This window comes from Schistocerca serialis, chromosome 4 (assembly GCF_023864345.2).
Source record: "Schistocerca serialis cubense isolate TAMUIC-IGC-003099 chromosome 4, iqSchSeri2.2, whole genome shotgun sequence".
In the NCBI taxonomy this organism is placed as follows: domain Eukaryota; kingdom Metazoa; phylum Arthropoda; class Insecta; order Orthoptera; family Acrididae; genus Schistocerca; species Schistocerca serialis.
This window is the reverse complement of record NC_064641.1, coordinates 57,122,553-57,266,731: the sequence shown is the minus strand read 5'-3', so window position 1 is coordinate 57,266,731 and position 144,179 is coordinate 57,122,553. Positions and strand designations below refer to the sequence as shown.

The 144,179-nt window shown below is 42.0% G+C and overlaps 1 protein-coding gene across 1 annotated transcript; it reads left to right on the top strand.

The window, feature by feature from the left end:
* The first annotated feature begins 37,909 nt into the window (after positions 1–37,909).
* On the top strand, positions 37,910–141,868 carry LOC126474229 (cytochrome P450 4C1-like). The gene is made up of 6 exons (XM_050101694.1): positions 37,910–38,127; positions 67,962–68,163; positions 92,261–92,473; positions 102,198–102,419; positions 125,852–126,052; positions 138,338–141,868. Exons 1-6 carry the CDS (start codon positions 37,910–37,912, stop codon positions 138,785–138,787), a joined length of 1,506 nt encoding a protein of 501 aa, XP_049957651.1. The 3' UTR covers positions 138,788–141,868.
* The last annotated feature ends 2,311 nt before the right edge of the window (positions 141,869–144,179 follow it).

Genomic DNA, 144,179 nt, shown 5'->3' with positions numbered 1-144,179 from the left:
TTGGGTCTGGCCGTGAGTCGTGCACTGATAGCCAAATAGTAAGGCGAGAGTTCGCGATAAGAGGGAAATCCGGGTTGCGGTCCGGCACTAATTCTGTCATTCCATTCTACAGCTAGTTGTAGTCCTTATTCGCAGTTGTGAAGTCATTTGATATGCTAGTCTGGCATTTCCAGAAATACCCCTCTGATGTCGCTGCACACATTGTCCCGTTATCTGAAATACTGAAGGACACTGAAGCACGTAAACGACTCCATTGCAGCAAGTTTCGGGTTTGCTTGGATGCTCATGAGATGTAGGTGGCTAAAAAGACGCAAAACCGACATGACTGCGGAGAGTAATTATCAAAACTACTCATATATTTTGAATGCACTGTATCTAAATGCGAGGATTTATACCACCAGTAATGTTACATTTATGCAGTGACACTAAAGGATGTTAAAACAGCCGCCTATATTTCTCGAGTTTTTCGTGATTGTCAACTTCTGCAGAAATGCGAACAGCGTCAGTGAAAGAAGAAATCTGGACTGAACTACAAAATGTGGAAAGAATAAATGTGACCAGGTCAACAACAGTCATCACCCAGGATAGGATGAAGGGCAAATTGACTTTTTTGCAGTTACTTACTGGCAGAGCAAATAGTGTACCCACAATGGAATCAAAAAAGATTAGGAGATTTCTGGATCGGAACATAAGATGCTGCGAATGTCAAACAATGGTGTTGAATACTGCAAGTAGGAACCCCAGAAATGAAAGACAAGTCTAAAGGGATTCAATGATAATGCCACATGAACGTAAAGAAGTATGATTATCATATAATGTCCCGTCAACGATGAAGTTATTAGAGACAGAACACAACGTCAAGCTGGGGACATAGGGGGAACGGATTCGACCGTTTCTGTGACCTTAGAGGTGAATTTTGGTTGGAAATAACTGGATAGTCGATATGGTATGTACGAGGGGCAGTGATAAACCACATCACCCAGAAAAAAACCAATCTACGACGATGAGACTTGGTAGTGGTCCCTTCTCTATACATCAACCCTGTACTGTGACATTTTTCCCAACGATAGATGATATGGCGGAGACCTTGGTTGTAGGTGTCTACATTTTCAGGAACCGTTGAAAGTTAGTCCGTCTGCAAAGAAAGCTCTGAAGTTCTATTCATCCAGTGAAAGCTGGACTCACGAATCAAGTGCAGACATGCATCGTGAAAGGAATACTGTCAATACCCCAGGTGGCAACCAATCGATCAGTGCCCACCACAGCAAGCAACTGAACTATTGAAACAGACAACGTTGCAGACGAACGATAGACTGTTCTAGAGCAAACCAGATCTGGAAATAAGTAAAGCAGCTGAGCTCCTGCGAATGACCTTTGCAGTCAAGGAGCGCCTCCTCCAATCACTAACAGAAGTGAAACCAATGAGCAATAGTCTTATCGCGATGAGGCTCAAACGTGGTAATAAGTCTTACACGAAAATCAACGCACATGCATCTGAATACCAAGATAACAAGAGGGACAAAGGAGAAGTTGATAACTACAGGGACGAAAGAGAAAAAAATGAGAAAAAACCGTAAAGGATAGGTTAAAATTTTATTATGTAATTTAAACAATTAGGCAATGAAGAAATATTCAGATGAATGATAAGACAATTCTCAGAACATGCGTTTTCTAACAGGAATGGCCAGAGATTGATCGAGCTATGTTACCATCAAAATATGAGGATAATCTTAATTTACTTCAAGAAAGAGATCACGAAAATCAAGATGCGGAGATCACTAGTCAAATCGTTGGAAGAATGCCAAATCGACCATACAGCAATTACACAGAAGGAACACAGATAAATCATAAATGTATAAATCAGAAGGAGGGGGGGATACAGACTTCGTTCACCAGAATCTAAATCAATTTGACACCAAATATAATGAATAAGAAGACTACGCTAATAAGTAAAAATGACAAAATTGAAATAATCAAGCATCAAGGAGTAATGGTATGAAGTGACAGCCACGACCTAGGAAGAAAGCAAAGAGAAGGTAATCAGTAAAGAGGAAGAGGAAACTCCTCCATTAGAAACGACGAGACATCCGTGGTGGAAGAACACACGGAATAAAGCAACTGAAAACAGGAGAATAACAGACAACAATTGGACACCGACAAAATAGAAATTTATCTGACAACGTACGTACAGGCTGGAAAGCTAACGACAAGAGACATCAGAACGTCACCAGAGAATACGTAAATTATCCAATGAAAGACATAAACGAGGGTTCCGAAACTATAACACGAGAGACCTCTACAAGTAATTTAAAGTCAGTATCAGAGGATACAACCATAAATTCCGTGTTTCAGGAAAAACGATGGCGAAGTCGCACTGAACAACATAAAGAATTGCGAGACATGCCGGAGTATATCAGTGAACTACTGAACCTACAGAGAGCGTATCAAGAAGTCAAGAGGTCAAGAGAAACGATACGTTAAAAGTACCATACGAACTGGAAGTCTACAGCCAACTCATGAAACTGAGAAATGGTAGAAGGGCAGGAGGAGAACGAATCGAAGTTCAATTGTTAAAGGAAACTGGGACTAACATCATCGTAGAAGTAACAAGTATCATACAAGGCCCTGGGGAGCAAAATGCGAAGAATGATTCAGAACAAACAGTGAGGAACAGCATGGTTTCAGACCTGGGAGGTCAACTGTTGATCTCATATCGCAGTGAGGCAGCTCCAGAAGCACCATTATGAATTTGGGGAAGACCTTCTGATCGCCTTTCTTAATACAGAAAAGGATTTTTATAGGGTCTGTAGAAGAAAGGTCAAGGAGGCACTAGAACAGAATGGAGAAGAAAAAGACAACAAGCAAAGATGAGAGTAGGTACTGTGGAAGTCTGGGTCATGTGAAGAGGAAATGAAAGGACGGACACAAGTGGTGTGAAACAGGGCAGTGCACTGTCACTTCTCCTCTTCGTTGTGCTCTTGGATAAGATAACGACGAAGATGGCAGAAAAAACTGGAGAAGACGAGATGAAAGCATCATTGTTCGCAGAAGACTTGATGATGTGGGGAAAGAGCGAGGTGGAGAGTCAGGAAGACTTGGATGCTTGGAAAGAAACTCTGAAACAGCATGGAATGAAATTTAATGTAAACAACCGTGAGATCCTGGTTACAACTGCGAAGAAAGATAGACCAACAAGTGGAATAAGGATTGGAGGTGAACAAAAGAAGAAGATATAAAGTGTCAAGTTTTTAGTAAGTGTGATGGATGTAAATGGAAGAAATGAGAAAGAGATCAATGAACAAAGCAGAAAGGCAGAAGCATTCCTGGGAAGTGTTAGGAGCCTGGTTTAGAACAAATACGTCTCACAAAAAAGCGAAGAAGTTATTATATCCCAACACTGAACTATATATCTGAAACGCGGGTAATGAAGAAAAGAGATGCAAGCAAATTACAGACATGTGAAGTGAAGTTCCTCAGCAGTAGGAGAGAAATAACAAGGAGAGACGGGATGAAGAATAAAGGGGAGAGGGATATAGTGAAAGAGGAACCTTTCCATAGCAGGACAGAAACGTCAAGGTCAATACAGTACAGGCACTTATTAAGACAATGGAAAACAAGAGGATTCCGAAGAAGATATATGAAATGGACATGCAAAGGAAGCGACCAAGAGGAAGACGAAGTAACAGAATGCTGAAAGATGAGGAGGAATGTGTTGAAAAATTAGGCTAGGGCAGAAGTGAACACAGAAAGATAGTGGGAGAACAGGACTAGATGGCGAGCTTTTTGTTCCAAAAGACCCAGTCTGGGGCTATAAATCAAGATGATGATGGTGATACAAGACATATGGGAGACTGGAGTAACACCAGAAGACTGGAACTGAACAGTTATACACCTTCTACATGAGAAAGGGGATCTCACCAATGCCAAAAATCAAGAAAGGGTACCTTTACTACCGTCACATACAAAATTCCGTTATAGTGAATGCTATATAGGACACAGTTCCAACTGAAAAAACGAGGTAGAATATCAAGCAGGTTTCAGACCTAGAAGATCCTGCGCTAAACAGATACCCAGTTTAAAGACAGTTCCGAGATACCAAATGATGAGAAGCAGAAAGACCATGCGCAGCAGTACATATTTTATGAAGACATACGACTTTATGGACATGCCATCATTGATCCAAGAACTTGAAGAGATGGTCCTCAACGAGAAGACAGTGATCATTATCAAATTCAAACTTAATTCCATGTGCCAATTTTCAATGTCCTTCGAAAACAGAAAAGGATTGAGACAGGGCGATGGAATTGTTTCATCGGAGGAGGTGTGGTGTGGTGCCACTCCAGAGATTGCAGTTTTGTTTCCGTTTCGAAGTGAGGAACCCATTTTCATCGCCTGAGACGATGTTCTACGAAAGAGTGTTACCATCAGCCCTGTAACGAGCAAGCAATTCCGCAAAGATGGTACTTCGTTGATCTTTATAGTCCTCTGTTAGGTGGTGAGCAAACCAGCGGGCGTACAGCTCTGAGTATCCCAAACTATTGAGCAGTGAGGTCTTTGAGTGTAATCCATCGATAACTTCGAATGAGAATGAGCGAACGCTCCAACACTGCAGGAGTCAAAGTTGTGTGCGGCCGGCCTGCATGCGGGAGATCAGACAGGTTTGTTGCGATGATGACACACGCCTCGCCCAACGACTCAACGTCCTTTTGTTCACTGCCAGGTCTCCGTAGACATCCTGTAAGCGTTAATGAATATCTACGATGCTCTTGTTTTCCGTCGAAAGAATCTCAGTGATGGCTCTACCTGCCAGGGTAGCCGAGAGCGCTAACGCGCTGCTTCCTGGACTCGGGTAGGCGCGCCCGGTCCAGATCGAATCCGCCCGGCGGATTAACGACAAGGGCCGGTGTGCCGGCCAGCCTGGATGTGGTTTTTAGGCGGTTTTCCACATCCCACTAGGTGAGTACTGGGCTGGTTCCCATGCTACGCCTCAGTTTCACGGCTCGCAGACATCTGAACACATTCCCACTATTCCATGGATTACACTCGATGCAGACAGTGGGGTACACTAATTCCGTCCCGGGGGGGTACGGAGTGGCGGCAAGAAGGGCATCCGGCAACCTCTTAAACATTAACATGCCAAATCCGATTAACGATGGCTGACCCTGCGTAACTACGGGACAAGGCTCAAGCGATAGCGATGGAAAATCTCAGTGATAGTTCTGTGTTTGGAATGCATTTCTGTTGCAGATGTCATTTTTCAGGCTACGCTTAGCGACGCCATCCATCGGTACTTCATCAAACTACAGGAGCTGAAGCGGGAATATTCCACGTAGTCCGACAACCAATTCCACATTTTTGCAAACCGACATTGGCCGAGAAAAGAATATGTTGCATTACTTATCGAAAGCCCCTCGTACAATAAACCACGTCTCTCCTGTAATTACAAGTGAGACATTACAACACTGTCATAAAACCAAAAAACTTATCAGAGGCGCTGGTTACGCATCGGAGCGATGTGCTAAAAAATATCAAGGAACTACCGAAAAGAATCAACTCGAAAACCCTACCCCGCAATACGACACAAGAATGCTACTGAATTCGGAATAGACAAGAGACCTGAATAAAACGTTCTCGGTTTTCCAGCCGCGTCAATTCGAATAAAATCCTCGAGCTTTCGATGGGCATCTCCGCCATCGTCGTCAGGAGTTCACTGACTGCCGGGGCTGCTACGGTTTCTCGCTTATATAGGCAAGATGACATCATCAGCAGCCAATCAGATCGATCCAATGTGGTGCGCGCGCTTAAGTCGACCCGGGGAGCTAGCGAAGCTATTGCCCGTGGCAGCACCGGTGACGTCACATGGGGCCAGGGGCAGGCGCCACGTTTGAAACTGCCGCTCCCGCGTCGCGCATCTGTCTGCTTTCTTTCGATGTCCAACGCCCACCCCTATGCCCTGCTGAGTGTGTATCCCTGGTCTCTGTTGAAATTGTTGTTGTTTAAACGAATCTCGGCCGCTTCATTTATAACGAAGTCCCAACATGTAGACGCATGAGCCAACACCGACCTTACGGTCGGGTAAGACTGCACATTTGCATTATTTTTTTATTAAGTGCGAATAACAGTTTAAATAGTATGTATGACTTTCGGACTCGGTCCTATAAAAGGAAAAAGTAGGATGGAATGCCAGTTAAAATATAATTGTAATTTGTGTAGCTTTCTTCGGTATATCGCTATTTAAACCTTAAGCACGAAATCTTGCGTCATTTTATTCTATCGAAACACGCCTCCAGAGGAGTCAAAACAAAGCGACTCAGGCAACTCCTTCTTATCAATGAATACGACATTTTGCTTCTGCATCTCAAGCGGAGCGCTGTGGTATTGTGGCGCGTGCTTTTCGTGTGTACCGCGAGTACAGACATCAAAAGTTACATATATAAAATTTATTGTTGCAATAAGTCACCCCTTGTAGACCCTTATGGGCGTGACATGTGACATGTGAGCGTAACTCTGAAATGCCTCGTTCAATTTGCACCAAACTTGGTACATACATTTATATACTACCCAGAAGTATATACAATTGTTTTGTTATATAGGGACTTTGCTAGGCTGATTGTTAACAGTCCTGACGAAATTCCATTCCTGGGAGAGTGAGTGCTGATGGAAATGGATTGACATGCAAACAAAAACCGAGACAGCATAGTCAAATCCACGTACATGCAGATTTCACTGATGATTTATGTCCCACTGTTTTCCAAAACAATCACGATCTGGACAGATTTCAAGACAGAGCCATTCTTACAGCTCAATATGAAGACGACGAAACAGTAAATAATATTGCTGTGTGAATAAGTGTAGTCATCGAACTTCATGATCAAATCGTTCATCTCCGTAGCCACTACGTCTTCCTTCCCTTGAAGTGGGCTCTCCTATTATTTTGCTACAAGAACGTCTGCCAGCCAAATCTTTGCAGTGGCACACAGCTCCTTATGAAGAACACGTTAGCAGTTTACTTGAATTGTCAATCTTAACAGGAAAGAGAGGGACTGAAATATTCTTTCTTCCAGGAATACGATTCGTTCCGACGAACCCTGATTTTAACTGTAAGACATTTCAATTCCCAATGTGACCTGCGCTCTAGATGACGATCAATAAGTTTTTCTAACAGCAAAACACGCGACACATACGACACCAATGTCTACACCTCCAAATATAAGATACAAGCCACTGTACAATGCATAGCAGATGACGCTTCTTATGAAAAATTTCGATTTTCTTTCCAGTTCCATTCGCGTAATCAGTGAGGGGCAATTGACTGTCTCTGTGCTTCTGTACATGCCCTAATGGTTACCTGGTGGTCACACAGTCTTCCTCTAATACGCTTTCTCAAAATTTATCCAACAGCGTTTCACGAGAGCTGCGTTGTCTTTCTTTCACTGATTCCTGCTTACATTCCCCAATCATTTGTGTTACACTTTCGTATGTGCTGAACCGACCTGTTACGATCTGATAATAGTATCACGTATATGAAGTCGTTTGATGTCTGTTGTCATGCTTACTTCATATGGATTCCAAACATTGGATCAGTGCTTAAGAATTAATTAGTTCTTCCAAGGGATTTCTTTTCACCTCCCCTAATCACGATTTTACATGATCACGCCATTTCCCACTTCTCATTTGTTGTGTAGATAGTTCCACGTAGTCAGCACGTACACAACTTTCCCAATAGAGTGCGCCCCGCTAAGCACAACCGCGCAGGCGCAGCACTCGTCCGTCTCCGCACTACGAGATGGCGCTGCCTTAGAGACGGACCAAATTCTGCTTCCACCGATCCGCGTATTAATATGTAACGCAGCCAATGAGATTGCTGCTAACGTAGAACCTTTTCTCCTCGCGGATCACACTCACACAGTGGTACCTGAACGCTCAAGGTATTATAACGAGTGTACAAACCTCCGATTAGTCAGTCTGCATTAGTCTGTAGTCAAGTTTCAGTCTGCGCCTAATAAGATTATCATATTCCTGTACATAGCCATGAAGATAAATGATTAGACACTTTGTCAAGTATCAGAGACATGTGAGAATAAGATTAACGTACCAAGACCAAAAGAACTTCAGATTGACAATTGTAAATAGCATCCAGAATCAAGTTAACTAAGGTTTATGATTGTTATTATTTTAATAAACGTGTGTGAAAATTAATCAAGTTGTGTTTAAAGTTGGTCACCGTCAATCTGCTACTCTAAGCATACAAGTGGCATTTCTATCATCTGACCCAACGGCAGAAGATAAACACGCCACGATAAGACCATGAAACATATTGCTGACACTCGCCTACTTCGTTAGAGCGACAAGTCAAATAATCTGATGGTGTGTGTACCAAAGGTCTTACAGTACGCACACCACATCATTATTATCCATAAATCATATTCGATTCCATGCAAATGATTGTGCCCCACGACCCTGACGTAATCCAGAACACAAACAGGGTCATCATCGGTCGTAATGTCATCTGCCTTTTTTTATTGTATTGCAGATCTAGATTTTAACTGACAGTGCACCTATCGCCAGTACGTTGCAAGTAATCACGTAGACTGAATGTAATTATAACGAAACGTATTCCAATCTAACTCAGGCATGTACAGGCAACTTGGACTAATGCTTGTACATACCTGAGTTAGATTGGAATATGTTTCGTTATAATTACGTTCAGTCTACATGACTACCTACAACGCACTGATGACAGTTGCACTGTCAGTTAAAATCTAGATCTGCAATGCAATAAAAAAAGGCAGATGACATTACGACCGATGCTGACCTTGTTCCTGTCCTGCATTACCCATTAATATTTGTACGATTTGACGTGCTCAACATGTTTACACCTTACAGTGAGAGACCATAGGATTCTTTCTCTTTGTTATACGTATTATTTATAGGTAAGCTATTATCTTATACTCACGATGTCAGTCTATTAAGTAGCACGGAGGGGTTTTGAGACTACCATGTTTCTCCCACGGGAAGCTTTATATTTCATGCTCAAGAGTTTATTCCAATAATTTGTTTCAAACAAGGACAATTGAGTATAATCAAGTTTTTTGTCATATTAATATTATACAGAATATATGAAATAATGTAGTTTATAATTTGCTCAATTATACGAAGTTTAGTTTAATTTGACACTATGGAGAGATTTCATTCCTTTTTCTATCGAGCCCAAGACTGGATCGATCAGTGAGCGGGTAACTCAGGGTAATCAGCTAGTTCCTGGTAAAGTCTCCTCCGGAATGATTGACTCAAAATGCACCTATTGCCAAAAAAATTGGGAGGCGAAAGGTTGTATGGTTTTATTTGAGCGATTATAAAATCTCTTTAAATGTACTACGCAACTGACAGGAGCAGATATGAAGAAGTGACGGTGTTGCGGTCAAACTTGCTCGACCGGAACTTGGACCGTGTGCTGCTTTCCCTCATGTTCTTCATCAGTCCGACACTGGTAACTCATACATCCAAGCGCCCCTCATGACCAGATATTGTACAATACGACCGGCTGGCCACATGCAGAACCAGAATAAAGCCTGTTTCAAACTATCTAAAGTGCTCTGGTAACGTTGTCCAATTCTTCGCGACCATTCACACTGCTAGCAAAATTACGATGAACTTCAACTAAATTAAAGCTATTCTGTTTGTTGCGATGATGACACACGCCTCGCCCAACGACTCAACGTCCTTTTGTTCACTGCCAGGTCTCCGTAGACATCCTGTAAGCGTTAATGAATATCTACGATGCTCTTGTTTTCCGTCGAAAGAATCTCAGTGATGGCTCTACCTGCCAGGGTAGCCGAGAGCGCTGACGCGCTGCTTCCTGGACTCGGGTAGGCGCGCCCGGTCCAGATCGAATCCGCCCGGCGGATTAACGACAAGGGCCGATGTGCTGGCCAGCCTGGATGTGGTTTTTAGGCGGTTTTCCACATCCCACTAGGTGAGTACTGGGCTGGTTCCCATGCTACGCCTCAGTTTCACGGCTCGCAGACATCTGAACACATTCCCACTATTCCATGGATTACACTCGACGCAGACAGTGGGGTACACTAATTCCGTCCCGGGGGGTACGGGGTGGCGGCAGGAAGGGCATCCGGCAACCCCTTAAACATTAACATGCCAAATCCGATTAACGATGGCTGACCCTGCGTAACTACGAGACAAGGCTCAAGCGATAGCGATGGAAAATCTCAGTGATAGTTCTGTGTCTGGAATGCATTTCTGTTGCAGATGTCATTTTGCAGGCTACGCTTAGCGACGCCATCCATCGGTACTTCATCATACTACAGGAGCTGAAGCGGGAATATTCCACGTAGTCCGACAACCAATTCCACATTTTTGCAAAGCGACATTGGCTGAGAAAAGAATATGTTGCATTACTTATCGAAAGCCCCTCGTACAATAAACCACGTCTCTCCTGTAATTACAAATGAGACATTACAACACTGTCATAAAACCAAAAAACTTATCAGAGGCGCTGGTTACGCATCGGAACGATGTGCTAAAAAATATCAAGGAACTACCGAGAAGAATCAACTCGAAAACCCTACCCCGCAATACGACACAAGAATGCTACTGAATTCGGAATAGACAAGAGACCTGAATAAAACGTTCTCGGTTTTCCAGCCGCGTCAATTCGAATAAAATCCTCGAGCTTTCGATGGGCATCTCCGCCATCGTCGTCAGGAGTTCACTGACTGCCGGGGCTGCTACGGTTTCTCGCTTATATAGGCAAGATGACATCATCAGCAGCCAATCAGATCGATCCAATGTGGTGCGCGCGCTTAAGTCGACCCGGGGAGCTAGCGAAGCTATTGCCCGTGGCAGCACCGGTGACGTCACATGGGGCCAGGGGCAGGCGCGACGTTTGAAACTGCCGCTCCCGCGTCGCGCATCTGTCTGCTTTCTTTCGATGTCCAACGCCCACCCCTATGCCCTGCTGAGTGTGTATCCCTGGTCTCTGTTGAAATTGTTGTTGTTTAAACGAATCTCGGCCGCTTCCTTTACAACGAAGTCCCAACATGTAGACGCATGAGCCAACACCGACCTTACGGTCGGGTAAGACTGCACATTTGCATTATTTTTTTTATTAAGTGCGAATAACAGTTTAAATAGTATGTATGACTTTCGGACTCGGTCCTATAAAAGGAAAAAGTAGGATGGAATGCCAGTTAAAATATAATTGTAATTTGTGTAGCTTTCTTCGGTATATCGCTATTTAAACCTTAAGCACGAAATCTTGCGTCATTTTATTCTATCGAAACACGCCTCCAGAGGAGTCAAAACAAAGCGACTCAGGCAACTCCTTCTTATCAATGAATACGACATTTTGCTTCTGCATCTCAAGCGGAGCGCTGTGGTATTGTGGCGCGTGCTTTTCGTGTGTACCGCGAGTACAGACATCAAAAGTTACATATATAAAATTTATTGTTGCAATAAGTCACCCCTTGTAGACCCTTATGGGCGTGACATGTGACATGTGAGCGTAACTCTGAAATGCCTCGTTCAATTTGCACCAAACTTGGTACATACATTTATATACTACCCAGAAGTATATACAATTGTTTTGTTATATAGGGACTTTGCTAGGCTGATTGTTAACAGTCCTGACGAAATTCCATTCCTGGGAGAGTGAGTGCTGATGGAAATGGATTGACATGCAAACAAAAACCGAGACAGCACAGTCAAATCCACGTACAAGCAGATTTCACTGATGATTTATGTCCCACTGTTTTCCAAAACAATCACGATCTGGACAGATTTCAAGACAGAGCCATTCTTACAGCTCAATATGAAGACGACGAAACAGTAAATAATATTGCTGTGTGAATAAGTGTAGTCATCGAACTTCATGATCAAATCGTTCATCTCCGTAGCCACTACGTCTTCCTTCCCTTGAAGTGGGCTCTCCTATTATTTTGCTACAAGAACGTCTGCCAGCCAAATCTTTGCAGTGGCACACAGCTCCTTATGAAGAACACGTTAGCAGTTTACTTGAATTGTCAATCTTAACAGGAAAGAGAGGGACTGAAATATTCTTTCTTCCAGGAATACGATTCGTTCCGACGAACCCTGATTTTAACTGTAAGACATTTCAATTCCCAATGTGACCTGCGCTCTAGATGACGATCAATAAGTTTTTCTAACAGCAAAACACGCGACACATACGACACCAATGTCTACACCTCCAAATATACGATACAAGCCACTGTACAATGCATAGCAGATGACGCTTCTTATGAAAAATTTCGATTTTCTTTCCAGTTCCATTCGCGTAATCAGTGAGGGGCAATTGACTGTCTCTGTGCTTCTGTACATGCCCTAATGGTTACCTGGTGGTCACACAGTCTTCCTCTAATACGCTTTCTCAAAATTTATCCAACAGCGTTTCACGAGAGCTGCGTTGTCTTTCTTTCACTGATTCCTGCTTACATTCCCCAATCATTTGTGTTACACTTTCGTATGTGCTGAACCGACCTGTTACGATCTGATAATAGTATCACGTATATGAAGTCGTTTGATGTCTGTTGTCATGCTTACTTCATATGGATTCCAAACATTGGATCAGTGCTTAAGAATTAATTAGTTCTTCCAAGGGATTTCTTTTCACCTCCCCTAATCACGATTTTACATGATCACGCCATTTCCCACTTCTCATTTGTTGTGTAGATAGTTCCACGTAGTCAGCACGTACACAACTTTCCCAATAGAGTGCGCCCCGCTAAGCACAACCGCGCAGGCGCAGCACTCGTCCGTCTCCGCACTACGAGATGGCGCTGCCTTAGAGACGGACCAAATTCTGCTTCCACCGATCCGCGTATTAATATGTAACGCAGCCAATGAGATTGCTGCTAACGTAGAACCTTTTCTCCTCGCGGATCACACTCACACAGTGGTACCTGAACGCTCGAGGTATTATAACGAGTGTACAAACCTCCGATTAGTCAGTCTGCATTAGTCTGTAGTCAAGTTTCAGTCTGCGCCTAATAAGATTATCATATTCCTGTACATAGCCATGAAGATAAATGATTAGACACTTTGTCAAGTATCAGAGACATGTGAGAATAAGATTAACGTACCAAGACCAAAAGAACTTCAGATTGACAATTGTAAATAGCATCCAGAATCAAGTTAACTAAGGTTTATGATTGTTATTATTTTAATAAACGTGTGTGAAAATTAATCAAGTTGTGTTTAAAGTTGGTCACCGTCAATCTGCTACTCTAAGCATACAAGTGGCATTTCTATCATCTGACCCAACGGCAGAAGATAAACACGCCACGATAAGACCATGAAACATATTGCTGACACTCGCCTACTTCGTTAGAGCGACAAGTCAAATAATCTGATGGTGTGTGTACCAAAGGTCTTACAGTACGGACACCACATCATTATTATCCATAAATCATATTCGATTCCATGCAAATGACTGTGCCCCACGACCCTGACGTAATCCAGAACACAAACAGGGTCATCATCGGTCGTAATGTCATCTGCCTTTTTTTATTGTATTGCAGATCTAGATTTTAACTGACAGTGCACCTATCGCCAGTACGTTGCAAGTAATCACGTAGACTGAATGTAATTATAACGAAACGTATTCCAATCTAACTCAGGCATGTACAGGCAACTTGGACTAATGCTTGTACATACCTGAGTTAGATTGGAATATGTTTCGTTATAATTACGTTCAGTCTACATGACTACCTACAACGCACTGATGACAGTTGCACTGTCAGTTAAAATCTAGATCTGCAATGCAATAAAAAAAGGCAGATGACATTACGACCGATGCTGACCTTGTTCCTGTCCTGCATTACCCATTAATATTTGTACGATTTGACGTGCTCAACATGTTTACACCTTACAGTGAGAGACCATAGGATTCTTTCTCTTTGTTATACGTATTATTTATAGGTAAGCTATTATCTTATACTCACGATGTCAGTCTATTAAGTAGCACGGAGGGGTTTTGAGACTACCATGTTTCTCCCACGGGAAGCTTTATATTTCATGCTCAAGAGTTTATTCCAATAATTTGTTTCAAACAAGGACAATTGAGTATAATCAAGTTTTTTGTCATATTAATATTATACAGAATATATGAAATAATGTAGTTTATAATTTGCTCAATTATACGAAGTTTAGTTTAATTTGACACTATGGAGAGATTTCATTCCTTTTTCTATCGAGCCCAAGACTGGATCGATCAGTGAGCGGGTAACTCAGGGTAATCAGCTAGTTCCTGGTAAAGTCTCCTCCGGAATGATTGACTCAAAATGCACCTATTGCCAAAAAAATTGGGAGGCGAAAGGTTGTATGGTTTTATTTGAGCGATTATAAAATCTCTTTAAATGTACTACGCAACTGACAGGAGCAGATATGAAGAAGTGACGGTGTTGCGGTCAAACTTGCTCGACCGGAACTTGGACCGTGTGCTGCTTTCCCTCTTGTTCTTCATCAGTCCGACACTGGTAACTCATACATCCAAGCGCCCCTCATGACCAGATATTGTACAATACGACCGGCTGGCCACATGCAGAACCAGAATAAAGCCTGTTTCAAACTATCTAAAGTGCTCTGGTAACGTTGTCCAATTCTTCGCGACCATTCACACTGCTAGAAAAATTACGATGAACTTCAACTAAATTAAAGCTATTCTGTTTATCAGTAAAGGAGTTAAACAAGATACAGAAAGCATTAGTACCGGGACAGCACTACCGTGGAAAATCACCAGAAAATAACAGGAAATACTTATTAAGTCCAAATTACACAAAATTACGATGAACTTCAACTGAACCAAAGCTATTCTGTCCACCAGTAAAGGAGTTAAACAAGATACAGAAAGCATTAGTACCGGGAGTGCGCTACCGTGGAAAACCAGCAGAAAATAACAGGAAATACTTATTGACTCCAAATTACATTCAGGAAACAGAATGCACTGAATAAATTCTTGGGCTTTTAGATGTTGGGTTAGTGGTGTTTAACGTCCCGTCGACAACGAGGTCATTAGAAGCGGAGCGCAAGCTCGGGTTAGGGAAGGATGGGGAAGGAAATCGGCCGTGCCCTTTCAAAGGAACCATCCCGGCATTTGCCTGAAACGATTTAGGGAAATCACGGAAAACCTAAATCAGGATGGCCGGAGACGGGATTGAACCGTCGTCCTCCCGAATGCGAGTCCAGTGTGCTAACCACTGCGCCACCTCGCTCGGTGCTTTTAGATGTGTCAAGTGGTTAAAATTCCACGAGTTTTCGACCAAGCGCTCCTTCACCGTCGTCAAGTGACACGGTTGCCAGTGGGCTCCTGGTACGCCCCTTAAATACACTTGCTGCCGGTCGTGACGTCACTGCCGCTCGCTGTATCGCCATATATGGGCGTACGTTGACTCGGCGTGCGAAGTTCCTGCTGTATCTTCGCGATCGCTGGATCCCACACCACGTTGAGCTGTAGGTCGACCTCTCCATTAAGAGTGATATCAGTCACTTCGATCGCTTCTTTAATTACGCTGTGAGAGCCACGACTGAGGTTTCGTCAAATCTGATCCAGTGAGCGTTTTCTAAATCTTGCGCCGGCCAAAGTGGCCGAGCGGTTCTAGGCGCTACAGTCTGGAACCGCGCGACCGCTACGGTCGCAGGTTTGAATCCTGCTTCGGGCATGGATGTATGTGATGTCCTTAGGTTAGTTAGGTTTAAGTAGTTCTAAGTCTAGGGAACTTATGACCGCAGATGTTAAGTCCCATAGTGCTCAGAGTCATTTGAGCCATTTCTAAAGCTTGCTCAGTGGATTACTCGGCAGAGCGTAGGCGATAAAACCTCTCAAGCTGCTTCATGCCTTGTTCTACAGTGTGTACTGTTTGACCGACATAAGATTGGCCACATTCGTAATCGTACACAATGAATACACCTGCAACAAAGCTAACACGCTGTTATATCCGTTACACCCAGCAATAAAGGGCTATGCACTCAAGATCAGGACTAAACCGATAATCTTCACAGCATTTATTCTTTAAGTGGCTCCGAAATTCTGTCGTTAGATGCATATACCAAATTTAAAAAATTTGTAGTTCATCCAGAACAAATTTTCGTGTGCAGTATTGCTACTGATGCACTGGCTGTCTGCCAGACACTATAATGAACATAGAACTCTAGATTCATAAAATCGCCGAAATCATTCAACAAGAAGCTGCATAATTCAACACTAACAAGGGGACGCCACGATGTTGGGATCACAGATTTATTTTGGGCTTTGTAAACTTAGTAGGCAACTAAAACAACATAATGTGCAAGCAGTAATGTGCACCATTCTGGCAATTCCGGGAAAATCGCAAGAGAAGCTTCACGCGTCTATGATGTGGATCATATATCTGTGCTTAGGTGCTGGACTTTAGAGTTCATAGTGGTCAAGTAATTAGCTATCAAGCATCATAAGACGAACGTGTATGAGGCGACGGTTCGACTCCTGCTCAGACTTAATTAGTAATCCATTTTTTTTTTCTTAACTGGTCATATTATTTAGTTTTCAAAACGTCATCGAGGTGTGTTTTCTTAGAAACTCTGAACATTCCTTGTAAATACAGGAAACCTGCAGTCATTTGATGTAGTAGACGCCTTTTCAATTTATTCTTCGTTGATCCATTATGGATCGTGGGACGACGGCTGGCACGAACTTCTTGATGCAATAATTTACCAACAGCCGTATGTATTGTAGAAATTTATTCTATTTTATGAATTTCTATGTGCTATCAGTTTCGGCATTATATTGATGCCACTTCAGGCCCCACTCGTCACAGCAGTAAAATCACTACACACGGAAGGAGCCATATAACTGGATCCGTGAATCAATTCGTCCTGCAACAGCTCTTGGCGGCCAGGCGACATCAATGTAATGCCGAAACTGATAACACATAGAAGCTCATAAAATTGAATAAATTTCTACAATACATACGGGTGTTGGTAAATTATTGCATCAAGAAGTTTCAATTTATGTTTTCCATTTTTTTGACAAATACCATCCTGCAAATGTGACGTCCAGAGCACATCCAACGAGTAACTGTGCATTATTCTTGTGATCTGACACTTTGTGAACTACCGTATTACTCATTGTGAATAACGTCATTCGCATAATTATTTATCGAGGTTTGACTTGGGCTTCCCAAGCCTGTCCCTCGTCCCTGAAATTTAATTAAAAATAGTAAATATCAAGTAACATATGAAATTCGCTAAAACTTGATGAAAATGCACGTGAGTTTCTTCATTATATTGCCTCTAAAATCACATATAAATCAAGTAATGTGACCAGTGGTGAAAAAAGAAATAGATTAAAAATAAGTCGTAGCTGGATCCGAACCGTCGCGTCGACCACGACCCTCTGGAAATTGGAAATTTGTGGTAAGGTCTTATGGAGCCAAACTGCTGAGGCGATCGGTCCCTAAGCCTACACACTACTTAATCTAACCTAAACTAACTTATGCTGTGGACAACACACACACCCATGACCGAGGGAGGACTCGGCCGACGGGGGCAGCTGCCTGGACCGTGGCAAGGCGCCTGACACCGCTCGGCTACCTTGCGCGGCCACGACCCTCTGGCATTGTGCGAACGCAAACCACATTCTTTTTAGTTCATTTCGTTCGTTGCATTTGATCTGGATGGACGTTACGTGCCACCCACTGAAGTTCATCGTTGAGTCCTTTACTCAGTTTTGGACGCGTGGTTTGAGGCGTGATGGCACGGACTGCGCGGTCCCTCCCGCCGGAGGTTCGAGTCCTACCTCGGGCATGGGTGTATGTGTTGTTCTTAGCATAGGTTAGTTTAAGTAGTGTGTAAGTCTAGGGACCGATGACCTAAGCAGTTTGGTCCCTTAAAAATTCATACACATTTGAACATTTTACTCAGCTTTTTTTGTTGTCAGTCGTTCACAGACAGCCAACAGTTCCGCTTCGAGCGCCGAGCGGGAAGGTTCTTGTTTATTTCACTTGCCGCTGCGTCGCTTGTGTGAAGTTTTCCTCGTTAGTGTTGTCCTGTCAGCCTTACTGTCTGTTTGTGCTCGCCTACTTGCAGCGGCGTCGGCCGCTCCGCTATGGCTGCCATGATTTCTACGTGTGTTCCATGAAAAGGTACTGTGAGCTTCAGTTTCGATAAAACAACGCGACACGGGCAGACCATGTCTCTAGAAATCCACGATTGGTTTGTCTACACGATTCATGTGAACTCTGATCAGGTCCACACCGCTTATTTTGATTCGGACGGTTACGTGTTTTACGTGATATTTATGGATCCACTTCACGTTGAAACATTATATTACATTCAAAATGTGATATAAGTTAAATAATTAGACCAATGCTGAAAAAAGTATAGATTAAAAAATAAGTTTTAGCGGGATTCGAACCGTCGCCTCGACCACGACCCTCTGGCATTGTGAGGACGCTAACCACTTTTTTTTTTTTTTTTTTAGTTCATTTTGTTCGTTGCATTAGATTTGGGTGGACTTAACGTGACCCCGTTGGAGATCATCACTGAGGCCTTTACTCAGCTTTTTTGTGACGGAGGAGAGCCAGTCCTCCGACCGAACACGCTGAGCTACCGTGGCGCGTAACCAGGCGATCACAAGTACTTCTTACGCCCGGTACCTTTGCACAGATACAGCAGTTACATAATAGACAAGTAAAATTCCTCTTGCAATTTTCCTGGTGTTGTCAGAATACTGCACCTTCCTGCTTCCACATTATGTTGTTTTAATGGCCTACTAGAGATCTACAAAGTTTGAAGTAATTTCGTGATCCCAACGTCGTAGCCCCCCCCCCCCCCCCCCCCCCCTTGTAAGACGGAATGTTCGCCTCATCTCATTCAAAATTAGCCATATGATTCATCGTACGCCTATTGTACACCCTGTGAGATCTGATATCACAGCTATTCTGTGACATAATGATGGCTTTTCTAGCCGTCACAGGTGACTGCAAATGTAGTGCCAAGATGGCGACATCCTTAGGCCGTCTGCTTGTTGGAGCACAACGGTCCTTCACTCTAGTGGATGTGGTGTAACCTCGACTTATTCTAAAGTGCCTTATTCAGGCATTTATAAGGGGACATTCAACTGGACGTGGACTCCAAAAAGCATTTTTTGCAAGCGTAAATCATTGTCAAAGGTGAAATAAGCGGTAGTTGCAGAAAAAGAATCGTAGGATCCTCTGGGGATTGAATCAAGCGCTGTAAATTGGTAGCCGACTGTTACTCACTTCATGTTAAAGCATTTTATTCAATGAATAAAACAATTGCACGGTCACATCATGGTAACAGGAATGAGCTAATTTCGTAAACTTTGTACACTGGAAAGAAATTACGCTTCAGTGCATTACATACACTTATTATTATTAGTAGATCCATTTTTGAGTGATCTCTTTGGTGACTTGTTTCTACGCTACGTCTTAAAATGTATTTGGATGTTTCAGCGCCTCCTACACTGCGAAATATTTCTACGCGAACATACACTGAAGAGCAAAAGAAACTGGTACACATGCCTAATTCGTGTAGGTCCCCAGTGAGCACGCAGAAGTGCCACAACACGACGTCGCATGGACTTGACTGATGTCTGAAGTAGTGCTGGAGGGAACTGACACCATGAATGCAGCAGGGCTGTTCGTAAATCCGTAAGAGTACGAGGGGTGGAGATCTCTTCTGAACGGCACTTGCAAAGCATCCCAGATATGCTCAATAATGTTTATGTTTGGGAAGTGTGATGGCTTGCGGAAGCGTTTGAACTCAGAAGAGTGTTCCTGGAGCCACTCTGGACGCGTTGGGTATCGCATTGACCTGCTGGAATTGCCCACGTCCGTCGGAACGCGCAATGGACATGAATGGATGCAGATGATCAGACAAGATTCTTACGTACGTGTCACCTGTCAGAGTTGTAACTAGGGGTATCAGGGGTCCCACGTCACTCCAACTGCACACGCCCCACACCATCACAGAACCTTCACCAGATTGTACAGTCCCCCGCTGACGTGCAAGGTACGTGTATTCGTGGGGTTGTCTCCATGCCCGTACACGTCAATCCGCCCGGTACAATTTGAAATGAGACTCGTCCGACCAGGCAACATGTTTCCAGTCATCAACTGTCCAATGTCGGTGTTGATGGGCCCAGGCGAGGCGTAAAGCATTGTGTCGTGCAGTCGTCAAGGGTAGGCCTTCGGCTCCGAAAGCCCATATCGATGGTCTTTCGTTGAATGGTTTGCACGCTGACACTTGTTGATGGCCCAGAACTGAAATCTGCTGCAGTTTGCGGAGGAGTTGCACTTCTGTCACGTTGAAGGATTCTCTACAGTTGTAGGTGGTCCCATCCTTGCAAGATCTTTTTCCAGCCGCAGCGATATCGGAGATTTGATGTTTTACCGAATTCCTGATCTTCACGGTACACTTGTGAAATGATCAGTACCATTTCTTGTTAATTTATCTGATACATACATCTCTCAACTGCCGTCGATATTATTTCTTTGAATTTAAACCACATCTGTTCTAGGTTTGAATAGTCAGATTGAAAGGAGTGGAAATCATCCCTTAGGAAGGCGTCAAACGAATTTTTATATTCTTCTATAACTAGATGTATTTTGCATTTATTTTTGATAGGTTTTTATGTTACAGTATTCAATGTAGCTACAACAACCTTGTGGTCACTAATACATGTGTCTGTCATGATGCTCCTTATTTGGTCTGCATTATTTATTGCTAAGAGGTCAAGTATGTTTTCGCAACCATTTACACTTCGAGTAGGCTCCTTAACCAGTTGTTCAAAATAATTTTCTGAAAAGCATTCAATACGACTTCGGACGACGTTTTATGTCTACCATCGACTTTAAACATGTATTTTGGCGAACATATCGAGGATACGTTGAAGTCACCATCAACCATAACTGTGTGAGTAGGGTACGTATCTCAAATGACAGTCACATTTTCTTTGAACTGTTCAGGAATTGTATCGTCTGAGTCTCGCGGTCGGTAAAAGGAACCAATTATTACATATGATTGTAAGAATGCAGATTACGATGTACGTTTAGAAAGAAAAAAACGTATTTGATGTGTACAAAATACAATTCTGAGATTGCTCTTAGTTTGAACTCTTTAAATAATTACTCATCAGTAACAGAAAAAAATAATAATTACAAATCTGTTACGTTTATTAACTTCAAATCAAAGCTATTAAACAACTGTTTCTATGCAATAGAGGTTACTTGTTTTACATCTATTTGAATAAGTCCCAGGTCTAATCTTCGTTCTCAGCACCTGCATAGGCGGAGTGTGTTTTGTGGAATGCCAGGTACTCCATACTGACCGACATGCCATCTTGGACTTCTCAACAGAACCAACTGCATCCACAGCCAAAAAATAAGCACTACTTAACGATATACTACTCTTTCACTTAGTAAACTGCATTGTTTTAATCGTTACTGAACATTTAAAATAATTATTGTGTAGTTGGTGAATGCTGCAACTTTGCTTTATTTCAATGCCATAACCGGTTCCGGGCTACCACGCCAATTTTCAGATGGCTAATATTTTGAGTTACATAGATGTTTCCAGCAGCAGCATATAACTAAAATACTAGTCGTCGGGGATGGACATGTAGCGTGAAACCGATTATGGAAGTAAAATAAAATGTTTTGAAAGCATTTGTGGCTTGTTGTGTCATTCGCCAACTATCACTGATACTCTCCATCTTAAGGACAGGAGGTAGCGTTTGTTAATGTAATAAATCAGGGGCGGGCAGGAATCCTGCACGTGTGCGGTGCACTTGCACGCGTGCAGTTAACAGGTGTTCTGCGTGCACACAGGGGCAAGTTGGCCACCCGCTTATCTCCCCTCCCCACCATACCATCTGTCCGCTCCTTCCTCTGCAATGCGTTTTGTTTCCTAGCTTGCTTTATTGCATGAAAGAATAAGATTAGGAGTGCTTGAAAGATATCGTGGTTTGAAAGAGTACCTATTACCTACGATACGATTTATTTAATTATCATAGGTGGAGTGGAACAAAATTTCTACATACAGACAAACACAAAGTTACTTAAATTTTCATCACTGATGTTTGCTGTTAACCGACACTTACTAATTCAGCAAATGGTTTTCCAACTCTCGCTATATTAAGCGCAATCTTATAACTTGCACGTACCGCTGGGCTATTATTGTTGACGTCCTGAAAAATTGAAAACAGTGCTCCATAAAATATTAAATCAATTAGATGAGAGACATGACGAAAGGAAGCACAGATCTCTCGTGACCACAGCAACTACGACAGATTCATCTAGTATCGTCAGGTAGCTCTTCTTAAGCTCAGTCAATTTCCTCATCCGCTCAGAATCCGACAATAAATTGTACTCGTCCTTGTGAAATTTGTTATAATGGCCTTCAATACTAAACTTCCGCTGACCAACGAGAATACTGCCACATATTAAACATTTCGAATTTTCACGTTTTTGCACAGAGAAAAAATGATTCTTCCATTACTTTTTAAAAGATAGCAAATCTCCACTTCTCCATTTCCTTGTTTCACTCTGCATTTTCCGGTTCTTGAAATACAACGTTCACTACGTAGTGGTCGCTTCGCATCAACGTCCGCAGCTTAAGGTACGTTGTCCAAGGCGCGACGCACACTAGCGACTGCGACGGGTCGCTACGTGACGTCAGAAGTTGTCCGCTGGCGCATGCGCAGTTCGAGTTTGGGATGCGACGCGCGACTGTTGCGACAGCTGTCGCAGCACTGCACCAGTGAGCAGTGTTGCGACGGAAGTCGCACGACACAAAGACATACGGCTGCGAGAAAGATGTCGAGCCAGTCAAGGAAAACTGAAATGAGCCACTCACAGAATGTGATGCTCTGTGAGCTGGTCTCGCAACAGCCTTGCCTTTACGATTTGAAGAACCCTAAACATAGAGACACTATGTTCATAGACAGAATTTGGGAAGTAATTGGTGCACAGTTGAAACTGGCAGGTGAGTGAAATATATAATATTTTCCCATTAATGCAAATTTTTCAGGCCTGTTATGAAAATCAGTATAATCCATGCAGATGTAGAATTAGAATGATGAAAATGAACTTGAAGGTCAATTTTCGCATTACTCTTTTTTGTGATGATAAAAATTCAAAACGGCAAATACATTATAAAATGGACAATCTAAAGTACAACGAGAAAGTTACATTTTACAATACCTTCACTTTGAAAGTAAACGGTAGATTGGTGTCTTGATGATACCTTCTAGTTGTGAAAAACCACCACCAGATTGTTGTACAGCTTTCTGTAATCAATAGATGTTCGTTTTTGAGGAAGGCGTTTCTCAACAGATTGCGCAAACAGTATGCTGCAATAAGTAATTTGTCACATTCACTTCAATTCATTGGTAGAAGATGGTGCTCAAAAAACTTGTGCCAAAAGTGCACTACTGTTTTACAAGGCCCTTCTGGTCTGACACAGTTCACAATTGAAATTCGTCTTTTGTAAATCCTGGAGTCATCTTTTGAGTGCAGCTTGGCAAGATTAAATGTTGATGTCATCCATAACGATGTATGCTGTCAGAATACGAGAATATGGAAGTTCATTTCGATGGGAATAAAGATTCAGTCGGCTATGAAAGTTGCCTTAGCTTGTTCCAAAAGTTTCTGCACGGGAGAAACTGACAAGTATAATTTGGGGAAATTTTGTGAACAAGCATGGACATTATTTCTTCCACATTTCTGCCAGTGTATACTGTAGACGTTCAGAATCAAAATTCTAGAGATGTTTAAGGTGTAACCCTATCTTGTTGTCAAGAACTTGAAACAATGCAATGAAGCTAGCGTGCGCTTATTGTTAATAAACTTATCTTTCATTGGAATTTTAGGTGAAATGTGCAAAAACAGATGGAGGAATATTCGGGACTCTTATCAGAGAAATAAACGAGAAAGAAAGCTTGGAACAGGTTCAGATGCCTCAGCAAAACCAAGAAAATGGGTTTTGCTTGATCACTTGGCTTTAAGAAACCTACGTTTCGTGGCATTTTAAATGAAATTGTCAAGAGCATATGGAGAAATATTAGTAACTCATACCGGAGGAATATGACATAAAATGGTTTCATTAGGTCCAAATGTGTCAGCGAAACAAAACAAATGCATTCTCTATCGTGTGATGACCACACGATTCTCGTTGCGCGTCGACAGAACTGGCGGCTAGTCGCGACGCTCCCGGAGATATATGAGCCCAAATCTCGGAAACGGAGATCGATATCAATCTGATCTCAACTTAAAAAATAATTTCGATATGTTAGCTTCTTTTCATCGGCAACGATGTATGACCTAACGTGAACCATACGTAAAGTAGCCAGCGACCACATTTTTCACTGTACACAATTCAAATTTTATGCAGTAGGTTACTTGTAAATTAAGTATCGGGATAACTGTGACGAATATCGGAAAAATACACACCTCATTATCAAGCTGTGATGTGAAACTGTAAGATACGCAAACATCAATTTTTTGTGCCTTTTACTTTCCTCACAATTGATTGAGAAGTAATATACAGCGAAAAAAACACGCAAAACCGGAAGAGATACTTTTCAATTTTTTAAAGTAAAAGGAGAATCTGTATCGAAAAACCAACTCTGGGAGCCGATGTAACTTTGTTGCATTTACATACAGTATTTTTTACAGCAAGAAAATCGGAATTCTTATTTTTCTTATGTATTTGAATCCGCCGCCGCCGTCCGGAGCTTGGGAAACGGCGACGACTCCAGTCGTGTTGCGGCCGTGTCGCAGTCTGCCAGGGTGGGAAAAGAGGAGGGGGCAGCGTCGCAGTCGCAGCCAACTGTCGCGTCTTGCACAACGTAACTTTAGCCTGGCACTACACTGCCGCAACCTGCCTGCTGTCGCCACAGCCCCGGTCGACGCCTGCACGCGAGCAGCACACGTGCAGCGCTGTGCGCTCATGAGCCGCGTGCAACGTTTGCCCGCCCCTGTAATAAATATTTTATCATACAACCACTATTATGAGGAACGTAATCGACAGCAAAGAGTCAGCTCCCATCTTCTGGCTGTCTAAGTAAATCCTTCATAAAATGCACTTCAAAAGCATTCACGGTAAAATAAACACCAAAAAAACTATTCGGACGTGAAAACCCTCGACTCACTTTTCAAATGGCGATGCCAGATTCCTCTGCGTCAAGCAGGTAACTCTAAAAGTAAATCTGAATAGGCAGATGTTTACAAAATACAGTGAGCAACGTGTGAACCGAAATATATAGGACAAACAGGTAGGAAATCTTCGACAAGGTATACACCGAGGTGACAAAAGTCATCGAATGGCGATGTGGACATATACAGATGACGGCAGTATCGCTTACACAAAGTATAAAAGGGCGGTGCACTGACGGAAGTATCATTTGCACTCAGCTGACTCATGTGAAAAGGTGTCTGACGTGATTGTGATCGCATGACGGAAGGCAGAGTGGTAGTTCGAACTAGCCGTACGGGACGTTCCATTTCGGAAATCGTTAGGCAGTGCAGTATTCCGAGATCCACAGTGTCAAGAGTGCGCCGAGAGTACCAAATCTGAGACGTGACCTCTCACCATGGACAATGCAGTGACTGACGGCCATCACTTTTCGACCTATATCAGCGGCGTTTCCGCAGAGTTGTCGGTGATACCAGACAACCAACACTGCGTGAAATAGCCCCAGAAATCGTGTGGGGAGCACGACGAAAGTATCCGTTTGGACAGTGCAGACGACCGACGCGAGTGTCTTTACTAGCAGCGCGACATCGCCTGCAGCACTTTTCCTGGGCTCGTGATGGTATCGGTTGGCTCCTAGACGACTGGAAAACAGTAATCTGGTTCGAATGAGGCGCAGCCACCACGAGGCCATGGACCCAAGTTGTCAACAAGTTGCAAGCTGGTGGTGGCTCCATAACGGTGTGGGTTGTGTTTACTTGGAATGGACTGGATCCTCTGGTCCAATTGAATCGATTACTGACTAGAGGGAAAAATGACCTTTCCTATCCGTTATTGAAGCTGTCAGTTGCTCAAAAAAGAGTACATTATTCAGCAACAAAAATCTTTGATCATTTGCTCAACAACATAAAGTGTCTGGCAGGTAGCACATCAAGTTTTAAATCTAGCTTAAAACCATTTCTTTTGGACAACTCCTTCTATGCCATGGACGAGTTTCTGTTTCAGAACTGGTAAACAAAAATTGTACCTCTAAATGTAGCTGCATGTATAGAACTAAAAATTACAGTAATATTAATGTTAGCACTATCCATGTGTATGTATATATATCTTGTAATCTGACTTTTTCCACATCATATCGATAAAACCATCGTGAAAAATGATCTACGGAACATGACATAACTGAACTAAACTTAAATAAACTGACTGGAATGGGTTATGTTCGGCTACGTGGAGACCATTTGCAGCCGTTCAGCACTTAATGATCCCAGACAATGACGGAAATTTAAGCATGGCAGCGCGGCGCGTCACTGGGCCGTAATTGTTGGCGATTGGTTTGAAGAACATTCTTGACAGTTCGAGCGAATTATTTGGTCATCCACATCGCCCAACGTAAGTCGCATTGATCACATAAAGGACATAATCGAAGGTCAGATGGTGCACAACGTCCTATACCGACAACACATTTTCTTTTACTGCTATCTGTAGAAGCACGACACAATATTTCTGGACTTCCAAAGACTTGTTGAGTGCATACCACGTTTAGCTGCTGCAAAACGCCCGGCAAAAGGAGGTCCGACACCGTGTTAAGAGGCATCCCATGACTTCTCTCGTTTCAGTATAATGAGCATGCAGGTGCTTTTAGACCAGACAATAATGGCAGATCAGTAGCTGCGAAACGTATATATAAGTCTATGCAGGCCCCGGAATGCTGTTAAAGAGAACTTAAGAGGACCTAGAGGTGCTACATGTGGGCAAGAAAGTCAAGACATTCGACCTGCATGACAGTGTACTTAACATACAAACTGGTAATTCCGTCTTCAGTGGCTTCCTAGATCTTTTTTAAGTTCTGCATTAGTACGATAAATGTAAATGATTTTGCACAGATAAGTATTAGCATGTCTTACCATGTCATTCGTAACGTCTTTGGAATGTTATGGAACGGCTGATGCCTCAGTACAATGTGTCAGAGCCGTACATATGTTTACAAACTAGTGTGCCCTGACAGACAGCTGATGCGACCGGTGTTTACTGTCTTAAGGAAACAACGCTTTGGAGGAGATGCGGTGACGTGGATAAGCGGAGCAGGATTTTGGTTCAAAATGGTTCAAATGGCTCTGAGCACTATGGGACTTAACATCTATGGTCATCAGTCCCCTAGAACTTAGAACTACTTAAACATAACTAACCTAAGGACAGCACACAACACCCAGTCCAGGATTTTGGTGTTGCCGTTTGTAAAGGAAGATGAGGACTTCATATCCAAATAATTTTATTTGTTTTTGTATTCTGACGCTGAGTGCTGTTGAAATGCATTTTATGTAGGATTAACTTATAGAACCAGATGATGGATGCTTCACTCTCGAAATTTATTATTTTGGATTATGTTCGTAATAATAGTGGTTTTATGCTACAATATTTGTAACGACATCAGTTTTGCATATTTTTGAAAATTTAGCTCCAAAAATTTTATCGAAATACGAAAAAAGTTTTCTGAGGCGTAACTCACACGATGTCTGGAGATGAACTAGACTTACTACAGAGCATAACGGGAACACTTTGATGCATATCATGCTTCGCTTGCCTGGGAACACAACTCGACGGATGAGGAAGCACGGCATTTCATACTTACAAAATGGCTCTGAGCACTATGGGACTTAACTTATGTGGTCATCAGTACCCTAGAACTTAGAACTACTTAAACCTAACTAACCTAAGGACATCACACACATCCATGCCTCAGGCAGGATTCGAACCTGCGACCGTAGGGGTCGCGCGGTTCCAGACTGTAGCGGTATACGTGCTGAACTTTTTTTTTTTTTAATGTAGTTATTGACCATTTCTAAAGACTGGGGAAGTCAAATCTCATAAGCGTCGACCTGACCCACTAGTGCTGAAGTATGCTGCTGAAAATATCCATATATGTCTATGGGTCAGAACAGAGATACAGGACGACATAAACACCCCAGTCACCTAAAAGATTAAAAGAGGAATTACAGCAATCGTTGGACAACAAAGGAAGCGCAAACATGGGAATGACTGTATTACCTGTAAAATGTGAGATGCTTCTAATAGTTTCCACAACGAAACTATATCTAGAGGTCTGGCAGAAAATCCAAAGAGATTCTGGTCATACGTAAAACGCACCAGCGGAAAGACACAATCAATACCTTCACTGCACGATAACAATGGCGATGTTACGGATGACAGTGTCACTAAAGCAGAGTTACTAGTTTTTCGAAATTTCTTCATCAAAGAAGACGAAGTAAATATTCCAGAATTCGAATCTAAAGTAATTGCCCCCATGAGCAGCTAAGAAGTAGATATCCTCGGTGTAGCAAAGCAGCTTAAATCACTTAATAGAGGCAAAGCCTACGGTCCAGACTATACACCAGTCAGGTTTCTTTCAGAGTATGCTGACAAGGTAGATCCATACTTAATAGTTATATACATCCGCCTGCTCGTCGGAAGATCTGTACCTAAAGATTGGAAAGTTGAGAAAGTCACACCAATACCCAAAAATGGAAAATAGAGTAAACCGCTGAATTACAGAGCCATATCGCTAACGTCGATTTACAGTAAGTTTCTGGAATGTACAACATTACGAGTTAACTCGAAGAAAATGATTTATCAACAAACAGCCAACACTAATTCAGAAAATGTCGTTCTCGTGGAAAACAACTAGCTCTTTATTTGCACAAAGTAATGAGTGTCAGGGGATTTCGAATTGATTCCGTAATTTACGATTTCCAGAAGACTTTTGACACCGTTCCTTACAAGCGCCTTCAAATTACCTACGGGGTATCGTCCCGGTTGTGAGACTGGATTCGTGGTTTCCTTTCATAAGGGCCACAGTTCGTAATAACTGACCGAAAGTCATCAAGTAAAAAAGAAGTAATATCTGGAATTCCAAAAGGATGTGTTACAGGGCCTTTGCTATTTCTGGTCTAAACGATTTAGAAAACTATTTGAGCAGCCCACTTACATTTTTGCATGTGATGCTGTCATCAACCTTCTTGTAAAGTCATCAGATGATCAAAATCATTTCGAAAATGACATAGACAGGACATCTGTATTCTGGCAACAGTGGCAGCAACTGACTCTAAATAATGAAAAGTGTAAAGTCAGCCACATGACTACTAAAAGGTGAAAGTCGCGAGCTCTTTCTTCTTATCTCGTGTTTTCTACTGAAAATCTCGTGCTTGTACTCTTGTTAACGTTACTATTACAGAGATCGCCTCAACTCTATGTATATATATAAAAAAAATTGGTCCTGTGCGCAACAGATAACTTACTTGGTCATTCTGCTGCCACTGCTTGATCTGCTGCATTCCATTATTTAACAAAAACATAATATTCATGCTGAGTGCAATGCATGTTCTGTATGGCGGCTCCTGCTGTTGCTGCGGCTGCTGCTGCTTACTACAACTACGTATAATTCAAGAGAAAGGGTTTGGTCAAATCTAAACTCGATAAATGATAACCCCAGACAAGTAATTCCTTTTTGCAAAAACTATATTCTGAAAGCGATTCTTTCACATTCAACTAACAAAATGCTAGAAGCTCTTTGAACAATCGTTTCGTATGAAAATCTGCCTCCAGTGGCATTAAAGCAATATTACAGATTAAGCAAACTCTTGAGGCAGACTGAAATACACTGCTGGAAACTGAAATGAGAACACCGTGAATTCATTGTCCCAGGAAGGGGAAACTTTATTGACACATTCCTGGGGTCAGATACATCACATGATCACACTGACAGAACCACAGGCACATAGACACAGGCAACAGAGCATGCACAATGTCGACACTAGTACAGTGTATATCCACCTTTCGCAGCAATGCAGGCTGCTATTCTCCCATGGAGACGATCGTAGAGTTGCTGGATGTAGTCCTGTGGAACGGCTTGCCATGCCATTTCCACCTGGCGCCTCAGTTGGACCAGCGTTCGTGCTGGACGTGCAGACCGCGTGAGACGACGCTTCATCTACTCCCAAACATGCTCAATGGGGGACAGATCCGGAGATCTTGCTGGCCAGGGTAGTTGACTTACACCTTCTAGAGCACGTTGGGTGGCACGGGATACATGCGGACGTGCATTGTCCTGTTGGAACAGCAAGTTCCCTTGCCGGTCTAGGAATGGTAGAACGATGGGTTCGATGACGGTTTGGATGTACCGTGCACTATTCAGTGTCCCCTCGACGATCACCAGTGGTGTACGGCCAGTGTAGGAGATCGCTCCCCACACCATGATGCCGGGTGTTGGCCCTGTGTGCCTCGGTCGTATGCAGTCCTGATTGTGGCGCTCACCTGCACGGCGCCAAACACGCATACGACCATCATTGGCACCAAGGCAGAAGCGACTCTCATCGCTGAAGACGACACGTCTCCATTCGTCCCTCCATTCACGCCTGTCGCGACACCACTGGAGGCGGGCTGCACGATGTTGGGGCGTGAGCGGAAGACGGCCTAACGGTGTGCGGGACCGTAGCCCAGCTTCATGGAGACAATTGCGAATGGTCCTCGCCGATACCCCAGGAGCAACAGTGTCCCTAATTTGTGGGGAAGTGGCGGTGCGGTCCCCTACGGCACTGCGTAGGATCCTACGGTCTTGGCGTGCATCCGTGCGTCGCTGCGGTCCGGTCCCAGGTCGACGGGCACGTGCACCTTCCGCCGACCACTGGCGACAACATCGATGTACTGTGGAGACCTCACGCCCCACGTGTTGAGCAATTCGGCGGTACGTCCACCCGGCCTCCCGCATGCCCACTATACGCCCTCGCTCAAAGTCCGTCAACTGCACATACGGTTCACGTCCACGCTGTCGCGGCATGCTACCAGTGTTAAAGACTGCGATGGAGCTCCGTATGCCACGGCAAACTGGCTGACACTGACGGCGGCGGTGCACAAATGCTGCGCAGCTAGCGCCATTCGACGGCCAACACCGCGGTTCCTGGGGTGTCCGCTGTGCCGTGCGTGTGATCATTGCTTGTACAGCCCTCTCGCAGTGTCCGGAGCAAGTATGGTGGGTCTGACACACCGGTGTCAATGTGTTCTTTTTTCCATTTCCAGGAGTGTACTTCTCAATTAAATACATAGTGAAACGATTCCCTGACAATTACAAAAGAAATCAATGACAAAAATCAATACCTAATCTATTCGCCTTAACAATGGTTTCAATTAAGAATTCAACTCCTATTATTATCAAAATTACCGTCTGCTGCTACGCACATACACAAACCCTTTTCTTTAAATTAATAAGTGCGCTGCAAATTATAAAAAAATATCAGCTCACTACCAAATCCTGTGTCGCTGCTGGCGGGCACGGCAGTACGGCAGCTCGGCGACGACCCCTCGCCCAACACACGTGGGCACCACAGCAGGCGGGCTCCTACACTGGCTTCCAAACTGCCACTCATTAACCCGTGCGCTGCGAAGCGCGACAACAATATCCAGAGCTTGTGTATGCGCGCTGTAGCCAACCTTTAAATCCTAAGAGAGTATTGCCAACTCTCAAAGGAATCCGCTAAATTCCGGTAACAGTATAATACATGCTAATATAAAAACCGTAAATATAACAAAATAGTTTTGGATTACAGTTTGCCGGCAGCTGTGGGCGAGCTGTTCCAGGCACTTCCGTTTGGAACCACGCGACCGCTACAGTCGCAGGTTCGAATCCTGCTTCGGGCATGGATGTGTGTGATGTCCATAGGTTAGTTAGGTTTAAGCAGTTCGCAGTTCTAGGGGACTGATGACCTCAGATGTTAAGTCCCATAGTGCTCAGAGCCATTTGAACCATTTGATTACGGTTACGAATGACAAATTGGAACATTCACATACAGAGTGTTTCACAATCCATGTTAAACACTTGTAGCAGTTGCAGAGGGGATTTAGTAGATCAAGTTTTATAGAGAAACACTTGTCCAGAAACGTCATCAAACGACGATACACAGTGTCAAAGTTATATACGCCGGCGCCTGTAAATGTATGTGTATAATGGTGATTCCGTGATGATGTCACAGATCTTCAGAGACGATGGAGACGGATAAATGTGTTAATTGAAGGTAAAGGTACCTGGTTCGGAAACGAAGGAGTCGAAAGTTACAAGTGAAAATCATCCTGATTAAAATGTTCAAGTGCGTGTGAACTCCTAAGGGACAAAACTGCTAAGGTCATCGGTCCCTAGACTTATGCTAACAACAACACACACAACCATGCCCGAGGCAGGACTCGAAGATCAGACGGGAGAGGCCGCGCAGACCGTATTATGACGCCTCAAACCGCGCAGCCACTCAGCGAGGCCATCCTGATTCCTTCAATTGATCGATGAAAGGAGGAAGTACAATAATGCTCCGGGAAGCTCAGGAATATAGAAATACAGGTCGCTGAGGAATGAAATAATAATGCAGTGCAGGGCACCTAAGACGAAATGGCTGCAGAAAAAATGTGAAGACATCGGAAAAGAAATGATTGTCGGAAGGACAGACTCAGCGTACAAGAAAGTCAAAACAACCTTCGGTGACATTAAACGCAGGGGTGATAACATTAAGAATGCAACGGGAATTCCGCTGTTAAATGCAGAGGAGAGAGCGTATAGGTGGTAAGAATACATTGAAAACCTCTATGAGGGGGAAGATTTATGTGATGTGATAGAAGAAGAAACAGGATTCGATTTAGAAGAGATAGGGGATCCAGTATTAGAATCAGAATTTAAAAGAGCTTTGGAGAAGTTAAGATCGAATAAAGCAGAAGGGATAGATAACATTCCACCAGAACTTATAAATTTATTGGGGGAAGTGGCAACAAAACGACTATTCATGTTGATGTGTACAATGTATGAGTCTGGCAACATACCATCTGACTTTCGGAAAAGCATTATCCATGCAATTCCGAAGACTGCATGAGCTGACAAGTGCGAGAATTATCGCACAATCAGCTTAACAGCTCATGCATCGAAGCTACTTACAAGAATAATATACAGAAGAATGGAAAAGAAAATGGAGAATGCGCTAGGTGACGATCAGTTTGGCTTTAGGAAAAGTAAAGGGACGAAAGAGGCAATTCTGACGTTACGGCTAATAATGGAAGCAAGGCTAAAGATAAATCAAGACACTTTCATGGGATTTGTCGACCTGGAAAAAGCGTTCGGCAATATAAAATGGTGCAAGCTATTCGAGATTCTGAAAAAAGTAGGGGTAAGCTATAGGGAGAGACGGGTCATATAAAATATGTACAAGAACCAAGAGGGAATAATAAGAGTGGACGATCAAGAACGAAGTGCTCGTATTAAGAGGGGTGTAAAACAAGGCTGTAGCCTTTCGCCCCTACTCTTCAATCTGTACATCGAGGAAGCAATGATGGAAATAAAAGAAAGGTTCACGAGTGGAATTAAAATTCAAGATGAAAGGGTATCAATGATACGATTCGCTGATGACATTGCTATCTTGAGCCAAAGTGAAGAAGAATTACGAGGCGTGTTTTTTAAGTAAGTATCGTTTTGAAATTTAAAAAAATACTAAGATACCTCAATAATTTTATTTTTACATTAAATCCTGTGCCTTAATCAACGCACTGACGCCATTACAGTCTGATTCTTCATTGTTTACCTTGTCTACTGAGTGTTTAAGATGCCTCCGATAATCGTGAGTCCCGCCGACTCTGAAGTACGGGCTGTTATAAGATTTCTTAGTGCTAAAAGCCTAAAAGCGATCGATATTCATCCCGAGAGCTGTGCAGTTTAAGGAGAAAACATTATAAGTAATGGTATAGTAAGAAAGTGGGTGAGAGCATTTAAAGATGGCCGCACAAATGTGCATGATGAACAACGGAGTGGGTGTCCTTCGGTCGTTAATGAAAGTTTGGTGCAGGAAGTGGACAATACGGTGAGAGAAAACAAACGCTTTACGATTTCCTCCTTGCGGGATGACTTTCCTAATGTTTCTCGTAGTGTTTTGTATGGCATTGTGACCGAGCACTTGAATTACCGAAAATTGTGCGCACGTTGGGTACCGAAAATGTTGACGGATGTGCACAAAACCAAACGTTTAGACAGTGCATTGACTTTCCTTGAGCGGTACCACAACGACGGTGATGATTTCTTAAGCCAAATTGTTACGGGCGATGAAACATGGGTGGTCTACGTCACACCAGAATCAAAGCAACAGTCCATGGAAGTTGAGCAAGGGCATCGTTTTGCTGCAAGACAATGCCTGTCCGCATGTGGCGAATCAGACCAAAGAACGCATCATATTTTTCGGTGGGAAACTCTAGATCACCCTCGTACAGCCCCGATCTTGCGCCCAGTGACTAACCATCTGTTCCTACACTTGAAGAAACACCTGGACGGTCAGCGTCTTCAAGACGATGACGAAGTGAAAACATTGGTGATGCAGTGGTTAACAAGTCAGTCGGCAGACTTCTATGAGGAGGGTATTCAGAAACTGGTACAACATTATGAAAGTGCCTCAATATTGACGGAAATTATGTAGAAAAGTAGATTAAGGTACATGATCTGCTGAACGGAATGAACAGTCTAATGGGTACAGAGTATGGATTGAGAGTAAATGGAAGAAAGACAAAGGTAATGAGAAATAGCAGAAATGAGAACAGCGAGAAGCTTAACATCAGGATTGATGGTCACGGACTAGATGAAGCTAAGGAATTCTGCTACCTAGGCAGTAAAATAACCAATGACGGACGGAGCAAGGAGGACATCAAAAGCAGACTAGCAAATGCAAAAAGGGCATTCCTGACCTAGAGGAATCTACTAATATCAAATATCGGTCCTAATTTGAAGAAGAAATTTCTGAGAATGAACGTTTGGAGCACAGCATTGGTTGGTAGTGAAACATGGACTGTGTGAAAACCGGAAGAGAAGAGAATCGAAGCATTTGAGATGTGTTGCTACAGACGAATATTGACAATTAGGTGGACTGATAAGGTAAGGAATGAGGAGGTTCTGCGCAGAATCGGAGAGGAAAGGAAAATGTGGAAAACACTGACAAGGAGAAGAGACAGGATGATAGGACATCTGTTTAGAGATGAGTGAATGACTTCAATGATACTAGAGGGAGCTGTAGAGGGCAAAAGCTGTAGAGGAAGACAGTTATTGGAATGCGTCCAGCAAATAATTGAAGACGTAGGTTCCAAGTGCTACTCTGAGATGAAGAGGTTGTTACAGGAGAGGAATTCTTGGCGGGCCGCATCAAACCAGTCAGAACACTGATGGAATAAAAAAAGAAAAAGAAAAAACCTGTGATATCGAATACATGTACCAGTACTGTCGTTGCTAAGAATATAGGGCATGCAACTTTCAGGGGTGGTAGTATGAACCAAGACAAGTAAATATGGGCTCCAAATGAATACCTGAAGTGCAATGAGCACTGGTTGATCTTCGCTAGTGTAAAACACCAGTGCTCATAGCTCTTATGGTATGAGTTTTAGAACTCATATTTACTGCACATTTTTCCTTGTCTTGGTCCATACTACCACTTCTGAAAGTTGCCTGCACTACAATCTTAGCAACAACAGTACCGATACACGTATTCCGCTGTCAGAGGTGTCAGAACGGTTTTTGGTTATAACGTTTGACTCGTTCGTTTCCGGTACAGGGACCGTTACTTCAAATTCCTTGAAAGCTTGTAACACCATCACGGAATCACCCTGTATATACATATATTTACAGGCGCCGGCTCCTATAACTTCTACGCTCTGTATCGTCTTTGGATGACGTTTCCAGCATGGATTCCTGTGTAAAACTTGATCTACTAAGTGCCCCCTACAACCTCTAGAAGCGTGTAACACGAATTGTGAAACATCCTTAGATAATGTTAGGGGCAAAGCAAACAAAAGACTGCAATTTACGACAGAACACTTAGAAAATGTAAGGTGTACTAAAGAGACTGCTTACACTGCTTTTCTCCACCCTCTTCTGGAGTATTGCTGTGTGGTGTAGGATTCGCATCAGACAGGATTGACGTAGGACATCGTAAAAATTGGAAGAAGTGCAGCTCGTTTAGTACATCTCGAAATAGGGGAGAGAGTGCCCCGGATATGATACGCGAATTGTGGTGGCAGTCTTCAAAACAAAGGCATTTTTCATTGCCTCAGCATCTCCGCATAAAATTTCAATTTACATCTTTCTCGCCATAGTGAGAATATACATACATCTGACGACATACGCGGCTTCCGTCTGGGGGCACGTAGCTCCTACACACCTGCGCCACCTGCGAATCATACAGAACTACGCATCATTAGCAACGCTCCACGCTACACACGCACCATGGATCTTCACACGGCAGGTCTAGTCTAGAGAGACTCCCTAGCACTCGCCCCAGTTGTACAGCCGACATTGCTAGCGATGGTTCACTGTAAACATACGCTCTCATTTGCAGAGACGGCAGTTTAGCATAGCCTTCAGCTACGTCATTTGCTACGACCTAGCAAGGCGCCATATTCAGTTACTATAATTACTTACTATAATTCCTTACTATAATTACTTCAAGAATGTATTCTGAACAGATAATATTGTGAATCATGTACCGTCAAGAGCGACGTTCGTCATTAATGGATTAAAGTTAAGTATGAAACTAATTACGTCCGCTTTCTGAATTCTCATTCCTTGTCATGTTCCAGACCTCACGTCAGTGTAGTTCTTCCCTCTTCACGCCAGCCTGTGTGAGCTAAAACGCGTGTATTTCGGCTTCATAAACACCTATGGCTAGGTAACATACACCCACAAGCGACAACATCGGCAGAGCCCTGCATACCAGCAACGTTGACTGGACGTACTAGATGCTATTAAAGCCGACCAACAGGCTACAACAGGGAAAACGACGAGCTCGCACACTAACTGACAAACGAACCGCCAACACTGCCCTACACTTTGAATCCGATATATGAGCTATCGGACACAAAACGATGATGAACCTAACAGTTACAGGTATGCTGACGCTGACTGAGGAACCAACGTCGGCACCCAGCAGCAGCCGCCGACTAACAGCACCGCTCAACGTCAAAGGATACTCACTACTGACGAAGCCTACCCTTGCATAACCTGTCACAGGCAGCAAGAAAACCGCTAATGCTCTTATAACCCGACCCAACCATCGCAGAGGTTTATTTTTTTTTTTCCTTGGCTCTTGCCTTGGCATTTTTTCCCTCCGTCCTTAAAATCGCTACCCTTCGTTGAACTTTCGACCCAATGTATCCCCAGATGAGCGCTTATTAGTGGTTAACCTTCACCAGACGTACGCAGACATCGCAGTACCCACATCCTGCGAGACCTCACTTTAGTGAATACTAACCCTTACGCACAGATGGCAGTAGACCTTCTGTGTTAGCCATCACGCCAGTGTGAGCGTCGAGGGGCTCCAACCCTTAAAAAATAAACGTAGTGAGAGAAGAGAAATTATCATCATAATAAAAAAAGAGAAGAATCAAAGCTCGCCCGGAAAGGTTTAAGTGTCCCTCTTTCCCGCGCGCTGTCCGAGATTGGAAGGTCGTCCTACGAAATCTCTGCCAGGCACTTAACTGGGAATTTGCAGAGCACTCACACAGATGTAGATGTAGACCTAGATTAAGGACGCACGTACAAGTGTGCTGGGAAGATCCCGTGTCGGTGGCAAGGTCAGACTATCCCACAAAGTGCTGCGTTAATAAAGGCGCGCTAGACAACTAGTTCCGCAGTATGGCTGCGTGTCTCTGCACCGTCGTTTGCGCCGTGGCCACATCGCTGGCCGCGGCGCTGGCGTCAGTTCTCGCGTGGCTGTGGGTCAGCCGGCTGCGCACCTCGGCCCCTGGTCCCCCGACCGTGCCACTGCTGGGCAACACGAGGATTCCCTTCAGGCTCCCCGCACTCGTGCACGGTCTCAGAGACATTCACCAGCGCTACGGAGACATCTTCAGGTGAGTGTACATCTACTCACTTGTTGAACATTTATAGGGCAAAACTTTCTTTTTAAATGAGAGCGTTGAAATGTAATTTGTTACAGTACTTCTCACACCTAGATAGATAAAAAATATTTATAAGTGAAAAACCTTGCGGCAACAATTATTAAATATCCACCACAATCCATTTTTCGGAACACCTATTTTCGTAGTCTGTGGTGTCACCGCCAGACACCACACTTGCTAGGTGGTAGCTTTTAAATCGGCCGCGGTCCGGTAGTATACGTCGGACCCGCGTGTCGCCACTATCAGTGGTTCAAATGGTTCAAATGGCTCTGAGCACTATGGGACTCAACTGCTGAGGTCATTAGTCCCCTAGAACTTAGAACTAGTTAAACCTAACTAACCTAAGGACATCACAAACAACCATGCCCGAGGCAGGATTCGAACCTGCTACCGTAGCGGTCTTGCGGTTCCAGACTACAGCGCCTTTAACCGCACGGCCACTTCGGCCGGCCCACTATCAGTGATTGCAGACCGAGCGCCGCCACACGGCAGGTCTAGAGAGACGTCCTAGCACTCGCCCCAGTTGTACAGCCGACTTTGCTAGCGATGGTTCACTGACAAATTACGCTCTCATTTGCCGAGACGATAGTTAGCATAGCCTTCAGCTACATCATTTGCTACGACCTAGCAAGGCGCCATTATCAACTGCTATTTATCTTCTGATGCATGTACCGTCAGACCGATGTTCACCAATTATGGATTAAAGTTAAGTATTCCAACAGCTACGTACTTTATTTGCTAGACTCAAATCCTTTAACTGTTCCAGACCTCACGCCAGCCTGTGTGAGCTTAAACGCGTGCCTTTCGGCTTCACCTCCTAGTGGCTTGGCTGTCTTGCCAAGTCACAACATAGTCAATACTTGAACCACATTCTGAAAATGGGGTCTTTTTCTAAAATAGCGGTAAAGAAAAGAAACCAAAGTTTTATGTTGTTTTCTTTTGTTTGCATGAATAAAAATACACATAAAATATACACTCGTAAATCAGATTTGTTCCATTGCTTAGTTCTGGTGGTGGAAGGGTCCAAGACATTGTCTGTACAAAGCTACGTTGCAAGCATTGCATTCTAACTTTCTATGTTAAAGTTTCTTTCATTAGCTGCAAAATGTGCACCTTCTTGCTGTACCTGCTGTAGGCATACGCTCAGTCCATTCCATCCCTTGGAATCCTGTAGGGCATTTTTGAAAATTTGAGCTGCTGGGCTGGGTGTTGGTTCCATTTTCAGTTTTGAGGAGAAATGTTTAATTTGCTCATTGGCCAAAATATTTCTAAATTTTAGGTGTGACAGAGGTTTAGTGTAACTGGCGGGAAAGCTAGTCTCCTTGTAAAGTATACAGGAATTTTACATTGCTGCATCAGTGAACTAATAAAAAAATTTCATCCACGCCTAGAGGGGAGTGCAAATTCACAGGAACTCTTGGATCAAATAGTAGTAAAATGTTTTAGTGTTATGTTGACATGGATCCACTCCCTGTTCAGGATACTTAGCTGATGTGGAGTAACGACAGGCATATTAGAAATTTCAAGATCTGATTGTCAACTAGAAATATACTCTAATACTTCTTCACTATTTAAGTGAACTTTGTAAAATCCCAGTTCTGTCTGGTGGTCACTATTGCCTCTGGAACTTCCTACTAGAATATGCTCTACATCTGTGTCTCCTACACACTCAGAATTGGTGCCGATGTCATCAAACGTATCTCCCATGAGCAGCTGTTCTGTCTCAGATTGGTTCAAGCCTGATTTGCACTAGACACAGTGAAAAGAGAGTCAGATTATTGTTAATAGATCTATAATGCACCATAGTAGTACAATAAATCGATTTAATTCTGTGAAAGTAAAGACTTAAACAGCAAAATTCTATTAATCTGTGCACTGTAAACTTCTTCCTCGACTTCCCGTGCTCTATGGTGTTCACTGCTGGCAAAAAGTTGACCATTTTATACTGATGTGGAAGTCAGCTTCTGTGAAGACTGCCTATAACACCTGAGCACAATGCTACCTTTAGAAACTCTATGTCAAGTAAATACTGAGGAACCATAATATAATAGCTTCTGGTGAAATAATTGTTGAGCCATACAACTGAAAACTGAAATATTATGTGAACTCGACGAGAATTGAGATTATGTACGTCTTCTTACACACACGAGACTAGAAAAAAAAATTCATTTCTCAGCGATTTGCAATAGATACATTAATACTGGAGATATATTACTGTCATCATATTTATTACACTATAAACTCATAATAGATCGACTTAATTCTGTAAACGTAAACCAGCAAGAGTACGACGCAGTCCGCGCTTTGAAAACTGAAATTGCTTTGTCGTTAGTTTATCGACCACAAAGTACAACGAGTGATACCATCTGTTGACGAAACAAAGTTCATTATGGTTGCTTTGTTGAGCACAGATTTTTCCCATTCAGTAGGTGAATTCAAAAGAATCGTTTGCAGGCATCATATTACTGAGATTTTCAGCCTTATGTTAGAATCCCGACCACAAATCTATAAATGGTTAAGGATCTAAAAGCCCAGTAATGGAGCTGCCGAAAATTTTCTGATAACTAACTAGGAAAAAACAGCATTTTAGAATAAAATTTAGAAGTAAAACCTTATAACACGGTGTCTGAGACTGATTATTTAATTGTACAAAATTTTACCGTAGAATTTATAGTTGATTTAATTGATGTGATTAGAAAATGGAAAGAATTTTCGCTTTTAAACTCCTCTTTCTTTTCTGGAGATTAGTTGGTAACTTATGTTGGTCCATAATATTTTATTACACCGAAAGATATTTAAATAAATTAAAACTGGCTAACTGGAAGTAAGACTCGCGTAACGAGGATTTTTTGCGAATTTAATCATATGCAGGACGTTTCAGAGTTCATGTTACACAGTAGACACACTGACACAGTAGACCAAGTTTCACATAGGAACTCATGTCCGGAAAGGTCCTCCAACGGCGCTACAGAGCGTCAAAGTCAATGTATATATATACAGGTTGATTCTGTATTGATGTTACCAATTTTCGAAGATGAAAGAAAAGGATAAGTATATCAATCTGAGGTAACGGTCGCTTTGCCGGAAACGAACTAGTCGAACATTATGTCCAGAAACCGCTCTAATACCTCTGACAGTACACTACGTGTACTGGTACTTCTGTTGCTAAGATTGTAGGATAGGGAACTTTCAGAAGTGACGGTATGGACCAAACCAAGAAAAAATGTCCAGTAAACGTGGGCTGTAAAATGCATACCTGAGGAGCTATGGGCCTTTGTTCAATAGAGGAGACGTGTTTCACAGTAGTGAAGATGAAAAAGTGCTCATCGTGCGATGTTTGACTTTTTCCGATATATATACTGGCAAGATATTGATCCTGAGAATTCCAGGACCATATGAAAATCTCTGCTAGCCCGGACATACAAAAAGAAGATAGCAGATGACTTCAGTTTGTATAGATAGACATAGAAGCTTTAATAAAATGGCTTTTATTTACTTACTAAAACATGACTACAACTCACATTTTGTGTTTCCATGCAGTAGTGTTCGTCTATTATGCTTCTGAGTCATGGTGAATGCAATGAATGTTGTAGTGGCTGCAGGTTTTGACGAGTAGGTTTACGAGCTTAAAAAAGTGTGACATAAATGAGCGAATCTTTTGTTTGGATTGACTTAGAAGCATAATTGTTCTACACCGCCAAGGTATCATAGACATTAGTATGTGACATAAATTTGTACTTGATACGTGAATCCTTTCACTAGGAAAAGGGCTGTTTTCGGATTTTTTTCCTTTACTTTTACTGTGATAACTTGTTTCAGTGTGAACTTCACCACAAGTTTTTATGAGTGCGTTTACAAGTTTCATAATATAAGATATAAATGGCTGAATCTTTTGTCTGAATTCACTTAAAAGTTTAAAGTTTTTACGCCGGCCGCGGTGGTCTCGCGGTTCTAGGCGCGCAGTCCGGAACCGCGCGACTGCTACGGTCGCAGGTTCGAATCCTGCCTCGGGCATGGATGTGTGTGATGTCCTTAGGTTAGTTAGGTTTAAGTAGTTCTAAGTTCTAGGGGACTGATGACCACAGCTGTTAAGTCCCATAGTTCTCAGAGCCATTTGATTTTTAAAGTTTTTACGTCATCAGGGGACCATAGACTTTAGCATTTAACATAAATAGAATCTGATATGCCAACCTGTTCAAGAGAGAAAGGGGTTTCTACTGACGGACAGACAAACACATACAGATGAAAAATGACAGAAAGTAGTTTTTCGTTTTATACAATAACAAATTAATATCTTTCGGATTTTTTCTTACTTGTAGCATGAAACCTTGTTCCTCGCCAAGGCTTTTATGAGTGAGTTTTCGAATATCAAAATATGAGACATACACGACTGCATCTTTTGTTTAAATGATTTAGAAGCTTAAAATATTTACACTGTCAAGGGGCCATAGTCCTTAATATGAGACATAAATTTGTACTTCATGCGTCTACCTGTTCCTGAGAAAAAACGGTTTTTAATACTCGGACAGACAGGCAGGTAGATGGACAACAAAGCCATCCTATAAGGGCTCCGTTTTTACAGAAGCAGGCACAGAAGCCTAAAAAACGTACTGTTGCAGTGACAGCTTTACTTTGGCGATGCACTGTTGTTATTCTCCTTCAGTAACGGGTGCAGTCACAACGCTGTACTGTGGAATGCCGGAGAAATGCGTCATTTTAAAACAGCTCATTGTTTCTGCCAAATCCTGGATAAGCATACTGGGATAAAAGTCTTAAATAGCCACAGATTTAAATTTTTATCAGCACATAACTAATTATTGCTGCAACTGGATGTCCAGATTCTTAAACCATTTGTGATAAGTTTGTGAGTATGACGTGCATTTTACGGTCTACCAGTTATTTTATAAATACAACAAAATGTGTTTTCTTTTATTTCCACTAAAATAATTACCCCCTTGAGGTTATTAAATCCGTTAAAGTAACGGATGTCACTAGTGACACAAGTTTCGATGGAAATGCATTCATGAAACACTAAATAACTAGACACAATATAACAGATAATTTGAGTGTTACAGTATGTGCGAAAACGAGCATTGAACTGGCCCAAAGACTGTCGTTCGCAGATAAAACACACTTTTAACTTATCGATAGTGGCCACAGAGTCTCCCCCCCCCTCTCCCTCCCCCCTCCCCCCCGCCTCTGGAAGTGCAGAGCACGCTGGGGAAGTTGTGGTGCATAGTAGTAGACTGTCTGCAGCAAGACGTAGTAGCCCTCATGCCGGCAGGGCAGTTGAATTCGGCGTCCTGCTCTGGAGACGGGAAATACATCAACTTGCGTCGGTTTAGTTGGAGCATTTTTCATCGTGATTGTGCACTGAACGGAGGCACGAGGGGAGCCGTCTTACAGTGATGGGGGATCCAGTGCCTCGACTGGGTATTCCAGGGTCCAAGAGGGTTTTATGCAGTGAACTGATGCTGTTTGAGGTTTGCCATTGAGCGTGATGTGTATGGTATTGGTGGTGTATGACAGCACTTTATGTGGCCCTGATTAGAAGAACTGAAGAGCTGCACACACAGAATCGTCCTGTAACATGGCTAAGTGGCTTATTTCCAAGTCCTTATGGAGGAACATAAGGTTGACTGGTGTCACACACAGGTTGTACTGTCGGAAAGAGATGTGGGCGCAGAAAAACTCGACCAAGGCAGGTAATGAGTCTTGAAAGGGAGGTGGGATGTCTCCCTTACTTCTTGGATGAGGACCAGTTGTGTCCAGGGATACTATATCTAAAGGTTTTTTTGTGAGTATTGGGTGTAGCCCAGTATATTTTGTCACATCGGATTGTTTTGATTTTTGACATATTGTACAATTCCTTTATACTTGTAGAACACGCCTTCTCAGATTTGGAAAATAACGAAGTGTTGCAATTTTTTCAGTACATTTGCCTACTCCATAATGTCCCAATACTTCATGGGTGTGCCTTATAAATTCGTCGATATAATCTTCAGAAATACACACACACACACACACACACACACACACACACACACACACACACACACACACACCATTGATCAGATTTTTCATATTTCCTATGAAACGAACCGCCCTTGCACTCTTGATACTATTTACTTATCTTTCCACCTTCATTTTGCTGAAGGTTTAGCATGACTTTACTCCATCTGCGATCATGCTGTTGTATAATTTTTATTTGCTAACAAAACTTATAGAAATCAGAATGATGTGTTGTACCTTGCATTAATAACCTTTTGATTTCTGAACCTTGGTCTGTTAGTTCAGTAAATTCCTCTAAACCTTGTGGTAACCTAGAAATGCATCTGCAATAACATGTTGACTTCCTTTATTATAAATGATCTCGAAACTGAATTCTTGGAAATATAGACACCACATAGCTAACCTAAGGTGCAATAGCTTACATGTTAAAAGAAAATGACAGTGACTGATGGTCACAGTGAACTTTGGTATTCTTACCCCCCCAAAAACATTCAAACATTTTAAATGCCTGTACTACAGCTAAACTTTCCAATTCTGGCATAGAATAAAATCTTTCTGCTTCTGATAACGTTTGACTAGCAAAACTGATGACCCTGGGTACTTCTTTACCCTTTTATTCTCGTATCTGGAACAAGCATGCCCTCAGCCCTTAGCATCTGTGCATAGACAAAAATCCGTGGGCATGTCAGGGTGCCTAAGAATGTTTGCATTGACTAATGCCTGCTTAATGTTATTATAGTCCTCCTGACATCATCCAATAACCAAGACCTATTTATTCGTAGCAAGTTGAGTAATCCATCACTGACCATCAGTTGCTGTGGTACGAATTTACGAGAAAAGGATGCTAGTCCTAAATAAGATTTTAGTTGTTTTTTATTCCTTGGAGCTGGACAATGCGTATGACAACAAGTTCTTTTCGGATCAGGTAATATAACTTGTTCTGACACAACATGTCCTAAAAATTTGACTTGTTCCTTACGAAAACTAGACTTTTTTAAATTGGCCGTTACTACGTATTCTGCAAATAAGTTTGTCGATTATAAGACAATTGCACTTCACTGTAAAATGTTCAATTTGTAACGGAATAAGTGCCTCATGTCTTACCAATTTAGTCTTACTGCCTGTAGCAGTTTGCACCTTGCAGTTTTGGACAGGAAATGTTGGAAATTTGCCTCTATTTCCCAATTCACAGAAAAATGAATTTGACATTAGGTTGGTAGTTGAACCTGTATCTAAAATTAACTGTGTGATATGAAACTTCCGGGCAGATTAAAGCTGGCTAAACCATGTCTCCGCAATATCCTTTCTTCCAGGAGTGCTGGTTCTGCAAGGTTCGCAGAAGAGCTTCTGTGAAGTTTGGAAGGTACGTGTGTAGGTACTGGCAGAACTGAAGCTGTGAGGACGGACCGTGAGTCGTGTTTGGGTAACTCTGTCGATAGAGCACTTGCTCGCGAAAGGCAAAGGTCCCGAGTTCGAATCTCGGCCCGGCACACAGTTTCAATCTGTCAGGAAGTTTCATATCAGCGCATACTCCACTGCAGAGTGAAAATCTCATTCTTAATAAACATGTTTGTAGTTTTGCTTTACCCCACTCCCTGAGAGGTCAATAGCCTGGGGCTTAACTACGACCGGTTGGGGTTTTCGATGGCGTAATGTGCCCTAACTCATTAGTTGGAGTAATTTCAGTTAGTTTCACAGTGTGGGAACTTCGCCAATTTGTGTCGTTGGACATTCCTTCGCGAGTGCTGGTGTTGTTATTAATAAAAGCTGACATGCTGTTATTTTGCTGCCCAAAAGGTTGGCTGCGGTGCAGCGTAAGGCGTCGGCCACTGCTGCGGCTGCCCTTCTGTTTATGTTCGGCATATGGCCTTGTGATGGTGGATTGTAACTTGCTCGTGCATTGAAATTACTCCTGTTGTTTTGAAAATTTCTTTTAAATTGTTTGTTTTTTCCATTCCCGTTACCGTACTCGTTACCTCTGAGAATGTAACTTTGCTGTTGTGTGTACCATCCCTGCTGTGTGTTTAGGTCACGTTTCACTGACTGGCTTACATAAATATGTTGTTGTTGAGCCTGATTTTCTGTTTTTCTATTCGGTACAGGTCTTTCCTCATAGATTAAGCCGATAGAATCAAGCACTGACAGAAAGTATTCAATGTCTTGCTCTGGCGTTGTGACTGATTTTTCTCTAATTTGCGATGGTAATTGACTTTCCACAATTTTTAATACGTCTACCTGTGATATTGGGTTCGTCGAGTAGCGTATCTTGTTCAGGAATTTTTCAAAGTATCCGCGCAGACTACCATATTTGCCACTGAATGGTGCGCGGTTGTTAACTTCGCGTCCAAGTTTCTTGTATTGCCTCAGACCAGTATTTTTCGAGGAAAGCTCGTTCAGATTCCATGTAAATGCTGCAGCGTTCGGCCACTTCAGTTGCCCATTCAAGAACGTCACCATACGTATATCCCACGACAAATCTTGTGCTTCCGTCCAGTTGCGTGGAAATACCTGACCAAAAGCACTGATAAATACTACTGGGTTCATTCTTTTACCTGCGGTAGTGAATGTAGGAAACTGTCGATGTGTCAGTAAACCCTCGTCTGAAAAAATAGTTGGTACGCACTTGGCATTTTCTATCGTATTTATGTTGTTTTTGTAGTTACCTGTAATTCCGGATGGTAACTGCTCAGGTATTGGAGTAAATGAATGTCGTGTGATTAAGGCCTCCCATCGGGTAGACAGTTCGACGGGTGCAATTCTTTAGACTTGACGCCACTTCGGTGACTTTCACGTCGAAGGTATTAGAGGAGTGGGTATGTTTACGTTTTGCACTCTATAACTGTCACTGGTACATGCTGTAAGACTCGTGACAATTTGTGGATAAATACCGACAGGCTGTGGTTTGTTCACTGTAGCCTGTGCATTATTTACATGCATATTTTCAGATCTGGTAATATTTTCTTCTAAAACATTGTGAATCCTACCTTTCACGACTTGTAGGTTAATGCTTACCTTGTTCACTATTTCATTTTCTTTTTTCTAAATAGCTTTTTCTACTACATTTCTGAATAACTTACAATCAGTTACTGAGTTCTCTGCAATGGTATTGCTCTTAAATAACGTACCTGTAGGGCGGCGTGGTTCGTTTCTGGGTTTTTACCAGCACCTACCTACTGCCTACAGGAAAATTAAAGAGACCTTTGGAGAAAAGAGAACCACCTGTTTCAATATCAAGATTTCAGATGAAAACCCAGCTCTAAGCAAAGAAGGGAAAGCAGAAAGGTGGAAGGAGTATACAGAGGGTCAATACAAGGGCGATGTACTTGAGGACAATTTCATGGAAATGGAAGAGGATGTAGATGAAGATGAAATGGGACATATGATTCTGCGTGAAGAGTTTGACAGAGCTATGAAAGACCTGAGTCGAAACAAGGCCCCGGGAGTAGACAACATTCCCTTAGAACTACTGACAGCCTTGGGAGAGCCAGTCCTGACAAAACTCTACCATCTGGTGAGCAAGATGTATGAGACAGGTAAAATACCTTCAGACTTCAAGAAGAATGTAATAATTCCAATCCCAAAGAAAGCAGGTGTTGACAGATGTGAAAACTACCGAACTATCAGTTTAATAAGTCACGGCTGCAAAATGCTAACGCGAATTCTTTACAGACGAATGGAAAAACTAGTAGAAGCCGATCTCGGGGAACATCAGTTTGGATTCCGTAAAAATATTGGAACACGTGAGGCAATACTGACCCTACGACTTATCTTAGAAGCTAGATTAAGGAAAGGCAAACCTACGTTTCTAGCATTTGTAGACTTAGAGAAAGCTTTTGACAATGTTGACTGGAATACTCTTTCAAATTCTGAAGGTGGCAGGGGTAAAATACACGGAACGAAAGGCTATTTACTATTTGTACAGAAACCAGATGATAGTTACAAGAGTCGGGGGACATGAAAGGGAAGCAGTGGTTGAGAAGGGAGTGAGACAGGGTTGTAGCCACTCCCTGATGTTATTCAATCTGTATACTGAGCAAGCAGGGAAGGAAACAAAAGAAAAATTCGGAGTAGGAATTAAAATCCGTGGAGAAGAAATAAAAACTATGAGGTTCGCCGATGACATTGTAATTCTGTCAGAGACAGCAAAGGACTTGGAAGAGCAGTTGAACGTTATGGATAGTGTCTTGAAGGGAGGATATAATATGAACATCAACAAAAGCAAAACGAGGATAATGGAATGTAGTCGAATTAAGTTGGGTGATGCTGAGGGAATATTGGAACACGTGAGGCAATACTGACCCTACGACTTATCTTAGAAGCTAGATTAAGGAAAGGCAAACCTACGTTTGCCTAGGATATGCGACACTTAAAGTAGTAAAGGAGTTTTGCTATTTGGGGAGCAAAATAACTGATGATGGTCGAAGTAGAGAGGATATAAAATATACACTGGCAGTGGCAAGGAAAGCGTTTCTGAAGAAGAGAAATTTGATAACATCGAGTATAGATTTAAGTGTCAGGAAGTCGTTTCTATAAGTATTTGTATGGAGTGTAGCCATGTATGGAAGTGAAACATGGACGATAAATAGTTTAGACAAGAAAAGAATAGAAGCTTTCGAAATGTGGTGCTACAGAAGAATGCTGAAGATTAGATGGGTAAATCACATAACTAATGAGGAGGTATTGAATAGGATTGGGGAGAAGAGAAGTTTGTGGCACAACTTGACTAGAAGAAGGGATCGGTTTGTAGGACATGTTCTGAGGCATCAAGGGATCACCAATTTAGTATTGGAGCGCAGCGTGGAAGGTAAAAATCGTGGAGGGAGACCAAGAGATGAATACACCAAGCAGATCCAGAAGGATGTTGGTTGCAGTAGATACTGGGTGATGAAGAAGCTTGCACAGGATAGAGTAGCATGGAGAGCTGCATCAAACCAGTCTCAGGACTGAAGACCACAACAACAACTACAACGGAAAACATATACACTCCTGGAAATGGAAAAAAGAACACATTGACACCGGTGTGTCAGACCCACCATACTTGCTCCGGACACTGCGAGAGGGCTGTACAAGCAATGATCACACGCACGGCACAGCGGACACACCAGGAACCGCGGTGTTGGCCGTCGAATGGCGCTAGCTGCGCAGCATTTGTGCACCGCCGCCGTCAGTGTCAGCCAGTTTGCCGTGGCATACGGAGCTCCATCGCAGTCTTTAACACTGGTAGCATGCCGCGACAGCGTGGACGTGAACCGTATGTGCAGTTGACGGACTTTGAGCGAGGGCGTATAGTGGGCATGCGGGAGGCCGGGTGGACGTACCGCCGAATTGCTCAACACGTGGGGCGTGAGGTCTCCACAGTACATCGATGTTGTCGCCAGTGGTCGGCGGAAGGTGCACGTGCCCGTCGACCTGGGACCGGACCGCAGCGACGCACGGATGCACGCGAAGACCGTAGGATCCTACGCAGTGCCGTAGGGGACCGCACCGCCACTTCCCAGCAAATTAGGGACACTGTTGCTCCTGGGGTATCGGCGAGGACCATTCGCAACCGTCTCCATGAAGCTGGGCTACGGTCCCACACACCGTTAGGCCGTCTTCCACTCACGCCCCAACATCGTGCAGCCCGCCTCCAGTGGTGTCGCGATAGGCGTGAATGGAGGGACGAATGGAGACGTGTCGTCTTCAGCGATGAGAGTCGCTTCTGCCTTGGTGCCAATGATGGTCGTATGCGTGTTTGGCGCCGTGCAGGTGAGCGCCACAATCAGGACTGCATACGACCGAGGCACACAGGGCCAACACCCGGCATCATGGTGTGGGGAGCGATCTCCTACACTGGCCGTACACCACTGGTGATCGTCGAGGGGACACTGAATAGTGCACGGTACATCCAAACCGTCATCGAACCCATCGTTCTACCATTCCTAGACCGGCAAGGGAACTTGCTGTTCCAACAGGACAATGCACGTCCGCATGTATCCCGTGCCACCCAACGTGCTCTAGAAGGTGTAAGTCAACTACCCTGGCCAGCAAGATCTCCGGATCTGTCCCCCATTGAGCATGTTTGGGACTGGATGAAGCGTCGTCTCACGCGGTCTGCACGAACGCTGGTCCAACTGAGGCGCCAGGTGGAAATGGCATGGCAAGCCGTTCCACAGGACTACATCCAGCATCTCTACGATCGTCTCCATGGGAGAATAGCAGCCTGCATTGCTGCGAAAGGTGGATATACACTGTACTAGTGCCGACATTGTGCATGGTCTGTTGCCTGTGTCTATGTGCCTGTGGTTCTGTCAGTGTGATCATGTGATGTATCTGACCCCAGGAATGTGTCAATAAAGTTTCCCCTTCCTGGGACAATGAATTCACGGTGTTCTTATTTCAATTTCCAGGAGTGTATATACAGGCTGGTCCATTGATCGTGATCGGGACAAATATCTCACGAAATAATCGTCAAACGAAAAAACTACAAAGAACGGAACTTGTCTAGCTTTTAGGGGGAAACCAGATGGCGCTATAGTTGGCCCGCTAGATGGCGCTGCCATAGGCAAACGGATATCAACTGCGTTTTTTTAAACAGGAACCGCCATTTTTATTACATATTCGTGTAGTACGTAAAGAAATATGAATGTTTTAGTTGGACCACTTTTTTCGCTTTGTGACAGATGGCGCTGTAATAGTCACAAACATATGGCTCACAATTTTAGACGAACATTTGGTAACAGGTAGGTTTTTTTAATTAAAATACAGATCGTAGGTACGTTTGAACATTATATTTCGGTTGTCCCAATGTGATACATGTACCTTTGTGAACTAATCATTTCTGAGAACGCATGCTGTTACAGCGTGATTATCTGTAAATACCACATTAATGCAATATATGCTCAAAATGATGTCCGTCAACTTCAATGCATTTGGCAATACGTGTAACGACATTCCTCTCAACAGCGAGTAGTTCGCCTTCCGTAATGTTCGCACATGCATTCACAATGCGCTGACGCATGTTGTCAGGCGTTGTCGGTGGGTCACGATAGCAAATATCCTTCAACTTTCCCCACAGAAAGAAATCCGGGGACGTCAGATCCGGTGAACGTGGGGGCCACGGTATGGTGCTTCGACGACCAATCCACCTCATGAAATATGCTTTCAATACTGCTTCAACCGCATGCGAACTATGTGCCGGACATCCATCGTGTTGGAAGTACATCGCCATTCTGTCATGCACTGAAACATCTTGTAGTAACATCGGTAGAACATTACGTAGAAAATCAGCATACATTGCACCATTTAGATTGCCATCGATAAAATAGGGGCCAATTATCCTTCCTCCAATAATGCCACACCATACATTAACCTGGTAAGATCGCTGATGTTCCACTTGTCGCAGCCATCGTGTATTTTCCCTTGCCCAATAGTGCATATTATGCCGGTTTACGTTACCACTGTTGGTGAATGACGCTTCGTCGCTAAATAGAACGCGTGCAAAAAATCTGTCATCCTCCTCTAATTTCTCTTGTGCCCAGTGGCAGAACTGTACACGACCTTCAAAGTCGTCGCCATGCAATTCCTGGTGCCTAGAAATATGGTACGGGTGCAATCGATGTTGATGTAGCATTCTCGTCACCGACGTTTTTGAGATTCCCGATTCTTGCGCAGTTTGTCTGCTACTTATGTGCGGATTAGCCGCGACAGCAGCTAACACCTACTTGGACATCATCATTTCTTGCAGGTCGTAGTTGACGTTTCACGTGTGGTTGAACACTTCCTGTTTCCTTAAATAACGTAACTATCGGGCGAACGGTCCGGACACTTGGATGATATCGTCCAGGATACCGAGCAGCTTACATAGCACACGGCCGTTGGGCATTTTAATCACAATAGCCATACATCAACACGATATCGACTTTTTCCGCAATTGGTTAACGGTCCATCTTAACACGGGTTATGTATCACGAAGCAAATACCGTCCGCCCTGGCGCAATGTTACGTAATACCACGTACTTATATGTTTGTGACTATTACAGCGCCATCTATCACAAAGCGAAAAAAGTGGTCCAACTAAAACATTGATATTTCTTTACGTACTACACGAATATTTAATTAAAAATGGGGGTTCCTATTTAAAAACAAAAAAAAAAACATTGTTCAAATGGCTCTGAGCACTATGGATCTTAACTTCTGAGGTCACCATTCCCCTAGAACTTAGAACTACTTAAACCTAACTAACCTAAGGACATCACACACATCCATGCACGAGGCAGGATTCGAACTTGCGACCGTAGCTCGGCCACCCCAGCTGGCTCCTATTTAAAACAAAAAACAAAAAAAACAAAACAAAAAACGGTGTTGATATCCGTTTGACCTATGGCAGTGCCATGTAGCGGGCCAAGCAGAGCGCCATCTGGTTTCCCCCTTCAAGCTAGACAAGTATCGTTCATTGTAGTTTTCTCGTTTGACGCTTATTTCGTGAGATATTTGGCCCGGACACGATCAATGGACCAGCCAGTATATCACTATTATATGGGGAATGTGCACGCAGCGTAATTTTACCCTTTTTACAGGATTGTGCTGTGTTGTATGAGTAATGGATTTGGAAATCAGACTATTAGTTTCTTTTCCTAAGAGTTTTCTAGCTATCAGAAAGAAATGCATTAAAATGGAATCATTACTATATGCTAAAAAATGTGGCTAGAGGGCACTTCTATGTTTGCGTTTTGTAAAACAAACAAATTAAATACTTAATTATTCCAATAGCGTAATGCACATATTAGAATCTAATAGCATGATGCACATATCCCCCGAACCATGGACCTTGCCGTTGGTGGGGAGGCTTGCATGCCTCAGCGATACAGACAGCCGTACCGTAGGTGCAACCACAATGGAGGGGTATCGGTTGAGAGGCCAGACAACCGTGTGGTTCCTGAAGAGGGGCAGCAGCCTTTTCAGTAGTTGCAGGGGCAACAGTCTGGATGATTGACTGATCTGGTGCTGTAACACTAACCAAAATGGCCTTGCTGTTCTGGTACTGCGAACGACTGAAAGCAAGTGGAAACTACAACTGTAATTTTTCCCGAGAGCATGCAGTTTTACTGCATGGTTAAATGATGATAGCGTCCTCTTGGGTAAAATATTCCGGAGGTAAAATAGTCCCTCATTCAGATCTCCGGGTTGGGACTACTCAGGAGGATGCCGTTATCAGGAGAAAGAAAAGTGGCGTTCTACGGATCAGAGCGTGGAATGTCAGATCCCTTAATCGTGCAGGTAGGTTAGAAAATTTAAAAAGGGAAATGGATAGGTTAAAGTTAGATATAGTGGGAATTAGTGAAGTTCGGTGGCAGAAGGAACAAGACTTCTGGTCAGCTGAATACAGGGTTATAAATACAAAATCTGATAGGGGTAATGCAGGAGTAGGCTTAATAATGTATATAAAAAAAATAGGAATGCAAGTAAGCTACTACAAACGGCATAGTGAACGCATTATTGTAGCCAAGATAGATACGAAGCCCACGCCTACCATAGTAGTACAAGTTTATATGCCAACTAACTCTTTAAGATGATGAAGAGATTGATGAAATGTACGATGAGATAAAAGAAATTATTCAGACAGCGAAGGGAGACGAATATTTAATAGTCATGGGTGACAGGAATTCGGTAGTAGGAAAAGGAAGAGAAGGAAACGTAGTAGGCGAATATCGAATGGGGGTAAGGAATGAAAGAGGAAGCCGCTTGGTAGAATTTTGCACAGAGCATAACTCAATCATAGCTACCACTTGGTTCAAGAATTATGAAAGAATGTTGTATACATGGAAGAGGCCTGGAAATACTGGAAGGTTTCAGATACATTATGTACTGGTAAGACAGAGATTTAGGAACCAGGTTTTAAATTGTAAGACATTTCCAAGTGCAGATGTGGACTCTGATCACAATCTATTTGTGATGAAATGCTGATTAAAACTGAAGAAACTACAAAAAGGTCCCAATTTAAGGAGATGGGACCTGGATAAACTGACAGAATCAGAGGTAGTAGAGAGTTTCAGAGATAGCATTAGGGAACGATTGACAAGAATGGGGGCAAGAAAAATAGTAGAAGAAGAATGGATAGCTTTAAGAGATGAAATAGTGAAGGCAGCAGACGATCAAGGAAGTAAAGAGACGAGGAGTAGTAGAAATCCTTCGGCAACAGAAGAAATATTGAATTTAATTGATGAAAAAAGAAAACATAAAAATGCAGTAAATGAAGCGGACAAAAAGGAATACAAACACCTCAAAAAAGAGATCGACAGGAAGTGCCAAATGGCTAAGCAGCGATGGTTAGAGGACAAATGTAAGCATATAGAGGCATATACCACTAGGGGTAGTATAGATACTGCCTACAAGAACATTAGAGAGACCTTTGGAGAAAAGAGAACCACTTGTATGAATATCAAGAGCTCAGATGGAAACTCAGTCCTAAGCAAAGAAGGGAAAGCAGAGAGGTGGAAGGAGTATATAGAGGGTCTATGCAAGGGTGATGTACTTTAGGAGAACAGTACGGAAATGGAAGAGAATGTAGATGAAGATGAAATGGGAAATATGATACTACGTGAAATGTTTCACAGGGCACTGAAAGACCTAAGTCGAAGCAAGGCCCCAGGAGTAGACAACATTCCATTAGAATTACTGACAGCCTTGGGAGAGCCAGTCCTGACAAAACTCTACCATCTGGTGAGCAAGATGCATGAGACAGGCAAAATACCCTCAGCCTTCAAGAAGAATATAATAATTCCAATCCCAAAGAAAGCAGGCGTTGACAGATGTGAAAATTACCGAACTATCAGTTTAATAAGCCACGGCTGAAAAATACTAACACGAATTCTTTACAGACGAATGGAAAAACTGGTAGAAGCCGACCTCGGAGAAGATCAGTTTGGATTACGTAGAAATGTTGGAACACGTGAGGCAATACTGAACCTACGACTTATCTTATAAGCTAGATTAAGGAAAGGCAAACCTACGTTTCTAACATTTGTAGACTTAGAGAAAGCTTTTGACGATGTTGACTGGAATACTCTCTTTCAAATTCTGCAGATGGCAGGGGTAAAATAAAGGGAACGAAAGGCTATTGACAATTTGTATAGAAACCAGATGGCAGTTATAACAGTTGATGGACATGAAAGGGAAGCAGCGGTTGGGAAGGGAGTGAGACAGGGTTGTAGCCTATCCCCAGTGTAATTCAATCTGTATACTGAGCAAGCAGTAAAGGAAACAAAAGAAACATTTTGGAGTAGGAATTAAAATCCATGGAGAAGAAATAAAAACTATGAGGTCCACCGATGACATTGTAATTCTGTCAGAGGCAGCAAAGGACCTGGAAGAGCAGCTGAATGGAATGGCTAGTGTGTTGAAAAGAGGATATAAGATGAACGTCAACAAAAGGAAAACGAGGATAATGGATTGTAGTCGAATTAAATCAGGTGATGCTGGGGGAATTAGATTAGGAAATGAGACACTTAAAGTAGTAAAGGAGTTTTGCTATTTGGGGAGCAAAATAACTGATGATGGTCGAAGTAGAGAGGATATAAAATGTAGACTGGCAATGGCAAGGAAAGCGTTTCTGAAGAAGAGAAATTTGTTAACATCGAGTATAGATTTAAGTGTCAGGAAGTCGTTTCTGAAAGTATTTGTATGGAGTGTAGCCGTGTATTGATGTGAAACATGGACGATAAATAGTTCGGACAAGAAGAGAATAGAAGCTTTCGAAATGTGGTGCTACCAATGAATGCTGATGATTAGATGGTTAGATCACATAACTAATGAGGAGGTATTGAATAGTGTTGGGGAGAAGAGAAATTTGTGGTACAACTTGACTAGAAGAAGGGATCGGTTGGTAGGACATGTTCTGAGGCATCAAGGGATCACCAATTTAGTATTGGAGGGCAGCGTGGAGGGTAAAAATTGTAGAGGGAGACCAAGAGATGAACACACTAAGCAGATTCAGAGGGATGAGATGAAGCAGCTCGCACAGGATAGAGTAGCATGGAGAGCTGCATCAAACCAGTCTTTGGACTGAAGACCACAACAACAATGCACATATTTAAATTTGTTGAGATTCATTGTTTATGTCTTTCTCTTAACAACTGATCTATCAAAAGCAGAAGGTAGGAAGGGTATGGCCACTCTACATTGTCATTCAGTATATGAATGCAACTCCACTTCGGTGTTACTGAGCATATAAGAAATTTTCTTTTCTTAATTCTTCGCACTTTACAGAATTTCATCTACCGCTGAAAGAAATTTATCTGTACTTCTCTCAAAACTTATTTACTCATTATCACTTTAAAATTTAGTTCACATCAATAATTTTCAGATATTTATTCAAAGATGAGAATTAGTACTCGTATATACTGAATAAAACGCTCCAAATGTTTTTCTAACTACTTGGAGTAATCAAACACTAGGAAAGTAGTTGAATGGTTAGGAATAAGTAACAGGGTAACCCAAATGTTATGTTTTAACTCAATAGTTCTTCAAAATCATAAATTTTTATTTAATGGTTCACACTTTTACAATACTGACGTGTGGTTTGTGGGTACCGTCTCTGATTCATAATCAGAACGTCTTTGATCCCGTGTTCGAATCCCACCGCTGCTTAAATTTTAACTAACAATCATCATTGGCGGACGAATACGTCCTGCATAAGAAATCACCCTCATTCTGCCAACGGTCTTGTCAAAGAGGGCGGAGGAGCGGATAGAGGTTCAGGGCCCTCTCTTGTCCTAGGGGTGGGAAACTGCCCCTAAAGACCTAAGAATTAGCAATGATCACCGGAATGAGGATGCAGACGGCAATGGAAACCACTGCATTAAAGACGCGTAACGTGTATCCACAGGACATGTGGCCTTTAAAAGAAGAAGTGTCGTGATGATCTCTCCATTGGCAAAAGATTCTGGATTAGTCCCCCATTCGGATCTCTGGGGTGGGACTGCCAAGGGGGAGGTTACCATGAGAAAAAGACTGAATAATCAACGGAAGGATAACGTTCTACGAGTCGGGGCGTGGAAAGTCAGAAGCTTGAACGTGGCAGGGGAAACTAGCAAATCTGAAAAGGGAAATGCAAAGGATCAATCTAGAAATAGTAGAGGCCAATGCTATGGAGTGGAAAGAAGACAACGATTTCTGGTCAAATGACTATAGGGTAATATCAACAGCACCAGAAAATGATAGAACAGGAGTAGGATTCGTTATGAATAGGAAGGTAGGGCAGAGAGTGTGTTGCTGTGAACAATTCAGTGACAGGGTTGTTCTTATCGGAATCTACAGCAAACCAACTCTGACAACGATAGTTCAGGTATTCCTGCAGACGCCAAAAGCTGAAGATAAAGAGATAGGGAAAGTGTATGAGATATTCAAAGGGTAACACAAGGGGGATGAAAATCTAGTAGTCCTGGGGGACTGGAGTGCAGTTGTAGGGGAAGGAGTAGAAGGAATGGTTACAGGAGAATATGGGCTTGGGACAAGGAATGAGAGAGGAGAAAGACTAATTATGTTCTGTAACAAGTTTCAGCTAGTAATAGCGAATACCCTGCTCAAGAATCACAAGAGCAGGATGTATACTTGGAAAAGGCCGGGTGATACGGGAAGATTTAGTTAGATTACATCATGGACAGACAGAGATTCCGAAATCAGATACTGGATTCTAAGGCATACTCAGGAGCAGATACAGACTTAGATCACAATGTAGTAGTGATGAAGTGTAGGCTGAAGTTTAAGACATTAGTCAGAAAGAATCAATATGCAAAGTAGTCGGATATGAAAGTACTGAGGTATGACGAGATGCAGTTGACGTTCTCTACAGCTATAGATACAACAATAAGGAGTATCTCAGTAGGCAGTAAAGTTGAAAAGGAATGGACATCTCTAAAAATGGTCATCACAGACGTTGGGAAGGAAAACATAGGTACAAAGATGGTAACTGCGAAGAAACCATGGGTAACAGAAAAAAATACTTGATTGATGAAAGGAGGAGGTACAAAAAAAGTATTCTGGAAAACTCGGGAATACAGAAATACAAGTCGCTGAGGAATGAAATGAACAGGAAGTGCAGGGAAGCTAACATGAAATGGCTGCAAGAAAAATGTGAAGACATCAAAAAACAAATGTTTGTCGGAAGGACAGACTCAGCATTCAGGAAAGTCAAACCAGCCTTCGGTGACATTAAATGCAAGGGAGGTAACATTAAGAGTGCAACGGGAATTTCACTATTAAATGCATGGAAGAGAGCGGTTAGGTGAAAAGAATACATTGAAAGCCTCTATGAGGGAGACGATTTGTCTGATGTGATAGAAGAAGAAACAGGAGTCGATTTAGAAGAGATAGAGTATCCCGTATTAGAATCAGAATTTAAACGAGCTTTGGACGACTTAAGGTATCACAATTTCTAAAATCATTGGGGGAAGTGGCAACAAATCGATTATTCATGTTCGTGTGTAGAATATATGAGTCTGGTGACATACCATCTGACTTTCGGAAGAGCATCATCCACCCAATTCCGAAGACTGCAAGAGCTGACAAGTGCGAGAATTACCGCACAGTCAGCTTAACAGCTCATGCATCCAAGTTGCTTACAAGAATAATATACAGGAGAATGGAAAAGAAAATTGAGGATGTGCTAGATGACGATCAGTTTGGCTTTAGGGAAAGTAAAGGCACGAGAGAGGTAATTTTGACGTTGCGGTTAGTCATGGAAGCAAGGCTAAACAAAAATCAACACACGTTCATAGGATTTGTCGACCTGGAAAAAGCGCTCGACAATGTAAAATGGTGCAAGGTGTTCGAAATTCTTAAAAAATTAATAGTAAGCTATACGGAAAGACAGGTCACATTCAATATGTGCAACAGCCAAGAGGGAATAATAAGAGTGGACGATCAAGAACGATCATCATCATCATCATCATCATCAACATCATTTAAGACTGATTATGCATTTCAGCGTTCAGTCTGGAGCATAGCCCCTTTATAAAATTCCTCCATGATCCCCTATTCAGTGCTAACATTGGTGCCTCTTCTGATGTTAAACCTATTACTTCAAAATCATTCTTAATCGAATCCAGGTACCTTCTCCTTGGTCTGCCCCGACTCCTCCTACCCTCTACTGCTGAACCCACGAGTCTCTTGGGTAACCTTGCTTCTCCCACGCCTGTAACATGACCCCACCATCTAAGCCTGTTCGCCCTGATTACTACATCTATAGAGTTCATTCCCAGTTTTTCTTTGATTTCCTCATTGTGGACACCCTCCTGCCATTGTTCCCATCTACTAGCACCTGCGATCATCCTAGCTACTTTTATATCCGTAACCTCAACCTTGTTGATAAGGTAACCTGAATCCACCCAGCTTTCACTCCCATACAGCAAAGTTGGTCGAAAGATTGAACAGTGCACAGATAACTTAGTCATGGTACCGACTTCCTTCTTGCAGAAGAGAGTAGATCGTAGCTGAGCGTCACTGCATTAGCTTTGCTACACCTCGCTTCCAGTTCTTTCACTATGTTGCCATCCTGTGAGAATATGCATCCTAAGTACTTGAAACCGTCCACATGTTCTAACTTTGTTCCTCCTATTTGGCACTCAATCCGTTTATATTTCTTTCCCACTGACACTACTTTCGTTTTGGAGATGCTAATCTTCATACCATAGTCCTTACATTTCTGATCTAGCTCTGAAATATTACTCTGCAAACTTTCAATCGAACCTGCCATCACAACTAAGTCATCCACATATGCAAGACTGCTTATTTTGTGTTCACATATCTTAATCTCACCCAGCCAGTCTATTGTTTTCAACATATGATCCATAAATAATATGAACAACAGTGGAGACAGGTTGCAGCCTTGTCTTACCCCTGAAACTACTCTGAACCATGAACTCAATTTAGCGTCAACTCTAATTGCTGCCTGAGTATCCATATAAAGACCTTTAATTGCTTGCAAAACTTTGCCTCCTATTCCATAATCTCGTAGAACAGACAGTAACTTCCTCCTAGGAACCCGGTCATATGCCTTTTCTAGATCTATAAAGCATAGATACAATTCCCTGTTCCACTCATAACACTTCTCCATTATTTGCCATAAGCTAAAGATCTGGTCCTGACAACCTCTAAGAGGCCTAAACCCACACTGATTTTCATCCAATTGGTCCTCAACTAATACTCGCACTTTCCTTTCAACAATACCTGAGAAGATTTTACCCACAACGCTGATTAAAGACATACCTCTGTAGTTGTTACAATCTTTTCTGTTTCCATGTTTAAAGATTGGTGTGATTACTGCTTTTGTCCAGTCTGATGGAACCTATCCCGACTCCCAGGCCATTTCAGTTATCCTGTGTAGCCATTTAAGACCTGACATTCCACTGTATTTGATGAGTTCCGACTTAATTTCATCCACCCCAGCTGCTTTATTGCACTGCAATCTATTGACCATTTTCTCCACTTCCTCAAATGTGATGCTCTTTCCATCATCATTCCTATCCCGTTCTACCTCGAAATCTGAAACATTACTGATCGTATTTTCACCTACATTGAGCAACTCTTCAAAATATTCCCTCCATCTGCCCAAGGCATCCACAGGATTCACCAGCAGTTTTCCTGACCTGTCCAAAATACTTGTCATTTCCTTCTTACCTCCCTTTCGAAGACTGCTAATTACACTCCAGAATGGTTTTCCAGCAGCTTGACGCATAGTCTCCAACCTGTTTCCAAAGTCTTCCCAAGATTTCTTCTTGGATGCTGCAATTATCTGTTTGGCTTTGTTTCTTTCTTCAACATAATTCTCTCTGTCTACCTGAGTTCAGCCATTTTTGATACGCCTTATTTTTCCTTTTACAGGCTGCCTTAACTGTGTCATTCCACCAAGCTCTTTGTTTCATCCTACTTTTACACGCTACTGTTCCAAGACATTCTTTAGCCACTTCTAGTACTGTGTCCCTGTACCTTGTCCATTCCTTTTCCAATGACTGTAATTGACTACATTCAACTAACTGGTACCTTTCTGAGATCGCTGTTATGCACTTGTGCCTGATTTCCTTATCCTGAAGTTTCTCCACTCTTACCCTCCTACATATGGACCTGACCTCCTGCACTTTCGGCCTCACAATCCCAATTTCACTGCAGATTAAATAATGATCAGTGTCATCAAAGAATCCCCTGAATACACGTGTGTCCCTCACAGCCTTCCTGAATTCCTGATCTGTTATTATATAGTCAATGACAGATCTGGTTCCCCTGCCATCCCAAGTATACCGGTGAATGTTCTTATGTTTAAAAAAAGGAGTTTGTGATTACTAAGCCCATACTGGCACAGAAATCCAAGAGTTGTTTCTCATTCCTGTTGGCCTCCATATCCTCTCCAAATTTACCCATGACCTTCTCATACCCTTCTGTTCGATTTCCAATCCTGGCGTTAAAATCGCCAATGAGCAGAACACTGTCCTTGTCCTTTACTCAAACAACTACATCACTGAGTGCATCATAAAAACTATCCATCTTATCTTTATCTGTCCCTTCACAATGCGAATATACTGACACAATTCTAATTTTCTTGCTAGACACTGTCAAATCTATCCACATCAGTCGTTCGTTTACATATTGCAACTACGCTGGGTTCCATTTCTTTCCTGATGTAAAGCCCTACACCCCATTGTGCTATTCCTGCTTTGACTCCTGGGAGGTAGACCTTGTATTCTCCCACTTCTTCTTCTTTCTCACCTCTTACCCGAATGTCACTAACAGCTAAAACGTCCAGCCCCATCTTACTTGCAGCCTCTGCCAGCTCTACCTTCTTCCCAGAGTAGCCCCCATTGATATTAATAGCTCCCCATCTCATTACCATTTGTTTGCTAAGTCGTATCTTAGGAGTCCCTGGTTTGTCAGTTAGAGGTGGGACTCCATCACCTCCAAAGGTCTGAGGCATTTTGCTCTGAATGTTGCCAGCATGATATTTATAGTACCAGGGAAGCAGGTTGCTAGCCTTACTTGCCCCGAGTCGCATTGGGTTTTACCCCTAATGGTTGAGAGACTAACCGGTGGATTTGGTAGTCTTTGCCGTATGAGCACAAAGGTGACTATGACTCAGAATATGTCCGAGATGCCCAGCCTTATTCCAAAGTAACTGGTACCCCGACTGTCGGGACCACTTACTTGGCCACTCATACGTTGCCCATGGTTCATGAACTAGGACATGACTACAGGAACCCACACCATGAACCACACCAAGAACGATGTGCTCGTATTAAAAAGAGTGTAAGACAAGGATGTTGTCTTTCGCCCCTACTGTTCAATCTGTACATCGAGGAACCAATGATGGAAATAAAAGAATGGTTCAGGAGTGAATCAGAAGTCAAGGGGAAAAGGTGTCAATGACAGGATTCGCAGATGACATTGCTATCCTGAATGATAGTGAAGGCGAATTACATGATCTGCTGAGCAGAATGAACAGTCTAATGAGTACAGAGTATAGATTGAGAATAAATCGAAGAAAGACGAATGTAATGAGAAGTAGTAGAAACGATAACAGCGAGAAACTTAAGATCAGGATTGATGGTCACGAAGCAGATGAAGTTAAGGAATTCTGCTACCTAGGCAGTAAAATAACCAATGACAAACAGAGAAAGAAGGACATCAAAAGCAGACTAGCAATGGCGAAAAGGGCATTCCTGGCCAAGAGAAGTCTATTAATATCAAATATTCGGCTTCATTTGAGGAAGAAATTTCTGAGAATATACGTCTGGAGTACAGCATTGTATGGTAGTGAAACGTGGACTGTGGGAATACTGGAACAGAAGAGAATCGAAGCATTTGCGATGTGGTGCTATAGACGAATGTTGAAAATTAGGTGGACTTGTAAGGTAAGGAATGAGGAGGTTCGACACAGAATCAGAGAAGAAAGGAATATGTGGGGAACACTGATATGGAGAAGGGACAGGATGATAGGACATCTGTTAAGACATGAGGGAATGACTTGCATGGTACTAGAGGGAGCTGTAGAGGGCAGAAACTGTAGAGGAAGACCAATATTGCAATACATCCAGCAAATAACTGACGACATAAGTTACAAATGCTACTCTGAGATGAAGAGGTTAGCACAGAAGAGGAATTCGTAGTGTGCTGTGTCAAGCCAGTCAGAAGACTGATGACAAAAAAAAATTCTACAAATATAATTATACTGTTTGTATAATGGCATAATATTATTTAGTAAATTATACATTTCACATATTTCCTTACATAAGTTACAAATATACATTAGCAAACCACTCAAACATTACATATATCATACTTATGATACTTAAATGTCACTGTTGTAGTATGACAAATTTTAAATGCAACAAATTTTTATAAATTTAGATAAATCAATAGTGTTATAGGGCAGTTGTACAACAGTTTTGAGTGCTATTGCTACGTAAGTCACACAGGCGATCAACAAGAATTGATGGTGGTGTGACAGCAAGTGGGAGTAAGGGTTGACAGTGTGTGTAGGAGGCTGAGAATGGTTTTTAACTCTGTCCAGTGGTTGTTTTGTGAACTTGGACAGTTTGTCTTCAATCTTCGAGGTGAAAATACACACACACAATCAGAAAAAGTGGGTATGGGGTTGTCAGAAAGTGGTTGCAGGTTATGGCAGAGTGTGTGTGTGTGTGTGGGGGGGGGGGGGGAGGTGGAGCATTTGTAAGACAGTGTAGAGCATCCTTTCATGTTTCTAGTGTAGACTAGAGGAGTCAGTCTTTAAAATCGAGGTGAAGATATACACACACATGATTGCACACATGACTGGAAGAAGTGGGTGAAGGGGCAGGGGTGCAGAAAATGAGGTGGGAACAATGGAAAATAGGGGCAGGGAACAGCGGAGAGTGGAGGACAGTCTAGCAGTCAGTTTCCCTCCAAAAATAATAATATGTGCTATATACAAACCGAACCTTGCTCTCCAACAGCTGGACTGAGACTGACGATTTCGCACCATTTCTTGGGACATACTGTGGTAGGATGGTGGCATTATAGGATGGGGAGAGGGGTGGGGCAGGTAGGTTACCAGAGGTAGCCCGATTGAGCTATTTTCTTGTCAAAATTTGAATTTCCCTCCATAATGTCTGTGCAATGTTGCCACATCTATGGCCACCATCTTGGACCCGCCATTTTGAATACATTTGGCAACAATGCAAGCTGTCCCAGAAATCGCCTAGCCCCACTACTGTCGTTGTTTTAGTGTTAGTTTACAGTTTTCTATTTGGTGTGCATATTGCAATGGTAGTGAGTGTAGCAGCTCCAGTGTTCCTGATTCTGGTGGTGATTAGGATGATGATGAACCTTCTGTGCAGGAGTCTCTGTTATCTGTTAGTGATAATGGTGATTCTGATGTTTAAGATGTGATTCATAAATTTAACAACAAACTTGTGACTATATTCAGCTGTTTCTAGTGTAAAATGCATAATCGTTTGTGACACACTGTATTGGCATTGAACGTGCTCTTTGTTCTTTTTTCTCTTCTTTCTTTTTTTTTTTTCTTTTGCATGATGCATGGAGTAAACTAGCCAGATAAACTGGTAAGACAAATAAATATATAATTCATGTCTATCATTCACGTAATTTTTTAATACAATTCAGCGCTTTATATTATCTACATATAGTTGATTTATTCATCTAAAAATAAACGTTAAGATGTGAGCCATGTTTAGAAAAATAGATGTTTCACTATCCTTTAAGAATACCACATGTACTTGCAAGTCATGAGCAAGGTTTTAAAAAATGTCTCCTTAAGATTTAAATGTGCAGCCCGACTAGTGAATAATCGCACATTATGGTAAATAAATTCAGATAACTTTCTTATTATTAATGAAAGGGGAAACATACTCATATTGTTTTGCAGCTCTAAGAATGTGTCACATAGCTAATGAAAAAACACTGTTTCATAAATAGCTGGTGATTCAGAGAGACATTTCAAAAAAAGGTTGGCAAAATGACTTTTTCTCAATTTTGGTTAGTATAACCCAGAGGAAATGTTAGATATATGTAAGATATTACTACATAAACATTTTTCAACTATACCTCTGTTGTTCAGTGCAAAAACGATTCTTTTGTGTCAATTATGTGGAAGTTTATAGGCGTTTAAGAATTATTCTAGAAATTCTTATGGTGGCCATAACGATGACGTCATAACCCTGATTCCACAGCCAGTAGCTTCAGGTATTTTTAATATGTTAACTAGGAGATCAAACTGAAAGTGTTGCAAAAGGCTTCAGATCTCCACTATTTTTCCTATTCATTGCATAAAAGTCCTGGGCTATATGCAGATTCTGTCCATATGCGTTCCTGCACTATTGTCACTATTATTAATTCTTCTCTCAGTTCATGCACACTGTGGCAAATAAACACCCCCAAGGGCACACCTGTATCCTGCATCGCCTATAATTCATACAGCAAACGGCCGTTACTCCTTTCTGAAACAGCTTGCAGTTTCTTATTGTGAAACTTTGAGGTAGATGGCGTTGGTATCACATGTTTACTCTTCAGTTTGCAGACGTATGAAGGATGGAAATGCATGAGCACGATCCGGCAAACTGCCTTTCTTCATACTTAAAAAAATGGTTCAAATGGCTCTGAGCACTATGGGACTTAACTTCTGAGGTCATCAGTCCCCTAGAACTTAGAACTACTTAAACGTAACTAACCTAAGGACATCAAACACACCCATGCCCGAGGCAGGATTCGAACCTGGGACCATAGCGGTCGCGTGGTTCCAGACTGTAGCGCCTAGAACCGCTTGGCCACGCCGGCAGCAAATTGGAACAGAGATCAACATAAATATCGTTCCGCCCTTTTTACTGCTCATGAAAATCTCAGAGGTGGTGGTCCTGATTGCTAAACACACCGGTACCTCTAATACCCAATAGCACGTCCTCTTGCATTGATGCAGGCCTGTATTCGTCGTGGCATACTGTCCACAAGTTCATCAAGGCACTGTTGGTCCAGATTGTCCCACTCCTCAACTGCGATTAGGCGTAGATCCCTCAGAGTAGTTGGTGGGTAACGTCGTCCATAAGCAGCCCTTTCTAATCTACCCCGGCATGTTCGATAGGGTTCATGTCTGCAGAACATGCTGGTCACTCTAGTCGAGCGATATCGTTATGCCTCGCCAATATGCTGCCAATATAGTTCACTATCGGTCGGAGGATGGAATTCGTGTATCGTACAGCCGTTACGACGCCTTCCATGATCCCCACCGGCGTACGTCGACCCACACAATGTCACTCCAAAACAGTGGGGGACCTCCAACTTCCTGCACTCGCAGGACAGTGTGACTAAGGCGTTCAGCCTGATCGGGTTGCCTCCAAATACGTCTCTGAGGATTGTCTGGTTGAAGGCATATGCGACATTCATCAGCGAAGAGAACGTGTTGCCAATCCTGAGCGGTGCATTCGGCATGTTGTTGAGCCATCTGTGCCGCGCTGGAGAGTGTCATGCTTGCAAAGATGGACCTCACCATGGACGTCGAGAGCGAAGTTGCGCATCATGCTGCCTATTGCGCAAAGTTTGAGTTTGAGTCGTAAGACGACGTCCTGTGGCTGCACGAAAAGCGTTATTAAACATGCTGGCGTTGCTGTCAGAGTTCCTCCGAGCTAGAATCCGCAGGTAGCGGTCATCCACTGCAGTAGTAGCACTTGGGCGGCCTCAGCGAGGTGTATTATCTATAGTTTCTGTCTCTCTGTACCTCCTCCATGTCCGAACAACATCGCTTTGGTTCACTCCGAGACGCCTAGACACTTTCCTTGTTGTGAACTCTTCCTGGCACAAAGTAACAATGCGGACCGCCGTATTGACCGTCTAGGCATGGCAGAATTACAGACAACCCGAGCCTCGTACCTCCGTTCTGGTGGAATGAGTGGAACTGATCGGCTTTCGGCCACCCTCCGTCTCATAGGGCTGCTCATGCATGGTTGTTTACATGCTTGGTCGGGTTTAGTGATATCTGTGAACAGTCAAAGGCACTGTGTCTGTGACACAATATCCACAGTCAACGTCTATCTTCAGGAGTTCTGGGAACTGGGGTGATGCAAAACTGTTTTTTTTTATTTTTTATTGTGTATAGTTAGGAAATAACAATTTTCGGATTTTTCCTTTACTTACACTGTGAAACCTCGATTCTTAACAAATTTCGGGTTCTATGTCAACGAGGAGCACCTTACACGTTTTGATTAGTGAGTTTTGAAGTATCGAAATATGTAACATAAAAGGCTGTATCTTTTGACTGAAGTGACTCGGAAGCTTAAAATTCTTTCCCCTCCAAGGGACAAATGATCATAATATGATACAAAATTTGAACATGGTAAGTCTACCCTTCCAGAAAAAAAGTTCTTAATATTCAGTCGGAGAGACAGGCAGAAGGATGGACAACAAAGGGATCCTACTAGGGTTCCGTCTTCACAGATTGATTCCCGGAATCTTAAAAATGAATTTCGAAGGGCAGCAGTCAATCGCAAGGTACAGTACGTCGTCTTCATTAGAGAAGGGATGTGTTCTTTTCGTTGTACGTTGCCTGCCTACAATATCGTTACTTATCTAGTGTATAACAGTGTGGCAACAAGTTGCTTCAGAATTCTAAAATTTTAATGACCGATGCTCCCTACTGCTTCAGTTGTCCTAAGCCCAGTTAGCGGAAATCTGAACTTTGCTCCATAGTTTGCTCGAGCATAGTTGCAGTACTCTAAGTAATTAATCAACATGTCAAGAAGTAGCACTGATCTACGTTACAGGTACTACGTGGGTCCCAAGCTGTTCATTGTGATATCGCGACCAGAAGACGTGCGGAAAGTCCTGGCGTCGACCAAGACGAGGGAGCGGGACCCTGTCTTCATGCACATCCTCCGGACTCTTATGAGCGACGGCCTCATTACCAGCACGGGTGACACCTGGAAGAGGCACCGTAAGGCCATCGAACCAGCTTTCCACGCTGAGGTAGGTCAATTTCGTTAGCAACCCATATTACTTTTTGAAATTGTATTCTGTTTGCTACACCAAATTTTAGGGGACAGACGTACAGATCCGAGGATATTCATTCTTCAGAACACTGGTTTCACTTGTTCCGGTCAGCCGCTGTGGCCAAGCGGTTCTAGGCCCTTCAGCCCGGAACCACGCTGCTGCTACGGTAGCAGGTTCAAATCCTGCTTCGGGCAAGGATGTGTGTGATGTCCTTAGGTTAGTTAGGTCTAGGTAGTTCTAAGACTAAGGGACTTATGACCTCAGATGTTAAGTCCCATAGTGATTAGAGCCATTTGAACCATTTCACTGGTTCCAACGGGACTCTGCGTGAGGACTCCGTTTTTGAACAATCGAAGAACCATGACCGTCAACTACGAGTATGTTTCCTTACACTTCATTTCGTACTCCCTGTGATTCCTCAGGCACTCAACATAACCAAATCGCGGTGGGTTTACACACTGATTATCGAGTCAGTTTTCGAAAGTGTCATTGTCAGAAGGACGCTGTGTACGAGATGTTTTCAAAGATTAACGGTACTCTTTTAATTTCGCTTGGAGTATTAGTCAGAATTTTCATTTCTGTGTTGTTAAACATTTATGAAAAAATTCTGTACGGTATTATCTGTATCGGATTTTAGTCTGTTGTGAGCTGTCAAAAAGATAACAGGTTTTTCTGTAGTATTTGTGATAACTTACTTTGTATGAAACTGAATCAGAGAATTTATATCAAATAATTTTGATATAACAACGAAATAAAGTGCAGCAAAGTTTTAGAAATGCCAAATATTACTTTTTGTGAGTCGGTTGTGAATAAAAAGTTTGTGAATGGTGTAGTTGTTTCGAAGAAGTCCGTAAAGACTTTGAAGGTATTAAACGTTCCGGGTGCATCACCACACAGTGACCCGAGAAAATTGTGGAAGAAATGAAGCAAATGATCATGAATGATCACTGAATCACAATCAGAGAAGTGCCTGATAATGTTGACCTATCAACTGGCTCAGGCGGTGAAATTGTTTCGGTTTTTTCAGTATGAGACTTGTTGGGACGGGTGCCCTGACTTTCGCTATCGGACATCGTTAATTCTTTGTATACATTTAGTTAAGCCAAGATTCAGTCACTGTACCGACTAGGACACTGAATTTTATCTCGACACGTATTAAGTTCTCGATGACGAATTGTCTCGTCAAGAACTCTTTGATTTTCCCTATCTGATCTAGTTCTGTAATTTGAGTGCTTTGGTTCGGCTTCCGTTCATGGTCTCTACTGGTGGCGCCACCTATCGGTCGACCTTGCTTTCTGGCCTCCTCTAGTGAACCACATGATATCTGCCACAAATTGCCTTCTGTCAATCTCTATCAGTTGCAAAAATATTAAAACTATCAAATTTCGTATTATTGTCACCTTCACCAAGGACTGTGACCCTTATACATACCTGTTCCCCATAAAATATTGTGAGGCCTAAACCACGCACTTTAAAGAGCCAGTTGGTCGTTTCTTATGTCCTCACCGGCAGTCGTAAAAGAATACCAAAAGAAAGATCCCCACGGATGCCAACAGGCAGACCCGACGGCCAGCAGTTTCCTTTACACAGCTGCCCCACACCGCATCCTCGGTCATGGCTAACTCTTCGCTCGGTAAAATACTCAATACCCTACTCCCACTCGTTCCGTATAACCCACGCTCTGTGCGCAGTTAACTGAATGGCAACGCCATAGGACAACTCTCGGCTTCCTGGGACATAACGAGCTCACACTTACATAACAATGACAGCTGTAGTACATCTTTTTACAGAAATTCCTGATAAAATTGCTACTTAAAGAAATTCTACTGAGAGTATCTATGGCTACATCTACACGTTCACAACAGAGCCAGAACTGTTCAAGTGTATGACTAACATTACAGTTGTAAATATTTACAGTGTACACTTAATCGAGGTGTTCAGTATGTTGCTCTCGATGAAAAGAGTAAAGTGAAAATAGCAGAAAAATATAAGTTCTGAACTTCATATTGCGAGTAAGCATAAGAAACACTTCTGAACAAGCACTACATTATTATTGACCATTACTAAATTCTTTCTCAGCGAACCAGCAAATTTACGATCTGTTCCCAGGTATGGTAGCAGTGCCTCCCTTCTCCATGGTGAATTGAACTGCCACCAACTTTGCAGATGGGACTCTTCCCCAATCAGTGTGCTTGCTATGAGCCGACTTACACCGGCGATGGCAGCTTAAGAAGGCTGGGAAAATAGCAGGAAAGTTAAAGGGGGGAGGCACTGTCATGAGTGATATAATACCAGTGGTTATAGGGTTCATAAAAGACCCTTTTTTAGGGTAGCGAGGACAGAGAGAAACCAAATTTTAAGAGAGCCTATGACTGAGACAAACCTTCAGTTTGAGAAAGAAACCAAAACCCATTATTCTAGCTTATTACATCACCATAAACAGCCATTGGTGAAGAATTTTCAACAGTCAGCAGATATTTTAACTCTACCCAATCTGAACTCAGTTAATGTGAAATGTCAGCTGTCTTTATTGCATCAAAATATTTGACGACTGAGAAATAAAATTAATGAATTAATTATCTGCATAGATGAACTGGAGTCCTCAAACCCAGCTGACATAATCTGCCTCTCTGAACATCATGTGACCACTGGAATAGAACTTTTAAGTGTTACAGGATTTAGGTTAGCATCTCCCTTTTGTAGATCAGAAATGGAGAAAGGAGGAGTTGCCACATTCATCAGGAACTGTCGTAAATTTAAGAACATAGACATTCATAAATTTTGCCTAGAACAGCATATGGAAGCATGTGCAACAGAAGCAGAATTTCACAAAAAATCCTTCATAATATTAAGTGTACATCAAGCACCTGCAGGTAACTTTAAACTGTTCATAAACCACATTGAAGCTGTACTGGCCCATTTAACAACCAAAAACAAAGACATAGTGGTTGTTGATTATTTCAATGTAGATTTCCTTAAAGACTCTCCAAATAAGAACTTATTTGAGTTAGTAACACTATCACTCAACTTAATTCCCACTGTAAAGTTCCCCACAAGGGCAGCCAATTGCTCACAAACAGCCACTGATAATATCTTTACAGAATAGTACAATGAACAAAATTATATTACAAAACCAATAGCCAATGGCCTCTCAGATCATGACATGCAGTTCCCTCTGTTAAATGTTAATACTGAACAGGATATAAAATCTGTTAAATCTGAGCTCAAAAGGGTAATCAATAATCCAAAAATTGAATATTTTAGGACACTCCTCAGAGACATTCACTGGACTGATGTTTACATTGCTCATGGCATGAATGAAAAATATAATACTTTTGCTAATAAAGTGCTTATCTTATTCGAACACTGTTTTCCCCAAAAACCTACCAAGGTTAGAGAAAAGTCTACAAAGAAGCCGTGGATTACTCAAGGAATAGGGTTATCTTGTAAAACAAAAAGAAAACTGTATCTGTCAATCTGAAACAATTCTGATGTTGATGCTATAGCACATTACAAGAAATACTGCAACATGTTAAAGACTGTAATATGGACATCAAAGCAAATATATTACAAGGAAAGATTGTCCTATCAGATAACAAAATAAAGACAATATGGGATATTGTGAAGGAGGAGACCGTTAGAACCAGACATGAAGAGGGACAAATTGCATTAAGAGTAAATGATACATTGCTGACAGATGTGTATAGTGTTACAGAACATTTTAACAAACATTTTATAACTGTTACTGAAAACATAGAGTTGTCAGGTTCTGTAGATGCTGCTATGGAGTACCTCAGACCAGACATTTCAAGTATCTTCCATAATATGAATTTGACCCTCACAAACCCAGCAGAAATAATGTCCATCACAAAATCTTTAAATCAAAAACATCTAGTGGGTATGATGAATATCAACAAAGCTAATTAGAGAATGTGATTCTAAGTAACATATTAAGCTATCTGTGTAACCAGTCGTTTATCAGTGGAATTTTTCCTGAATGGTAGAAATATGCTGAAGTTAAGCCACTGTTTAAGAAGGGAAATAAAGAAATGGCATCAAATTTCAGTCCAATTTCACTTTTTCCAGCATTCTCCAAAATTTTAGAAAAAGTTATGTACAATCGACTTCATAACCATTTTATCTCAAATAACATACTGTCGAAGTCACAGTTCGGATTTCTAAAGGGTTCTGATATTGAGAAGGCTATCCACACTTACAGTGAAAATGTGCTTGATTCATTAGATAAAAAATTTCAGGCAACTGGTATATTTTGTGATCTGTCAAAGGCATTTGACTGAGTAAATCACAATATCCTTTTAAGCAAATTAGAATATTATAGTGTAACAGGAAATGCTGCAAAATGGTTCAAATCTTATATCTCTGGCAGGAAACAAAGGGTATTATTAGGAAAGAGACATGTATCAAGCTATCAGGCATCATCCAACTTGGAACTAATTACATGTGGGGTCCGACAAGGTTCCATTTTAGGGCCCTTACTTTATCTTGTGTATATCAATGACGTTTCATCAGTAACATTACCAGATGCCAAGTTCGTTTTGTTTGCCGATGATACAAACATTGCAATAAATAGCAAATCAAGTGTAGTCTTAGAAAGATCAGCTAATAAAATATTTGTGGACATTATTCACTGGTTCCTTTGTCACTAAATTTTGAAAAAACACACTACATGCAGTTCAGAACTTGTAAGGGGTGTCCCACGAGTATATGCATAACATACGATGAGAAGCAGATAGACGAAATGGACAGCGCTAAATTCTTGGGATTACAGCTTGACAGTAAATCCAACTGGGAAAAGCGCACCACAGAACTGCTGAAGTGTCTTAACAAATCTCTATTTGCAATGCGAATTTTGTCAGACATAGTGGATATAAAAATGAAAAAGCTGGCGTACTATGCTTACTTTCATTCCATAATATCGTATGGGATTATTTTTTGGGGTAATTCATAAAGTCAATCTAAAGTTTTCCAGGCACAAAAGCGTGCAGTAAGAGTTATATGTGGTGTGAACTCAAGAACATCCTGCAAAAGCCTGTTTAGGGAACTAGAGATACTAGCTACTGCTTCCCAATATATTTATTCTTTAATGAAATTTATCATTAAAATATATCACTTTTTCAAACCAACAGCTTAATTCATGGAATCAATACTAGAAATAAGAATAATCTGCACAAGGATTTAAAGTCACTTCGTCTTGTACAAAAGCTGTGTATTATTCGGGAACACACATTTTCAAAAACTTGCCAGCACCCATAAAAAGTTTAACAACCAATGAAATTCAGTCTAAGAGAAGTCTAAAGGATTTATTGGTGGTCAACTCCTTCTACTCCATTGAGGAACTTCTCAGTACAACCAATTGATATATATATATATATATATATATATATATATATATATATATATATATATATAACTTCTGCGCAATTTCAGTGCAGTAATGTGTTCATTGTAAATAAGTGTGTGTGTGTGTGTGTGTGTGTGTGTGTGTGTGTGTGTGTGTGTGTGTGTGTGTGTAAGTACAATCTAACTTCGGCACCATTTCAGTGCAGTAACGTTTTCATCGTAAATAAGTATCATAGTAGTTGTATTACACGTTTATTACCTTATAAACAAATAAGAAAACTTTTTTATTTTAAATTCAGTGAATTCGTATTTTTAAAATGATCCTTTCATATAGTGTTCATTAAAAACTGACGATCATTCCACTTTTGACCTGTGGAATGGTACATTAGCTTATTTGTTTCAGTTGTAAATATTTGTCATGTATTGTTGTTTTTCTGACATGTTCTACATCCTGGAGCACCTCCTCACTACGGATCAATTGGAATGCAAGTAAATCTAATCTAATGTCATCATTGGAGACCACATCGTCGGGGGCTGAGATGTGTTTGGGCGCCCTCCTGATGTGTCTGCTGCTACATCAAATGGCTCCCCTCATGTGCTATCATCTCATGTAATATTCCACCTGCTTCCGACTCAATAGGGACACGATACTGCTCACTTTCCTTCCTCCACTCCTGCTGACATTTTCTTTCAAAAGTTATGAGAACCACTGCACTTTCAAAGCTTGATTTGATAAAACTATGTGGAAGAATTTGTCATGTCTTAAAAATAGCTTTCTTTATTTTTTATACAAGGATGCTGCACATTTTTGAATGGCTGTTACTTTCTAAGGATCGTTTTTGATCCCTTCCACTGAAGAGAGATGCCCCAAAAAATAATTATTCGCTCATGAATTCTGAATTCTTTAATTTAGCATCATTCATCCTCTTATCAGGGTTAAGTCCAATAACCCACAGCATTCTTTATTCTGTTGCAGTTAGTGTTTCATCCACACATACCGTAATTCTAGAAGTCAGTTCTTTATCCGATAGCTGATCTAATATATGAAAATACTGAGACATTTAATCCATACGGTACAATTTTGTCCTGTAAGCCATAGCCCCAAATAGCAATGATGTATATTTTTCTAAAATCTTGGCCATGGGACCAGATCCAATCTGGTCACATATATTTTCGCTCTATCAGATTTTTGCATCATCTCGTCCATATTTCCTGGCCTACCATTCTCTCGATTTACGATGGTGTTTAGAGGCTCTTTTATGGTTTTAGATATTTGGACTCATCATCCTTCTCACTGGTTTGACGCGTCCCGCCACAAATTCCTCTCAAGAACCAACTTCTTCATCTCAGCAACCTACGTCCTCAATTATTTGTTGGATATATTCCAAGCTCTGTCTTCTTATTCAGATTTTACCCTCCACCGGCCCCTCTAGTACCATGGAAGTTATTCCCTGATGTCTGTAACACAAGTCTCATCATTCGGTCCCATCTTCTTGTCAGTGTTTTCCTTATTTTCCTTTCTTAGCCGATTCTGAGGAAAACCCTCTCATTCATTTCCTTATCAGTCCATCTAATTTTCAATATTTTCTGTAGCACCACATCTCAAACTCTTCGATTCTCATCTACTTCAGTTTTCCCACTGTCCATGATTCACTAACATACAATACTGTGCTACAAACATACGTTCTCAGAAATTTCTTTCTACATCTACACCTACATTTATACTCCGCAAGCCACCCAACGGTGTGTGGCGGAGGGCGCTTTACGTGCCACTGCATTATTTCCGTTTCCTGTTCCAGTCGCGTATGGTTCGCGGGAAGAACGACTGCCGGAAAGCCTCCGTGCGCGCTCGAATCTCTCTAATTTTACATTCGTGATCTCCTCGGGAGGTATAAGTAGGGGGAAGCAATATATTCGATACCTCATTCAGAAACGCACCCTCTCGAAATCTGGACAGCAAGCTACACCGCGATGCAGAGCGCCTCTCTTGCAGAGTCTGCCACTTGAATTTGCTAAACATCTCCGCAACGCTATCACGCTTACCAAATAACCCTGTGACGAAACGCGCCGCTCTTCTTTGGATCTTCTCTATCTCCTCTGTCAACCCGACCTGGTATGGATCCCACACTGATGAGCAATACTCAAGTATAGGTCGAACGAGTGATTTGTAAGCCACCTCCTTTGTTGATGGACTACATTTTCTAAGGACTCTCCCAATGAATCTCAACCTGGTACCCGCCTTACCAACAATTAATTTTATATGATCATTCCACTTCAAATCGTTCCGCACGCATACTCCCAGATATTTTACAGAAGTAACTGCTACCAGTGTTTGTTCCGCTATCATATAATCATACAATAATGGATACTTCTTTCTATGTATTCGCAATACATTACATTTGTCTATGTTAAGGGTCAGTTGCCACTCCCTCCACCAAGTGCCTATCTGCTGCAGATCTTCCTACATTTCGCTGCAATTTTCTAATGCTGCAACTTCTCTGTATGCTACAGCATCATCCGCGAGAAGCTGCATGGAACTTCCGACACTATATACTGGGACACTTATACATATTGTGAAAAACAATGGTCCCATAACACTCCCCTGTGGCACGCCAGAGGTTACTTTAACTTCTGTAGACGCCTCTCCATTGAGACCAACATGCTGTGTTCAGTTTGCTAACAACTCTTCAATCCAGCCACACAGCTGGTCTGATATTCCGTATGCTCTTACTTTGTTTATCAGGCGACAGTGCGGAACTGCATCGAACGCCTTCCGGAAGTCAAGGAAAATGGCATCTACCTGGGAGCCTGTATCTAATATTTTCTGGGTCTCATGAACAAATAAAGCGAGTTGGGTTTCACTCGATCGCTGTTTCCGTAATCCATGTTGATTCCTACAGAGTAGATTCTGGATTTTCACATTTGACACAATACGCGAGCAAAAAATATGTTCTAAAATTCTACAACAGATCGATGTCAGAGATATAGGCCTATAGTCTTGCGCATCTGCTCGACGACCCTTCTTGAAAACTGGAACTACCTGTGCTCTTTTCCAATCATTTGCAACCTTCTGTTCGTCTAAAGACTTGCGGTGCACGGCTGTTAGAAGGGGGGCAAGTTCTTTCGCGTACTCTGTGTAGAATCGAATTGGTGTCCCGTCAGGTCCAATGGACTTTCCTCTGTTGAGTGATTTCACCTTCTTTTCTATTCCTTGGACACTTATTTCAATGTCAGCCATTTTTTCGTTCGTGCGAGGATTTAGAGAAGGAGCTGCAGTGCGGTCTTCCTCTGTGAAACAGCTTTCTCAAATAAAGGCGTAAGTTTGATACTAGTAGTACTTCTTTTGGGCAGGAATGCCCTTTTTGTCTTTATTAGTCTGCTTTTTATGTCCTCCTTGCTTCATCCATCATGATTTATTTTGATTCCAAGGTAGGAGAATTCCTTTGCTTTGTCTATCTTGTGATCACTGATCCTGATGTTAAGTTTCTCATTGTTCTCATTTCTGCTACTACCCATGATTTTCAGTTTTGTTGGGTTTACTCGCAATCCATATACTGTACCCATTACACTGTTCATTCCATTCAACAGATCTTTTAGTTCTTCTACACCTTTACTGCGGACAGCAATTTCATCAACCAACCTCATCGTCGATTTCTTTTACCCTGAATTAGAACCAGTCTTGAACCTTTCTTTTACTTTCGTCATTTTTCCATTATTTTGTAGACTGAATAGTTGAGACAGAAGACTGCGTCCTTGTCTTATACGTCTTTTGTCTGAGCACATCGTTCTTGGTCTTCCAGTCTGATTGTTCCCTCTTGATTATTATACATATTGCGCATTACTCGTTTTCCCCATATTTTTCCTACATTTTTCCGAACTTTGAACATCTTGTACCATTCTGCATTTTCGAATGCTTTTTCCAGGTCGATAAATCATATGATTCTACTGTGTCATGATTTTTCTTCTCGCTTGCTTCCATAAGCAGTCAGAACTGCCGCCGAGCGCGGTAGCAGCGCGGACTATAGAGTCTTGTCCCGGTCCGCGCGGCTTCCCCTCTCGGAGGTTCGAGTCCTCCCTCGGGAATGGGTGTGTGTGTTTCCCTTATCGTAAGTTAGTTTAAGTTACATTTAGTAGTGCGTAAGCTTAGGAACCGATGACCTCAGTAGTTTGGTCCCATAAGACCTTACCACAAATTTTCATTTTCAGAACTGCCTCTCAATTGCCTTTACCTTTCCTAAAGCCAGACTTACCGTCATCTGAGTTTTCCTCAATTTTCTTTCCCATTCTTATGTGTTGAATACTCCAAGGGTCAGCAAGCAGGGCAGTGGGCCCCAAAAACCCATTGGTGGTCGAGAGAAATGTTCTATTGAACTTAAAATACACGTCAAGTTGTTAGCGATGTGCAGCAGATATGCCAGCATCCTACGAGTCATGCCGGCTGCAGCTGGCACATGTTTGGCTTCACCCAGGCAAACAGATGCACGAGTAGGCGCCCTGCAATCCTAATGTCAGGCCGAGCAATTTTTGGTGGCCAGACGGTGCATCAAGGTGCTGATGTCAATGGCTCTTTGGTGCTTCTGTTACGCAGGAAGGCCGCATCTAGCGAATCAGATCTTTCTCGCATCCACCGAAGAGGCGAGCGAGGCCTGCCATGCATGGGACATGACCCTGGCAGGAGTCTGGAGCCGGCAGGCACAGATGGTAGGTCCTCGCGTTCTGCTCCCAAGACCCACAAGGAGACTCAATAAAGGAGGTGGCTGACACAACCTGGTCTCGAACCCATGAATGTAGATGCACAGTTGCCTCGTTATCTAGCTTGGCCCTGATATCAGGATTGTGCTGTCCGACTCTGACCGAATTTGCCTCAAAATTCATAGGTTTTGAATGGCTCTGGGGCGCATTTGTTGCACTATTACACAGCCTCCAGTCATGTAGCCCACAGCATGTGTGGTGCCTTCGTTCTGCCTGCTCCCGCTAATACTGCTCCGTGGCACAGGTTTCATCAAACACGGCTAGCCAGCCAATCTCACAATCCTTTTCCGTCAGTGCTGTTATGAACCATATGTCGGCACATGGCGCTTACTGGCACATAGTAGGTGACACAAACCTTAGGGCGACTTTCCCACAAATTCCCATAAGATTCACTTAAAACTGGATAGTGGCACAACAGTATATTACACTGAGGTGAGAAAAGTCATGCAATAGCGATATGCACATATCCAGATGGCGGTAGTATCACATACACAAGATAGAAAAGAACAGTGGTGTAGCACGGCTGTCATTGGCACTCAGGGAAATCATGTGAAAGGGTTTCCAACATGGTTATGCTCACACTGGGTATTAACAGACTTTAGATGAATGGTAGTTGGACACATGGGACATTTCATTTTGGAATCAGTGGAGGATTCAGTACTCCATCATTCTCAGTGTCAAGAGTATGCTGAGGGTACCGTATCTCAGGCGTTACCTCTCACTGTAAAGAACCCAGGTGTCGACGGCCTTCACTTAACAACTGAGAGCAGCGGCGTTTGCATAGAATTGGCGGCGCTGCGTGAAATAACGGCAGACATCGATGTGGGACATACAATGGACGTTGGGACAGTGCAGCGAAATTTGTCGTTGATGGGCTGGGGCAACAGACGACCGACGCGAGCTCCTTTGCTAAGAACATGACATCACCTTCAACGCCTCTGTTGGGCTCGCGAGCGCATGGGTTGGAACCAAGACGACTGGAAAATCGTGGCCTGCTCAGATGAGTCCCGATTTCACTTGGTAAGAGCTGATGGTAGGGTTCGAGTGTGGTGCCTGCCAAACAAAGATATGGACCTGAGTTGTCAGCAACAGACCGTGCAAGTTGGTATAGCTATAGAGGCAGCACAACTCAATATTTCTCCAAGGGTCTTCCAGCGACTTGTTGAATCCGCAGCACATCGAGCTGCTGCACTAGGTCGGACAAAAGGAGGCTCGAACGATATTAGGAGGCATCCCATGGCTTTTGTCAGCTCAGTGTATTCTTTTCAGTCACCTGGATGCATGAGCTGTTGAGTTCATTGTGTGATAGTTCTCATGCTTACCTGCTCTTACTATTTCCAGAACTGATGGATGCTATTTTTCTGAAAGTCTGGTGGTACGTTACTAGTCTCATAGATTCTACACACTAACTTGAATGGTCGTTTCCTTACAACTAACACCCTCCTCACCCCCCTCCCCTCCCCAGGGATTTTAGAAATTTTAATGCAGTATTATCCATCCCTTCTGCTTTATTTAATTACAGGTTCTATCACATCGTCAGACACTTTCTCCCCCTCATAGAGACGTTCAATGTACTCTTTTCTCTTATCCAATCTCTCCTCTGCGTTTAACAGTGGAATTCGAATGCAAAGGTTTTACAAATCAGGATCCTGTTGTGATAATGGGTGGAGTGGGAAACACTATTGATAGGGATCAGGGTTTTATATTGAGTGTGACCCAGTAAAACCAGCATCTGCAATGAACTGTACAAATGTCTTGGTTCTTGTTTTCATATGGTATGACCATTTCCAGTTGTTCAGCTTTGTCAGGAGGGTGAAGATATAGCTATGTAGAGGTATTTGTTAGGAACAGGTTTAGTTCCTGTGGATGCGATTGGTAGATGAGACTTCACTAGATGTGGCCTACATCTAAGTAGGTAAGGGAAAGGTAAATTGGCGGAGATGATAGCAAAATCTTTAAGGGCGGACAGCACTGAAACTCATGGGAGTATCTCTTTTTTGGGATAAGACCAGTGCCCAATGATTCAACATTGACTGAAATTAAGCGCAATGAGAAGCATAGAGAGGACAGTACCGGAGATGTTAAAATATCACAAGATTCTCATAAAACTACAGTGAAAACTAATGTTAGTATGTCACAAGATTCTCATAAAAGCACAGTGAAAAATAATGTTAGCATATTGCATCAGAATATCAAGGGATTAGAAAACAAAGTATATGAACTTTCTGTTTCTTTAGAATATTTAGAAACTGAGGGTGGAGTAGATGTACTATCCCTGTCTGCACATCGTGTAGTCACAGATATGGAGAAGGTAAATGCAGGTGGATATAAGCTTTCAGCACATGTAAGTAGAGACACAATGAGGAGGAATTGCCATATGTATTAAAATTTACCATAGTGTGAAAAATTTAGACACTAAAAAAATTGTGTAGAGGAACATACAGAAGCATGTGTGTGTGAGCTCAAGGGAAATAATGGTACTTTTACAATTGTATATGCATATAGATCCCTATTGGGAAATTTTCAGGTATTTTTGAAAAACTTGGATTCTTTGTCATGCTATCTGTTGGATAGCGGGAAGCAAACTATTGTTTGTGGAGATTTCAATGTAGATTTTCTGAAAGAGTCCGATAGAGACCTTGACCTTGAAGTATTACTTGGTTCTTTCAATTTGATGTCAGTTATTGACTTCCCTACTTGGATAGTAAGGGAAAGCTGCACAATGATAGGTCATGTTTTTATAGACCAATATAAAACTAATCAAATGAAAACTTTTTGTGTTAAGAATAGTCTGTCTGATCATAATGCTCAGCTAGTTATAGTCTATGACATAGCTCCATACAGAAATGCAAAGCAGTCCTCTAAAATAGTCCATTCAATTAACAATTGCAAATTTTATTGAAAGCTTACACTAACCTATTTCATGATACCTTTGTGAGTATATTTAAAAACTTTTTCTAAGAAAACAGCGGAAATAATTGTAAGAAACCATCTAAAAGGGATAAAAATATTGTGTGAACAGAAAAGGGAAATGTATCTTATAGCTAGAAGTAATAGTGATCCAGAAACAGTGAAACACTAAAAACTACTGCACTGCAACAAGAAAAGTTATTTAAAAGCCCAGAAGTATATGGATCTTGTCCGAGATTAGCACCAATGATAATAAAATTAAAACAATTTGGAATACTGTTAAAAGGGAAACAGGGCAATAAGAGCACAAGAAGTCAATATTTCTATAAAACTCAATGAAAAGTTTGTTATCAAAATGTCAGAAGCAGAAAACATTTTTAATGATAATTTTTCAGTGTTGTAGAGAAAATACGATCCAGCAATTCACTAGAAAATGCGAGGCAATATATGAAAGAGGCAATATCTAAGCAATTTGATAAAACTAAAATTCAACCCACCCCTCCTACTGAAACTAGTAAAATAATAAATTCACTCAAAAGTAAAGCTTGCATGGAATTGATGCCTTTTCCAACACAGTGCTAAAAGCTTGTTCTCGACAGAAAAGTAGGATTCCCAGCCACATATTCAGTAGCTCACTAAAACAGGTCATTTTTCCAGATAGACTGAAATATGGTATTGTTAAACCATTGCATCAAATAGGGGACAGGTCTGATGATAACAACTACCCACCAATTTCACTTCTCACAGCTTTATCCAAAATTCCTGAAAAAGTGATATATTAAAGAGTAGCATCACATATTTGTAAAAACGAAGTACTAACAAAATGTCATATTGGTTTTCCTCGAAAGGCTTTTCAACAGAAAATGCTATGTATGCTTCCACTGATCAAATGTTAAATGCTCTGAATAACTGAACATCACCCACTGGGATATTTTGTGAACTCTCAAAAACTTTTGACTGTGTGACTCATGAAATTTGTCTAGATAAGCGTAAGTACTGTGGTATGAGTGGGACAGTGCATAAATGTTTTAATTCATATTTAACTGAAACAACTCAGCAGGTTGAAATTAACAGTACCAAGAGTCTGCAAAAATCAGCACAATCCTCTAACTGGGGAGGTATCAAGAATGGTGCCCCAGAGGGTCCAATCCTGCATCTCTTATTATTCTTAACATATATGAATGACTTGCCACTCTGTATTCATGAAGATGCAAAGCTAGTTCTTTTTGCTGATGATACAAGTATTGTAATCACAACCAACAGACAGGAATCAGCTAAGGAAATTGTAAGTGACGTCTTTCAGAAAATTATTAAGTGGTTGAAACTTCCTGACAGGTTAAAACTGTGTGCCAGACAGAGACTCGAACTCGGGACCTTTGCCTTTCGTGGGCAAGTGCTCTACCATCTGAGCTACCCAAACACAACTCAGCACCCGTCCTCACAGCTTCAGTTCTGCCAGTACCTCGTCTCCTACCTTCCAAACTTCTATTATGTGGTTCTCTGCAAATGGACGCTCACTAAATTTTGAGAAAACACACTACATACAATTACGTACAATAAATGCCGTAACACATTCGATAAATAGACACTATGTGATCAAATGTATCCGGACGTCCCCAAAAACATACGTTTTTCATATTACATGCATTGTGCTGCCACCTACTGCCGGGTACTCCATATCTGCGACCTCAGTAGTCATTAGACATTGTGAGAGAGTAGAATGGGGCACTCCGCAGAACTCACAGACCTCGAACGTGGTCAGGTGATTGGGTGTCAATTGTGTCACACGTTTGTACGCGATGTTTCCACACTCCTAAAGATAGCTAGGTCCACTGTTTCCGATGTGGTAGTGAAGTGTAAACGTGAAGGGACACGTACAGCACAAAAGCGTACAGGCCGACCTAGTCTGTTGACTGACAGATACCGCCGACAGTTGAAGAGGCTCGTAATGTGTAATAGGCAGACATCTATCCAGACCATCACACAGGAATTCCAAGGTTCATCAGGATCCACTGCAAGTACTATGACAGTTAGGTGGGATATGAGAAAACTTGGATTACATGGTCGATTGGATGTTCATACTCCACACATCGTTTTGGTAAATGCCAAACGACACCTCGCTTGGTGTAAGGAGCATAAACATTGGAAAAACGTTGTGTGGAGTGACGAATCACGGTACACAATGGGGCGATCCGATGGCAATGTGTGGGTTTGACGAATGCCCAGTGAATGTCATCTGTCATTGTGTGTAGTGCCAACAGTAAAATTTGGAGGCGGTGGTGTTACGGTGTGGTGGTTTTTTTTTTATGGACGGGGCTTGCACCGTTGTTGTTTTGCACGGCACCGTTACAGCACAGGCCTACACTGAAGTTTTAATCGCCTTCTTGCTTCCCGCTAGTGAAGAGTAAGTCGGGGAAGGCGATTGTATCTTTCAAAACCATCGAGAACCTGTAGGGGAGTGGTTACAGGACAATAACATCCCTGTAATGGACTGGCCTGCACAGAGTCCAGACCTGAGTCCTACTGAACACATGTGGCATGTTTTGAATCGCCGACTTCGTGCCAGGCCTCACCGACCGGCATCAATACCTCTCCTTAGTGCAGCACACCATGAAGAATGGGCTGCCATTCCCCAAGACACGTTCCAGCACCTGATTGAACATATGCCTGGGCCAGTGGAAGCTGTCATCAAGGCTAAGGCTAGGCCAACACCATACTGAATTGCAGCATTACCGCTGGAGGGCGCCACGAACTTTTAAGTCATTTTCAGACAAGTGTACGCATACTTTTGATCACATAGTTAGACTTTGAACAGAAGATTGTTGCTAAGGTAGAATATTCAAAATTTCTGAGTGTGCATCTCCTCCACCCTCTTCGACAAGTCCTTTGGCAGAATGAGGGTGATTTCTTACTCCGAAAGTCTTTGTCCACCATTGCTGATGATATTTATTTAGAAATTAAGCAGAAGCTAGTTTCGAAACTAGAGCCCATGAAGTTTTGATTATTAATCACAGATTGGAGTTCTGGCATCGATTACTAACCACACACTTTCATCTGGCTTCCCTACATTCACCAGTGGGTTATTATTCTCTTCAACTCTGTTGTGCGCCACACCATTCCCCCATCTTGTTTAACTCTTTAGATAGGGCCTCCTCCTTAGTAATAGGAACTGGGTAGGGGTTCATAGTAAATGTTGCATGTGGTTTGATGATGAATTTCCACTCATACTCCCTTACTTATACAGGACTGTCAGAAAACCTTTTACTTGTACCCTGGTAACAGTCAGTAAGATTTCTTTTTGGACATCAGTTACTCCTTCTAGATTATTCATTATTTTCCAAAGTGCTCTACCCTGTCGTCCTCAGTTACTTTCCTCTCTTTCATTTGCAGTTCTCATCTTTTTCGTGTTCCAAATTTATGGAGAACTCTCTCCGTAATACCACTCTTTTTCCCTCTCCATTAATCATTCAAAACCTAGCACAAGTTTCTTCCGTCCACTTAAACTGCAAACACTATGCATCACAATTAATTTGTCCTCTTAAGAGCAATGTATTAGTTAAAATAAAAATATGGCATTTCAGTTTTTGATCGCTATTTTTTATTTTCAATGACCGGTTTCAGGCTAGCTGCCCATCTTCAGATCTGTTAGACAAAGTTAAAAATATAATTAACAAGAGAGATACATTTACTGATAAAAATATCGTAGTATACAAAAAGAAGAAATTTTGGAATGCTAAATGCCAACATACCATATATTGCAGTTCCAGAGTAACTTGTCAGTAAAGAACTATTGGTTCACTGTCATAAATAAAGTAAATTTTAATCTGTTAAAAGCTTATATCACAGTTTTGCAGAAACCTGATTGGAGACAGTAAAAAGTGCCCTCTACCTATAAGAATTGTGCATGTTATTTTTTAACCGTACATATTAATGGCGAATATACTTTTTAATAAAAACAATTTTTTTTTGAATGGACCATGAACCGAAACAATTTACACTAATATAAAATTTTTTATAAGGAAACTTATAAATATAATTAAAATGTAGATATTCTTTCGAAAATGTGCATTTCCTCTTCTTTGTATTGATTGGTGGTGGAGAGGGCTTCCCTACGTCAGAATGTATACAACGCCACGCCAAGTCCTCTTCCGCCACGCCCAATTCACCTCGCCGCCAGTACGCTGAAGGCCGTTCCGCTGCAGCTGGTTCTTACTGGGGCGTGCTGTTGCATTCAAGAGTAAGCCTAAAACAGGTCTTTAAAAATCTCATAATAACTTTTGTGCATAAAATCACTTTGTTCATTGAGTAGTAGATCTGGGTTTTTTCTTTGATTAGCGTATATTTCAATCTCTTGGAGCACGTTAGGATAGAGACTTTTTGGAGCTTTATGTAGCACCTCCATTTGTTCATTTATATTACTCACTTCATGTTTACTATCTTTTACATGTGCTCCAAATTGAGAGATTTTTAAAGGCCTGTTTTAGGCTTACTCTTGAATGCAACAGCATTATTTAAAGAACGATCGTGGAAATCCCGTTAAGACAATCATGTCTAGTTTTGATAAAAACAATCTATTAGCTTTTATTTCAAGTAATCCTGGGAGATGTCGGTAAATGAAAACCACTTACTCCTTTCTCTGATTAGATATTCTACCAGTTATAGCTGCCTAATTTGCCGTTACCTCAGTAGACCTACTTTTTGGACTTTCTCCTCTCCATGGACTAGAGGGGAGGGCTAGTAATTTACATATTTCATGCATATCACTCTCATCTACAGTGCCTGCAAATCCCTCTGTTCCTGATGATGTACATCTTTTATTAAGCTCTCAAATCAGATAGTTTATCAGAGGTATACTACAGATATTGTATGAAGACACGTATGATAAATGCACGTCACGTAATCTGTTTTCCTCGTGGTGAGAAATGTCTAATAATCTATTACTTTCCCTTGAAAAGTATGAACTCCTAGTGATGTGCGGTATTTCGCAGAATATGAGAATGTATGACACATTTGAACATTTGCAAATCAATTAAAATCACGAGTTTATTACAATAATCTGAATGCTCACGTGAAGCACACCAAATATTGTTGAATCAATAGTGAAAGAGCAATGTTCGCGTGTGTAGGTAATATCTGCTCTCTGCCAACTCTCTGCAACAGAGCTAGAAGTACTGGCATACATGACTTGTCACGGTATGAATATGACTACCACGAAATTTCACAAAAGGAAGAATAATTCTGTCTTGTGTTAACATAATCGGATACACCATAGAGGATCTAAGAACTGCAGCACCTTATCGAATACCATGGAACTATACAGACAAAAGAAAAAGTGGGGCTGAACTAAAGTGGGATATAATGCGACACCATACCTTTCCCAATAAAGTCACTAAATTCAATGACTTCCTTCAAACTGGGTTCCTGCCACTCGGAGAACGTTTCTTTCTGTGTAGAATACTTTGGTTTATTGCTTGGTGATGCCTCTGACTACCCAATAGTTATTTTTATCATATGTGGCGATCACGGGAAACAAAGGTTGAATCATTGACGCGTAAGGAACTATTACTAAATTCGTGGTAAAACTGATGGAAACAGAGGCGAGAACCATGGGTAACCACTAAAGGTGATTACTCAACTGAACATTTACAAACTGTACGTAACACAAGCCGACAATGAAATTTATCGCTGAAGACCACTAACATTATTTACATCACGAAAATTTTATATAAAGTACTTGATCGAACGAAATATTACGCTCACAATTTGATAGGTATTAAGTCTTAGATACACATGAAGAAACTCAAGTTAATACGCACGAATTCTGAATAGGCATAACTGTGTCCGATCAGAACAAAAGCCAATGATACGTTCACTCATTTCACAGTAAATGCTGGGGAATTACTCTGTGAATAAAATCAAAAACATATCCAAACATGTAACTGAAATACCTTAATGAATCCCTAACACAAAATAATTGTTAAAGTCAGGTAACCCAAATCACACTTAAGCCATGTTCGGGCGAATAAACACGTATTGCAGCTCGGCGGCGGATCTCAGGGTGAGTTAAAAAAGCGGAAGCCAGCGGCCGTTGCCTTCAGGACTAGCTTTGTTTTTTCAGCGGAGTGTGAGTGATCCTCTAACTGACTATATTGGTGAAAGATACAGAAAGGCTCAGGATCGACAGGTTGTACTTTGCCAGACAACTTTGGAAGAGCTCTAATATGTTGGCATTACTCCACAATAAACTCTCTGTCTCACAATCAGCAATCTCAAACTCCTTCACTCACACATTCGTACTTACAAGTACCATTCATGGACATGTGAGGATGGCAACAGGTTACTGGTTATCAAAATGAATTCTAAATCCTCACTCTATGCGTAATCCATTTCCAATAACTTTATCAAATAGCACAGAAAACATCTGTGTAACTCATAAATGTAATAATCAAGAAAGATAAGTAGAGAAAAATGGAAGAGGGCTAAAATAGACTCCATTCATAACTCTGTCACTTGGAAAGAAAATAGCGCAGGTGTTTTATTCAGTTTAAAAAGCAGAAGCAAGTAATTTTTCCTAATCTACTCTTGAACTATTTCCATAGTAGGGGGCCTTAACGGCAAATAAAACTGTGAATGCAAGATACAAAAACATCATCAGAAGTCTTTCTCTCTCTACATGGCAGTGACCAAACATTACTTTAAATCAAATTTTGGAAGCATAATGGACCCTAAAATGAAGTATTTACACATCTGAATTGCACAACTTAGTAAAATACACACAGCTAACATATTAGCAATGCTGAAATAAAATACAGATAAGTAGACGATTGTAGTTCACTCTTTGTGCCACTTATTAATACCACACATACATTTATCACAACACATAACACTTGGTTCTACAACATTGCAAAACACACGTGAGTATTATTGTTGATCTAACTTAATTTACAATGCACTTGTTAATGGGTATTACCGGAGCAAACAACGTTGTTTCCCGCATTGAAATTCTTCAAAAATTCGTCCCTAAAACGAATGTCTCAGTCAGCCAAGCGTTACAGTGCCCCATGCTAGAGTATTGATATCATCTTGTAGTTCAAAAAGCTTTAATCTTCTGTCGCACTGTGGACAGTACATGACACTTCGACGAAATAGCATGCTGAATAGTAATAACGTACAATCGTATAGTAAGAAACAAGTGTTGCTTTGCTTTCAGAGTCACTATGCTATGAGATAACTTCATATTGCAATAAAAAACGAATGGTAACAGCTACTGGTAATGTCAATCATTACAGTAACCCACATGCTGGAGAATTAATTTTCTCTTGCAGTACAAGTTTCTCATCTTCTGTTGGTAATGCTAACATGTGCAGTCACACGGTAGAGACTACATGACACTTCATCTAAAGAACGTACTGAACAGTACAAAGCGAGGGGGCGCAGTGACTAGCACTCTGGACTCACATTCGGGAGGACGATGGTCCAAACCTGCATTCGGCCATCCTGACGTAGGTTTTCCGTGATTTCCCTAAGTCTCTTCAGGCAAATGCCAGGATGGTTCCTTTAAAAGGGCATGATCAACTTTCTTCCTCATCCTTTCCTAATCCGATGGGACCGATGACCTCGCTGTCAGGTCCCCTCCCCCGAATCAGCCTACCATCGATACTGAATAGTAGTAATACACATTCATATAGGTAATATACGAGGGTTCCTATGGTTTCAAAGTCGCCCAAACATTATAGTGATTACATGTCAATTAATTTTATCTTGTAGAACAAAACATTTGTCGTCTTATGCTGATTATACTGAGCAAGCAGGGTAGTGACAGCTGTCGATACCAGCCAAATACACATTCAGAACTTAAACAGTAGACTAACACCAAAAGCTGAGAGTGTTTGTGTGAACTAGATGTTAGCTACTCCATCTTAAATAGTATTCTATCACAAGAAGCTGACAGTGTACATGTGCAGTTGGTGGTAACTACTGGATCTTAAACCATATTCTGTATATACAGTAGGTGTAAGCTACTGGGGTATGAGCTACTCCAGGTGTCAACCTTTTGGGGAGTGCACCAATGCATATGTGCAGAGGTCAGTCAGTATATTTATGATCTCGACTAAACAAGTTGGTACTTATTCTGACAATTTGAGACTTGTTTCAACAAGCAAACGAGATTAGTCAGCAAACTGAAACTTATCAAGACTTGTTCCCAGCAGAAGCTGTGTACGTGGCCACTGAGGGCGTCAGCTACTGGGGATTTCAGATACTGGGTGTGTGTGGGTGTCAGGTACTGGGTGTGTCAGATATTTATAATACAATTCAAAGGCCCTTTAATCAATTCCAGACGTGACCTAAAGTCATACCAGATGTGTGTGTGTGTGTCGGTGTACGAGTGTGTGTTTTCTGACGCGTTTTGGGTCTGGTAATACTGCACGCTACAACCTTTAAGTAATTTATTGGATAAATACTTCTGAACAATACACAAAAAATTCAGATTGGTCAGTTACTTTGGAGTACAGCCATAGTATCGACTCTGGGACTACATTGCGATTTCATTTTAATGCCTGCTAAAATATTATGCTGTGGTTGGTTGTTCTACGCTGATACTGGCTCCAGAGGGAGCAGGGCTTGCTGCCATCTTCGATTGTGATTACCCGTGCATGTAGCAAATGCACAGGAGATCGGTGGTATCGCAAAGTTCACTACCACAGTTAATTGATAATTGGTCTGAATTTGCCGTTAATGTGCTACTTAACTCGAACAAAATTCAAGAATCGATATGTATCGACTTGATCAAGTGTTCCTTGGCTCTTACTTGCTAGGCTCCAGTTTGGAATCAATTAACAGCGATTCTGGACCAAATGTTCTGCGTTTTTTTAAAGTCTGGTGTAGAAATGATTCCATGAATGTGATGCCTGCAAGGCATGATTTTCCCAAAAAGTTTTCAATTAAAACAAATACGGCTCCAAAAGTGTTAATGCCGTTGCGTCAAAAGCTAATGCTTTTAGTTAGGACTGAAAATTCCATTCAGCGAGAATTTTATACTAACTTTGCCTTCTTTTTCCATAGTACGTTAAGGGACGAAAACATGCGTTCATTTTTGTCAAAGTGTGGTTTGATGCATAAGACTGTAGTGTTTTTGTTTTGCGTGTTGGTATTGCGGTTGCTGTGCGTTTATTTATCGATTGCCATTTTTTATTTGTACTTCACTGTTGCTATTTAAGTTTTCACATTCTCATTTGGTCATCTGGAGATAGTGAATGGAGCTGTGGACGCTAGAAAATGGAGTGTTAAATGGAGAAATCTCAATATTTCCGACATATTCTTCTGTTTGAGTTCAGTAAAAGGGTGACAGCAGAGGAAGCAGCCAGAAACATTTGTGCCACGTATAGGGATAATTCCACGGCAAGAAAATTGTTTTCTCATTCTAAGGATGATCACTTTGACATTAGTGACTATCCATGTTCAGGAAGTCCTTGGAGTTTGATGAAGGTCGTTTAAACGTACTAATCCGAGATTTGTCGTCCCATGTGTCTCAAATTAAATTACTTCCCTAACTTCGTCTACGTCGCTCTCGGGGTTCTTAAGGGGCTCCGGAACGCCCTATACTTGCAATGTTAAAATAACGCTTATAAATTGCATCTTTCCTCACAAAGTATTTGAGGTAGGAAGTTGAACTTTTTACAGATTATTTATTGGAATATGGGCTACAACGTAACACAGGGATTTTACAAAATTTTAGTTCAGTTATTAAATATGATTTTTTTTCAATTGTAATGAAAATTCAACATTTTTTTGCAATTTTTTATTTATATATTCAAAAATATACAGTTTTTTGGAAAAAGGCTGTGTTAAATTATGCAGAAGGTACTGTGTAACATTTACTGAAAGTTTGAAACAAATATGTTTGGAAGATCCTTAGAAAACATGTAATTAGTATGAGAAAATAAAAGTTTTGGGAATCGAGCGACAAAGATTGGATTAACTTTTTAGTGCATTCCAGGTCCATAGGATGGATTATCTTCATCCTCTGCAAACTCCTCCTCCAGCTTCCTCTTGTTCCTCCTCCTGTTTACTCTTGCTTGTATTTCTAGACTCTTTACAGCCCCGTCTGCAGCCCGAAGGCGTTCCTTGTCTAAAGCAAGCATCGCTCGTTGTTGTGTTCGTAGATTTTGCTACCATTTTCTCCAGTTGCAGTTTCTACAACACTGTTCCAAAAGGTGGTCATGTATGAACACTTATCACATTTCAGTTGTATTTCACTAGCAAGTCCTACGTGCTTTATTATGGAGAGTTCCAGGCCAACTTCGCTACAATGAATACATCTTACACAGTTTGAAAAAATTCCTTTGAGAACCGACATATCAAATATTTCATTCACATCCGATTCGCCCATAAAACATTCATAGTTTTCACTCATTGAACCAAGCTTCTTCTGTGAAGTATTTTCTTTCCCACTTTGACTGCTATGGGCAGGTGTACTTGAGAGGTTAGGTTCACTCACTTGGTTATCGTCTTTATTGTTTACAGTAATAACACATACCTTTGGCTTTCCAACATTTCTCCTTTTCTTAAAAGCCTTCATAGGATTTCTAATAACTTTACTTTTACTCATTATTCTACTTCAACAAAACAGAGACTCAAGAAACAGAATTAATTACGAATATTTTCGAGATAACGACAGAGTAAATAAACATGAAACAATCGACAATCACACCAGCGATATATATTGAACCATCACAGGTTAGCCACAACACATACTTTATCTCACATCACTAAAATGTACCTGATGAACACGGACGTTAATAATAACACCATTTGACAGCAGTTTAACAGCGCCACAGTGGGTCACGCCCATGTAGAACACATTTCAAAAAAAATTTAAAAATAGTTGTAGTCTTCGGAATTGAATAAATTATATATCTATTAAAAGGTAATAGTCTGCAGATTCAGAAAACGCAAAAAAGTAAAAATTGAAGTTTTCATGATTTTGAGCCTTTCCGGAGCCCCTTAAACGTTACATGTATTAATCAAGACTGCCGTTGCCATGTAACAGGTACTCGTGAAGTTCACTGGAACATTCAACGAGAGCGGGCGCTATCTGTGCGAGAAGCTGGCGGAGTCTGCTGGGGCGACGGTGGACGTTTACCCCATGCTGATGGAATGTGCGCTGCGCACCATGGTGAAGGTCGTCTTCGGTGTCGAGCTGGATCGTCTGGAGCCAGACCGAAGCAAGCATTCCCGTATAGCGGCCATCAGGAAAATGTCGGTGAGTCCACAAAATGCGTCAAATGTGTTTACTTTTACTGAAATCCATATACCGAATATAAAGTACTAAACATACAATTTAAATCTGTAATTTTTTGATCGACAGCCCGTAGATGTACAGCTGTTTTATATTCTGCAACAGTTACAATATTTCGGCAGTCAAATGTGTCGATATCGTCAGGTGCGCTGCGCTGACGAGGATGGCCAACTTACACTGAGGTGAAAGAAGTTGCTGGGTAGCGATATGCACATATACATGTGGCGGTAATAATGCTTACAGAAGCTATGAAAGGACAGTGAGTTAGAGGAACTGTCATTTGTACTCCGGTGGTTCATATAAAAAAGTTTCCAACGTGATTATGGTCAGACGACGAGAATTAACGGACTTTGAATGGGGAATGGTAGTTGCAGCTAGACGCACGGGACATTCCATTTCGGAAATCGTTTGGCAACTCCATATTCCGATATCCACAGTGTCAAGAGTGTGCCACGAATATTACCTCTCACCATGGATGACACAGTGGCCAACAGCCTTCACTTAACGACCGAGAGCAGCAGCGTTTGCGTGGAATTGTCAGTGCTAAAAGAGAAGCAACACTGCTTGAAATAACCCCAGAAATCAATCTGGGACGTACGACGAACGTATACGTTAGGGTAGTGTGGCGAAATTTGACGTTAATGGGCTATGGCAGCAGAGGAAAGGCGCGAGTGCATTTTAGAACAGCACAACATCGCCTGCAGACCCTATCGGTTGGATTTCAGACGGCTGGAAAACCATGGCTTGGTCAGATGAGTCTCGATTTCAGTTCGTAAGAGCTGATGGTAGGGTTCGAGTGTCATGCAGACGCCGGAAGGACATGGACTCAACTTGTCAACAGGGCATTGCGCAAGCTGGTGGTGATTCCATAATGTTGTGGCTGTGTTTACATGAAATGGGGTGGGTACTCTGGTGCAACTGAACCGATCATTGACTGGAAATGGTTATGTTCGGCTACTTGGAGACCAACTGCAGCTGCTCGTCGTCTTGATGTTTCCAGACAACGGTGGTTTTTTATGTATGAGAATGCGCTATGTCACCAGGTCACAATTGTTCGAAATTGAGTTGAAGAATATTGCGGACAATTCGAGCGAATTGTAACAACAACAACGTTATAATATTGTACATATAATAATTTTTGCTTCTGTTTTTCGATAAATAAGTATAATCGATGTTCTGATTTCATTTCTTTTTTGTTTCATGCCATTATGTTAAAGGAACTGTAAACAATTTTCGATGTGAATATTAATGTTTATGTCAAATTGCAAGCAATATTATAACAGAATGGAAATGTAAGAAATGTTGAAACTGTTGTAAGATGTTAAAATTGTAATTGTGCGCCTGGTCCATACGTAGGCAATGTATTAGGATATGTGGAGTGCAAAACTTTTGGTGAATACTCTGTCTGTAGGGGAGCGGTGAAAGGTGGATGGCAGGCGAGCGCAGGAAAATGCACACGGGCGCGGCACGGCATAACGGGCTCAGCAGTAGTAGTCGGAGTTGGGCATCGGTCTAAGGAACACGCTCTGGATCGAGAAGGCTCTCCTGGAAAACGTGATTTCATTGAGCCTCGGATGTGCCGTTTCCGACGACTATACAGCATGGCTATATTCCATAGGCACTAAATGGAAAAGTATTGCGACGCTGAGAAGAAGCAAAGTGCCGATACATCAAGAGCCATAGCTGTGATTGTATGTGTGCTTTGCGCCTCGCCATCTCGCCGCCCGCCAACCGCCGCATCGACACGAACAGGTTGAAACTTTTAGTACTGTATTCGTGTGGACCAGTGTTACTTTTGTTCCTGACTGTTCAATAACAACTTAACTTTTACCAGAACTGTCCTATCATTTAATTATCCTCATCACTAACCTAGACAGGGTCCTTTCCACATGTTGTGCAATCCGAGTGTTCCGAAATGAAGATTTAAAGTTTATGTTAATAATACTTACCTGCAAACCTATCTATGTTAGAATGATGTTTAAAGAACTTTGTTGTTAATGAATAAATATGCAAATAATATAGGTCTGGCAAAGTTGGAACATAATGTTGAAATTGGTTTAGTAATGAAGTTTAATTATTTGAGGCAGATAAAATGGTAATTAAATGAGCAGGAAATAAGCTAAAAAGAGTAGTAACTCACCTATTGGAAATCTTGAGTGCTTAATGAATCCTTTAATCAATATTTTCAATACAGTGATCATAACAGTTTCAGGGTACCCCCCCCCCTTTTTTCTTTTATATTCATTTAAATTCTGAAGTGTACTGACCTGATTTGACCAGCAAAGTTAAAGTCAATATAAAACCAAAATTTATTAGTGTTTTACCTTTTTCAAAATTGATATTGTGTGTGTGTTTCGAAAGTGCTATTTCTAGGGTAACCTATGCCCGATTTTAATCAGATCAATAGACAGTACGAAGTTTGTAGTAAACATTATAGTGTATTGTTGTGTATTTATGGCTTGTCCATATTAGTACAGAAAGTTAAATCATTAGTTCAGTAAATTTTCTGGTTCTAAAATTTACCATATTATGCAGTGTTATTACGTGTTGTTTTGTATGAACGTACATCAACTTGTACTGGGAAAAAACTCAGTTAATGCCTAATTAGGCTGGCGACCGTATTATTAACAATTTGGTGGCATCTGCTGTGTTGTTTCTTGTCCGACCTAACGTGTAGTTGCACTTCAGACTTGCTTGACGTATCATTGTTGTTACTGAGTGGGTGAAAGTCTGGTTTTGCCTCCATTCAGGTACACGCGGTCAACATGTATACCAAAATCCTTTCTTATAAGGTGAAGCCCGTCAACTTACCATAGTACAGGCTTTAAAGAGTATCGTGCGCAGTAGCGCAGCGTTACAACCTAAATCACCCGGTAAGAATCCTGTCGAGCATTTATGGGACATAATAGAGAGATCAGTTCGTGCACGCAATTCTGCACCGTTAACACTTTCGCATTTATGGGTGGCTATTGAGGCAGCATGGTTCAATATTTCTGCTGGTGACTTCCAACGAGTTTTGAGTGCCTGCCACGTCGAGTTGCTGTACTAGGCCGGGCGAGAGGACATGAGACACGATGTTAGAAGGTATCCCGGTGTACATCCCTGCTCCCCACGAGCTGCTCTCTACACGGTCCGCGCCTGAGAATGCCTGTCGGCGAGCGAGGAGTTGATTGCGTCGGCGTCTGGAGCGTGCGACGCGCGGCACGGTAGCGTGGTTTTGCTCCGTCCGCTATGGCCGCAATAACATTGTGTTTCCCCAGTGTCTTCTTAATTAGAGGCATGTTCGTTCGCAAGCCTTGCTGAGATTACAGGTGCAGTTCTGGTTAATGATACTTTAACAATATTTGTTATGTTGGGCCTTCAGCTGACATTAATTTCAATGAATAATGAAAAGCGACTCAGCCGCATTTTTACACACTTATTGTGTTTCTTTGAAAATCTTCAGGTTGCCTGCAGTTAAACAAAACAGGAAATTACGATTAAACTACGTCATTTAGACTGGCAATGGCAGGGAAAGCGTTTCTGAAGAAGAGAAATTTGTTAACATCGAGTATAGATTTAGATGTCAGAAAGTCGTTTCTGAAAGTATCTGTGTGGAGTGTAGCCGTGTATCGAAGTGAAACATGGACGATAAATAGTTTAGACAAGAAGTATTCTCTTCTTGTCTAAAGCTTCTATTCTGAAGCTTTCGAAGTGTGGTGCTACAGATGAACGCTGAAGATTAGATGGGTAGATCACATAACTAATGAGGAGGTATTGAATAGAATTGGGGAGAAGAGAAATTTGTGGCACAACTTGACTAGAAGAAGGGATCGGTTGGTGGGACATGTTCTGAGGCATCAAGGGATCACCATTTAGCAATGGAGGGCAGCGTGGAGGGTGAAAATCATAGAGGGAGACCAAGAGATGAATACACTAAGCAGATTCAGAAGGATGTAGGCTGCAGTAGGTACTGGGAGATGAAGAAGCTTGCACAGGATAGAGTAGCATGGAGAGCTGCATCAAACCAGTCTCAGGACTGAAGACCACAACAACAATAAGATGTCATTTTAAAGAAAAAAATATAAGTAAATTGCATGATCACTCACCGTCATTTTGTGTGAGCACATTTAGCGTTTGTGTGCGGTTGGTTCATATATGCAATTGATTACTGAGCGTTTTTAGTCATCTACGTCAGTGCAGCCTTTTAGAAGCTTTGCCATCTGTCCCTTTATTGTTCACACATGTATAAAATTATCAGTTCTTTTATTCTGCAGTCATTATCACTTTGTATAATCACAATTACGGCTTGTGTCGTGCTATATCTCACTATTTTACAGTCAATTGTGTAATAAGTCACACGACGATATAGATCTAATGATGATACAGCTTTGCGTAACCAACGGTCTATGTTCTCTTGCATTGTAGCTAACATGAAACAGGTCGTTTGCAATTCTATTAGCAGCATACAGTAAAGACAAGTTTGGTTGCCTTAGCACTTTTACATTTTTTTAAAGACAACGAATCTCTTGTGACAAAGTTACTGATAGTGTATAATCGTTCTGTGAGATCAAAATTATTGTTTCAGATTCACAGGATGAACGTCAATGAAACCGACACACTGCAGGGACGGATTCGCGACTGAAAATGGGGGGAAAAGGTCATACGAATTTGTGTCGGGAAACGCTTCGTTGCCACGGTAGATGGCACAGGCGAATAGGAGTCCCTCTGACCACGTGCCACGCGAACCGGCATCATTTTTGTCTTTTGTCATAAGTACTAGATACGTAATTAACAAGTAACGTATTTTCAAATTAATTAAAAGTTAATCTGTTACTCGAAAATTTAACTTCGTCAGTTAACGATTAACGAACTAACGGTCTTGTGCCCAGTCATAGTAAAAAGGCAATTGCTGCCTCTTCCTTCATGTCTTCGTCCGCCTGCACAGGTTGAACTGTAATTGTGAGGCACAGAACGCGCGTAATATGCCATTACGACTAACCGTTTTTTCGGGACACAGCTCTGAGGTACTCCAATTCCCGAGGCAGACGCTCAACAGCTGCGATGGTGCGCACACTATGTACCAGTGTTTTCAGTACCCCATTCCTCTTTGCTCTGTAATGGCACATGCAATGACTAACGTAATGGAATACGGCTGTGCGAGGATTTCGGCATAAGCTTCCAAATACTGAGACAGTGTCAGTAGAGAAGTCATCGAAATACCCATCAGGAGCAGTCTCATCAACTGGGACTCGGTCAAAAGTCTCAGGAAGGCTTCAGAATCAGCACTGGTCTAACTAAGATGACACACAGCAGACACAACATTCTGGCGCACAAGGCGGGCAGATGAACAACACTGAAACCGGGGAGCTCTGCCAGGCGTTGCAGACAAGACGCCGACGCGACCGCCCCCTCGGACGCCTAACACGCGCTTTGAGGCGCGCACTGCGTGGGGGTCGGCTCTCATCCAGCACAAAAACTCCTACATTGTCGCATTTCCAACGCGTCCACGTCTCACTTAGCCCCTTCGAATGTTGTTTGTGGTCTTCAGTCTGAAGACTGTTTTGATGCAGCTGTCCATGCTGCTCTGCCCTGTGGAAGCCTCTTCATCTCTGAGTAACTACCGCAACTTACATCCTTCTGAATCTGTTTAGTGTATTCATCTCTTGGCCTTCCTCTGTCATGTTTACCTCCCCACACTTCTCTATAGTACTAAAATTGTGATCCCATGACGTCTCAGAATTTGCCCTTCCAACGGATCCCTTCTTCTAATTACGTTCTGCCACACATTTCTTTTATTCCCAAATACATTCAGTACCTCCTCAGAGATAAGTGAACTACCGATCTAATCGTAAGCATTATTCTGTAGTACCACATTTCAAAAGCTCACCTCTTGCCTAAATTGTTTGTCGTCCGACTTTCACTTCCATGCTTGGCTGCACTCGATACAAACATAACTAGAAAAGACTTCGTAGCACTTACATTTATATACTATCAAAAACAGCCTTTATCACAATTTATTTATTACGGTGACCGGTTTCGACCACTACTGTGGTCATCTTCAGAGCTTCAAGTCGTATACAAAGCTTTAATTTGAGGGCTACATACATTAAAGAAAATACATAAAGTTATAAAGATATAAAACGGTGAATTACCAATGAGTAAGAACCTCCTTCTGCTGGAGAATCACTACTGGAGAAAACAGTGCACGTCTTACTATATATAATGGAGGCTCCACCCACTTCTGACGGAATGATGTTATTACTAAGCAATGGCTAATAGGTCGAATAACAATGTAAAATTTCTTAGTTAAAAGAACGCTGTCAAGAAATAAAAATAAACACACACTAAACTTAGCTTTTTTAACAGCTATGTCAATTAAGAAGCGTTAAAAATATTCTCAAGGCCTGTTAGTGAACCATTTGGAACCTCTGGTTCCCATGGTGAAGTTGGACGCCGTTCCAAGGATGAGGCAGCAGGCTTCTTTCCACTGAAGTTGTTGTCAAGTCGATAGGCAAACTAGTGGTTGCCATGGTGAAGATAAACGCCAGTGCAAAGATGTGACAACAGGCTTCTTTCTAACGCAGTTGTTGCGAAAGTGGAATGGCAAAGACTGTCACGTCAGACCAACAAGGAAGACTGGAAGCACGTAAAGTTTTAGAACTGTGTGGCAGGCCTCAGCTTTTCAAACTGTTCCATTTTCGTAACTCTAATTACAGCAACTTAGCATGAACATTTGTTGCTCATTGTCCCAATTGCATTACCAAGCAGGGTCCCTTCCTTTTTCGGAATGAACCCGAATGTCGTTGAAATTCAAACGCCAGCATTAAAGTAATATTATTCCATTTCACTGCTTCAATTTCAAAGTTCAGTTAAAGTATTCATAGCTGGTTACAATATTTAGATTACACAAGCACAAATTATGAGTGCGAGCTTTCTTACATATTTTAGCTTACCTGTGACCACAGCTCGGCTTGGTACGTACTACATTTTACTATTGTTAATTCTTCAGAATCATTAAATTCAAGTTCAAAGTTAAATCTCTTATTTCTAAATTGCGTAGATTCAAGTAGCTTTTGAAATGATTGTTGAGGTAGCCCAAGACTAACCTTATTTTATTGAATTTCGTAGTGCTTCAGAAACAAAGCTCACTATTAATTTCAGTCACTAAATTAACTTTCAATTTTCCGGTTTTATTAATTATTTTGCTAAATTAAGTCAGAGTGTAGCGAAATTTATTACTTCTGACAAACTTTCAGTTTTCACACTACACGTGTCAACCTTCAGTCGCCACGCTTCTAGTGCTAATTATATGTGCAATAACCTTTCTTTTTCAGTTACTATAGTAATTGTTCATAGGACTGGCGACCGTAATTTTCCCCAAATCTCAAATATCTAATTACCGCTAGTTAATTGTTAACGTAACGGCCGCACATTTACTTTCTTTGTTAACTTTACCTCTCTTCAAAATTAATTTCCACCAATTTCATTAGCAGTTTTCCTTTCATTTAGATGTAAACCTTTCCTCCCTCTTTACCGACAGATTAACTTCGGTGACGATTGCTTTTCCCAAATTTCCATTAGGTACACGCGGTTTAATTTTTCACTGTCATTAAGGTCGATAAGTGAGGGGGAGGTTACACGCTGACTTAGAAGTTTCAATTTTTTACGCCATAATGGAACCTTGGATCTTAGTAAGCGACATATATTTCAACTTGATATGTCCGACAGGTTATCAGAAGGAATCCCATGACTGCTGTCATCTCAGTGTATTGTTGGTGTGGAAACTACTAACAGAGACTATTGTGTGTGCAGTACAAAAAGATCGGAGGAAATTATGTGTTAAGGGGACCACACTCTGCCTATCTAACCCATGTTAATTTAGGCAAGTATTTGACCAATTTCTGAAAAAAACTAATTGATGCAGGACGTTAATATTTTTACTGTATGTTACGTGATGCTAATAGAGTCAACTGTACTAAAATATACTTTATCCATTTGATAGTTTTTAAGAAATAATTTTTTAAATGTATTAACAAAAAATATTAAGTTTTTTCTGCAGAAAATATTTTTTGTGAACTTCCTAATGGGGGAATAGTAATGAACGTAGTATCAGAGGTGGCTTGTTATGTTATGCACAGTCTCTGAAAATTTCATTCATTTATATATGATAGTTTCTGATAGAATGGGGCATATGTACTGAAAATTTTAGTATGCAGGAAATTGACTTTAAAGAACAAACTTTTGAAATTTGTTACTTACAGTTAACTAAAATTGTCCTGATGCATATGATGGCCCTTCTTTGGCCTCTAGCATGTCTTCCAGCTTCTTTTTCACCTTCCTGGATGTTTGTCTCGCTTTCTTGGCCATATTAGATGCAGACCTGTCTGCATCGGCTATCCTCATTTTATCACAATGTTGCAGTCCAGTGACCATATGTTCACCAGGATTAATTCCCAGCTTTTGCAGTACCCAACACTTTCCAATATTACCACAATTGAATGTAACAACAGCATCATGAACTCCTAGTTTCATTGTATGCATGCCTGCAATTATAGTTTTAGGAAGGGCTGTTCCAAATTATGCTGCTGAAACATTGATTTGGGTTCTGTGTCTGCCCATGCAGACATTTCCTTAGAAGGTCAGGATGAGCCAAGTCTCTGAAAATAGGTTTAATTGCTGTAATAACAGCAGCAGGAAGACAACGCTGGTGAGAATAAGATTCTCCAGTTGCCTGAGCCCTACTGTATTTGCACCACGAATTTTCTCATGATGGACACAATCCACGATATGGCTTATCATCAGTAGAGGCCTTATGGAAGAATATGGCCCAAACATCTCTCTTCATTGCCTCCATATGTTCTTTATTTCTCCTAATTGCCTGCCAATAGTATACCTGCAAGTTTTCTATTTCAGTTTTAGTTAACCGACCCTGTCTGGTCAACAATTTTCCATCTTCTTATTTTTTCCTCTCATATTAACAGTTAGTTTTCTCAGCATTGTTCCCATACGTTTTTGAACATGGCCTACACATTCTATTTTGCTAATAATTTGAGTTGACCACATTGTTGTATGCTTTACTATCGCCATCGCCTAAATATTTGGCGTACCGTACACATCTTGTTTCTATGGAGCGATGAAATATTTGTTGTACTCCATGAACTTCCATACCACCACTTGTTCCTCTAAAATTAGCCACACAGTTGTGTTCTGTTTGTTCATTGACTTTACAACATTTTCAATATTCAGACATTATCTGCACATCTAACACTTTACTGGTGCGTACACACGTGGCAGTCACTTCTCCATTCAGAGAAGTAAGTATGTCCTCTTTTCTGCCAACTTCCATTAAGTGCAACTGCAATATCCTAACATCCATCATTTTCTTGCACTGCCAACGTGCAATGTAGGGGATATAAAGATCTAAAATATATCCTGGAAAGTGGGTGACAGAAAAGTGGACTTGGCACCTAAACATACGTGGTAGGAAAATGCTCTTTAAATGCTCGAAAATTTTTTTTCCAGCAAAATCTTTTTCAGAGTACTTAAATAAAACCTTAATCTATCGAAAGATGATGAAAACCAAAACTCGATTTTTTTCGACCTGAACCACGATGTGGTCACCTTAAGCCATAATGTAACTCTAAGTTTGCTTTACACATATGATAAATACAATGAGCTGTTGCAACTAATCATGTGTATTCCCTAGGCAATAATTGTCCGACCCTGGAAGGCAATTAATGGCATCATGTGGCTGAGTGCAGAAGGTCGGGCAGTGAAGAGGAATATTGCGGAGTTCAGAAGCCTAGTGAAGCGTGGCCTCGCCATTGCAAGAGAAGACATGAAGGCTGACGGTTCAACTCCTTTGGTCCACTTTCTTTCGGAGCAGAAGCAAGGGCAGCACTTGACTGAGGAAGAAATATACAATGAAGTGAGTATTCGTGTTTAAAAACTTTAACGAATATCTTTACCTATAGGCTGGTTTCCATGATTTTCAGTGGAATAAAATGAAATTTTGCTAACAGTGTTCAGATACCTTGGGATAGGCGACGCCCAGGGGGAGTGTGGGTCGGCTGTGAGGCGTACAGAAATACTCCGCGCGTTTGTGATAAAAAAAAAAAAAAAAGAGTCCGGTTGACGCAACTGCCTACTAACAGGTGATCACGACTTCGAATTCCGCTCTGGCAGACATTTTCGCTCGTCGCCGCTAATGCTCCACACAGTCCTGATACAGTTGATATCACCAGTCCCTTCGCTTTCAGTTCCTTTCTCCTCTCTCCTCCTTCAATTAAACCATGCAGCGAGTTTCATAATTTATAAAGTATTCCGGGCTATTATGCCGTGGTCGGAGGGATTCCACTTTAAAACCCGACTTTCGTCGCCATCTGAGGAGGACATTTCCAAGGGGGATCGTAGCTTTGTTGAATGTCTGATTCACACCCTGGCTCGCTACTGACTGACGGTCTCTAGCTGTCTCTAGCTGTCTATAGCTTCCAGTTCTTTTACGTTCATGCTCCAATCATTAAACCCAATACTCGACGTGCTTCGGTCCCAGTGCATTTTGCAACGTGTTTCAAAATTTTATCCGTTATCATAAGATGACAAGCACTTTTCGTTGTGCATGCAGAAATGGTCCTGCACAGTCTTTGAAAACATTCTGTTGTCCATATCTTCCAGCCGAACAGTCACCCATAAATTCCACTTTCCAGGTCGTTCCGTCTGGTGTTACGACATGTCTACCTGAAGGAAACTGATACAGTCCACAACCTTGGTCATTTCGTTGTTCACGATGCCTGCAGCCACGAGCTGACCTGGCCGTTTTGGGAGCTGTTCCTGTAATAGTACTAATTATTATTACAACATACAGCACATACTGGTTTCAGTATATTGTGAAATATTCGAGCAAAAACCACACTTTCATAAATGCAATGTAAGAATTGTAAAAACTCAAGAAAACAACAACATAAGTGTTGCAATTGAAATCTGTGTCTATGCAGCACATATATAAGCAGTAATGATTATAAGAACACACACATAAACATGCACACCTTCCTCATCGGTATTCAGTAGAACATCCTGAGCAGTAACATCATTTTCTGATGAAAAATCTGGAACTACAATTGGCAGTAATTCTTTCTCAGAAAAAGACTCCAGCGGCTCGCCGTCAGGTTCATGATCCAAAATCTCATTTAGGACATTTATAATGTCCTCTTCTGTTCGTAGAAGTTTGGCCATAATAAATTTATATGTCGCATGCACTATTTATACAGTCAGAATGCACTACTAAGTTCGTATTTCGTGAAACAAAGCACTGTCGTGTACACAGTCATACATGTTTCAACCTGCTCTCCCTCTCTTCCCCTGCTGTAAAACTTCAACGTCATCAATCAGTGAGATAAGAAGTAGTATTGTGATTGTTGACCAAACGCAATCGAACGATAACCATGAAAGTATACGAAAAATATGATTGTTGTAGCGGCTGCAAAAGAGGGATCAGGAATGACCCGTCCGCGTTTCTAGGTGAATCTTCATATTTCTATTATATTGTTTCCCCATTAAATCTAAAATTAATTATAATCGCCTATTTACCTTATTTCATAAAAAGTCACAGAAATTCAGCACTCTAGGCAATAATGCAAAGGGGTGGCAATCCGGTGTTAAAGCAAAGTCTCTGTACTTTACTGTTACTAATCCCGTTTACGAACCTAATGTGTCATTTCTTTACTTTAGCTTTATTTTTCTGTCATTGGTGCTCGAAAGTTATCCATTGTTATTTTAGCATTTATAATTTACTATTGCAAGTAAGTCATCATTTGGGTATAGTCATTTTTGTGAATCATTCTTACTTACTAGGTAGAGATAACAAACTCATAGCATATGTACAACAAGAAGGTATATATTCCTTGCCTACATTAGACAGAACAGAAAAAATTTGAAAGGGAAATAAAGTTCCATCCAGCTGGAACCACACAGTACGCCAAACTGTGTATCCGCCAAAGAGTGACAGACTGCCTACAGAAACCTATTACTGTCAGTTTTGAAAGGCTTCAGACGTAAAATGTTTCCCAGACCTGGTTCTCTCTTACTTTTCGAGTATTCCAAACCGTATACATTTGCATGAGGCTTACTTCTTATCCTGAATGGCCCTTGATAAACGTGCATAAGCTACTTTGTTTCCGATGAATTTTTCTTAGATTTTTCTTCAGTTTTGACTAGTACTAGTTAACCAACGTTAAAACTAGTGGGGAAAGATTTTGCTTCGTGTCATCTTTTTCTGTCCATGGCTCTCTTATCAGAAACTTGATCTATTCACTGTCCCTTAGGCTCTATTTCTTCGAAGATATAGTTGTTCTCCTCATAAGCATCTTGCACATTATTCCCAAATTCGATACCCTCCTGCAAGTATCCCTTATTCCTCATTACTCTAATAGGCAGATCCCATGCTTCATTATTACTGCCTACATAATTTTCAATGAAAGGCTCTGTAATCACAAGAACATCTGTTAAAGTTAATACCAAGTGGCTCTGATCAAAGTCAGTCTTATTTTGATATTTCGTTAAAAGTTCTGCACCAATTAACATTTCAACACAAACTGAGAATGATTAAAAAGGGATGATCTATTATTACGTTACCTATACCAGTCAGTATCAAAGCCTCGTGCTGTACGGGTCTAGAAACTTCTCCAGTAGCACCTATTGCTCTCAAACCCCTTCTTTCATGACAGCTCATTCTTATTACGAATAGAATCAAAGAATACTTGGGACAAAGCACTTGCTTTGCTGCCATCATCAAGAAGACAACGCACTGTTACTCCTGAGATGCTAGTTTTTATAATAAGGTTAGTTATTCTAGTTTGAACAGATTCCTCATAAAGCCTTCTAATAAACCCATTTCAATCTGTTTCCAGCTAAAATAATTTTGTTCAGTTGGAACTACATTCACACTCAGATTCAAGGGGTCATGAACCTCTACATTTTCAGCTGGCTTTTCCAACCTGTCCATCAATTTTATATCAAAGCACCTGACGACTTCCTCTACTTTCGTTTGCTGCACATCAGCTAAACTGCTCTCTGCCTCTGAGCAACTGTATCCCTGCATTGCTATCTACAATACTGTCGTCGGCTTTTACAACTTGTGGCAAGTCAATACAGCTGACAGGTTCCATGACCTCTTTATTACTGCTACACCCGTTGTCTAACAACTCCTCCCCCTCAGAACCTTGCAAAACTGACTCTACTTCCTCTACCGAAACTTTAGCCTTCAGGTTGCCATTATTGTCTCATTCAAACATGTTAATTTGTTCCTCCCTATTATCTGTAGCGTTTTCTTTTTCCTTCTTGGCCCATTTTTCTAATGTGTACAAAACGCTGTCAACTAGATAATCAGAGTGGTTCAGCATACTATTGGTACTGTATGTTCCTATTTTATCATCCCTACTATCGGTTTGCGAGTGCTGAATGACTGGCTAGTATGTGTTTTTTTACTGGTTGTATTACTATTTTCACCTGGTAAGCGCCAGTTCCTTCGTGGACGGGGATTTTGTTTCCCAAACGCGGTCTGCTATGTTCATTCAATTCAGAATCAGATTGGGTAGCATTCGGCTCTCCATCTCGTCTTGACGGCACATTATCTACATTTCAGCCTCTGGCATAATAATTGATGCGAAAGCGCGGTGGCTGTCTACCTCCTCTTCCTGTACGACCGCCTTGATCGCGATAATTAGGTAGAGTGTTCTGAACCTCAATACGTCTAACATTCACGTTTCCACTGTCATTATCTCTCTTGTTTTCATGATTGTTAGAAGACCTATTATTACTTTGCACCTGTTCCTCAACAGAAGTGTACTCTTTCTACTCGCTGCAGATACTCAGTGAATCTATCCACATTATCTCTTGGTGCGAAAAAGGTTCTCTTCTGCCAGTACCATGGCAGCTTACGTTCTAATCCAATAATAATCATTCCCTGCTTCATCTTTTTCTGTCAGATGTGACACCTGTGAAACACACTTTCTAGAGATCTCTTTAACTGATTCACGATCTGCAGTAAACATTTTACCACTCGAAAACTCCTCAAAATATCGTTTTGTTTGTTGTGTGACCGGTACTCATTAATCAATGCAGTTTCAAATTCAGAAAGAGTCTTACATCTCATAATTACGTCAACTGACCATCGCAAAGTATCTCGTGACAAATGACTTCTTCTGAAAGAAATCTTCTCACGTTCTGAGCATGCAAAATCCTCAAAATTATCCCGGAATTTTAATGGGTGAATTTGTCTGTCTGCATCAAAACACGAAAATTGACGACATCCGATGGAAGCGGCGTCAGCTGAAGCGACATGCTGCGCAGAAGTATTACAAGAGCTATCAGAGGTTACTCTATTTTCTATGTTAGTAATTCGAGTATTTATTTCTTCTACGTGTAGTTCTATTGCCTCCAGTCTGTTAGAATAATTTTTATCAGCATCCTCAAATAATTTCGCATGATCCGATTTCACTTCCTTAATATCCTTCTCCACAGGCATTTACTTTATTATTTACTGCCGGCTGGAGTGGCCGAGCGGTTCTAGGCGCTACAGTCAGGAACCGCGTGACCGCTGCGGTCGCAGGTTCTAATCCTGCCTCGGACATGGATGTGTGTGACGTCCTTAGGTTAGTTATGTTTAAGTAGTTCTAAGTTCTAGGGGACTGATGACCTCAGAAGTTAAGTCCCATAGTGCTCAGAGCCATTTGAACCATTTCAACCATATTACTTACTTCTTCAAATCGATTAGAGCAAAGTTTGGATTCATTGCCTCTTCTTTCCGATAACCTCCATCCCAGAAGATCATGTACTTCTTTGAAATGTTTGCGCACTTCACTACTTTCGGTTACACAATTTAGTTAGCTGTTGCCCCGCGAGGTAGCCGCGTGGTCTTGGCCGTCTTGCCACGGTTTGCGAGGGTCCCTCCGTCGGAGGTTCGTGTCCTCCCTCGGGCATGGGTGTGTGTGTTCTCTCTGCATAAGATTGCATAAGTTAGATTAAAGAATGTGTAAGCCTAGGACCGATGACCTCAGTAGTTTGGTCCCATAGAAACTGACCATAAATTTCCAATTTTTAGTTAGCTGTTTTCCTACTTTGACTTGCAGGTCATGGTGTTAGAATGAATTATCTAATTTAAGCTATTCAGTTTTGAGATCATTTCATCCTTTAGTACTTTACTACTGTTCTTTAGTTCTTTACTAATAGACTCAATCTTACTGTATAAGTGTTTACTGTTTGAGTTCATCTTATTTTTCAGTTCTTTATGATGCAATTCAAGTTTAGAAAATGGTAATTGCATCTAATTTGGTGCGTCTACCTTGCGACTTGGCATTTCAGCCGGTTTCAGAGTAGTTTCTAGCATTTCCTGACTTCCGATATATTGATTCAAATGGTTCAAATGGCTCTGAGCACTATGGGACCTAACATCTGAGGTCATCAGTCCCCTAGAACTTAGAATTACTGAAATCTAACTAACCTAAGGGCATCACACACATCCATGCCCAAGGCAGGATTCGAACCTGCGACCGTAGCAGTCGCACGGTTCCGGACTGAAGCGCCTAGAACTACTCGGCCACCGCGGCAGGCTAGATATATTGAAGTCAGTTTCATTAATTTTTCTTCTTCTTCTTTGGTTTCACCCTCTTTGGGGTACGCTGGATCAATCATCTCTTTGTGTGTTGTTCTTTTCTTAGGGCCCAGTATTTCTGCATTCTTTCTGATCTTCTTCTCCTCTCTTCTTCCGAGATGAAGGATTTGGACTTTTGTGTGGATTTGTCTTGGAACCTTATGTTTTCATCTTTAGTAATTAATTTAGCAGTTCGATCAATAAGTGAATTTTCTGAAATATTTAATTCCACTAGGTCTTTCTCAGTTTCTTTAAACCAGTTGGGCTTCGTTTTTCGGTTACGGAAGAAGTCAAAGATTTGTTTAGTTAATCCGTTGGAATTCATTCTGAGAAGATGACCATAAAAATTTATTCTCCTTTTCCCATAGAATCTCAAAGTTTTTCAATTTTCTTGTAGAGAGTTTCATTTTTGATGTATATAATCTTATTGTCTTGAAATTTTGGCCCAATGATTTTTCTTAAAATTTTTTCTTTCCTTTATCTCAAGTTTCTCCATTTGGCCTTTGAAATTCATGTTAAGTGTTTCTGCTGCATACAGTGCTTCTGGCTTAATCACTGTCTTGTAATGTGTAATTTTGGACATTAATTCTATTAATTCTACATTTTCCTTTTTGACTCCAGCTTCAATTACATCACCATCAGAAAATGATTGTAAGTTTGCCAAACGATGCCTCGGTGGGTGTAAGGAGCGTAAACGTTGGACGACTGAACAGTGGAAAAACGTTGCGTGGAGTGACGAATCACGGTACACAATGTGGCGATCCGATGGCAGGGTGTGAGTATGGTGAATGCCCGGTGAACGACATCTGCCAGCGTGAGTAGTGCCAACAGTAAAATTTGGAGGCGGTGGTGTTACGGTGTGGACGTGTTTTTCATGGAGGGGGCTTGAACACCTTGTTGTTTTGCGTGGCACTATCACAGCACAGACCTACAATTATGTTTTAATCACCTTATGGCTTCCCACTGTTGAAGAGCAGAGTTCGTCCGTTTTGATTGATGCCTTGAAAGGACAGACTGTTTTTCGAGGAGGTAGTTTTGATTTTACTTTTTCTGTTACTGACAATCCAGTCGGTCAATGTTGGTTGACTGTTGCCATAATTCGTATTCATACTACTACTAAGTCTACAGCTACGTCATTGGAGCAGATACCTCCTCGTGATGTTCTCGGTTACCGGACGTTCATGATCACTATGTCTCATGTTCGTGGTGTTGGAGAAACATCGACAATTTTTTTTTATTGATAAACCATTGTGTGTTAGAACAAGGAAGACTTGTAAACTATTGCATGATGATAATATTTGTATTTTTGTACTTGGTAGAGGTGTTCAACACGATCGAGCATCTGTTCATAATGCAATGCCTGTGGCGGATTGGTTACACGACAATAACATCCCTGTAATGGACTGGCCTGCACAGAGTCCTGACCTCAACATGCAGAACACCTGTGGGATGTTTTGGAACGCCGACTTCGTGCCAGGCCTCACCGACCGACATCGACACCTCTCCTCAGTGCAGCACTATGTGACGATTCGGCTGCCATTCCCCAAGAAATCTTTCAGCCAGCGAAAGTGGAAGCTGACATCAAGGCTAAGGGTGGGCCAACACCATACTGAATTCCAGCATGACCGATGGAGAGAACCACGAACTTGTATGTCATTTTCAGCCTAGTGTCGGGATACTTTTGATCACATTGTGTATATGGGTGCGGTGGACTGCTGAACGGAACATCTGCTATCGATCGCTCTAGCCACAGGTAGCAGAATCTGAATGGCTCCTTACTCGTGCACGTATTACTTAATACCTTTGTCGTTAAACAATTTACAATCTTCTTAATGTTTATATGAATGGAGTTAAGTTTGCTTTAGATACTGAAACTGCTTTAGCTCGGCTGTATTTAGACTTTAGCAGCTAGAATATCTAGAATGCAACCGACAGTAGAATATGACCTCTGAACTGCCTCTTTAAGAGTCCTTGTATTCACAGTTATTTATAATAAATTCTTGAAAATTGGTACAGTTGTATTAAGTCATTATTGTAATTGAGTGCTGTAAGTATAACTTTCTATTACGAACCGAAATGATATTTAATCTACATTACTGGCCATTAAAATTGCTACACTACGAAAATGACGTGCTACAGACGCGAAATTTAACCGACAGGAGGAAGATGCTGTCATATGCAAATGATTAGCTTTTCAGAGCATTCCCACAAGGTTGGCGCCGGTGGCGACAACTGCAACGTGCTGACATAAGAAAAGTCTCCAACCGATTTCTCATACACAAACAGCAGTCAACCGGCGTTGCCCTGTGAAACGTTCTTGTGATGCCTCGTGTAAGGAGGAGAAATGCGTACCATCACGTTCCCGATTTCGATAAAGGTCGGATTGCAGCCTATCGCGATTGCGGTTTATCGTATCGCGATATTGCTGTTCGCGTTGGTCGAGATCTAATGACTGTTAGCAGAATATGGAATCGGTGGGTTCAGGAGGGTAATACGGAACGCCGTGCTGGATCCCAACGGCCTCGTATCACTAGCAGTCGAGATGACAGGCATTTTATCCGCATGGATGTAACGGATCGTGCAGCCACGTCTCGATCCCTGACTCAACAGATGGGGACGTTTGCAAGACAACAACAATCTGCACGAACAGTTCGACGACGTTTGCAGCATCATGAACTATCAGCTCGGAGACCGTGGCTGCGGTTACCCTTGACGCTGCATCACAGACAGGAGCGCCTGCGATGGTGTACTCAACGACGAATCTGGGTGCACGAATGGCAAAACGTCATTTTTTCAGATGAATCCAGGTTCTGTTTAAAGCATCATGATGGTCGTCGCATTCGTGTTTGGCAACATCGCGGTGAACGCACATTGGAAGCGTGTATTGGTCATCGCCATACTGGCGTATCACCCGGCGTGATGGTATGGGGTGCCTTTGGTTACACGTCTCGATCACCTCTTGTTCACATTGATGGCACTTTCAACAGTGGACGTTGCATTTCAGATGTGTTACGACCCGTGGCTCTACCCTTCATTCGATCCCCGCGATACTCTACATTTCAGCAGGATAATGCACGACTGCATGTTGCAGGTCCTGTACGGGCCTTTCTGGATACAGAAAACGTTCGACTGCTGCCATGGCCAGCACATTCTCCAGATCTCTCACCAACTGAAATCGTTTGCTAATGGTGGTCGAGCAACTGGCTCGTCACAATACGCCAGTCACTACTCTTGATGAACTGTGGTATCTTGTTGAAGCTGCATGGGCAGCTGTACCTGTACACGCCATCCAAGCTCTGTTCGACTCAACGCCCAGGCGTATCAAGGCCGTTATTAGGGCCAGAGGTGGTTGTTCTGGGTTCTGATTTCTCAGGATCTATGCACCCAAATTGCGTAAAAATGTAATCACATGTCAGTTCTAGTATAACATATCTATCCAATGAATACCCGTTTATCATCTGCATTTCTTCTTGGTGTAGCAATTTTAATGGCCAGTAGTGTATTACGCATAAGCTTCATTATATAGCGCCACTTGGTTTTTTCTTAAAATAATTTATTTAGGGAACGATATTCATTATATCATTCTGAGATTTCACAGTGTTAACATTAATATACTGAAGCATTCACTGACAGTGTTTGGAAAATTTATTTTACTTTCTAATTTCACTCTTAGCTTAAGGTGCAATCCTTTTTATGCTAACCACCGGCTCGTTATAATGACGTGGCGCTGGGATAAGTCACGGCACACTCACTCGCCTAGCTGTATCTCTCACAATGATACAACGCTTGTTTCGCCACAAGCCAATGTTTTTTTCTTTTTTCCTTTCAGTTTACTGGCCCTACTAAAGCCCCCATACAGTGTCTGTTATTTCGATACAAACGTAAGGACGACACTACAACCAGTCGCAGAAGTGACAAAATCCCTGCATGGCTAGGAACTGAAGTCGGACCCCTTTGGTTAGCAATGGGTTGCGCTGACCGCGCGGCTGCCAAGACGGGCTTGGGGCAGAATGTTTCTCATGAATGTGGGAGAACCACATACATTATAGCTTATGTACATACTTGACGTCCAGCCACTGAGAATCTACATCATTCCATACGCGAAAATCAACTCGTTGATTCTCCCCGTAAATTGTTTTAACGCTTGGCCTTCCAAGCAGCCTACCTCAGAAACGGAACGAAGGCATTCTCAACAGTCATTTCTTACTCTTGCTAATACCTTTCCTCTGGAAAGTTTGTATCATGCCACGGCGTTTTACTAGCTTATTTCCAACATATGCTGCAGATGACATGCCATCATGGGATAGTCACGAGGCCTTGGGCCACCAGCCGGCCGAAGTGGCCGTGCGGTTAAAGGCGCTGCAGTCTGGAACCGCAAGACCGCTACGGTCGCAGGTTCGAATCCTGCCTCGGGCATGGATGTTTGTGATGTCCTTAGGTTAGTTACGTTTAACTAGCTCCAAGTTCTAGGGGACTAATGACCTCAGCAGTTGAGTCCCATAGTGCTCAGAGCCATTTGAACCTTGGGCCACCCTAGTAAGCCCGGAACGCAAACCGCTGTCAACATATCATGGAAAGACCAGTTCATCTGTTCCACGGTAGACAGAGCCCCCCCTACCATCAGATGCTCTGGCGTTGCTAGCTGCCATGCGGACTAGCCCCACAGTACATAAAGGAACGATATGTTACAAATGTAAGTACTAAGTGACCAACGCAACAGTGTCCATACTACTATTATTATTAATCTATGTATAACATTAGTGCCTGCATGCCTGTTACCTATTATTCAAATAGAGAGTGTCTTCATTCTTACACAAATTAGTACTTCCAACAATTTTTTTCTGTACATCATTACATCCAACATAATACCAGGTTGTTACAAATAAAAGTGCATCCACTCACAGAGATCCATTGCCAGCAGTAATTGTCGTACAGCAGCGAAACTTGGTACATATTCTAATGCGTTAATGCGGAAGCTGGAAAAATACTTAGTTCCCATTTTGACCACCAGGTACAAATCTGGCGCTGTGAATGCAAGAAAGACGTATAGAAAAGTTTCCAAATGTAATGGATTAGGGATGGGACATGGACAGAAAAAAGCAAACATGTGAGGAAGGCATAAAGTCGATGTTATTATTAACAGTTGCTAACACGATTTGTTCAATTTGAGCACTGGAGACATTAACGAGATGCTGTATCCATGCAATGACATGATTAGCAGTTGTTCGCAGCTATTCAAGTCGAATCTGAACTACGGGTTCGTATATATTGCCCCGTAGATCAGGTAGAGACTAAACATGTCACTGGCAAACGCGTTTTTAGATATCCTCAGGGCCAAAATTCGTATGTTTTTGTATCAACTGATATAGCATCTGGGAAACCTCTGGAGGTAACACGTTCGTGGAAGGTTGCATTAGCAGATCTGTCATTGGGTGAGCGACATAAGGTGTTGCCCCATGTTGCATGAAAACAGTGGTTTCCACGCAGTTTCTCTCTCTCCCAAAGCAATAAACACATACCGTACAAGGAGGTCTCGATAATGTACAGACATCACGGTACACCTGACAGAACCTCTGGGTGTATTCTCTTCAAAGAAGAACAGACCGATAATAAAGGTGCTTGTGAATCCACACACAGTCCCAAACGACGAGTGCAATGCCTCTTCCAGCACAACATGCAGTTTATCGGTGTCCCAAATTAGGCAGCCCTGTATATTCACTGCACACTGCAAAGCAGAAAGTGCCTCGTCACTCCATAGAATATTGTCCTGCCCCTATGTCATCAACTTCGTTACGTGCCACGAACCGAAGAGCAAATTCAAAACGTAGTTGTATATCATGAGGTTTCAATTGTTGCACCGTCTGGATCTTGTACAAGTACCAGTGTAAAACAGACCACAAAACTTTCCGTACTGTTGACCGTGGGATGGGCAATTCCCGTGACTCTGCATGAGCACTAGCTCTATCCGGGCCACAAACTGCACGGTCAGTTACAGCAACAGCAACCTCGTCAATAAGACTCCTTGTTGTTACAGGTGCCACACCAAGCTCACCTATGTTTTCGAATTTCAGTACCATATTTTTTAAGCGATTTGACGTGATGACACTCCTCAGACCTTTCAGTTGGCGATATTCTCTCACCACAGCAGTGAAATTGCCGCTGTTCATGTAAAACAGTTTTACTAACAGTGTATGGTATGTCTTATTGATACCCATACTGTTCACTCATGTTACAGCTTATCAAGCGACAGTGTGAATGTCAAACAACCATACAAACTGTGTGCAGCGGCAGATTTCGACCCGGTGGCCAAAACTGGAATTAATTTTTTCTAGTGTAAGTCGGTTCTGCATTAAGACATTAGCATATCTACCAAGTTTTGCTGCCAGGCAGTGAGTAGTAGCACTTGGGCCAAGCACTTCCCATCACCGTAACTAATTTTGCCACTAATAGAAGCTAAACCTACTACAAAGCCCTATGTCCACTACTGTTATAATATCAGTTCTTATTTGTCACCGCTTAATGAAGTTTGTAATCCTCAGAGTGCAAGACGTCTACCTGGTCTTCGCTTATATGTGGTTGTTCCTTCAGGTTTCTACTTCCCGATCACAGCAGCAACAATTGACTCGGCAGTTGTAGAAGAGCTGAAATGCCAGACGGTTTTGTTGTGTTTCAGTGACCGGCCCGCGTTCCAAGTCAATGAACTCTGCTTACCGAGCAGTTCTGCTGTTACTGCCCTCTACTGTAAACATGATACACCTCACATCCCTTTGTTGTATTTGAAATAAAGTTAAAAATTTAAGATAGTTAAAAACTTCGTTATTTTACAAATAATTTGTAGTGTTTTCTTCTAATGGATTTCATTTGTACCTATCAGTTCATTTTGTGATTTGACTAGAGGAGGTTATTTCGGTGAACATTTCAGATTTTAATGAAGATATTTAGGTGAAGGTGACACCAAAGTTAAGACAGCGAGGAAGGCAGAAGGGATGATAGTTATGGACTTGGGGTGATGTATATTGTAGCCCTAATTAAAACAAGTATATTAATGTGTTCAAATACTCAGAACATGGCACTTAAACTCTTTCGCCTTAGATGCATAACCATCATTTGCCATCTGAACTAATCTTTCTTTCACCCTCAAAGACATAAAATCGTCAACTTTTCTATGTCGAAGAGCATCATGAAGGGAATATAGTACACAAATAAAATAACAGAGTGGCTGATATAATTATGGAAAACACCAATAATAGACCGGATACGTCCTACATTTATCTAATTGATAGAGACCATAAAATAATTACTGAGGGTTACTAGCGTCTTTTTTTCCTTTGGGGAGGGGCGGGGGAGCGGCGAGGGGGGAGGGTGACAGGAAGAAGGATTTCGGAACAGGAAACGTCTCCGTAAGTCTCTGAACGGCTGGAAATAGTGATAGTATCTACTGAAAAATGGTCATATACACTGAAGCGCCAAAGAAACTGGTATAGGCACGCGTATTCAAATACAGAGCCGGCCGCGGTGGCAGTGCAGTTCTAGGCGCTACAGTCTGGAACCGCGTGACCGCTACGGTCGCAGGTTCGAATCCTGTCTCGGGCATGGATGTGTGTGATGTCCTTAGGTTAGTTAGGTTTAATTAGTTCTAAGTTCTTGGGGACTGATGACCTCAGAAGTTAAGTCCCATAGTGCTCAGAGCCATTTGAACCATTTGAACCATTTTTTATTTGTCACCTTCTAAAACGCACTCAGCACTACCCGTGCCATAGCCACACTCCGCGGTTTCTTTAGGAGCTGTGAAGGGCGTTTCATCTGCCTCTTCCGTTGTCTGTCGGTTCCCTGATTGTTACGATCATCGTGCACGAGTGGTTAGCCGTTCGCCTACCGCAAGTGTTGACCTCAACTGGTTCACCGCATTGCTCCTCCATATTCCATCGCAACGTCCTGCAGTGCAGCAGACGGGTTTTGACTGATAAAGTAACGCGCTATCCAAGCCTTTTCTTAAAATGGCGTCGGCAATATTGTCCGGTATTCGCCATTCTGTTTCCCAACGCAGTATCTCCTTCACACCGAGTCTTTCATGCTAATGCGGTTATTGCCGAACAACATCGGCATTCAACGGGCATCCCCAGACAGTGTGTCCTTGTGTGCCTTCTTCACTGCAGCCGCAAGCAGAGGTTTGTATTCCACCAATTCGGTGCCAGTAGTGGTGTAATGCAAGAAGGGGGTCAGGCTTCTTGAAGGATTCAGGTGCCTCGTTCCAGTCTGTTTTATATGTGGCAGAAGACCATAGGTGCGTCTCGTCGCTTTGGCATCGTTCCACCATTTCTGCCAAAGATGCAGAATATGACTCTGAAATTGATGCTTTCTTGTGGTCCATATTCGTATTAAATTCTGCTTTTCAGGATGTTCCCTCCTTAGCCAATGTGTCGCTTCTTTTTTTTCCATACCTGGAGATCGAGTAACATATGCCAAGTGTTAGCTGCAACGCCTCAATTGACACGGTACGAAAAGCTCCCGACAACATAAGAAGTTGCCTGCATTACACCCTGCTAACTACCCGTACAGTGTTACGACCAGAAGTCTGTGCTCCCAAGCACTCGAACAGTATTCCGTGATTGTAATTGGAGTAGCGTTTCGATACGAACTTATTGTTAGCATCGGTAGGTTAAAAGCGTATCTGGCCTACCAGTTTGTTCACCAGGTTCCTGCCTCTGTTGCACAGTTCTTCAATTGTACATCATTATTTTGTCACACGTCCAGGAGGACACGTTGGTATCTGGTGACGAACTTTCTATTTATAGACCTGTTGCTTAATTTCGTGATATGATCTCTTAATTGGTTCCCTTTTAACAACACGTACGTGATCTTTTCAGTTGCATCAGACAAATGTGTTCCCTGATCATGTTACCCGGATTCGCCTCCCTGGTGAATATTCCGTCTTCGCAGCGGAGCTCCACTCGATCCTGAAGGCACTGGAGCAGATGAATCGTGTTCGGGGCAATCGATTTCTCCTCTGCTCCGTTTCTCTTAGTGCCTTACAATCATTGCAGAATCTCTACCCAAGTGAGGAGATGGTCCAGCTGAAATATGACCAACTGTACTTGTTCCAACGGCGGGGTAAGGAGGTGTCCTTCTGCTAGGTGCCTGGTCATGTAGGAATATGGGGCAATGAACAGGCCGATAGGGCTGCCAAGGAGGCCTGCAGAGAGCAGAATGTGGTCCAGTGTCCTATTCCCTTGCCGTGTGTCATTTCCGCTCTCCTCAAGAAGTGCATGGAGTTGTGGGAGGAAGAACGGCTGGCGGTGACGGCCAATAAGCTGCGGCTGGTGAAGTCAACAACTTGGCCTTGGCGTTCCTCCTGCCGGTTGCTCAGGCGGGAGGAAGTGACCCTCAAACGTCTTCGGATTGGGCACTGTCCTCTCACACATAGCTTTCTATTACGGCGGGAGGATCCCCCGTTTTGTCATGCTTGTGGTGTGCACATCTCTGTCCGGCACATTTTAACAGACTGCATTTTATATCGTGATGCAAGGGCAGAAGCACAAGTTGATGGGGATCTGCCCTGTGCTTTAGCTAATGATGAGACGTGTGTGTCTAGGGTTTTAAAGTTTTGCGATGTGTCTGGACTCTGGCCTAAACTTTTAGGCTGGAGATTTTAGTGCATTGCAAAGTGGCTGGCTCCTCCCTTTTTTCCTTGCGGTCAGCCAGCCACATTCATCTGCTATATTGTTTTAACCCCCTCTACCACTTTCTTCTTATGGTGTCCATCTTTTACTGCTGGCGGCGTGTTTCGTCCCAGGTTTCGGTGTCGGTAGGCACATATTTTTCCAACCTTGTTACCTATGTTTTTGGTTCTGTTTTATCTTCCTGTTCTGAGTATTTTCTTGACACCGTGTCAGTCCGTTACTGAGCGGGCGCTAAAGACCTTGTCGTCGTGCGCCCATACAACTCTCTCCACCACCTCCACCACCACGACTCATTGACACCACTGATGTAATTGTTGAAGAACTATGTTAAATCCATCTTCCAGGCTACTTCGGGAGTTTCCCTTCACAAGGATCATCAGTTTGTCGGCATACGCCACGACTCCTACGGCTTCTTCGTTACCCTGCAGCTTTCTTAATACCGGGTCAAGTACCAGATCTCAGAAGACTGGGACACTTACGTATTCTTGTGGGAAAACACTCCCTGGAATGCTGTTCGTGAATTGCAGCACAACTAGTCGAATCACCAAACTGACGTGCAATTTTGAAGTCAAGGGGCGTGGGATCACCACGAGAGTGCTCCTTCTGTCATACGAAATCACATCCACACTCCAGGTGTAGGTACAATGTGTCTAGCATGCAGACGAGCTGGGTGCAGGCCCTCAACTGTTCTCCTTCTAACCAACACACAACACCGAGGCAAAATATGTTTCATCAGGAAACACAACAGGTCTCCAACCTGCCCTGAAATGAACTCTCGCTTGATACCACTGAAGTTCAGTCCCAATGAGGCACTGTTAAGAGGGGTGTTCCCCAAGGGTCGGTGCTGGGGCCACTGCTGTTTCTTATTTATATAAATGATACCAGCTTGGTAGTGAAGGATATTGTGTGTAATATTGAAACAGTATCAAATAATGTAGTTCGTGAAATAAGTTCGTGGCTTGTGGAAAATAATTTGATGCTAAATCACAGTAAGACTCAGTTTTTACAGTTTCTAACTCACAATTCAACAAGAACAAATATTTTGATCAGACAGAATAGGCATATTACAAGCGAGACGGAACAGTTCAAGTTCCTAGGCGTTCGGATCGTTAGTAAGCTGTTGTGGAAAGCCCATGTTCAGGATCTTGTTCAGAAACTAAATGCTGCTTTATTTACCACTAGCTGGCCCGGTGAACTCTGTTCCGCCTTAAAGCCAATAAATAATCAGATTTTGGATGTTCAGTTCAATTTTTTATTAGGACAAATAAAAATTAAGTATTTTAATGATTCTTTATGTTTTTTGGTGCATAGCTTCCACTCTTCAATTCAGTACCTTGTGATACACGACATTTTTTGTTTATTATCAGGTGCAAGAACAAACAACGCATATGGTCTTCCGACCCGTGAACATGCCACATATAATTGACCATTTGAAAAATATGGATATTCCAGATTTAAACCACAAACTTTCAAGGATTGGCCTTGTGATTTGTTAATGGTCATGGCGAATGCAAGACGGATCGGAAATTGAAGTCTTTTAAACTCAAACGGCACATCGGTTGGGACCATCGGGATCCTCTGAATGAGAACTTCCTCACCCTCGAATTTTCCTTTGAGTATCGTCTCGTAAATAACATCGGTCTTCAATTTACTTACCTCAAAACGTTTACCGTTGCACAGTTTTGGTTGGTTTATGTTTCGAAGCATGATTACTACGGAGCCAACTTTTAGGCGTAAATTGTGCAGTAGTATGTCAGGCACATCCTAAGAGTTTAAAAATTCAATTGGATAGTTGGTGGCTTCATCTTCATTTGTTACACAGTCAATAGATTTGAATGAATGCATTTTACCAATGATCTCATTCTGAATTATGTAGTTTAGGTCACCTACATCTTTATTCTTAGCCGCTAAAATTGCTCGCTCACTCAACCATTCATTACATTTGTAGTTAGTAATGATGTTTGGGAATACTTTGTTGATAAGTTCGTCTTTCGATGAGACAAAGATACAGAAATTATGAGGAAATGAAATCAATCCGCTCGATTCTTCGACAGGTACTCGACCATTACCGATAGTCAGCAATTGCTCAAAGAAATCTTCAGCAGATGTATCATTAAGCAATGCAACTCTCATGTTTGTTGTCACTTAAAGTTTCTTCACAAAGCGCCATAGATTCGATGATTTGAGGCAAGCATTTATTTCATCTGCAGCCATTGATCTTGGAACTACTGGCAGTGTTTGGCGGAATTCGCCAGACAGTAAAATCATTGCTCCTCCAAAACATCTCGAGTCATTGCGTAGATCTTTCAATGTTCGGTTAAGTGCCTCTAATGCACGTTTATGAGCCGTTGTGCATTCGTCCCAGATCTTGGATGCTGATAAAACTTCGGCCACTGCTGAGTTTTTTGTAATATTACATGTTGGTTATTCAATAGCTTGAAGATTTAACGGTAATTTTAATGCTGACTGAGCCGTACGGCATCTTTCTAACAATGTGTCTGCTATTCCGGAAGAACCAGCTGCAACCGCAATGTTGGATCTCGCACGAACAGTGGCTAAAACTACAGACATGAGGAATGTCTTGCCAGTTCCACCAGGGGCATCCAGGAAATATAAACCACTATTTCCATCATCAATTGCCTTCATTAATGTATCATAAACTTCCTTTTGTTGGGGGTTCAACAGGGGTACATTCGTTTGAACACTAAATCTAATTTGCGTTTTGTTATTCCACGCCAGATGCGTTTCTGTTATACTACGTTTTATAGCGGTCGAACGGGATAAAAAGTATCCTATGCCCGTCTCCTGGTTCTAAGCAATTTTCAGCCAAATCGGTCCAGCCGTTCTTCAGTTATAAATAGTGTAACTAACACGACTTTCTTTTATATATATAGATTAAGTATTCATTACACATTTCTGAACGCACGCGTAATATTTTTCAATCTTTTTTTAAAAAAAGTACACATAATAGTTTATTCATCCATTTTAAATAGTTTATGAACGCATGCATAAATGTCAATCATTACTTACAGATTTTGACAGCTCCGAAACTAAAGAACTTTTAGGGAAAATAACGCATTTTTCAAGTATTCGTCAATTTTTCATTATTTTTAAGATGTATTCTGCTATTCGGGGCGGAGACAAATCCAACAAATCAAAAACCATGAAAATTTTTATTCGTCAATTTTTCATTATTTTTAAGATGTATTCTGCTATTCGGGGCGGAGATAAACCCAACAAATCAAAAACCATGAAAATTGGTCCAGCAGATCTCGAGTTATAAGTGTTGTAACAAACCCGACTTTGTTTTATATATATAGATTAGAACAGTATCTGAAATAAGTGACACTTCAACACGAAAAGTAGTCTACTTCGCATATTTTCATACGCTTATGTCGAATGGTATTATGTTTTGGGGTAATTCTTCTGATTCAAAAAGGGTATTTTTGGCTCAAAAACGGGCTGTTCGAGCTATATGTGGTGTAAGTTCGAGACCTCTTGTCGACCCCTATTCAATAGTCTGGGAATTCTGACATTGCCCTCACAGTATCAATTTTCTTTAATGTCGTTTGTTGTTAGCAATATTAGCTTATTGCCAAGAGTTAGCAGCTTTCACTCAGTTAATACTAGGCAGAAATCAAATCTGCGTGTGGAATGCACTTCCTTGACTCTTGTTCAGAAAGGAGTGCAATATTCTGCTGCATCAATTTTCAATAAGCTACCACAAGAACTCAAAAATCTTAGCAGTAGCCCAAACACTTTTAAGTCGAAACTGAAGAGTTTCCTCATGGCTCACTCCTTCTATTCTGTCGAGGATCTCCTGGAAGAGCTGAAAAATTAAGCAAATTCCAGTGTTACATTGTTGATTTTCTTTATTTAAACTTACGAATTGTCACCTGAATATGTTTCTTATATTTCATTTTATCTGTTTCTACTATCGTGTTATAATTTCATGTATTGACTCGTTCCATGACCATGGAGACTTCTCCTTAACTTGGTCCCACGGAACAATAAATAAATAATAACAAATGGTGGTGGTTTGGGCTCAGTGGAATGCACGCTTCAGGGCGTATGGCTCTGAACTGTCCTCGAGGTAACCGATATGTAAAAGTTCATTGTGTCACTGTGGTGCCTGTTGCTGCTCAAATTACTGATTTAGATGCAGTATGATGCGCCAGAGTCATACGCCTAACACGATGGTCTAAGTACTGCCATGTGGCCGTCCGGAGTCCGGTCTTCTCGCGTCTGTACGTTCTCGTGCCCACCCCCCAGGAATCATGTACAGTGGCTACACTCCTGCCAAGTCTTCCTGCAATATCGCAGAAGGAATATGCAGCTTCTCGTAGCCGTCTTAAACGATCTCATTCAAGCTCAGTGAGGTGATGATAAAGGCATCTTTTTCACCTTAAAGACGTTCTTGACTATCATCAACTCACCAACACGTCCAGTCTCAAATATAACTAACGCTCACAGCCAATACAGGGCGGATTTAAAGCCAACCTGATTTGCATCCTCGTAGTGGCGCTATTAAAGCCACTCTGGCCGTGTGGGGTAGCCGCACGGTCTGGGGCGTTCTGTCACTGTTCGCGCGGCTCCTGCCGCCGGAGGTTCGATTCCTCCTTCGGGCGTGTGTGTGTGTGTGTGTGTGTGTGTGCGTGTGTGTGTGTGTGTGTGTGTGTGTGTGTGTGTGTGCGTGTGTGTGTGTGTGTTATCCTTAGCGTAAGTTAGTTTAAGTTGGACTAAGTATTGTGTAAGCTCAGGGACTGATGACCTTAGCCAGCCGCTGTGACCGAGCGGTTCTAGGCGCGACTGCTACGGTCACAGGTTCGAATCCTGCCTCGGGCGTGGATGTGTGTGATGTCCTTAGGTTAGCTGGGTTAAGTAGTTCTAAGTTTTAGGAGACAAGTCCCATAGTGCTCAGAGCCATTTGAACCATTTTTTTGATGCCCTCAGCAGTTTATCCCCATAAGATCTTACCACAAATTTCCAAATTTTCTTATGCAACTGGTACGAAATCTGAGTAGACATCATCTTTCAGATTTAGAAACACGCCTACGAACTTTCCCTTATGTCGCACAACTTCTTCTTGTCTTTGCCATTTTTTTCCGTCATTGTAGGTCTGCAATCAACAGATTACTACCGACTGATTGCTATACATTTTCTCAACTTTAAATAAACACAGTCACTGAGCAAATCCATTCCATATGGAATTGCACCTGATAAATCAAGTGTTAACCCAGTTGTCACAGATGAAATAATTTTAGCTACAAGCAATTGCCTAACTCAGAATTATTTCTGTTTAAACGGCAAGATATAAAAACAGTTGAATGGTCTGGATACGGCATTCCCCTTCAGTCCTGTCCTTGCTTAAATCTTCTTGGAGGGTTTTGAAAAACATTTCTTGGAAAATAACACACTCCCTTCCAAGGTTGGATACTGGTGTAGCGCGTCGATAAGGTGTTGTGCTTGCGAACGGGTACTACCAGACAACTTCAAACATTCCTCAAGCACCTAAATTCTAAACACAACAATAAAAAAACTCACATTGGCGTTTGGGGTTAATTGCATAAATTATTTTAATCTATCTGTGGACATCAGCGATCATTTACATACTTTCAAGATGCATAGGAAACCGCCGTCACATATATTGCAATACCTGCCAATTCCCAACTCCCGGTGACCGTAAACATGCTGCCTTCCAATCAATTATACACCATCTGATATCCATCACCATGATTGATGACAACTTGCAAATTGAATTAAATACAATCAAACGAATATCATCAAACAGTGGCTACTCTCCTGCCTTGGTGGACTCCATGACACACAGAAAACAGAGACAGGCGCATTCTTCTTCACCCGGTTCTCAATCCACCATCCCTAGAACTCAGTAAGTAATGTGGAATTCCATATTAGGAAAAGTCTCTCTGAACGTAGCCACAAAGCTTAAATCCACGAACTTTGAAACATGATTTTGTGATTACAACAGTTTTGGTCACTTTTTACGCAAAGGTAACTTTGGAAAAGAGTGTAACATGCAAAATCACTTGCAATTGTGGCAAATTTTAAATTGGCCAGTCTGGTAGGGCTATATGCATACATTTGAAGTGACAGCGTAACCGTTGGAAACTTAGGAAAGGAGACTCGGATTTTGCAGATCGCCTGCTTAAGGAAGGCTATAGCAATAAAGTGCAACATGAAGTCTTACATCACGTCCATAAATAGAGAAAGATGAACTACCTTGCAATAATGGGAATTAATAAACACATGTCTGTTTTAAATAATGAAAACAGCACATGTTACTCATTTTTCGCTGCTTTGCACAACGCGTTTCGAGAAAGTATTCGTATTTTCAAGTGCATTCGTGCATTTGTTTACACGAATGTGTTTGGTGATGTTTGGATGTTTGCTTTTCTGCCTCTCTCTTGAGCCTTTTCGAAATTATAAGGTATTGTGCCTCCGGCATTATACAGAATATCACACAGATGTAAATCATCATTTACTCTATTTCTTTACAGAACATTCTGGGGAAATACAAAAGTCACAAGGACTCAGATCAGGCTGTAGAGCTGCAGGAGCGCCCTTTGAGGTCAAACATTCCGTGACGGAAGTGGCCGTGTCCCATGGGGCGTTGTCATGAAGCAACATCCACTTGTCTGCAATATCTGATCTCACTCAATTCATCTTTCTTACTGAGCCTTTAAAGTACACCTTTGTAAAACAATGGGTTGACAATTTTTCCTGGAGGACCAGATTCTTTATGCACGACACACCTAATGTCAAAAAAGCAAATAAGCATTGGTTTGCTCTTTGATCAGTTCATTCGAGCCTTTTACGGTTGAGGAGATTTATCTGTGTGACACTCCTCACTCTGCCGCTTTGTCTGAGGATCGTACTCATAAATCCAGGATTCATCACTTGTGATCACCTGACTGAACTATTCGTTGGTAGAGCACTCGCCCGCGAAAGGCAAAGGTCCCGAGTTCAAGTCTCGGTCCGTCACACAATTTTAATCTGCCAGGAAGTTTCATATCAGCGCACACTCCGCTGTAGAGTGAAAATTTCATTCTAGAAACAACCCCCAGGCTGTGGCTAAGCCATGTCTCCGCAATATCCTTTCTTCTAGGAGTGCTAGTTCTGCAAGGTTCGCAGGAAAGCTTGTGGGAAGTTTGTAAGGTAGGAGACGAGGTACTGGCAGAATTAAAGCTGTGAGGAGGCGGCGTGAGTTGTGCTTGGGTACCTCAGTTGGTAGAGCACTTCCCCAGAAAGGCAAAGGTCCCGAGTTCGAATCTCGGTCCGGCACACGGTTTTAATCTGCCAGGGAGTTTCATATCAGCGCACACTCCGCTGTAGAGTGAAAATTTCATTCTTGAACCATTCGTGGTCACTGGCAGTCCTCTCAAGGACAGCAACACACACGTTTCTACGATTGCCCTTCTGTTCAGTTGTGAAGATTTTCGGCACTATTTTGGCACAAACCTTTATCATATGCAAGTATCCGGTCAAAATTTGATGTTCGCTGAAAGTGTGTAACATATCACCCGTCAATCTTATTGTCTTCAACGTCTTCTCGAACTTCCAAAAATGATTTGTGTCACCAGCTATAAACTTGTGCTTCCATATGCCCCATAGGCTTGTTTCAACTTTTCAAAGATCACACCCTCGGATACCTCAAGTTTAACACGAAACTTGATAGCGTAACGTTTTTCTAAACTCTGCCGTTCGATTTCGTAACACATAACAAAAACACAACTCCGATAATGGCGCTCTCAAAATCACGTAATGGTAGTACGAAGCTGAAGCTCTTGCTGAGCATCTGGAAGGGCTAAACACACAGGTCTACACAAGTAGAAAAACAGGGCGTTACCAGATCGCTCGCAGTGCTGTCAGTCTCATTACTTTTCTCACCAGTATACCCGACACAGTGAATACACTGAGCTTTTAATTTTTAACTAACTCGTGACGCCCACACCCTTACCTGTCCTATGAAGCCGATAGGACACTAACCGTGGCCTCCTTTTTTTCTTGTTTCAGATACGCACCCTCATTGTGGCCGGCGTGGAGACGACCGCAGCCTCCATGGGCTTCACGCTGGCGCTGCTCGGCCTGCACCCAGAGTGGCAGGACGCGGCGCAGAGGCAGCTGGATGACGTGTTCGGCTCTGGAGGCGACTACCTCAGGCCAGCCACTGCGGCCGACCTCTCCCAGCTCACGGTCATAGACGCTATTGTAAAGGTACGTAATAGTACAGCATCTCTGGATAGCACGCAGTTGTAGCTTTTATTTCGTTTTGCAGACATTTACTGTGATACCACGCAGGCAGCACCACGCCCTGAGCTGTCTGACAGATTTACATTGTTTTCGGTAAAATCTTAAACATGGCAGTAGTCAGCAAGTGTAGAATTACGGATATAAGGGTAGTCATACAGCGAACCAGTTGCATGTCAAACGTTTATTCAAAACTTTAGCTAGGTTTCGACAAATCTAAACCCTCATTCCCACAAACAGGATGTTTTTCAACCAGTACATCGTGCAGCAAAAAGAAACATGAAAATTACATACGATGATGATGATGATGAGGTCCCATACTCCGAGGAGCGTAGGGGACGATGCGGGAGACCCGCACCTGCCGACTAGGCAAGGTCGTAGGGGAGGTAGTTTGCCATTGCCTTCCTCCGACCGTGATGGGGACGAATGATGAGAATGAAGACAACACAACAACATCCAGTCATCTCGGGGCAGGGAAAATTCCTGATCCCGCCGGGAATCGAACCCGGGACCCCGTGCGCAGGAAGAGAGAACGCTACCGCAGACCACGAGCTGCGGACTACATGCAATGGAAATATAAAATAAAACGGCGTGTGACATATTGTGTGAAAAGAGAAATGAAGTCATATGGCTTAGTCAACAGTAAAAATGCATCGTGCACCATACACACAAACAGACAACTAATAGGCCAGAAGCAACAAGCCAGCACGAATCTTACGCCTAGGTGGAGCTCACATCAGAAGCGGTGGCATCCGCCTTACATGTCAATATAATTACACTGGAGCGCCGAGCAAACTGTAGAGAAATGCGTACTGAAATACAGAGATATGTAAACAGGCAGAATACAGCGCTGCGGTCGGCAACGCCTGCGTAAGATAACAAGTGTCTGGGGCAGTTGTTAGAACTGTTACTGCTGCTACAGCGGCAAATTATCAAGATTTAAGTGGTCTTCATCGTGGTGTTATAGTCGGCGAACGAGTTATGGGACACAGCATCTCCGAGGTAGCGATGAAGTGTGGATTTTCTCATACGACCATGTCACGAGTGTACCGTGAATATCAGGAATCCGGTAAAACATCAAATCTCCGACATCGCTGCAAAAGGGAAGAAATCCTGTGAGAATGGGGGCCTTTCTCTGCCTCGTGATGACTGGGTGTTGTGTGATGTCCTTAGGTTAGTTAGGTTTAAGTAGTTCTAAGTTCTAGGGGACTGATGACCATAGATGTTAAGTCCCATAGTGCTCAGAGCCATTTGAACCAATGGGGGCCAACGACGACTAAAGAGAATCCTTCATTGTGGCAGAAGAGCAACCCTTCCGCAAACTGCTGCAGTTTTCAGTAGTGGGCCATCACCTAGTCTCAGCTTGCAAACCATTCAACGAAACATCATCGATATGGCCTTTCTTGACCCGAAGGCCCACTCGTGTACCCTTGATGACTGCACGACACAAAGCTTTACGCCTCGCCTGGGCCCATCAACACTGACAGTGGACTGTTTATGATTGGAAACATGTTGCTTGGTAGGACTAGTCTCGTTTTGAATTGTATCGAGAGGATGGACGTGTACGGGTATGAAGACAGCCTCATGTATTCATAGACACTACATGTCAGCAGGGGACAGTTCAAGCTGGTGGAGGCTCTGTAATAGTACGGGGCGTGTGCAGTGGGAGTAAGATCAGACGGCTGACGCGTCTAGAAACGACTCCTAGAGGTAAGTATCCTGTCTGTTCACCTGCACCCATTCATGTCCACTGTGCATTCCGACGGACTTGGGCAATTCCAGCAGGGCAATGCGACACCCCACATGTCCAGAACTGCTACAGAGTGGCTCCAGGAACACTCTTCGGAGTTTAAGCACTTTCTCTGGCCACCAAACTCCCAAGACATGGCACTGAGCATATGTGTGATGCATTGCAACGTGCTGTTCAGAAGAGATCTCCACCCCATGGAATTCTTATGGATTTATGGACAGCCCTGCAGGATTCATGGTGTCAGTTCCGTCCAGCACTACTTCAGGCATTAGTAGAGTCCATACCACGGCGTGATGCGGCACTTCTGCGTGCTCTCGGGAGCCCTACACGATTTTAGGCAGGTGTACCAGTTTCTTTGGCTGTTCAGTGCACGTTAAAATAATGTTACAGAAACAGTAATGTAACAAAAATTACAAAAAAGGATATAAACCTATGCAAATTGAGAACAAAAAGTAGGATAGTGACAGATTACGTATTTGAAAAAAAAAATGTTGAAACAGCGCGGAAGAGCCATTGTAGTTGCTATGTCAATTTAGGAACAAGCTGAATCCAATCGAAAAAGTTTGTTTTTAAGCTGAAATCGATCATTGATTGAATAAAATCCCTATAACTGAAATTGTCCTTAAAAATTTGCAGTTCCTCCAGCAAGTGCAATCTAAAACCCTTCTTCTGCCTCCGCAGAAGAACCGCGTCTTCCAGATTCATAGGGGATTGTACACATGGTACGAGATATTCGTCATAAGTAGAGCTACGAACGCTACCGCCCTCTTTACCCAATATATGTTGTTTGACTCTAACTTTGAGAGTTCTTCCTGTCTGCCCTTTATAGAAGGACGATTATTAGACCTCACTTTATAGACGCTAGACTGTAGCCTTAGATTGTACATGGATCATTTTTACTTATGACGAAACCTTATGCTATATTGCCGGCCGGAGTGGCCGTGCGGTTCTAGGCGCTACAGTCTGGAGCCGCGAGACCGCTACGGTCGCAGGTTCGAATCCTGCCTCGGGCATGGATGTGTGTGATGTCCTTAGGTTAGTTAGGTTTAAGTAGTTCTAAGTTCTAGGGGACTGATGACATCAGAAGTTAGGTCCCATAGTGCTCAGAGCCATTTGAACCTTATGCTATAACATTTATGTGGATCATTTTACCGTTGACTAAGCCTTGTGACTTCGTTCCTCTTTTCACACATTGTGTAACACGTAAGTTTATTTTATATAATTTTGATGTTTCCGTTACCAGCAAACCTTAAAGTTTTTACATATTTGCCCTGATCCTTAATTCTTTTCCAAATATCTCCTTGGTTTATTTTAGTGCATGCTCTACGTTCCGACTGAATAACGTAGTAGATGGCTTACAGCCCTGGCTTACTCCCTTCGTATTATTGCCTTCATTCCATGTGCTTGTACCACTACGACTACAATCCGTTTTACGTACTAGTTCTGGGCGTCTCTTTGCTTCCTGTTTTATTTCATTTCTTCTGTAAGTTTTAGAGTTTCAGGAGACGATAATCCCGTCGACACAAGTTGTTTTGACTGACTATCCACTTTACAATTTAAAGATAATATTAATAAGCAAAAGAGTACAAGTCGATAAGTTTGGTACGTCTAAAGTTGCCAAATTCTACAACCTAATAACGGACTCCAATGATAACTGAAAAAAATTTACCCCTATCAGCTGTAATTTTACTAAGCAAAAGACATGCACAATTAGCTTAGTGTAAAATATTTTATTAATTTTCCCGTCTTTTTAAAGAAACACATAGGCGTTTAACTCACTTATGAGGACAATTAGACATTACTACGTGATGGTAATTGTATTAGTCCAATCAAACAACGTCGAATGTCGACTGTTAACGATAGAAGGCTATCGTCTACACGTAACTGCCATCTGTTCGAGCAGCAGTTAGAACAGTTGTTTAAATAAAGCAACTTTTCAAACTTCAAATTATTATTTACTGATACATAGACTGTCTTATTTAAGTTACTCTGACAATAGACTTAGACTACAGTTTAAATGAGGCATCTCCACTGTTTAATAACAAATAAGTAGTGTGATTTACAGTATCGTAGTATTAGCATTTGTAGTAATTTCGATTATCCGTGGGTGACTTTTACAAGAATTGATATTAAAATTTAAGACCAGCAAAAATAACGTGATTCATGGATACAGACATTACCTACTTACAGTGCTAGTTTGGCATGGATGGGACATATAGTCTGCTGTGTCCTTTTAGTATGATCTTCACCAGTATTTGCCTGAAGTAATTTAGGAAATCCATGAAAATCCTAAATAAGGACGGCCAAATGAAAGATGTAGCCTCTACCTTCCCGCATACAAGGTCAGTCTGCTTAAAACAGTGTTACCTCACTCGCCTTATGCCTATACACATGCGTTTTTTCAAAGAAGTTGTTTAATAATATTGTAAGCCTGTATGAACCGCAACATAATTTCCTATAACCTCACTCTCAGACCAGAGGTGACGCGGAATTTTTGGCCACTCGTTTCTTAGTACACGAGCGGCTGTGTACAGAAGTGAAACGACGACGGGGTCACACTGAGATTTATCAAGTCTCTGTCACTGGAGACAGTACAGAATGTCTGGGATGTTAGAATGCGTACAACACTACCAGCTACTACTGAACTGGCAACCACCGACAATGTTACTCCTGTGAATGTATACTTATTTGATCATGATCGTGCGTAATGGAAAGGTATCCGACTGATTTTGTTTCTCTGAAGATTTCTACTGAAAGGGAGTAATAGCAGAACAAACGGGAATCGAACCAGTGATCCATTAGTTATCAGATAAACTGTAATTACTTGAAAAGAAATGGTCGCCAGCCTAATTAGGCAAAGTTGTACCAAATACTATCTCTGTTAATGAAAAAGTTTACTATTGGGATTGACCATACTTGGTACTGAGATTATGTTTTGTAGATAAGATACTAAGCGCTGCCGCAATTTATCAAGCAAGGTAGAATTAGTTGGGCATGAACGACACAGAAGGAATATTAACCTTTTTTGCAGCAACTGGCTCTCAATAACACTTACTTTCTGTATATTAAGGAAGAAAGCATCTTATTATTATAGATAAATCATTAGTAATTGTGGAGCAACATAAGTTTGGACAAGAGGTTCTTTTATCAGCTTAATTATTGGAAAAAAGTCCTTGAAATGGCTGTCAGATAATTATATTCTCTATTCCTGTTACTATTTGCATTCTGAAGGCGCATTTGCTTCCTTATCTAGTTAGCTCAAATAGAACATGTGGTACCTGGATCTAGTATAGTTGAGCCCGTTTCTCATTACAGCACACAAAAGTCAGATAGCTGACATGTGCACTTCATTAATGCTGTAATTGTAATATGAAACTTACATCTGGCTCAACAATTAGCAATGAGGACCAGAAACTAATGAGCCCCAGGATTTACATCAAAGCTGAGTATTTTATTAACAATACAATATGAGAAAAAAACACCTGTACATCTGCACAATAATTAATTCTTATGTTGGCCCCTCAAAGTCTACTAGGCAGTATCTATTCATGACCACCGCCGTTTTTGCATGCAACAGTAATACTGTACAGAGATTTCAACAAGATCAATTTTTAGCTGAATATTATAAATTTATCTAGGGAGCTGAACTATGCTGAAACTTTAATTATTTTTGTATGAAAAATACGTGGAGTCCTTTAAGAATCATGCTCAGTGAATAATAATGAAATCTGCTACTCCACAGAGTTTATTAACTGTAGTGAAAGTTTAATGAAATGGCTTTTCAGCTCAATAAAATAGGATAATCGGGAATATGGTAGCACTTGGTATACGACCCTGTCTAGGTAAACGACTAATGATAAAATATGGCTGATAAACACAAAGGTATAGGGCACAAACTTAAAATTGAAAAAGAAACCGCATAAATAGACCATACAATTATCCAATACTCAACTGGAGATGAACATAATGGCAAATTCGGTCTTCTTTACCGTCCATAAAAGGCGGCAAAAGTATCTGTGGCTCTTGCTGTTTAACTAGCTCTGGATATTCTCTTTTTAGCAAGAGTATGCCATGAATAATAAGCCAAATTACATCCACATCTGAAGCTGTATTATACGCTCTATGATCAAACGTATCCGGACACCCCCCTATCACATACGTTTCTCATATTAGGTGCACTGTGCTGCCACCTGCTGCCAGATATTCCATATCAGCGACCTCAGTAGTCATTAGACATAGTGAGAGAGCGGAATGGGGCGCCCCGCGGATCTCACGGACTTCGAACGTGGTCAGATGATAGGGCGTCACTTGTGTCTTGTGTCTGTACGTGAGATTTTCACACTCCTCAACATGCCTAGGTCCACTGTTTCCGATGTGATAAAGAGGTGGAAACGTGAAGGGACACGTACAGCACAAAAGCGTACAGGCCGACCTCGTCTGTTGACTGACAGAGACCGTCGACAGTTGAAGACGGTCTTAATTTGTAATAGGCAGACATCTATCCTGAACATCACACAGGAATCCCAGACTGCATCAGGATCTGCTGCAAGTACTATGACAGGCAGGAGGTGAGAAAACTTGCATTTCACGTTCGAGCGGCTGCTCATAAGCCAAACATCACGCCAGGAAATACCAAACGACGCCTCGCTTGGTGGAGCGTAAACATTGGACGACTGAGCAGTGGAAAAACGTTGCGTGGAGTGACGAATCGCGGTACATAATGAGACGATCCAATGGCAGGGTGTGGGTATGGTGAATGCCCGGTGAACATCTGCCAGCGTGTGTAGTGCCAACAGTGAAATTCGGAGGCGGTGGTGTTATGGTGTGGTCGTGTTTTTCATGGACTGGGCTTGCACTCCTTGTTTTTTTTTTGAAGTGGCACTATCACAGCACAGGCCTACATTGTTGTTTTAAGCACCTTCTTGCTTCCCATTGTTGAAGAGCAATTCTAGGATGTCGATTGGCTCTTTCAACACGATCGAGCACCTGTTCATAATGCCAATGGTGGAGTGGTTACACGATGATAACATCCCTGTAATAAACTGGCCTGCACAGAGGGCTGATCTGAATCCTATAGGACACCTTTGGGATATTTTTGAGCGCCGACTTCGTTCCAGGCCTCACTGACCGACATCGATATCTCTCCTCAGTGTAGCACTCCGTGAAGAATCGGTTACAATTCCCCAAGAAACGTTCCACCACCTGACTGACCGTATGCCTACGAGAGTGGAAGCTTTCATTAAAGCTAAGGGTAGGGCAACATCATATTGAATTCCAGCATTATCGATGGAGGGTGCCACGAACTTGTAAGTTATTTTCAGCTAGGTGTCCGGATACTTTTGATCTCATAGTGTATAATCTTGCAGTTCTTCTTGCCTTGTTCAGTTCAAGAGATGGGAATACTTTACCTGCTAGCCACCGACTGACTCTTATCACAAAGGAACTTTGCAATTCGACCGCCAAGTCCACCTTTTCTGTTCCTGCCAAGCCAGTGTCTTTGCAGAGGGGCTTCCCTCCCTGTTCTACATGATTACGAAGCGACAGCTCTATTCATGAGCCAGTATGGCAAGTAAAGATTCAACATTTCCATTCTTTTACACCATATTACTTTTGAAAATACATCCTTAGATTATTACGGTTACATAAATGGTCATAAATAACGAATAAAACATTTACACATATGTTACACGAACCAGCTTGGTGATACAGAAGTCACATTGTGGAAAAAAACAGAGAAGTTATATAAGTTATATAGGCCGTATCGTTAATAGTATTAAAGATGCACATGGTGATGAAAGGAAGTGAGATTCTGGCTTGGCTTCCTGTTCTGTTTTTTATTGCTTCTTCGTGTGTCTGCAATAAAAATGCAGAAGAGCACAGACGGTAGTTTATAAAAACACAGATGAGGCCTACTACAATCTCAAGTTAATCAAAAAGTGTCCACCATAGCCAATAACCTTGTCAAGAGTCGGGAATACACACCAACTACAGATCACGGACCATGGAAGTGTCAGATTCTATTGCTCCAATCGGATCCTTAGGTTCAAGTACTCGCTGCAAAGAAAGTCACGTATAAACACAAGTACATGTAGACAAATGTACGATGGAAACCAATAGCCCTAGTTCAGAGGTACGTTCAGGCAAGCAAGGTGTTCTTGGTGTACAAGCTAAACTAAAGATAATGCTCACCTACGTAGAATTTGCTGCTGGCTCTTCGTCATCCGAGGCTGCTCGATCTGGAACTCTTGCCAGTGTGGAACTCTGCTGCTGCTGCTCTGTGGAACTCTGCCTTGCTTGACGTTGCAGGTCTTCTATGTACAGCATCTTGAGCTGTTTGCTTATATATGGGACATGACTGCATCGCTTTTCACCTCTAATTCCCAATCAGCGGTTTTTTGACTCGTATGACCTCTTAATGTACTGACGAAAGCGGCTTGCACTGTTAACGGCTTACAACTAATATTCATATTTACATAATTCTTCTTTTCTCGGCTGGCAACCTTTCACTATTAGATCATTACAATATTGTCAAAGTATAGTTCTGCACCGTTCATTCATTTCTGATCCCCAGTCACACGCTACACACACTATACGCACGTTGTTTCATAATGTGACACTACACACGCCGTTAGTCGATGTCAAGGCTATAGCGACTGTGTTTGGTTTCCTTTCTGTATTCTTCAACTTCTTATTTGCTAGTCTGAAAGACTGAGTGAGCATGCCTCTATTAACAGTGAGATGTTGAGTTTAGAAAGAAAACAAAGTTTTAGTGTCATACGTTGCTTAGCTTTGGGACTAAGTTCTTCCAGAAAAGATAAAAAAGAAGGAAAAATATAGTGTGAAAGTGTTCTGTGAAATGATGGATGTTTTGTAGTATTTATTTGTCCTACTTTTTTTTACCAAGCAGCTACTCCATGTAAGATACGTAATCCTTCGCTGCATAGTATGATAGAATGTTTTGCTTAATAGGTAATTTTTATGAAATATGACTAAATTGTGAAGGTACTTCTGACTGCCTTTTTAAATAAATTTGTTTTAGTAATTTCTTTGATTTCTTGGTTCGAAATGGTATTTTGAGTCTTATTTACTTTTTTATGGTAAATGTAAATTCAGTCCAAATCTTGCAGAACTTGTATCATAGACAGTAATGATCAATGTTACTTTTGATGTGCATGACTGATTGGCAAACGTACTCACATGGTGTATTCAAAATTCCCAGTGTTTTGAAACATATGTTTGCAATGAGCTCGATTAAAAGTTTTTGTTCAGATTTTGCACCCTAGTGCTCAAGAAAATTATTCCAAAACTAAGAAGCGAGTGTACATATGAAGAGTATGTAACTAAACAACATTGGCCATCACACACTGATGACAGGACTCTAAGGACAAAACATGCTGATCACATTAAATTTGCGAGGACAATATCTTTCTATCTTCACATCACTTAAACTAAAAATCAATATGCATTGCCACAAATTTTGTGTTTGTTATGCGGTCTATAGAGATGCAATCAACATTTAATTTAAAAATGTAATTTTCTCCTGTTCAAACCTACAAGTGTGTTACAAGACTAATTCATGCCTCAGTGTACTAATCACAATATGCAGTGTTTGAACGAAAATATGGAAACATCACGAACATGTATGCTTCAACATAAACAAAGATGCTGTAGCATAATCTAGATTGTGACATTTACGACCAAGTGATATGTGGAGCCAATTCCTTGCAACTCAAATCTTAACAGAAACACCCAGCCAACCCAACATTAATTGCTGCTACAGTAGTGACAACTCAGACAATGAACACCCAAGACAGAACCACGTTAGGAAAGACGGGAACAGGTGCGTTCTGCTGAGCTCTGATTGTCACGTAGCAAAATTCCCTAATCTGTCGGTGCTGCGGACATACATTACCAATCTGTCTTCTTAACTGCAAGGACACAATCTGGCTGGCATACCGGAGGCAATGCCTGGTTGCTTCGGCGTCCCGTGGTGGTGATGATAATGTCGCGAGTATAGCCCGAAACAAATTATCCTGGTCTGGTTGTTCCAGACTAAACACTCCCTAGCAACACAAATGCGTCTCTGATGGAGACGAAGAAGGCTCGCTACACAATCACAGACAGTACAGTGATTGTTGATTTTAACAAGCGAAGTCACACGGTAACTCTGATAGTCAACTTTAGCCAAAACTGTTCAAGACGGACAACATAGGCCGCTTGTACGCAGAACGCTCAATTGCCAACTGTACTTGGAAAGTTACGTTGAAGTCGGAACATCAGCAAATTCGTCAAACAGTTACAATTAAATGAGAGTATATTAGACAGCCAACGGAAGGCAGGTTGTCCAGAGCAGCGAGAGCTCAGTCTTGTAACCTACTCTGACCAAAAGGCGAGAGGCGACCTTCTCAAGAGCACCCGTACAAGCCGAACACAGAACATTCCCGCCCCCATGACAGTGGCCATGGTTAAAACGTTCCAATCAGCAAATCGAAAACCAGCGGAAAATTCCACTCTGTTGCCGAAGCGCTACTATTCCACCAATGGAGATACTTAGCGCCAATTTCTGCGCCGATTTTGCTACGTCACGGAGCTATCCCCTGAGCAAGCCAATCACAGTTATGATTTTGCAGAAAACGCGGGAATTTGCCCGCCAAGACTGTCTGGTAACACAAGTCATTCCCACACCTTGCTGGTAGCCCGTCAGAAAGTGTTTTTACTAAGTTTCTGCGAAGTAATGGAATCTGTAGCCCCAGCCGTGCTCCTTCATGCCCCTGTGGGCGTGTCGCCCCCGCTCTTATGACAATGTCAGCGTCTGGACAGCATCCACTCGACTCCCTCACACCCGCCGGCAGAACCCTTTCAAGATCAGCAGTACCAGCCTGTCACCGGACCACCCGGGTGACGAGAGACGCTACATGGGAAGTCCGCGTGTGAAGGAACAGCAACTTTTCTCTGTGTGCATTTAGAGAGGAAAATATTCATATCTTCTGAGTTCTCAATACAACCCTTGTAATGACCATACTCGGCTGTCTTCCCCAAATCGAATTACTCAGAGTAAGATATAAATATGAGAGGGGGCTTATGCCACGTCTCAAAGTGTAATTTTCTCCTGCTCAAATCTACAAGTGTGTTGCAAGACTAATTCATACATCAGTGTACTAATCACAACATGCAGTGTTTGAACGAAAACATGGAAACACCACGAAAATGTATGCTTCAGCATAAACGAAGATGCTGTAGAGGCCTACTGACTAAACTGCTGAATTTCAGTATGAAAAGCACCTATGCAATGTGCTCAACATACTGCAATTGTCAGTCGTGGTCAGAACAGTGTTATGTGTAGCTGTGAGTCAGTTATATCAAAGCTAACTGAATTCGAGGGTGGGGTAATTGTTGATGCTTTCATGGTAAGTGCACCCAAAACCCAGGGAGCCGAAATGTTTGCTGTTTCAGGAGATAACTTACGGAAAATTTAAACTGTGTACAGGGAAAGCAGAAAACCCTGATCCACTATGTCATAATGTGGACGAAAGTGTGGGTTGAGTGATCGTGACAGACTGTCATTGAAGAATAGTAGTGGGATAACAGCTGCGAAAGTCACTGCAGAGTGGAACATCACACTGGCTAACCCTGTCAGTGCCAAAACAACATGGAGGAAGCTCCACAAGCAGGGAATTGTAGAGTGAGCTGGAGTTCCAAAACCACTCATCAGTGATGCAGATACCCTTAATAGGAAAACGTGGGGCCAAACCTATAAAATCTGGACTATGGGGTGCTGGAAGAAAATAATTTGGTCGGATGGGTCTTGTTTCACGCTGTTTAAACGTTTCTGGCCAAGTATACATCTCAGAAGTGAAACGTTTCTGGGGTTTAGTGATGGTTTGGGCAGCTGTATTGTGGTATACAATGGGCTTCACGGCTACTCTGCAAGGTCGCATTATTGCCACGTGTTATGTGACCACTTTGGCATATCAGGTCCATCCTATGGCAGAACGCTTGTTCCTCAAAGGTGAAGTGTTGTACCAAGGCTGTAGGGCCTCTGTTCACGAAGCTGGCATCGTTCAGCACTGGTTTCGTGAGCACGAGGATTAATGGTAACATCCCACCTGGCCAGCACAGTCACCAGATCTCAATGTTATCGAGCCTTTGTGAACTGCTTTGAAGAGGAGGGTGTATGGTCACTATCCACCTCCATCATCATTACCTGAACTGGCCCCTATTTTACAGGAAGAGTGGTATATGATGCCCTCGGAAACCATAAAGGACCTGTATTGATCCATTCTGAGACAACTACAAGATGTTTCCCTACATCGTATAAGCCATAGTAGTGCCCAGGTTCTGTACATGTGTAGCACTGATGTAGTTTCGACAAATGAGTTACACGAATAAGATCAATTTTGGGATACATATTGTATGCTGGACTTCAGCGTCCCATGCAAGATCTGTTCAGGAGATTCCTTACAACACGATACGATTCACATGTGCGTGTACGGCTGTTGCAGGAGTCGCTGCGGCTGTTTCCGACAGCCCCCAACATTCCGCACCTGGTGACCGAGGACACGCCGCTGTGCGAAGGCCGGCACGTGGCGCCGAGGGGCTGCTGCGTGCTCGTGTCGTTCCTGCTGATGCACCGCCGGCCGGACCTGTTCCCTGAGCCCGACCTGTTCGACCCCGGCCGCTTCCTGCCCGGAGGCAGCGCCACCTGCAGGCAGCCGGGCAGCTACCTGCCGTTTGGCACAGGACCTCGCAAGTGCGTGGGCGCGCGCTTCGCCGACCTGGAGATGCGGGTTGCGCTGGCTGCAGTGCTGCGCAGGTTCCGCATCCGACCCGGCTCCACCAGGGAGCAGCTGGAGCAGATTCCTTACTCCGTCACAGCACACCCACTCACCGGCTATCGTGTTTCTTTTGTTCCATGGGATAATGTACCAGTAGCTTCCCAGCTTGCCGTCTAAAACTGAACGTATGGACAGGATGAGTATGAAGAACCCTTGCATTTCCTGAACTGTTCAAAATACCGAAACGAGGTTTCGCCAAATTAGAGTACGAAGAGGGATTGTAATGCTATATAGTCGTGTATGTTCCCTAACCGTTTACAAAAAATGGTTCAAATGGCTCTGAGCACTATGGGACTTAACTGCTGCGGTCATCAGTCCCCTAGAACTTAGAACTACTTAAACCTAACTAACCTAAGGACATCACACACATCCATGTGGACCTACAGATAGTCTAGAGGGTGATAACATCATCCAGAGATCGGTAAAATCATTTGTTATTGGTTTTTCCGACTTAAGCTCACTGCAATTTGATGAAAGAGAATTTTACTCCAGACGCGTTTCACTCTTATTTATAAAACATCTTCTGTGTTCATTCTGCAAGTTGGATACATATGTTTGTACATTTTTAGTTGCTTTACATTAAAAACAGCGTTTTGTTTATAAAATTACAGTGGAAATTACTTACGGTGTTCCAGCCTCTTCTTTACACATTCTCCAAATAACTGCTTACTCCCTTTCATTAGCAGCAGTTGATATCGAAAGACTACGTTTCACATGCACACTCGGCAATTTTTTCCCTTTGCACTTTTTCTTGTGCTGAGTGAGAACACACATAACTTCAGTTCGATCTGCAAAATAACACACATACAGAATGTGTAAATAACAGGCTGCAACACCGTAAGTAATTTGCGCTCCAACTTTATAGACAAAACCCTGTTTTTAATCTAAAGCAACGAAAAATATACAAACTTATATATCCAATTTGCAGAATAAGCACAGAAGATGTTTTATAAATACAAGCGAAACGCGTCTGGTGTAAAATTCTCTTCAGTTAAATTTCAATAAGCTTAAGGCGGGCCGGCCGAAGTGGCCGCGCGGTTCTGGCGCTGCAGCCTGGAACCGCGAGACCGATACGGTCGCAGGTTCGACTCCTGCCTCGGGCATGGATGTGTGTGATGTCTTTAGGTTAGTTAGGTTTAACTAGTTCTAAGTTCTAGGGGACTAATGACCTCAGCAGTTGAGTCCCACAGTGCTCAGAGCCATTTGAACCATTTTGAAGCTTAAGGCGGAAAAATCAATAACAACTGATTTTAACAGCTGCTGCGGAAAATGGCCACTCAAACAAATACATTAGTGTTCGTGAATGTAACTCACTTTTGCGTCGAGTCAGATTACAGCAACGTGCCACTCCTCTTCTGCTCAGCACCTGCGATTTGACTACACTCCATAGGTGCACAGCATGCTACATAACATTCTTCATTTTACGAACACACTTGCACATATTTTTAAAGCGCTTTATCCAAAGTACTCACCTACACTTCACACAGCTGCATACACATTTATTTACTAGTGGTCACAGCAGACTATTGACTGACCATTACTGTAGTTATAAGCCCAGAATATTCTGTGATATGTATGAAAGGTTCTATTTTTTATTACGAAAATCTTAATGTCTAATTCAGACCCGACCCTGTTGGACACACTTTCTCTGTGTGATCATATTACGAACATATTTCACATTGTCGATCTGCCAGTATCACATTGGTGCTTGTATATATCTCTCACTTTGTATTTTATCAGACATTATAAAAGTGCACTTTTGTGAAATAAGTCAGATGCTTTACAATATTGGAAACCACATTAAAATACTTAACAGTAACGTCACCGTGCCTGTATGCTACAGCTGTCTACCTGCAACACATATGTGCTCACGATCTCTTACCTTCATCGCTAGAGCATAGTCAAAGAAAAAGCAAAAAATGCGGCGTCGATGCCCCACTGCACTCATCAATGCAAGCGCATAACTATAAATATTCAAGGACAATGCTACATTCGAACAACTGTGTGCTTAGTTTCATAGTTACTGTATGAACTGAAATATTGAAGTAACCAGTTTTTTAAAATCAAACAATACACTTTCTTAGTGCTTTTCAAAAGCTTTTTGTAAGATGAATAATTACAACCATAGTAAAAATAATAATTGTTATTTTTTATTTTAACAACAGAGATAGCATCATTGTAGGAGTTGCCCAGGTTACATCCAGCTTCCTCAGGAGTATCTCTGGTAACTCAGAGTTTTACAGTACTTCACACAATATTTTACGCTATTTCTGAACAATAATATTTATTTGACTGTGTTTAGTAAATCCTAGGAAACAGATGAGTGCTCTTCAGATTATGTAGCGTTGATAGTAGAGCACAAAGGATAATGATATGATCAGGTTTCACATTCCAAATTCCACCGAACTCGAAAGTCAGATCCTCGTATTTCAGTTTATTCTGAGCCACCTAAACGTTATAGATTCAGTCACCTAGACTAAGATGTTGATTGACAGGCATGACCTTTCATCTGGCTATCATGCTACGTCAGGCTTGTTAGTCACAACCATTCGGTCCATATGTACTTGTTGCTTGCACAGGGCAGAATTCCATCGTCTGCTCAACACCACTTTATGTTTGTGGTCATAACATTTGTCAGAAAGCTGTGGTACTCTTAGAGCTCTGCATGTTCACCAATGGCAGTATGACCACATCTCATTGTTCTTCTTGAAATCATTCTCCGCCAAGATGGAGAAGCCTGGTAAGCCGCTTTTGTGAAGTAAACATTTCGCATCTTGCAGTACATGAAGATGGTGCCTTGCACAACAGCCTTGCTTGGTGGTGTTTACAATGCTGTAGAGGATTCTGAGCACTTTGCATCTCAATTTAGCACATTTGTCAGATTATTTTCTGAAGAATTTCATTGTCTTGACATCACAGTACTTGTCTTTTCAAAATGTTTCGAAAATTGTTAAAATAAAACACATCATTCCTTTAAAAATACCTCTTATTTGCATCAATGCCTTGGTTGACACTTGAGTTACGAGTATCCACCATAAACTATTATGGCATACCCTATGCATATTATCTTTTGATAATTTATTTGTAAATCTTGAGCCGGCCGGAGTGGCCGTGCGGTTCTAGGCGCTACAGTCTGGAACCGAGCGACCGCTACGGTCGCAGGTTGGAATCCTGCCTCGGGCATGGATGTGTGTGATGTCCTTAGGTTAGTTAGGATTAATTAGTTCTAAGTTCTAGGCGACTGATGACCTCAGAAGTTAAGTCGCATAGTGCTCAGAACCATTTGAACCATTTTTTTAATTCTTGAACAACATTTCGTTGTACATTATATTAAGGTTTTTATCATAATGTAATAAACAGATCATTAACAATTTTTGTAATCTATCACAATATATCCTTTCAGGTCCTATGAACATAATACACATCTTACGTTTCAATACGAAATTAATCACATCAACCACCCTCTAGACCTGAGTATCTACTGGAGGAGGCAGACATGGTTCAAACTATTACACACACACACACACACACACACACACACAGTTATGGACAAGTCCCCGATTCGGATCTTTGGCGCGGGACTACCAGTCGTAGAGGTCACCATGATCGAATAACCAACGAAAGGATAATATTCTACGAGTCGGTGCATGGACTGTCAGAAGTCTGAACGTGGTAGGAAAGCTAGAAAATCTGAAAAGGGAAATGCTAATGTTCTATCTAGGTATACTTTTGGTTAGTGAAGTGAAATGAAAGGAAGTCAAAGATTTCTGGTCCTTTAATCTTCATTTGTCAGTAGGGAGATCATCATGACACTTTTTCAATTACAGGCCACATGTGTGTCTTTAATGCAGTGGTTTCCATTGCCTTCTGCATCATCATGTCGTTGATTGTTGCTGATTCTTCCACTTTTGGGTGCCGTTTTCCAACCGAAGGGCAAGAGAGTGCCCTGAGCATCTGTCCTCCAGGGTGCACAGTGAAACAGAGGTAGCATTAACAAGTGTTTCTACCCAGGAGAATGTACAGCATCACAAATTTCCTCTAGGCCGTCAGGGCATGTGCAAATGCTACCGGTTGTGCAATGCGCTGATGCCAACAGGGCCCCCACATGGAAATGGGTGACATATTCTCAGAGGATCTGGCGTTCAGCTGGCTATGCATCGATGGGCATACTTGTGGTCCCCATTTTGTGCACTTTGGTGTGGCACCCAGCACTAGACGTTCGATGCCAAGCAGCAATGGCCCCAGTCACCAGCTTGAAAACGACCACGTGGTACTGACGACGTCTAGTTGACTAGGAAGCCACGAGGGCATTTCTCCCATAAGGGAATGTAGGCAGCGTGAAGTCCATCAACCGAAGTCCCTCAGGGAGCATATGCTGGCCTCACACCAGCTTATTGCAGTGGTGAAGTTTCCAAGTTCAGCAGCTTTACGCCACGACTGTGGCATGCCTTGAGCTGGAACTTGACAAGTTGATAAGTAGACAGCCAGCCAGCATACCTTCATCACCAAAGGGTTAGTCGCAGTTTCTCTGAAACTCAGCAGAGCATCGTTCTCTCCAATTCAAGATGCAGACAGAATGGCGGCAGACTTTAATACTCTGAGCATCTAGGCTCGATTATTTATGCACTCACTGCAACGCTTTTGATGTACTGTGGGATTGAGTGAGGGGGGGGGGGGGATGAGTGCATCTTTCCACATTTCCCGGCTTGCTCCTGACTCCACATCAAGCGTTGGTTCTTGGTGCAGTCATACTTACAACATGTGACCTTTTGGTTGCACACAGGTGCTCAGAGTTATAAGATGTTACTTCTCTCTTGGTCGCACTGTGTTGCAGCCCTAGCTGTGCTACGCTCTTCCCATGACCCCAGTGACACAAACATGTCTGGCTGAGGTGTTTGACGTAATGTCATAACTACTGCCCAGTGGCCTCGTTGATTAGTGGACTGGCTGTACTGCCTGGTAATGACAGAAGTAAAGCTACTTGATTGAGGGATAGTGACTCCAGTCACAAGAAACAATAACAGCCGTGAGAGCTATGGGCTGATCACGTACGCCTCCATATACACATCCAGTGATGCCTATCACCTGAGGATGGTACCGTAGGCATTTATTTAAAAGTTGTCATAATTTTTAAAACAATTAAAAATCCAAAGTGAGACCATACAACATCAATTTTTAAAACAGATACGCCGTATGACTTTCAAACACACTACTGACTGGGCTTCTTTTATATAGGAGTCTTCCTCGCGCCCAAAGTGAGAGAGGCGGGGAAAAAATGGGCAGAGGTCGCAACCCGAGGCACCATGTCCCATTCGTACTCTCCAGGAACCACGGAAAGCATAGGGAACGTGGAGTAGAACTCCAATGAGTATAAATGATTCACTTATTTATTTTTAAATTAACAGCAATAACACTGAGAATAACAGGAAACCGGAGTCGCAAGCGGAAGGGAGCAGCAAGACATCCGACTTATTGATACTATGGATGTATAATTCTTCCAAGAAGAACA

Bases quoted from the DNA above. Each gene is read 5' to 3' on its own strand.
- LOC126474229 (XM_050101694.1), top strand. From the start codon at position 37,910: ATGGCTGCGTGTCTCTGCACCGTCGTTTGCGCCGTGGCCACATCGCTG. The intron at 38,128-67,961 runs GTGAGTGTACAT...TCTACGTTACAG, and splicing joins CGCTACGGAGACATCTTCAG to GTACTACGTGGGTCCCAAGC. The intron at 102,420-125,851 runs GTGAGTATTCGT...TTCTTGTTTCAG, and splicing joins AGGAAGAAATATACAATGAA to ATACGCACCCTCATTGTGGC.